The sequence below is a fragment of the Ranitomeya imitator genome, chromosome 2 (genome assembly GCF_032444005.1).
Source record: "Ranitomeya imitator isolate aRanImi1 chromosome 2, aRanImi1.pri, whole genome shotgun sequence".
Classification (NCBI taxonomy): Eukaryota; Metazoa; Chordata; class Amphibia; order Anura; family Dendrobatidae; genus Ranitomeya; species Ranitomeya imitator.
Genome location: NC_091283.1, coordinates 294,939,000 through 295,062,643, shown reverse-complemented (window position 1 = coordinate 295,062,643; position 123,644 = coordinate 294,939,000). Strand labels below are relative to the sequence as shown.

Genomic DNA, 123,644 nt, shown 5'->3' with positions numbered 1-123,644 from the left:
TGGGGATCCTGGTTGAATGTTCCAGGCCTAACATCTGGAGTACTCCTGAGAGAGAACATATGGCAATTTTTGGCTTCAGGAACACTTGTAGTATGATCAATCCAGATTAAATGATATAAGTAGGGCGAGTACACATGCAAACTAATTATGATAACTGAATGGCAGCTATTCTGATGTATACACATCACAAAAAAATAATATGAAGAAAGATTTCTCTGGAGTGTTATCAGGGGAGGGGAGTGTAAGAGAATGGTCAGTCATAATATACTGAACAGCCATATTGGCTCTAGCAGCCATCTTGTGCAAAGTTAGAACCTAACTAATTCTAAGATGTACTTCTGAAAGTCATAGACAGATTGGAGACACAAAATGAGATCATAGCCATTAGCAAGTATAGTGGACATGCACACAAGTTAATTGGATCAGCTGCAGGGCCATGATAATAGAAAAAGGGTAAACGTATGATAATAAATAAGTGTATAAAGTGAACAATGACAGTTACTAAGAGGAACATGGAGATTTACGAGTTCTAATGGAGTTGGGTGTAAAAAGCCTCAAAGTCATTACATTTACCGTATTTTTCGGACTATAAGACACACTTTTGTTCCCCAAAATTTTGGGGGAAAGTGTGGGGTACGTCTTATAATCCGAATCTGTGTGCTGTGCTGTAGAAGAAGGGGGCGGCTCTGGAGTGATGTCAGGGGGCTGGGGTGGGCTGCCTGCTGAGACAGGAGGTCATGTGCTTCCGCTCATTAGCCTCATGTAATATTCACTGCACCTGCTGTCCATCACCTCGGTGTTGAACCTGTGCCGAGTTGATTCACAGGGGAGCAGCGAATATTACATGTGCCTGCATCTCCCCCCCCCCTCCCATCATGGATATGGCCCCCAGTCACTCTTATATGCCCCCCTGTGCTGCTGGTAGGCACATGCTTCCCCCTCTCTGTGCTGCTGGCAGGCACATGATAAAATAAACACTTAACTCACCTTCCCCTGATGGTTCCGTGCTCACAGCTCCTTGGTTGCTTCCTGTGTCTGTGCTGATATCCGATCATGTGATCGGAACAGCACAGTGATGACATCACTGTGTGCCCAGGTCACATGATCCGATGCCTGGGAAACAGGAAGCGCAACCGATGAGCTGTGAGCACAGAGCCATCAGGGAAAGGTGAGTTAAGTGTTTGTTATTTTATCATGTGCCTGCCAGCAGCACAGGGGGGGCATGTGTCTGCCAGCAGCACGGGGGGGGGGCATGTGTCTGCCAGCAGCACGGGGGGGGGGCATGTGTCTGCCAGCAGCAGGGGGGTGGCATGTGCCTGCCAGCAGCACAGGGGGGCATGTGTCTGCCAGCAGCACAGTGGGGCATGTGTCTGCCAGCAGCAGGGGGGGTTGGCATGTGCCTGCCAGCAGCAGGGGGGGGGGGTGGCATATGCCTGCCAGCAGCACAGGGGGGGCATGTGTCTGCCAGCAGCACAGGGGGTGGCATGTGTCTGCCAGCAGCACAGGGGGTGGCAAGTGTCTGCCAGCAGCACAGGGGGTGGCATGTGTCTGCCAGCAGCACAGGGGGTGGCATGTCTCTGCCAGCAGCACAGGGGGTGGCATGTGTCTGCCAGCAGCACAGGGGGTGGCATGTGGCATGTGTCTGCCAGCAGCACAGGGGACATATAGTGACTGAGGATCCTGTACCTGCCAGCAGCACTGGGGGGCATATAGTGACCGGGGGAGTTATCACAAGTCATTCTCGCAATGCATTACTAGGAACGGGAGCAGCGCGAGGAGCGGGAAGGCTGCCGATGACGCCGGAAGGTGAGGATATCATGATTTATTTTTTTTTATTATTTTTAACATTAGATCTTTTTACTATTGATGCTGCATAGACAGCATCAATAGTAAAAAGTTGGTCACACTTGTCAAACACTGCTTGACAAGTGTGACCAACCTGTCAATCAGTTTTCCAATCGATGCTACAGATCGCTTGGAAAACGCTAGCATTCTGCAAGCTAATTACGCTTGCAAAATGCTAGTGTTTAGCGGGAAAACACATGCCAATTCCGCATGCGTTTTTCCTGCGGCAGGGAGTTCCGGAATTGCCGTGGAAATTTCCGCGGCAATTCCGGTCGTGTACACATGCCCTAACTGTTGTTCGGGGCCATTACATCGCCAACCTGCTGCCGTGCCACAACATGGCCGTTCCATCGCCATCCTGCAGCCATGCCACTTCATGGCCTGGCTAAGGCCGGACCATCGCCAGATGTCCCAGCGTTACTTTGTCTGTCTGGACTTCTGTTCGTACTCACATGCTTTATTTCACTGACTATCCATCTGCTGTCCTGCTGCGAAATCTCCGAATAAACTTCAGTCTCAGCTTGATAAGAGAATTGTCTACATATTTTTCCCAGCTCTCCCAGCTCTCAGTAAGGACTTTCTTACAGGGGGTTGTATTAGTTTGAATGAAAAAAAATTGAATCCTTGGAAGGAGATGATGACTTTATTGTATTTTATGTATAACAAAAACATATAAGGATATTATGGAACATTGAAAATATCTAAATATCTTTGTTCTACTGATGTCTCTTCGTAAAAACGTAATTGTGTAATGTTCTTAATAAAAATGATCTAATAAAAAAGGGTGTCTTATAGTCCAAGAAATATGGTAAGTTTTACAGTAATTTCCCTTTCTCATTCAATTATACGTCTGTCTTATGTTTTTGTACGATTTTTCAATAACGTATATAGTTTGAATTATTTTTGATGGTTAAGAACATGAAAAAAGATTCTCCCCTGTGTGAATTCGTTGGTGTTTAACAAGATGTGATTTCTGGTTAAAACATTTCCCACATTCTGAACATGAAAAAGGCTGCTCCCCTGTGTGAGTTCTTTGGTGTATAACAAGCTGTGATTTCTGGTTAAAACATTTCCCACATTCTGAACATGAAAAAGGCTTCTCTCCTGTGTGAATTCTCTGATGCTTACGCAAATCTGATGTATGGTTAAAACATTTCCCACATTCTGAACAGAAAAAAGGCTGCTCTCCTGTGTGAGTTCTTTGGTGTATAACAAGCTGTGATTTCTGGTTAAAACATTTCCCACATTCTGAACATGAAAAACGCTTCTCCCCTGTGTGAGTGCTCTGGTGCTTACGCAAATCTGATGTATGGTTAAAACATTTCCCACATTCTGAACAGGAAAAAGGCTTCTCCCCTGTGTGAGTTCTTTGGTGTATAACAAGATGTGGTTTATGGTTAAAACATTTCCCACATTCTGAACAGGAAAAAGGCTTTTCCCCTGTGTGAGTTCTTTGGTGTCTAATCAGATGTGATTTCTGGTTAAAACATTTCCCACATTCTGAACAGGGAAAAGGCTTCTCCCCTGTGTGAGTTCTCTGGTGCTTACGCAAATCTGATTTATGGTTAAAACATTTCTCACATTCTGAACACGAAAAAGGCATCTCCCCTGTGTGAATTCTCCGATGCCTAAGCAAATCCGATTTATGTTTAAAACATTTCCCACATTCTGAACAGGAAAAAGGCTTCTCCCCTGAGTGAGTTATTTGGTGTGTAACAAAATGTGATTTATAATTAAAACATTTCCCACATTCTGAACAGGAAAAAGGCTTCTCCCCTGTGTGAGTTCTCTGGTGCTTAAGCAAATCTGATTTCTGGTTAAAACATTTCCCACACTTGGAACAAGAAAATCTGTTCTCTGCTGTGTGAATTGTTTTATGTTTAAGAAAATACTTTTCAAGGGGAAAGTTATTTCCATATCCTGGAGGTGAAAACGGCTTCTTTGATTTAGGAGCAGTTCGTTTTTTAATGCTCATTTTGTGACTTTGATTTTCCTTAGTCGTCGGTAATGAATCAGAAGTCAGGACCTGTTTCAAAGGGTCAGATGGCAGATCTTTGCTGTGAAGGGATGATGGTATATCTGGCGTAATGACGTTCACATCAATTGTATCCTGTGTGATCTCAAGATCATCTGATTTAAAAGCTGAAGATGTCAGCTGCCCCTCTGATCTCCTGGTACAGTCATCTGCTAAGAATAAAACCAATTATTTTTCCATGAAATATCCTCAAAATAAGTATTTTTAAACATTTTTACTTAATTCCTCCACCTCCCCACCCCCCGCTGAGCAGACTCCTCTGAGGCTGTAGAAGAATGGGAGACCACAGCAGAGATGGTTCGAGATTCCCCCTGTGTAGAGGCGAGGATCTCGACACCTAACATTTGTCACACAAAATACATAATAAGTAACATTTTCTACATTACATCAGCACAATTTTAGAACCAAATTTTTTTTTTCGTTATGATATTATAAGGGTTAAAAGTTGACCAGCGATTTCTCATTTTTTACGACACCATTTTTTTTTAAAGGACCACATTACGTTTGAAGTCACTTTGAGGGGTCTATATGATAGAAAATACCCAGAAAATACCCAAAAGTGACATCATTCTAAAAACTGCACCCCTCAAGGTGCTCAAAACCACCCAAGAAGTTTATTAACCCTTCAGGTGCTTTACAGGAATTTTTGGCAATGTTTAAAAAAGAATAAAATAAAAAAAAGGAAAATTTAAATTTTTTTTTTTCTTCACAAAAAAAAAAAAAAAATTGTAATTCAGATCCAATTTGTTTTATTTTACCAAGGGTAACAGGAGAAATTGAACCCTAAAAGTTGTTGAACAATTTGTCCCGAGTACGCAGATGCTCCATATGTGGGGGTAAACCACTGTTTGGGCACATGGCAGAGCTCGGAAGGGAAGGAGCGAAGTTTTACTTTTCAATGCAAAATTGGCTGGAATTTAAATCAGACGCCATGTCGTGTTTGGAGAGCCCCTGACGTGCCTAAACAATGGAAACCCCCCACAAGTGACACCATTTCGGAACGCAGACCCCCTAAGGAACTTATCTAGATGTGTGGTGAGCACTTTGAACCCCCAAGTGATTCACAGAAGTTTAGAATGTAGAGCCGTAAAAATAAAAAATCATTTTTTTTTTCACAAAAATGATCTTTTCACCCCAATTTTTTATTTTCCCAAGGGTAACAGGAGAAATTGGACACCAAACGTTCTTGTGCAATTTTTCCTGAGTACGCCGATACTCCATATGTGGGGGTAAACCACTGTTTGGGTGCATGGCAAAGCTCGGAAGGGAAGGAGTGGCATTTGACTTTTCAATGCAAAATTGGCTGGAATTGAGATCGGACGCCATATCGCGTTTGGAGAGCCCCTGATGTGCCTAAACAGTGGAAAACCCCCAATTCTAACTCCAACACACCCCTAACCCTAATCCCAACCCTAATCATAACCACACCCCTAACCCTAATCACAACAATAAACCTAATCCCAGCTGTAAACTGTAAATGTAATCCAAACCTTAAGCCCCAACCCTAACTTTAGCCTTAACCCTAATCCTAACTCTAATGGGAAAATGGAAATAAACACATTTTTTTATTAAAAATAGTTTTTGCATCACCATATTTTGAGAGCTATAATTTTTTCCATATTTTGGCCCACAGAGTCATATGAGGTCTTGTTTTTTGTGGGACAATTTGACGTTTTTATTGGTACCATTTTCAGGCACATGATCTCTTTTTGTTACGTTTTTTGGAGGCAGAATGAACAAAAACCAGCAATTCAGGAATTTCTTTTGGGTGGGGCATTTATATCGTTCCGCGTGTGGTAAAATTGATAAGGCAGTTTTATTCTTCGGGTCAGTACGATTACAGCGATCCGTCATTAATATCTTTTTTATGGTGCCTTTATACAGTAAAAACTATTTTATATAAAAAACTAGTTGGTGACCCAATTCTAACGCATCGGGTATTCTAGAGTATGTATGTATGTATGTATGTATGTATGTAGCAGCCACACAGTATACAGCACAGGCCATGTAGTATATAGGAGCCATGTAATATATAGCAAATACTACGTGGCCTGCGCTATATACTATGTGGCTGCTATATACATACATACAATTGTGACGCCCAAGAGACCGGGGTACCCAGCACCGGACCAATGGGGTCTGTCTCTTGAGGGGGGTGTCACGGGTGGCTTGACCCGGTGCTGTGGCCTCAGGCAATGCACAGTGTAAAGGGTATCGTGAGGGAACAGGCACTTACTTGATCAGCAGCAGGTTCTCCCAGCGGTGATGATCCCAATCCTGGATAGATGGCTATTGTCCAAATGAAAGACTGAGGCACTGAAACGTTTAACCAGTTTACTTTAACAAAAAAGGATTTACAACCAGTCCTGTCACCGGAGTCTGTATGGGAACTCTGAGTTACTGTGACCCTGCCGGGGTCTTCGCCTCTTATTGTACGCAATATCTGTGTGGCCCTGCTGCTGTATGTGAACTGGCTGCCGGCCCAATCTGTCCCCTCCGGGTCCTGGTTCGACGGGCAACCCGAGTCCTTTTATCGGCTTACCCCCTCCAGGAGTACCGCTGAACTCTGTGTCTGTTGCTGCGTCCGACCCTAGTGAAGCTGATATCACCTCACGTTTTTCCGGTTGCTGTATTATATGTAATGAATACAGCCACGGATCCGGTATCCGTCTTTGCGCCTGTTCTGGGTAGTGATTAATGCTACCCGGTTCTCACAATGTCCTTTTTCTCTATCCCTCTTCTCCTCAGGCCGGTGATTTAGGCCTGGTAACAGTCACAGGGCTGTTAGAGATTCAACTGTATGACCTCTCACTTTCAGCTCCTTAGCCCAACTGCCATTTCTTCTCTCAGACCAGAATGGATCAAGGGTAGTCTCTGGAGCTCCCCCTTCTGGCCGGAGGTGGTAGTGCAGTCTTGCTATTTTAGTATTTGTACTTACTGTCAGTAACTATTTTTGTGGCAAATACCCCTAGGGGTGCCACATTCCCCCTTAGTTAAGAACAGTACTCCGGGACTGTGGGACAATAACATTTTGAAATAACAATTAATATGTACAGAGTCTTAAAAATGAAAAGTTACAAAAACCACTCAAGGAAACAAAAATAGAGTTCTGTAAAAAGTCACTTCAAATAGCGTCCATTAATACAGTTCTATCCTTGAAGGTATTAGGAAAGGCACTGTACTTAGTGTCCAGGAATTTAGTTCCATTTTTCCAACGGAGTTATCAATATAAAGTCTAAAGAAAGTTCAAAAAGAGCAAAAAGCAAAGTTCAAAAAGCAGTCTTTACGGAGCTTTGATTTAGTGCCTCCGGGCTGATAAAAAGTTCAAGAATATGCAATAAGTTCATACAGACAAGTCTCTGTAGGCACTGGGCTTAAACGTTGCAGACTGATAACAATGACTATACTACATTTTCTGTTTAACTATATACGGCATAACATATATACAATTCACATTATGAGCTTTATAGTTGGTAATCTGCATACCTGGCCGGTAATTGACCCTGGGTACTACGCTGTGATCTACGTAATAGCGGTGTCTCTTCATGTGGTGTACTACTGTCTACTGCGGATGTAGTATCTGCCCGCTCTGCTAAAGATAATTCCACGACTATGGAGTTGGCAAGTCCACCGTGAATGGGATTACTCTGACCAGGAATCTGTTCTTCCTGGCCTGGAACCTCCTGTAGTACGGGGTCAGCCTCTTCCTGTCTTGGGACTTCTGGTATTGGGTTCGGTGTTGGGTAAAAGGCCACCATGGGAACCACTACTGCACCATGGTATGTTAGTAGAGTTTTGGGAAAGTCTCCTATACAGGTGTGATACACTTCCTCTTCTTTTTCCTTTACTGGTTGAACCTGTATGGGTTGAATAACTTCTGGTTCTGGCTGGACAACGTCTGGCTCTTTCAATGCTTCCGGACATAATTTAAGATTGTCTCTTGACACTAGTACAGATGTTAAGCCTCCGTTTTTGCTAATGAGACACATTTTAGGATTATCCACTCTTGTTGGTAAAACTGTGTAGGGTACAGCTTCCCACTGATTGTCCAGTTTATTGGTTCGACGATTTCTCTTGAGCACTTGGTCACCCGGTCTTAATGGGGTCGCTAGAGCATTCTGGTTGAAAGTTCGCTCTTGTCTTTCTCTAGTTTGCTGAAGGCTTCTTTCCACACTCTCTTGCACTTGGCGATACTGCTTTTGCCGTATGATATCCCAATTGGAGTCTTGAACTTCTGCGTCTGGTTTCAGAATTCCCATTTCTAGATCGATTGGTAATTGGCCGGGTCTTGCACGCATAAGGTAAGCTGGGGTGCAGTTGGTGGAGCTCACCGGGACATGATTATACAGATCCACCAAGTCAGGCAATTTCTCTGGCTATTGATTCCTTTCTGTCTCAGGTAAAGTCTTTAGTAGGTCTATTACAATATGGTTCATCTTCTCGCATAAGCCGTTTGTTTGTGGATGATAGGCCGTCGTCCGGATCTTTTTGCAACCATAGATATTACAGAATTCTCTGAAGATCTCTGATTCAAAGGCTGTACCTTGGTCGGTGAGAACCAGTTCCGGATATCCATGGGGTCTACAAAAGTACGTTTGGAACGCTTTGGCTGCTGTTTTTGCTGTCAGATCTTTTACGGGTACTACTACCAAGAAGCGTGAATAATGGTCCACAATGGTCAAGGCATAGACATAGCCGGACCGGCTTGGTGTCAACTTCACATGGTCCATGGCTACAAGTTCAAGTGGTTGTTTGGTGATTATGGGCTGCAGTGGTGCTCTTTGGTTCTTTTGATCATTTCTTCTGAGGTTGCACGGGCCACAATTTCTGCACCACTGTTCGATTGATTTTCTCATCCCGACCCAATAAAATCTTTCTCTTAGAAGTACTTCTAACTTTTTCCAACCGAAGTGACCAGCACCATTATGGTAAGCTTCGAGGACCATCTTCACATCTTGTTTAGGCACAATAATCTGCCAAACCAATTCATGTGTTTTCGGATTGGTGTATCTTCTACAGAGCTTCCCTTGATACAGGAACATTTTGCCTCTCTCTTTCCAGAGTTGATGCGTCTCTTCTGGGGCATCCTCATCGGGATATGCACTTTGCTCAGTCAACAGTTCTTTCACCAACTTCACAGCCGGATTGCTGTCTTGGGTGTCAGCCCATCTATGGTGTGCTAACGGATTAAAATTCACCTCTTGTTGTTTCTGATAGGTACTTGACTGATGATGTTTTGCCTTGGGACGATGGAAGGCTGGTAGTTCAATTTCTTCAAGCTCCCCCGTTTCCTCTTCTACATCTCTCAAGTGTGGCATCCGGGATAGGGCATCGGCATTTCCATTCTTGCGACCTGCTCGATACTTGATTATGAAGTTGTAATTAGATAACCGGGCTATCCATCGCTGTTCTAACGCACCTAATTTGGCTGTGTCCAGGTGGGTCAACGGATTGTTGTCAGTATAGACAATAAATTCTGCAGCGGCCAGATAGTGTTTGAAACGCTCCGTCACAGCCCAAACTACTGCCAGTAGTTCCAATTTGAAGGAGCTGTAATTTTCTGAATTTCTTTCAGTAGGCCGGAGCTTTCTACTTGCAAAGGCGATGACTTTCTCCCGACCTTCTTGCTTTTGTGACAGCACCGCTCCTAGTCCCACATTACTGGCATCGGTGTAGAGGATGAAAGGTTTATGGTAATCTGGGTATGCCAGAACCTCTTCTCCGGTTAGTGCCTTCTTTAGTTGTTCAAAGGAGTCTTCCCTTTCGTCGTTCCACTGAAAAGGAGGGTTTCGGTTTGAAGGTTTCTTCGTCTGCCCTACCAAGGTGTCTTGCAAGGGTGCTGCCAACTTGGTAAATCCTTTTATAAATCTGCGATAGTAACCCACCAATCCCAGGAATTGTCTCACTTCTTTTGCGCTGGTAGGTCTTGGCCAATCCCTTATGGCGCTTATTTTCTCGGGATCTGGTGCTACTCCCTCCGAACTCACGATGTGTCCCAGGTACTGTACCTTTGGCTTGAGAAGGTGACATTTGGATGGCTTGACTTTCATGCCATACCTGGATAAGGCTTCGAACACTTCTGCCAGGTCTATTAAGTGTTGTTCGTAAGTCTTTGAGTAGACGATCACATCATCTAGGTACAGGAGGACGGTCTCGAAGTTCTTGTGTCCGAGGCAGCATTCCATCAGCCGCTGGAAGGTACCGGATGCGTTGCAGAGTCCGAACGGCATGCGATTAAATTCACATAGACCCATTGGTGTGGTGAATGCCGTCTTTTCCTTATCTCTCTCAGCCACAGGGACTTGCCAATACCCGTTTGTTAAGTCTAAGGTGGAAAAATAATTAGCAGATTTCAAAGCAGTTAAGGACTCTTCTATCCTAGGCAAGGGGTAGGCGTCTTTATGGGTGATGTTATTAATCTTCCGGTAGTCTACGCACATTCTCATGGTTCCGTCCTTTTTTTTGACAATCACTAGAGGGGCCGCCCAGGGGCTACAGCTGTCTCTTATTACCCCGGCCTGTTTCATTTCCCTCAGCATATCTTTTGCACATTGATAGTGAGCGGGCGGTATGGGTCTATATCTTTCTTTTATTGGGGGATGGTCACCTGTGGGGATTGTGTGTTCTACCCCTTCTATCCGTCCGAAGTCCAATGGGTGTTTACTGAAGACTTGTTCATATTCCGTCACTAGCCTATACACCCCTTGTTTTTGATGGGTAGGTGTTGAATTTATGCCCACGTGTAGCTGTTGGCACCAATCCTCCATTTCTCCATCTGAGCCATTGCCTTCCACCTGACAGGTTGGTTCTAAGGGCTCAATGGTTGTGATGGCATTGTTGTCAACAGTATATAGCTTTGCCATTGTAGCATACCTTGGCAAAGTGACCTCTTCCTCTCCACAGTTCAAAAGTCGTACCGGCACTCGTCCCCGGTGTACCTCGACTATCCCTCGTGCTGTGAGTATAGTGGGCCTGCTGTCGGTGTACACTGGTTCTATTAAGGCTTGATAATCTCGTCCCTTAGTACCAATGGCTGCTCTACACCATACCAGCATTTCTGTTTTTGGTGGGATTACAATAGACGTTGGATCACTTACCCTCACACTGCCGATTTCTCCACCTGCAACTTCTACCTGTTGCCTTAACATCAATACTTTTATTTCCCTCCGGAGAACTCTCTGCTGGCAGGATTGGGCAGTTTCAGCAATTTGCTGTAAGACAGAAATGACTTCGGAAAAGCAGTTCTCTAACACATTCATTCCTATCAATACAGTTGGTTCACAGTTCCGCCGGTCAACATCAACAACAATTATACCCTGTTTCTTCAGTTCTACTTTACCAATCTTTATGGTCATCTCCCTGAATCCTAGTTTCGGTACCAACTTACCATTACTGGCCCATATATCTAGTTCAACATCAGAGGGCCCTTTATCAATATCTGCATCAGCCCAGTACCTCTTATAAAGGATATACGGTATAGATGAAATCTGGGAACCTGTGTCCAGCAAAGCGTTGAGGGGAATTCCGTCCAGCACGATCGGGATAATGGGTCGTCCTCCGATGTACCTGTCGTGTCAGGGTGTTGGGCCTTGAAAGTTCATTCCTGCGAAGCGGCCCGCATTCCCAGGGGATTCCCGTTTAAATCACAATCTCGTGCAAAGTGGCCTGGCTGCTGGCAACGGCGGCAAATGGGCTGTCCATCCGGTTGGTAGCGGTCGCAGGGTCGTCCTCTCCATGTCGGGTATCTCCGGGGTCTCATCCATGGAACATCCTCTCTACAGTTTGCCAACTCCATCTTGTGTCCTCTCATCTCCTGCATGGTTTTAGCCATTGAAGCAACAACATCAGCTAAAGAGTCAAGCTTTTGTTGAAGAGCCTCATTAGTACTGGGCCCCAGGGGCTTAGCAATGGCCCCAGACATAGCTGATGTCACTGGCACTCCCTGTTGTTGAGGTGCCTCTGCCATGGGTTGCGCAGGATCCTGATCCCGAGGTGCCTCTGCCAGCTGGAGACGTATAGCGCTCTCCTTTAATTGGGCAAATGTCAATTCAGGGTTCTTAAAAACAAGCATGCTCACATGCCCCCGGTGAGAAGGGGTGTAGAGTCCCTCAATAAATTGATCTCCTAGCAGTTTATCCGCTCCGGTGTTAAAAATGGGTTCAACCAGTGTAAGTGATTTAAGGGCTTCCTGCAGGTTTAAGGCAAAGTCTCTCACGCCCTCATTAGCTTTTTGTTTGCAATTAAAGAATCGTATTTTAGCTTTGCTGCTGGCCGTGGTTTCAAATGTAGCTTTTAATCCAGCAAATATGCGTTCAACAGTGCCTTTTAGATCAGCTGCCCATGCTGTGACTTCTCGCTTAGCATGGCCACTTAACTGCATCATCAGGAGACTAACACGCTGAACTTCACCCACAGGGAACATGTCAAAATGGGCCAGCATCTTTTCTCTGAAATCGTCAAGGGTATTAGGCTCACCTTCATACATTGGAAGCCATGGGCCACCCGGGGTATATGGCATCAGCACCGGCATGATGGGCGCCACTCCTTGCACCGCTGCGCTGCCGGACTCTCTATTGACACTCTGTCTTTCAGCTGCATTAGCGTTGCCGGGTGCTGCGGCGTCTCCGTGCTGCGACATACTGTGCCCCCTTAGTTAATCCGGACCCTTCCGGTCCTCCGCTTCCGTCGGGATAGTGTAGATTCGTTCCGCTGTGCAGCAGGATCGATTTTCCCCTTGCTCTGATGTCAGAGCGCTCAGCTTGGTGCCGCCCACAATGACACGCCCCCTGCTGCTCCCACCCACCGCGCTCTGTAATGGCGGATTCTGAAGTTTTTCAGTTAGACTGGGGCTCAGGTGATGGCGTAGCTCAATTAACAGTCTCGTGCCTAACGGTTATGAAGTGATTACCTCAGGGGATGGCGGCCATCTTTACTCCATTATAACCAATGGGGAAAAGTCACTTTCAATAGTTTTCAATGGGGAATGGATTTTTCTTTAATAAAGTCAATTTTCAAGATTTTTCATCCCAGTTTTCACAGTTTTGGGCTCCAATCACGGCACACAATACCCGGTATACGGGCTGGCTAGATCCTGTTCGTGACGCCAATTGTGACGCCCAAGAGACCGGGGTACCCAGCACCGGACCAATGGGGTCTGTCTCTTGAGGGGGGTGTCACGGGTGGCTTGACCCGGTGCTGTGGCCTCAGGCAATGCACAGTGTAAAGGGTATCGTGAGGGAACAGGCACTTACTTGATCAGCAGCAGGTTCTCCCAGCGGTGATGATCCCAATCCTGGATAGATGGCTATTGTCCAAATGAAAGACTGAGGCACTGAAACGTTTAACCAGTTTACTTTAACAAAAAAGGATTTACAACCAGTCCTGTCACCGGAGTCTGTATGGGAACTCTGAGTTACTGTGACCCTGCCGGGGTCTTCGCCTCTTATTGTACGCAATATCTGTGTGGCCCTGCTGCTGTATGTGAACTGGCTGCCGGCCCAATCTGTCCCCTCCGGGTCCTGGTTCGACGGGCAACCCGAGTCCTTTTATCGGCTTACCCCCTCCAGGAGTACCGCTGAACTCTGTGTCTGTTGCTGCGTCCGACCCTAGTGAAGCTGATATCACCTCACGTTTTTCCGGTTGCTGTATTATATGTAATGAATACAGCCACGGATCCGGTATCCGTCTTTGCGCCTGTTCTGGGTAGTGATTAATGCTACCCGGTTCTCACAATGTCCTTTTTCTCTATCCCTCTTCTCCTCAGGCCGGTGATTTAGGCCTGGTAACAGTCACAGGGCTGTTAGAGATTCAACTGTATGACCTCTCACTTTCAGCTCCTTAGCCCAACTGCCATTTCTTCTCTCAGACCAGAATGGATCAAGGGGAGTCTCTGGAGCTCCCCCTTCTGGCCGGAGGTGGTAGTGCAGTCTTGCTATTTTAGTATTTGTACTTACTGTCAGTAACTATTTTTGTGGCAAATACCCCTAGGGGTGCCACACATACATATTGTAGAATACCCGATGCGTTAATACAGGCCACGCAGTATATAACAGTGGCCATGCAGTATATAACACAGCCCAAACAGTATATAACACAGCCCACGCAATATATAGCAACCACGCAGTATATAACACAGGCGAGGTAGTATATAACACAGGCCACGCAGTATATAACACAGGGCACATAGTATATAGCACAGCACACGCAGTATATCACACAGCCCACGCAGTATATAACACTGCCCATGTAGTATATAGCAGCCACGCGGTATATAACACTGTCCACACAGTATTTAGCAGTGTGGGCACCATATCCCTGTTAAAAAAAATTATTAAAATAAAAAATAGTTATATACCCACCCCCTGGGATCCAGCGAAGCTCTGGCGATGCGGAGCGGCTGCCGCCATCTTCCGTTCCCAGGATGCATTGCGAAATTACCCAGATGACTTAGCGGTCTCGCGAGACCGCTAAGTCTTCTGGGTAATTTCGCAATGCATCTCTGGGAACGGCAGATAGCAGACGGCGCGAGCGCAATGTCGGACGACAGAAGGTGAGATTAGCAGTTTTTTGTTTTTTTTTACTATTTTTAACATTACATCTTTTTACTATTGATGCTGCATAGGCAGCATCAACAGTAAAAAGTTGGAGACACAGGGTTAATAGCAGCGGTAACGGAGTGCGGTACCTGTGGCCCGTTACCGCTGGCATTAACCCTGTGTGAGCGGTGACTGGAGAGGATTATGGAGCGGGCGCTGGGCACTGACTGCAGGGGAGTAGGGGAGGGACTAATCGGACTGTGCCCGTCGCTGATTGGTCGCAGCAGCCATGACAGGCAGCTGGCGAGACCAATCAGCGACGCGGGATTTCCGTGATGGAAGTTGCCGACAGAAAGACGGAAGTACCCCTTAGACAATATATATATATATATATATATATATATATATATATATATATATATATATATATATATATATATATATATATATATATATATATATATATATATATATAAAAATAATTGTTTTTGCATCACTTTATTCTGAGAGCTATAACTATTTTTTAGCTGATGGCGCTGTATGGCGGCTCATTTTTTGCAGGACAAGATGACTTTTTCAGCGGTACCGTGTTTATTTATATCTGTCTTTTTGAGCACGTGTTATTCCACTTTTCATCGGCGGTATGATGATAAAGCATTGTTTTTTTGCTTCGTTTTATATTTATTTTTGACGGTGTTCACTGAAGGGGTTAACTAGTGGGGCAGTTTTATAGGTCGGGTCGTTACAGTCGGGGATTACCAAATATCTGTACTTTTATTGTTTTTTTTATTTACATAAAGAAATGTATTTATTGGAACAATATCTATTTATTTTTTTCTTTATTTAGGAATTTAAAAAATATATATTTTTATACAGTATACATTTTTTTTTCTTTTTTTTTTACTTTGTCCCAGGGTGGGACATCACTTGCACAGCAATATGTCAGATCAGTGATCTGACAGGCAGTGCAGGAGGCTTCTCAGCACCTGCTCTCAGCAGGCACTGAGAAGCCACCTCCCTGCAGGACCCAGAAGGACCTCGTGGCCATCTTGTATCCGGGGACCTGCAGGGAGGAGACCCCCGGAACAACGTGATCACATCGCATTGTTCTGAGGGTCTCAGGGAAGCACGCAGAGAGCACCCTCCCTGCGCGATGCTTCCTTATGGCACCGCTACGCTGCAATCTTGCTTGATCGCAGTGTTCCGGGGTTAATGTGCCGAGAGCAGTCCGTGACCACTCCTGTCACATAGTGCCAGATGCCAGCTGTGATAATCAGCTGACACTCGGCTGTGCTCCCCCCGTGAAATACTATCCCGTCGATGGTCATGCGGGCCCAGGTCACCTCGACAAGATAGTACGTCTGATGTCAGAAAGGGGTTAAACTCATTAAAAACAGGGATTTTTGTTCAGTCACTGTAAAATCCTTTTCTCCGAGCCACTCATTGGGGACACAGGACCATGGATGTTATGCTGCTACCACTCGGAGGCGGACACAAAGACACAAAATAATTAGCTCCTCCTCTGCAGTATACACCACACCCACTGGCTCCAGCCGAACCAGTTGTGTGACAAAGCAGTAGGAAAACAAGAATATATGAGAGTATACCAACTTCAAACTAAAAAGCATACTCATCTGTTAGGCCACAGGGTGGGTGCTGTGTCCCTCAATGAGTGGCTCGGAGAAAAGGATTTTACAGTGAGTACTCAAAAATCCCTGTTTCTCCTTCACCTCATTGGGGGACACAGGACCATGGGACATCCTAAAGCAGTCCCTGGGTGGGTAAACCGACAGGATAGACCAAACCTCACTCAGCAGCCGCCAAAGAGACGCTTTACCACTGTCTGCAAGATTCGTCTTCCAAGGCTCTCATCTGCTGAGGCCTGAGTGTGCACGTTGTAGTGCTTCGAGAAGGTGTGCAGACTGAACTAAGTCGCAGCCTTGCAAACCTATTCTGCCGACGTCTGGTGAGAAATGGCCCAGGAGGCCACCACAGAACGAGTGGAGTGTGCCTTAATCCCGCTGGAATAGGCCTGTTTCTGACAAAGTAAGACTCTTGAATAGCCAAGTGGATCCACCTGGTTATTGGGAACTTAGAGGCGGCGAGTCCCTTCCTGTGCCCCTCAGGAAGGACGAATAAGGCATCAATCTTATGGAAGGACACCGTCCATGAGACGTACTTTCTGAGATCCAGAATGTGAAGAGCCTTCTCAAAACGGTATATTTGCGTCAGGCAAAACGAGGGCAGAACAATGTACTTGTTAAGGTGAAAGGAAGAGACCACCTTGGGCAAGAAAGACAGAGATGGCCTGAGAACTACCTTGTCCAGGTGAAAAATTAGAAAAGGAGCTCGACAGGATAGGGCAGCTAACTCCAAAACCCGCCTGATTGACGTCACCGCAACAAGAAAAGCAACCTTCCATGAAAGGTGGGTGACAGACACATCCTGCAGCGGTTCAAAGAGAGACCTCTTTAGAACATCCAGAACCAGGTTAAGGTCCCAGTGATCCAAAGGTATTCTATAGGGGTGCACCAAATGTGAGATCACCTGAATGAAAGTCTTCACCTGCAGTTTGGAATCGATCCTGCCCTGGAACAAAACAGATAAGGCAGAAATATAACCTTCGAGGGAACTAAGCACCAGGCCCGATTCCAGACCAGCCTGAAGAAATTCCAGAATGGTCGGAATGGAGAAAGCGAGAGGAAAATGACCGCGGTCCCTGCACTATGCGAAAAATGATTTCCAGGTACGGTGATAAATGCGCATGGATGTAGGTTTCCGAGCGCTAATCAAGGTGGAAACCACTTTTTGGGATAACCCAGCATGGGTTAGGACCCAAGATTCAACGGCCATGCCGTTAAACACAGGGCCCCCGAGTTCTGGTGGCAAATCGGGCCCTGGGAGAGTAAATCTGATTGATCCAGAAGACACCAAGGAACGTCGATGACGAGCTGCACCAACTCCGCGTACCACGCCTGATGCAGCCAGGCCGGAGAGACAAGGATCACTGGAATTCCTTCCGCCTTTAACTTCCTGATGACTCTCAGGAGCAAAGGAAGTGGTGGGGGTGGAAACACGTAAGGAAGAGGGAACTGATGCCACGGAAGGACCAGTCCATCCACCCCAATGGCCTCTGGATCCTGGGACCGAGCTATGAATGCGGGCACCTTGGCGTTTAGTCTTGATGCCATCAGATCGACGTCCGAAGTCCCCCAGCGATGACAAACCTGCTGGAAGACCTCCGGATGCAGTGACCACTCCCCCGAAGCGAGACCCTGGTGGCTGTGGAAGTCTGCCGCCCAGTTTTCCACACCCGGGATGTGAACTGCTGAGATGACGGAATTTTTCCTCTCAGCCCAATGGAGAATGTGCTTCACCTTGCACATTACTGCACTGCTGCTGGTGCCCTCCTGATGGTTGATATATGCCACAGCTGTGGCGTTGTCCGATTGTATGTGGATGGGGTGACCCACTAGGAGGTGATGGAACCATCGCAGGATGAACCGAATCGCCCAGAATCTGAAACCAGGGATTCAAGCTTGAGGAGGCTAATTTGCATATTCCAGGTGCCTTCTGGGAAAAGCGAAGAGTCTCCCTAAGCTAGAAGATCGTTGGGTACAGCCGGGACCAGCTGCTTGGAAAGAATCACCAAACCAGGGATTCAAGCTTGAGGAGGCTAATTTGCATATTCCAGGTGCCTTCTGGGAAAAGCGAAGAGTCTCCCTAAGCTAGAAGATCGTTGGGTACAGCCGGGACCAGCTGCTTGGAAAGAATCACCAAACCAGGGATTCAAGCTTGAGGAGGCTAATTTGCATATTCCAGGTGCCTTCTGGGAAAAGCGAAGAGTCTCCCTAAGCTAGAAGATCGTTGGGTACAGCCGGGACCAGCTGCTTGGAAAGAATCACCAAACCAGGGATTCAAGCTTGAGGAGGCTAATTTGCATATTCCAGGTGCCTTCTGGGAAAAGCGAAGAGTCTCCCTAAGCTAGAAGATCGTTGGGTACAGCCGGGACCAGCTGCTTGGAAAGAATCACCAAACCAGGGATTCAAGCTTGAGGAGGCTAATTTGCATATTCCAGGTGCCTTCTGGGAAAAGCGAAGAGTCTCCCTAAGCTAGAAGATCGTTGGGTACAGCCGGGACCAGCTGCTTGGAAAGAATCACCAAACCAGGGATTCAAGCTTGAGGAGGCTAATTTGCATATTCCAGGTGCCTTCTGGGAAAAGCGAAGAGTCTCCCTAAGCTAGAAGATCGTTGGGTACAGCCGGGACCAGCTGCTTGGAAAGAATCACCAAACCAGGGATTCAAGCTTGAGGAGGCTAATTTGCATATTCCAGGTGCCTTCTGGGAAAAGCGAAGAGTCTCCCTAAGCTAGAAGATCGTTGGGTACAGCCGGGACCAGCTGCTTGGAAAGAATCACCAAACCAGGGATTCAAGCTTGAGGAGGCTAATTTGCATATTCCAGGTGCCTTCTGGGAAAAGCGAAGAGTCTCCCCAAGCTAGAAGATCGTTGGGTACAGCCGGGACCAGCTGCTTGGAAAGAATCACCAAACCAGGGATTCAAGCTTGAGGAGGCTAATTTGCATATTCCAGGTGCCTTCTGGGAAAAGCGAAGAGTCTCCCTAAGCTAGAAGATCGTTGGGTACAGCCGGGACCAGCTGCTTGGAAAGAATCACCAAACCAGGGATTCAAGCTTGAGGAGGCTAATTTGCATATTCCAGGTGCCTTCTGGGAAAAGCGAAGAGTCTCCCTAAGCTAGAAGATCGTTGGGTACAGCCGGGACCAGCTGCTTGGAAAGAATCACCAAACCAGGGATTCAAGCTTGAGGAGGCTAATTTGCATATTCCAGGTGCCTTCTGGGAAAAGCGAAGAGTCTCCCTAAGCTAGAAGATCGTTGGGTACAGCCGGGACCAGCTGCTTGGAAAGAATCACCAAACCAGGGATTCAAGCTTGAGGAGGCTAATTTGCATATTCCAGGTGCCTTCTGGGAAAAGCGAAGAGTCTCCCTAAGCTAGAAGATCGTTGGGTACAGCCGGGACCAGCTGCTTGGAAAGAATCACCAAACCAGGGATTCAAGCTTGAGGAGGCTAATTTGCATATTCCAGGTGCCTTCTGGGAAAAGCGAAGAGTCTCCCTAAGCTAGAAGATCGTTGGGTACAGCCGGGACCAGCTGCTTGGAAAGAATCACCAAACCAGGGATTCAAGCTTGAGGAGGCTAATTTGCATATTCCAGGTGCCTTCTGGGAAAAGCGAAGAGTCTCCCCAAGCTAGAAGATCGTTGGGTACAGCCGGGACCAGCTGCTTGGAAAGAATCACCAAACCAGGGATTCAAGCTTGAGGAGGCTAATTTGCATATTCCAGGTGCCTTCTGGGAAAAGCGAAGAGTCTCCCCAAGCTAGAAGATCGTTGGGTACAGCCGGGACCAGCTGCTTGGAAAGAATCACCAAACCAGGGATTCAAGCTTGAGGAGGCTAATTTGCATATTCCAGGTGCCTTCTGGGAAAAGCGAAGAGTCTCCCCAAGCTAGAAGATCGTTGGGTACAGCCGGGACCAGCTGCTTGGAAAGAATCACCAAACCAGGGATTCAAGCTTGAGGAGGCTAATTTGCATATTCCAGGTGCCTTCTGGGAAAAGCGAAGAGTCTCCCCAAGCTAGAAGATCGTTGGGTACAGCCGGGACCAGCTGCTTGGAAAGAATCACCAAACCAGGGATTCAAGCTTGAGGAGGCTAATTTGCATATTCCAGGTGCCTTCTGGGAAAAGCGAAGAGTCTCCCCAAGCTAGAAGATCGTTGGGTACAGCCGGGACCAGCTGCTTGGAAAGAATCACCAAACCAGGGATTCAAGCTTGAGGAGGCTAATTTGCATATTCCAGGTGCCTTCTGGGAAAAGCGAAGAGTCTCCCCAAGCTAGAAGATCGTTGGGTACAGCCGGGACCAGCTGCTTGGAAAGAATCACCAAACCAGGGATTCAAGCTTGAGGAGGCTAATTTGCATATTCCAGGTGCCTTCTGGGAAAAGCGAAGAGTCTCCCCAAGCTAGAAGATCGTTGGGTACAGCCGGGACCAGCTGCTTGGAAAGAATCACCAAACCAGGGATTCAAGCTTGAGGAGGCTAATTTGCATATTCCAGGTGCCTTCTGGGAAAAGCGAAGAGTCTCCCCAAGCTAGAAGATCGTTGGGTACAGCCGGGACCAGCTGCTTGGAAAGAATCACCAAACCAGGGATTCAAGCTTGAGGAGGCTAATTTGCATATTCCAGGTGCCTTCTGGGAAAAGCGAAGAGTCTCCCCAAGCTAGAAGATCGTTGGGTACAGCCGGGACCAGCTGCTTGGAAAGAATCACCAAACCAGGGATTCAAGCTTGAGGAGGCTAATTTGCATATTCCAGGTGCCTTCTGGGAAAAGCGAAGAGTCTCCCCAAGCTAGAAGATCGTTGGGTACAGCCGGGACCAGCTGCTTGGAAAGAATCACCAAACCAGGGATTCAAGCTTGAGGAGGCTAATTTGCATATTCCAGGTGCCTTCTGGGAAAAGCGAAGAGTCTCCCCAAGCTAGAAGATCGTTGGGTACAGCCGGGACCAGCTGCTTGGAAAGAATCACCAAACCAGGGATTCAAGCTTGAGGAGGCTAATTTGCATATTCCAGGTGCCTTCTGGGAAAAGCGAAGAGTCTCCCCAAGCTAGAAGATCGTTGGGTACAGCCGGGACCAGCTGCTTGGAAAGAATCACCAAACCAGGGATTCAAGCTTGAGGAGGCTAATTTGCATATTCCAGGTGCCTTCTGGGAAAAGCGAAGAGTCTCCCCAAGCTAGAAGATCGTTGGGTACAGCCGGGACCAGCTGCTTGGAAAGAATCACCAAACCAGGGATTCAAGCTTGAGGAGGCTAATTTGCATATTCCAGGTGCCTTCTGGGAAAAGCGAAGAGTCTCCCCAAGCTAGAAGATCGTTGGGTACAGCCGGGACCAGCTGCTTGGAAAGAATCACCAAACCAGGGATTCAAGCTTGAGGAGGCTAATTTGCATATTCCAGGTGCCTTCTGGGAAAAGCGAAGAGTCTCCCCAAGCTAGAAGATCGTTGGGTACAGCCGGGACCAGCTGCTTGGAAAGAATCACCAAACCAGGGATTCAAGCTTGAGGAGGCTAATTTGCATATTCCAGGTGCCTTCTGGGAAAAGCGAAGAGTCTCCCCAAGCTAGAAGATCGTTGGGTACAGCCGGGACCAGCTGCTTGGAAAGAATCACCAAACCAGGGATTCAAGCTTGAGGAGGCTAATTTGCATATTCCAGGTGCCTTCTGGGAAAAGCGAAGAGTCTCCCCAAGCTAGAAGATCGTTGGGTACAGCCGGGACCAGCTGCTTGGAAAGAATCACCAAACCAGGGATTCAAGCTTGAGGAGGCTAATTTGCATATTCCAGGTGCCTTCTGGGAAAAGCGAAGAGTCTCCCCAAGCTAGAAGATCGTTGGGTACAGCCGGGACCAGCTGCTTGGAAAGAATCACCAAACCAGGGATTCAAGCTTGAGGAGGCTAATTTGCATATTCCAGGTGCCTTCTGGGAAAAGCGAAGAGTCTCCCCAAGCTAGAAGATCGTTGGGTACAGCCGGGACCAGCTGCTTGGAAAGAATCACCAAACCAGGGATTCAAGCTTGAGGAGGCTAATTTGCATATTCCAGGTGCCTTCTGGGAAAAGCGAAGAGTCTCCCCAAGCTAGAAGATCGTTGGGTACAGCCGGGACCAGCTGCTTGGAAAGAATCACCAAACCAGGGATTCAAGCTTGAGGAGGCTAATTTGCATATTCCAGGTGCCTTCTGGGAAAAGCGAAGAGTCTCCCCAAGCTAGAAGATCGTTGGGTACAGCCGGGACCAGCTGCTTGGAAAGAATCACCAAACCAGGGATTCAAGCTTGAGGAGGCTAATTTGCATATTCCAGGTGCCTTCTGGGAAAAGCGAAGAGTCTCCCCAAGCTAGAAGATCGTTGGGTACAGCCGGGACCAGCTGCTTGGAAAGAATCACCAAACCAGGGATTCAAGCTTGAGGAGGCTAATTTGCATATTCCAGGTGCCTTCTGGGAAAAGCGAAGAGTCTCCCCAAGCTAGAAGATCGTTGGGTACAGCCGGGACCAGCTGCTTGGAAAGAATCACCAAACCAGGGATTCAAGCTTGAGGAGGCTAATTTGCATATTCCAGGTGCCTTCTGGGAAAAGCGAAGAGTCTCCCCAAGCTAGAAGATCGTTGGGTACAGCCGGGACCAGCTGCTTGGAAAGAATCACCAAACCAGGGATTCAAGCTTGAGGAGGCTAATTTGCATATTCCAGGTGCCTTCTGGGAAAAGCGAAGAGTCTCCCCAAGCTAGAAGATCGTTGGGTACAGCCGGGACCAGCTGCTTGGAAAGAATCACCAAACCAGGGATTCAAGCTTGAGGAGGCTAATTTGCATATTCCAGGTGCCTTCTGGGAAAAGCGAAGAGTCTCCCCAAGCTAGAAGATCGTTGGGTACAGCCGGGACCAGCTGCTTGGAAAGAATCACCAAACCAGGGATTCAAGCTTGAGGAGGCTAATTTGCATATTCCAGGTGCCTTCTGGGAAAAGCGAAGAGTCTCCCCAAGCTAGAAGATCGTTGGGTACAGCCGGGACCAGCTGCTTGGAAAGAATCACCAAACCAGGGATTCAAGCTTGAGGAGGCTAATTTGCATATTCCAGGTGCCTTCTGGGAAAAGCGAAGAGTCTCCCCAAGCTAGAAGATCGTTGGGTACAGCCGGGACCAGCTGCTTGGAAAGAATCACCAAACCAGGGATTCAAGCTTGAGGAGGCTAATTTGCATATTCCAGGTGCCTTCTGGGAAAAGCGAAGAGTCTCCCCAAGCTAGAAGATCGTTGGGTACAGCCGGGACCAGCTGCTTGGAAAGAATCACCAAACCAGGGATTCAAGCTTGAGGAGGCTAATTTGCATATTCCAGGTGCCTTCTGGGAAAAGCGAAGAGTCTCCCCAAGCTAGAAGATCGTTGGGTACAGCCGGGACCAGCTGCTTGGAAAGAATCACCAAACCAGGGATTCAAGCTTGAGGAGGCTAATTTGCATATTCCAGGTGCCTTCTGGGAAAAGCGAAGAGTCTCCCCAAGCTAGAAGATCGTTGGGTACAGCCGGGACCAGCTGCTTGGAAAGAATCACCAAACCAGGGATTCAAGCTTGAGGAGGCTAATTTGCATATTCCAGGTGCCTTCTGGGAAAAGCGAAGAGTCTCCCCAAGCTAGAAGATCGTTGGGTACAGCCGGGACCAGCTGCTTGGAAAGAATCACCAAACCAGGGATTCAAGCTTGAGGAGGCTAATTTGCATATTCCAGGTGCCTTCTGGGAAAAGCGAAGAGTCTCCCCAAGCTAGAAGATCGTTGGGTACAGCCGGGACCAGCTGCTTGGAAAGAATCACCAAACCAGGGATTCAAGCTTGAGGAGGCTAATTTGCATATTCCAGGTGCCTTCTGGGAAAAGCGAAGAGTCTCCCCAAGCTAGAAGATCGTTGGGTACAGCCGGGACCAGCTGCTTGGAAAGAATCACCAAACCAGGGATTCAAGCTTGAGGAGGCTAATTTGCATATTCCAGGTGCCTTCTGGGAAAAGCGAAGAGTCTCCCCAAGCTAGAAGATCGTTGGGTACAGCCGGGACCAGCTGCTTGGAAAGAATCACCAAACCAGGGATTCAAGCTTGAGGAGGCTAATTTGCATATTCCAGGTGCCTTCTGGGAAAAGCGAAGAGTCTCCCCAAGCTAGAAGATCGTTGGGTACAGCCGGGACCAGCTGCTTGGAAAGAATCACCAAACCAGGGATTCAAGCTTGAGGAGGCTAATTTGCATATTCCAGGTGCCTTCTGGGAAAAGCGAAGAGTCTCCCCAAGCTAGAAGATCGTTGGGTACAGCCGGGACCAGCTGCTTGGAAAGAATCATCAAACCAGGGATTCAAGCTTGAGGAGGCTAATTTGCATATTCCAGGTGCCTTCTGGGAAAAGCGAAGAGTCTCCCCAAGCTAGAAGATCGTTGGGTACAGCCGGGACCAGCTGCTTGGAAAGAATCACCAAACCAGGGATTCAAGCTTGAGGAGGCTAATTTGCATATTCCAGGTGCCTTCTGGGAAAAGCGAAGAGTCTCCCCAAGCTAGAAGATCGTTGGGTACAGCCGGGACCAGCTGCTTGGAAAGAATCACCAAACCAGGGATTCAAGCTTGAGGAGGCTAATTTGCATATTCCAGGTGCCTTCTGGGAAAAGCGAAGAGTCTCCCCAAGCTAGAAGATCGTTGGGTACAGCCGGGACCAGCTGCTTGGAAAGAATCACCAAACCAGGGATTCAAGCTTGAGGAGGCTAATTTGCATATTCCAGGTGCCTTCTGGGAAAAGCGAAGAGTCTCCCTAAGCTAGAAGATCGTTGGGTACAGCCGGGACCAGCTGCTTGGAAAGAATCACCAAACCAGGGATTCAAGCTTGAGGAGGCTAATTTGCATATTCCAGGTGCCTTCTGGGAAAAGCGAAGAGTCTCCCTAAGCTAGAAGATCGTTGGGTACAGCCGGGACCAGCTGCTTGGAAAGAATCACCAAACCAGGGATTCAAGCTTGAGGAGGCTAATTTGCATATTCCAGGTGCCTTCTGGGAAAAGCGAAGAGTCTCCCTAAGCTAGAAGATCGTTGGGTACAGCCGGGACCAGCTGCTTGGAAAGAATCACCAAACCAGGGATTCAAGCTTGAGGAGGCTAATTTGCATATTCCAGGTGCCTTCTGGGAAAAGCGAAGAGTCTCCCTAAGCTAGAAGATCGTTGGGTACAGCCGGGACCAGCTGCTTGGAAAGAATCACCAAACCAGGGATTCAAGCTTGAGGAGGCTAATTTGCATATTCCAGGTGCCTTCTGGGAAAAGCGAAGAGTCTCCCTAAGCTAGAAGATCGTTGGGTACAGCCGGGACCAGCTGCTTGGAAAGAATCACCAAACCAGGGATTCAAGCTTGAGGAGGCTAGTTTGCATATTCCAGGTGCCTTCTGGGAAAAGCGAAGAGTCTCCCTAAGCTAGAAGATCGTTGGGTACAGCCGGGACCAGCTGCTTGGAAAGAATCACCAAACCAGGGATTCAAGCTTGAGGAGGCTAATTTGCATATTCCAGGTGCCTTCTGGGAAAAGCGAAGAGTCTCCCTAAGCTAGAAGATCGTTGGGTACAGCCGGGACCAGCTGCTTGGAAAGAATCACCAAACCAGGGATTCAAGCTTGAGGAGGCTAATTTGCATATTCCAGGTGCCTTCTGGGAAAAGCGAAGAGTCTCCCTAAGCTAGAAGATCGTTGGGTACAGCCGGGACCAGCTGCTTGGAAAGAATCACCAAACCAGGGATTCAAGCTTGAGGAGGCTAATTTGCATATTCCAGGTGCCTTCTGGGAAAAGCGAAGAGTCTCCCTAAGCTAGAAGATCGTTGGGTACAGCCGGGACCAGCTGCTTGGAAAGAATCACCAAACCAGGGATTCAAGCTTGAGGAGGCTAATTTGCATATTCCAGGTGCCTTCTGGGAAAAGCGAAGAGTCTCCCTAAGCTAGAAGATCGTTGGGTACAGCCGGGACCAGCTGCTTGGAAAGAATCACCAAACCAGGGATTCAAGCTTGAGGAGGCTAATTTGCATATTCCAGGTGCCTTCTGGGAAAAGCGAAGAGTCTCCCTAAGCTAGAAGATCGTTGGGTACAGCCGGGACCAGCTGCTTGGAAAGAATCACCAAACCAGGGATTCAAGCTTGAGGAGGCTAATTTGCATATTCCAGGTGCCTTCTGGGAAAAGCGAAGAGTCTCCCCAAGCTAGAAGATCGTTGGGTACAGCCGGGACCAGCTGCTTGGAAAGAATCACCAAACCAGGGATTCAAGCTTGAGGAGGCTAATTTGCATATTCCAGGTGCCTTCTGGGAAAAGCGAAGTCTCCCCAAGCTAGAAGATCGTTGGGTACAGCCGGGACCAGCTGCTTGGAAAGAATCACCAAACCAGGGATTCAAGCTTGAGGAGGCTAATTTGCATATTCCAGGTGCCTTCTGGGAAAAGCGAAGAGTCTCCCCAAGCTAGAAGATCGTTGGGTACAGCCGGGACCAGCTGCTTGGAAAGAATCACCAAACCAGGGATTCAAGCTTGAGGAGGCCAATTTGCATATTCCAGGTGCCTTCTGGGAAAAGCGAAGAGTCTCCCCAAGCTAGAAGATCGTTGGGTACAGCCGGGACCAGCTGCTTGGAAAGAATCACCAAACCAGGGATTCAAGCTTGAGGAGGCTAATTTGCATATTCCAGGTGCCTTCTGGGAAAAGCGAAGAGTCTCCCCAAGCTAGAAGATCGTTGGGTACAGCCGGGACCAGCTGCTTGGAAAGAATCACCAAACCAGGGATTCAAGCTTGAGGAGGCTAATTTGCATATTCCAGGTGCCTTCTGGGAAAAGCGAAGAGTCTCCCCAAGCTAGAAGATCGTTGGGTACAGCCGGGACCAGCTGCTTGGAAAGAATCACCAAACCAGGGATTCAAGCTTGAGGAGGCTAATTTGCATATTCCAGGTGCCTTCTGGGAAAAGCGAAGAGTCTCCCCAAGCTAGAAGATCGTTGGGTACAGCCGGGACCAGCTGCTTGGAAAGAATCACCAAACCAGGGATTCAAGCTTGAGGAGGCTAATTTGCATATTCCAGGTGCCTTCTGGGAAAAGCGAAGAGTCTCCCCAAGCTAGAAGATCGTTGGGTACAGCCGGGACCAGCTGCTTGGAAAGAATCACCAAACCAGGGATTCAAGCTTGAGGAGGCTAATTTGCATATTCCAGGTGCCTTCTGGGAAAAGCGAAGAGTCTCCCCAAGCTAGAAGATCGTTGGGTACAGCCGGGACCAGCTGCTTGGAAAGAATCACCAAACCAGGGATTCAAGCTTGAGGAGGCTAATTTGCATATTCCAGGTGCCTTCTGGGAAAAGCGAAGAGTCTCCCCAAGCTAGAAGATCGTTGGGTACAGCCGGGACCAGCTGCTTGGAAAGAATCACCAAACCAGGGATTCAAGCTTGAGGAGGCTAATTTGCATATTCCAGGTGCCTTCTGGGAAAAGCGAAGAGTCTCCCCAAGCTAGAAGATCGTTGGGTACAGCCGGGACCAGCTGCTTGGAAAGAATCACCAAACCAGGGATTCAAGCTTGAGGAGGCTAATTTGCATATTCCAGGTGCCTTCTGGGAAAAGCGAAGAGTCTCCCCAAGCTAGAAGATCGTTGGGTACAGCCGGGACCAGCTGCTTGGAAAGAATCACCAAACCAGGGATTCAAGCTTGAGGAGGCTAATTTGCATATTCCAGGTGCCTTCTGGGAAAAGCGAAGAGTCTCCCCAAGCTAGAAGATCGTTGGGTACAGCCGGGACCAGCTGCTTGGAAAGAATCACCAAACCAGGGATTCAAGCTTGAGGAGGCTAATTTGCATAATCCAGGTGCCTTCTGGGAAAAGCGAAGAGTCTCCCCAAGCTAGAAGATCGTTGGGTACAGCCGGGACCAGCTGCTTGGAAAGAATCACCAAACCAGGGATTCAAGCTTGAGGAGGCTAATTTGCATATTCCAGGTGCCTTCTGGGAAAAGCGAAGAGTCTCCCCAAGCTAGAAGATCGTTGGGTACAGCCGGGACCAGCTGCTTGGAAAGAATCATCAAACCAGGGATTCAAGCTTGAGGAGGCTAATTTGCATATTCCAGGTGCCTTCTGGGAAAAGCGAAGAGTCTCCCCAAGCTAGAAGATCGTTGGGTACAGCCGGGACCAGCTGCTTGGAAAGAATCACCAAACCAGGGATTCAAGCTTGAGGAGGCTAATTTGCATATTCCAGGTGCCTTCTGGGAAAAGCGAACAGTCTCCCCAAGCTAGAAGATCGTTGGGTACAGCCGGGACCAGCTGCTTGGAAAGAATCACCAAACCAGGGATTCAAGCTTGAGGAGGCTAATTTGCATATTCCAGGTGCCTTCTGGGAAAAGCGAAGAGTCTCCCCAAGCTAGAAGATCGTTGGGTACAGCCGGGACCAGCTGCTTGGAAAGAATCACCAAACCAGGGATTCAAGCTTGAGGAGGCTAATTTGCATATTCCAGGTGCCTTCTGGGAAAAGCGAAGAGTCTCCCTAAGCTAGAAGATCGTTGGGTACAGCCGGGACCAGCTGCTTGGAAAGAATCACCAAACCAGGGATTCAAGCTTGAGGAGGCTAATTTGCATATTCCAGGTGCCTTCTGGGAAAAGCGAAGAGTCTCCCTAAGCTAGAAGATCGTTGGGTACAGCCGGGACCAGCTGCTTGGAAAGAATCACCAAACCAGGGATTCAAGCTTGAGGAGGCTAATTTGCATATTCCAGGTGCCTTCTGGGAAAAGCGAAGAGTCTCCCTAAGCTAGAAGATCGTTGGGTACAGCCGGGACCAGCTGCTTGGAAAGAATCACCAAACCAGGGATTCAAGCTTGAGGAGGCTAATTTGCATATTCCAGGTGCCTTCTGGGAAAAGCGAAGAGTCTCCCTAAGCTAGAAGATCGTTGGGTACAGCCGGGACCAGCTGCTTGGAAAGAATCACCAAACCAGGGATTCAAGCTTGAGGAGGCTAATTTGCATATTCCAGGTGCCTTCTGGGAAAAGCGAAGAGTCTCCCTAAGCTAGAAGATCGTTGGGTACAGCCGGGACCAGCTGCTTGGAAAGAATCACCAAACCAGGGATTCAAGCTTGAGGAGGCTAATTTGCATATTCCAGGTGCCTTCTGGGAAAAGCGAAGAGTCTCCCCAAGCTAGAAGATCGTTGGGTACAGCCGGGACCAGCTGCTTGGAAAGAATCACCAAACCAGGGATTCAAGCTTGAGGAGGCTAATTTGCATATTCCAGGTGCCTTCTGGGAAAAGCGAAGAGTCTCCCCAAGCTAGAAGATCGTTGGGTACAGCCGGGACCAGCTGCTTGGAAAGAATCACCAAACCAGGGATTCAAGCTTGAGGAGGCTAATTTGCATATTCCAGGTGCCTTCTGGGAAAAGCGAAGAGTCTCCCTAAGCTAGAAGATCGTTGGGTACAGCCGGGACCAGCTGCTTGGAAAGAATCACCAAACCAGGGATTCAAGCTTGAGGAGGCTAATTTGCATATTCCAGGTGCCTTCTGGGAAAAGCGAAGAGTCTCCCTAAGCTAGAAGATCGTTGGGTACAGCCGGGACCAGCTGCTTGGAAAGAATCACCAAACCAGGGATTCAAGCTTGAGGAGGCTAATTTGCATATTCCAGGTGCCTTCTGGGAAAAGCGAAGAGTCTCCCTAAGCTAGAAGATCGTTGGGTACAGCCGGGACCAGCTGCTTGGAAAGAATCACCAAACCGCGCGCCGTACGGCGCGCGAATTTTTGCCTGTAGGACATTAATGCAAGAGAGCTTGGCTGAGTAGATTACACAAGAAGGAAAACACACAGCAAGTCAGCAGGATCTAGGAGCAACATGGCAGATGTGACAACCTACATGGTGAGCTGCAGCATGTGCTACATGTTCACAGATCGACCAGAAGAAGAATTAAATTTCACCTGTCAGAAGTGTAGACTAGTGGCCCTTTTAGAAGAAAAGGTGCGGGGTCTGGAAGAAAGAATAGCAACTTTGAAACTCATCAAAGAGAATGAAGACTTTCTAGACAGAACAGAAGCATCTCTACTGGTCACAGAAGGTGAAAAAAGTGTCAGAGAACCTCCAAAAGCAGATGAGTGGAAGCAAGTGACCAAAAGAAGCAAGAAGACCATGGAGAAATCACCAACCACACAACTGAAGAACCGATATCAAATCTTTGTAGAGGATGAAGATGGCACACCTAAGGATGAAGCAATACCAGCAAGCAAAAAAGAAAAGGGCACACAGCAACAAGTGACAGCAAAAAGTACAGCCAAGAAGCAACGAAGAGTGGTGGTGGTGGGAGACTCACTACTGAGAGGCACAGAAGCAGCCATCTGCAGACCGGACATAACTGCAAGAGAAGTATGCTGCCTTCCAGGTGCGATGATCAAGGATGTGACCGATAGGATACCAAAGCTCTTCAACTCCAAGGACGTCCACCCATTTCTTCTGATACATGTTGGCACCAATGACACGGCAAGGAAGGACCTACCGACAATCTGCAAAGACTTTGAAGAGTTGGAGAAGAAAGTAAAGGAACTGGATGCACAGGTAGTTTTTTCTTCTATCCTTCCAGTAGACGGGCATGGCACCAGGAGATGGAACAGGATCCTTGATGCAAACAACTGGCTAAGACGATGGTGCAGACAACAAGGATTCGGATTCCTGGACCACGGTGTGAATTACTTGTACGATGGACTCCTCGCCAGAGACGGGCTACACCTCAACAAACCTGGGAAACACACATTCGCCAGAAAACTCGCTACACTCATCAGGAGGGCGTTAAACTAGAAGAAGAGGGGACGGGAAGAAAAACATTAGACTTGAACAAAGAAGATCCAGGAAAACATACTCAGAAGGGAGGTAAGAACATTTCTAAAACAATCCACAGCGAGGAGATTGGAACAAAACAAAATCCTCTAAACTGCATGCTCGCAAACGCCAGAAGCCTGACAAACAAGATGGAAGAACTAGAAGCAGAAATATCTACAGGTAACTTTGACATAGTGGGAATAACCGAGACATGGTTAGATGAAAGCTATGACTGGGCAGTTAACTTACAGGGTTACAGTCTGTTTAGAAAGGATCGTAAAAATCGGAGAGGAGGAGGGGTTTGTCTCTATGTAAAGTCTTGTCTAAAGTCCACTTTAAGGGAGGATATTAGCGAAGGAAATGAGGATGTCGAGTCCATATGGGTAGAAATTCATGGAGGGAAAAATGGTAACAAAATTCTCATTGGGGTCTGTTACAAACCCCCAAATATAACAGAAACCATGGAAAGTCTACTTCTAAAGCAGATAGATGAAGCTGCAACCCATAATGAGGTCCTGGTTATGGGGGACTTTAACTACCCGGATATTAACTGGGAAACAGAAACCTGTGAAACCCATAAAGGCAACAGGTTTCTGCTAATAACCAAGAAAAATTATCTTTCACAATTGGTGCAGAATCCAACCAGAGGAGCAGCACTTTTAGACCTAATACTATCTAATAGACCTGACAGAATAACAAATCTGCAGGTGGTCGGGCATCTAGGAAATAGCGACCACAATATTGTACAGTTTCACCTGTCTTTCACTAGGGGGACTTGTCAGGGAGTCACAAAAACACTGAACTTTAGGAAGGCAAAGTTTGACCAGCTTAGAGATGCCCTTAATCTGGTAGACTGGGACAATATCCTCAGAAATAAGAATACAGATAATAAATGGGAAATGTTTAAGAACATCCTAAATAGGCAGTGTAAGCGGTTTATACCTTGTGGGAATAAAAGGACTAGAAATAGGAAAAACCCAATGTGGCTAAACAAAGAAGTAAGACAGGCAATTAACAGTAAAAAGAAAGCATTTGCACTACTAAAGCAGGATGGCAGCATTGAAGCTCTAAAAAACTATAGGGAGAAAAATACTTTATCTAAAAAACTAATTAAAGCTGCCAAAAAGGAAACAGAGAAGCACATTGCTAAGGAGAGTAAAACTAATCCCAAACTGTTCTTCAACTATATCAATAGTAAAAGAATAAAAACTGAAAATGTAGGCCCCTTTAAAAAATAGTGAGGAAAGAATGGTTGTAGATGACGAGGAAAAAGCTAACATATTAAACACCTTCTTCTCCACGGTATTCACGGTGGAAAATGAAATGCTAGGTGAAATCCCAAGAAACAATGAAAACCCTATATTAAGGGTCACCAATCTAACCCAAGAAGAGGTGCGAAACCGGCTAAATAAGATTAAAATAGATAAATCTCCGGGTCCGGATGGCATACACCCACGAGTACTAAGAGAACTAAGTAATGTAATAGATAAACCATTATTTCTTATTTTTAGGGACTCTATAGCGACAGGGTCTGTTCCGCAGGATTGGCGCATAGCAAATGTGGTGCCAATATTCAAAAAGGGCTCTAAAAGTGAACCTGGAAATTATAGGCCAGTAAGTCTAACCCCTATTGTTGGTAAAATATTTGAAGGGTTTCTGAGGGATGTTATTCTGGATTATCTCAATGAGAATAACTGTTTAACTCCATATCAGCATGGGTTTATGAGAAATCGCTCCTGTCAAACCAATCTAACCAGTTTTTATGAAGAGGTAAGCTATAGGCTGGACCACGGTGAGTCATTGGACGTGGTATATCTCGATTTTTCCAAAGCGTTTGATACCGTGCCGCACAAGAGGTTGGTACACAAAATGAGAATGCTTGGTCTGGGGGAAATTGTGTGTAAATGGGTTAGTAACTGGCTTAGTGATAGAAAGCAGAGGGTGGTTATAAATGGTATAGTCTCTAACTGGGTCGCTGTGACCAGTGGGGTACCGCAGGGGTCAGTATTGGGACCTGTTCTCTTCAACATATTCATTAATGATCTGGTAGAAGGTTTACACAGTAAAATATCGATATTTGCAGATGATACAAAACTATGTAAAGCAGTTAATACAAGAGAAGATAGTATTCTGCTACAGATGGATCTGGATAAGTTGGAAACTTGGGCTGAAAGGTGGCAGATGAGGTTTAACAATGATAAATGTAAGGTTATACACATGGGAAGAAGGAATCAATGTCACCATTACACACTGAATGGGAAACCACTGGGTAAATCTGACAGGGAGAAGGACTTGGGGATCCTAGTTAATGATAAACTTACCTGGAGCAGCCAGTGCCAGGCAGCAGCTGCCAAGGCAAACAGGATCATGGGGTGCATTAAAAGAGGTCTGGATACACATGATGAGAGCATTATACTGCCTCTGTACAAATCCCTAGTTAGACCGCACATGGAGTACTGTGTCCAGTTTTGGGCACCGGTGCTCAGGAAGAATATAATGGAACTAGAGAGAGTACAAAGGAGGGCAACAAAATTAATAAAGGGGATGGGAGAACTACAATACCCAGATAGATTAGCGAAATTAGGATTATTTAGTCTAGAAAAAAGACGACTGAGGGGCGATCTAATAACCATGTATAAGTATATAAGGGGACAATACAAATATCTCGCTGAGGATCTGTTTATACCAAGGGAGGTGACGGGCACAAGGGGGCATTCTTTGCGTCTGGAGGAGAGAAGGTTTTTCCACCAACATAGAAGAGGATTCTTTACTGTTAGGGCAGTGAGAATCTGGAATTTCTTGCCTGAGGAGGTGGTGATGGCGAACTCAGTCGAGGGGTTCAAGAGAGGCCTGGATGTCTTCCTGGAGCAGAACAATATTGTATCATACAATTATGTTCTGTAGAAGGACGCAGATCTGGGGATTTATTATGATGGAATATAGGCTGAACAAATGTCTTTTTTCGGCCTTACTAATTATGTTACTATGTTACTATGTTAATCAGGAGACGTGCCTCCCGAGGAGACCAGCGTCCCTGGGCAGTGTGATGCCGCAAGACAGCCCCCCAGCATAGAAGACTGGCGGCGGTGATGACCATCAGACATTGGACCTGAAGGAAATATTTACCTTGGGTGAGGGATGACCACAATGTCCACCACCTGAGCGCCTGCTTGACCCGTGGGGACAAGCAGCATAGCTGGTCGAGAGAGAAAAAACGTGTTCCTGTCTCAGACTGCTAGAAGTGCATGCTGCAGAGGCCGAAGATGCAACTGGGTGAAAGGAACAGCTTCCATCGCTGCTACCATCTTGCCCAAAACCCCCATGCAGAATTGGATGGAGTGAGGACGTGGGCGACAAAGTACCCAGGCTCCCTGCTGAAGGGTTAAGACCCTGTCAAGGGAGAAATCGCCAACCCTCGAGAGGTGTCCAGCAGGGCTGTAGAGTCGGAGCCCATTTTGGTGGAGTTGGAGTTTGTATAAAATGGACCAACTCCGACTCCTAAAATGTATAATAAATTGGGTACAGTTGTTCAATGCAGTTTGTGAGGAATATTTTTTTTTCATAAGAATTCAGGAAAGTTATGAAATGTCATATAAATGTCTGTCCTATTCCTGATCTAAGTTCTAGACTTTTAGCTGAGATGAATCTGTTCTGCAGTTTATGTTCATGATAAATAGTGAAACTCCTCCTCTACAGATAAGGGGAAAAAATAAACACACAGGGAAGGAAAGCCTACATTCATCTCAGAATTTCTGGAGTGAACAGGAAAGCAGGATTAACCCCTTCCCGACCCATGACGCCACATAGGCGTCATTAAAGTCGGTGCCAATCCGACCTGTGACGCCTATGTGGCGTCATGGAAAGATCGCGTCCCTGCAGATCCGGTGAAAGGGTTAACTCCCATTTCACCCGATCTGCAGGGACAGGGGGAGTGGTAGTTTAGCCCAGGGGGGGGTGGCTTCACCCCCCCGTGGCTACGATCGCTCTGATTCGGCTATTGAAAGTGAAACTGCCAATCAGAGCGATTTGTAATATTTCACCTATTAAAACTGGTGAAATATTACAATCCAGCCATGGCCGATGCTGCAATATCATCGGCCATGGCTGGAAACACTAATGTGCCCACACCCCACCGATCGCCCCCCCACCCCTCCGATCTGTCCGGTACACTGCTCCGGCTCCCCTCCGTCCTGTGCTCCACTCCCCCCGTGCTCCAATCACCCCCCCCCGTGCTCCAATCACCCCCCCTGCACTCCGATCCACCCCCCGTGCTCCGTTCCACCCCCACGTGCTCCGTTCCACCACCCCATGCTCCGTTCCACCCCCCCGCGCTCCGATCCACCCCCCATGCTCCGATCCCCCCCCCGTGCTCCCCCCACCACATCATACTTACCGATCCTGCCGGGGTCCGTCCGTCTTGAAATGCTAGGTGAAATCCCAAGAAACAATGAAAACCCTATATTAAGGGTCACCAATCTAACCCAAGAAGAGGTGCGAAACCGGCTAAATAAGATTAAAATAGATAAATCTCCGGGTCCGGATGGCATACACCCACGAGTACTAAGAGAACTAAGTAATGTAATAGATAAACCATTATTTCTTATTTTTAGTGACTCTATAGCGACAGGGTCTGTTCCGCAGGACTGGCGCATAGCAAATGTGGTGCCAATATTCAAAAAGGGCTCTAAAAGTGAACCTGGAAATTATAGGCCAGTAAGTCTAACCTCTATTGTTGGTAAAATATTTGAAGGGTTTCTGAGGGATGTTATTCTGGATTATCTCAATGAGAATAACTGTTTAACTCCATATCAGCATGGGTTTATGAGAAATCGCTCCTGTCAAACCAATCTAATCAGTTTTTATGAAGAGGTAAGCTATAGACTGGACCAAGGTGAGTCATTGGACGTGGTATATCTCGATTTTTCCAAAGCGTTTGATACCGTGCCGCACAAGAGGTTGGTACACAAAATGAGAATGCTTGGTCTGGGGGAAAATGTGTGTAAATGGGTTAGTAACTGGCTTAGTGATAGAAAGCAGAGGGTGGTTATAAATGGTATAGTCTCTAACTGGGTCGCTGTGACCAGTGGGGTACCGCAGGGGTCAGTATTGGGACCTGTTCTCTTCAACATATTCATTAATGATCTGGTAGAAGGTTTACACAGTAAAATATCGATATTTGCAGATGATACAAAACTATGTAAAGCAGTTAATACAAGAGAAGATAGTATTCTGCTACAGATGGATCTGGATAAGTTGGAAACTTGGGCTGAAAGGTGGCAGATGAGGTTTAACAATGATAAATGTAAGGTTATACACATGGGAAGAGGGAATCAATATCACCATTACACACTGAACGGGAAACCACTGGGTAAATCTGACAGGGAGAAGGACTTGGGGATCCTAGTTAATGATAAACTTACCTGGAGCAGCCAGTGCCAGGCAGCAGCTGCCAAGGCAAACAGGATCATGGGGTGCATTAAAAGAGGTCTGGATACACATGATGAGAGCATTATACTGCCTCTGTACAAATCCCTAGTAAGACCGCACATGGAGTACTGTGTCCAGTTTTGGGCACCGGTGCTCAGGAAGGATATAATGGAACTAGAGAGAGTACAAAGGAGGGCAACAAAATTAATAAAGGGGATGGGAGAACTACAATACCCAGATAGATTAGCGAAATTAGGATTATTTAGTCTAGAAAAAAGACGACTGAGGGGCGATCTAATAACCATGTATAAGTATATAAGGGGACAATACAAATATCTCGCTGAGGATCTGTTTATACCAAGGAAGGTGACGGGCACAAGGGGGCATTCTTTGCGTCTGGAGGAGAGAAGGTTTTTCCACCAACATAGAAGAGGATTCTTTACTGTTAGGGCAGTGAGAATCTGGAATTGCTTGCCTGAGGAGGTGGTGATGGCGAACTCAGTCGAGGGGTTCAAGAGAGGCCTGGATGTCTTCCTGGAGCAGAACAATATTGTATCATACAATTATTAGGTTCTGTAGAAGGACGTAGATCTGGGTATTTATTATGATGGAATATAGGCTGAACTGGATGGACAAATGTCTTTTTTCGGCCTTACTAACTATGTTACTATGTTACTATGTTACTATGTCTTCTCCCTTGGCGCAGCCATCTTCCAAAATGGCGGGCGCATGCACAGTGCGCCCGCCGAATCTGCCGGCCGGCAGATTCGTTCCACAGTGCATTTTGATCACTGATATATAACCTATCACAGTGATCAAAATAAAAAAAATAATAAATGACCCACCCCCCTTTGTCACCCCCATAGGTAGGGTCTATAAAAAAATAAAGATTTTTTTTTTCCCCCACTAATGTTAGAATAGGGTTAGGGTTAGGGGTAGGGTTAGGGTTAGAGTTTCGGTATGTGCACACGTATTCTGGTCCTCTGCGGATTTTTCCGCTGCGGATTTGATAAATCCGCAGTGCTAAACCGCTGCGGATTTATGGCGGATTTACCGCGTTTTTTCTGCGCATTTCACTGCGGTTTTACAACTGCTATTTTCTATTGAGCAGTTGTAAAACCGCTGCGGAATCCGCAGAAAGAAGTGACATGCTGCGGAATGTAAACCGCTGCGTTTCCGTGCAGTTTTTCTGCAGCATGTGTACAGCGATTTTTGTTTCCCATAGGTTTACATTGAACTGTAAACTCATGGGAAACTGCTGCGGATCCGCAGCGTTTTCCGCAGCGTGTGCACATACCTTTAGAATTAGGCTATGTGCACACGGTGCGGATTTGGCTGCGGATTGGCCGCTGCGGATTCGCACCACAGTTCCATGTAAACCTATGGAAAACCAAATCCGCTGTGCCCATGGTGCGGAAAATACCGCGCAGAAACGCTGCGTTGTATTTTCCGCAGCATGTCAATTCTTTGTGCGGATTCCGCAGCATTTTACACCTGATCCTCAATAGGAATCCGCAGTTGAAATCCGCACAAAAAACACTGGAAATCCGCACAAAAAACACTGGAAATCCGCGGAAAATCTGCAGGTAAAACGCAGTGCCTTTTACCCGCGGATTTTTCAAAAATGATGCTGAAAAATCTCACACGAATCCGCAACGTGGGCACATAGCCTTAGGGTTGGAATTAGGGTTGTGGCTACAGTTGGGATTAGGGTTAGGGGTGTGTTGGGGTTAGTGTTGGAGGTAGAATTGAGGGGTTACCACTGTTTAGGCACATCAGGGGTCTCCAAACGCAACATGGCGCCACCATTGATTCCAGCCAATCTTGTATTCAAAAAGTCAAATGATGCTCCCTCAATTCCGAGCCCCGGCGTGTGCCCAAACAGTGGTTTACCCCCACATATGGGGTACCAGCATACTCAGGATAAACTGCGCAACAATTACTGGGGTCCAAATTCTCCTGTTACCCTTGTGAAAATAAAAAAATGCTTGCTAAAACATAATTTTTGAGGAAAGAAAAATGATTTTTTATTTTCACGGCTCTGCGTTGTAAACGTCTGTGAAGCACTTGGGGGTTCAAAGTGCTCACCACATATCTAGATAAGTTCCTTGGGGGGTCTAGTTTCTAAAATGGGGTCACTTGTGGGGGGTTTCTACTGTTTAGGCACACCAGGGGCTCTGCAAACGCAACGTGACGCCCGCAGACCATTCCATCAAAGTCTGCATTTCAAAAGTCACTACTTCCCTTCTGAGCCCCAACGTGTGCCCAAACAGTGGTTTACCCCCACACATGGGGTATCAGCGTACTCAGGAGAAACTGGACAACAACATTTGGGGTCCAATTTCTCCTGTAACCCTTGGGAAAATAAAAAATTCTGGGCTAAATAATTATTTTTGAGGAATGAAAACATATTTATTATTTTCACGGCTCTGCATTATAAACTTCTATAAAGCACTTGGGGGTTCAAAGTGCTCACCACACATCTAGATAAGTTCCTTTCGGGGTCTAGTTTCCAAAATGGGGTCACTTGTGGGGGAGCGCCAAAGATTAGGCACACAGGGGCTCTCCAAACGCGACATGGTGTCCGCTAACGATGGAGATAATTTTCCATTCAAAAAGTCAAATGGCGCTCCTTCCCTTCCGAGCTTTACCATGTGCCCAAACAGTGGTTTACCCCCACATGTGAGGTATTGGTGTACTCAGGAGAAATTGCCCAACTAATTTTAGGATCCATTTTATCCTGTTGCCCATGTGAAAATGAAAAAATTGAGGCTAAAAGAATTTTTTTGTGAAAAAAAAGTACTTTTTCATTTTTACGGATCAATTTGTGAAGCACCTGGGGGTTCAAAGTGCTCACTATGCATCTAGATAAGTTCCTTGGGGCGTCTAGTTTCCAAAATGGGGTCACTTGTGGGGGAGCTCCAATTTTTAGGCACGCGGGGGCTCTCCAAACGTGACATGGTGTCCGCTAAAGAGTGGAGCCAATTTTTCATTCAAAAAGTCAAATGGCGCTCCTTCCCTTCCAAGCCCTGCCGTGCGCCCAAACAGTGGTTTACCCCCACATATGAGGTATCAGCGTACTCAGGACAAATTGGACAACAAATTTCGTGGTTCAGTTACTCCTTTTACCATTGGGAAAATAAAAAAATTGTTGCTAAAAGATAATTTTTGTGACTAAAAAGTTAAATGTTCATTTTTTCCTTCCATGTTGCTTCTGCTGCTGTGAAGTACCTGAAGGGTTAATAAACTTCTTGAATGTGGTTTTGAGTACCTTGAGGGGTGCATTTTTTAGAATGGTGTCACTTTTGGGTATTTTCAGCCATATAGACCCCTCAAACTGACTTCAAATGTGAGGTGGTCCCTAAAAAAAATGGTTTTGTAAATTTCGTTGTAAAAATGAGAAATCGCTGGTCAAATTTTAACCCTTATAACTTCCTAGCAAAAAAAAATTTTGTTTCCAAAATTGTGCTGATGTAAAGTATACATGTGGGAAATGTTATTTATTAACTATATTGTGTCACATAACTCTCTGGTTTAACAGAATAAAAATTCAAACTGTGAAAATTGCGAAATTTTCAAAATTTTCGCCAAATTTCCGTTTTTATCACAAATAAACGCAGAATTTATTGACCTAAATTTACCACTAACATGAAGCCCAATATGTCACGAAAAAACTGTCTCAGAACCACTAGGATCCGTTGAAGCGTTCCTGAGTTATTACCTCATAAAGGGACACTGGTCAGAATTGCAAAAAACGGCAAGGTCTTTAAGGTCAAAATAGGCTGGGTCATGAAGGGGTTAAAGAGGTAAGTACTTCCTAAAGCATATCTAAACTTTCAATAAACTGTGCATAAATCAATAGTCCAGTATATGTTGTCTATGTATGCTTGATGTTTTAGTTTGTTTTTCCTCTTAGCTCATGTTTGGAGAAATTAGCTGCTCTTATGACTTATATACACTATATATAGAATATAAGGGGCAAAAATGTTTTCTAACATCTCAAATTTGGAAATACAGTAACACGATCGATGAGGGTGTGTGTGTGTCTGTCTTCTGGAATGTGATTCAGCACAGATATTACTACAGAAGAACAGCAAAATGATTCTTCACAATCAGATGATCTTGTTGAAGCTGCTTCACACCACTTTATCACATGCGCTGTGTTGTGCACACGCTGCAGCTGGCAATAAGAGATAGTCTGCAAGAGGGACATGCTGGAACTCTGACTAGCAAAGTGGAGAAACTGGCTATTACTGCCAGAAACCCTAAAATTGATTCCATCTTGAAGAGACTTGCTGGAAAAGGGGCAATTGTGGATCAAGCCACTCGGTGGGGCAGCACCTATTTAATGATTGAGCAATTGCTTGAGTTGAAACCCTTCCTTGTAGATATGGCCAACCTTCAGGTAACACTACATGAAGGTCAATGGACACAGGTGGCTGAATTGAAGCAATTGCTTCATCACACATTTACAGTGACTAAAAAGTTACAAGCTGTGGATTGAACTCCTGGCATTTTTATAAAGGAGTGGAAGAACTTGTTGTTTTGCCTGTCCCAAAGAGGAGGTTTAATCGCAGAAGGCATTGCTGCTTCAATGAAACGGAGAGAGACACTGCTATTAGAAAATAAAGTTTTTCTGTCAGCTGTTTATGTGGACCCGATTCATCGTATATTGCTGGATGATCAACAGCTTACTAAAGGAAAAGAAGCTTTGATTGAGGTAGCAGTTAGGATGAGTGGGCTACAGGATGGCCAAGAGCAAAGAGGACTCAGGCCCTGCCAGTGCTGATGCTGCCGTTCCTTCATCCATATCCTCATCAGATGAGGAGTTTGATTTCGACAAGTATTTGGATGACATGGAGCAGGCAAAGCGTTGCTGCAGGGAAAAAGATTCCACTCCCAAAGAAAACAGATTGACCATTTTTTAATCGTTCATCAAAACTGACTGAGGATGAGGCAATTCCTTTACACACTGAAATGGTTAGAGACGTTGCTCATGTGGTTACTGCTTTGCCACCAACCCAAGTTAGTGTAGAGAGGTTGTTCTCTAGCCTTAAAATAATTAGGTCAGATTTGAGGTCATCTATGAAGGAGGATCTGATGGAGGCGATACTATTTCTCAGAACAAATTCATAGACTGCACAAATGCTATTCAGTACGTTTAAAAAAAAACAAAAAAAACTTTTTCCCACTTACTGCAGAGTGTATAATAAATTGTAAATATGCAAAGTTTTTTTGTTCTAAAGTTGTATTCCAATAAATATATTTTAATGTTCTAAATGGCTGGATTATTGTATCATAATAAAGATTAAAAGCCTGATGTTACAATTTTACTACAGTAAATTTATCACTTAAACAAGAGCCATATATGAGGGAGTCGGACTCATGGGAATTGAGGAGTCGGAGGTGTGGCTTGTGTCCAGGGTCATGCCTAAAAATGAAATCTGCTGATCTGGTACAGGGGACGATTTGTCTAAGTTTATCAGCCAATCCAGGAGAGAGAAAGTGTGTCCGAAGTGATATGGACATAATCCACGCATGCTTGGAAAGACGGACCCTTGACTAGGAGGATGTCTAGGTATGGCAGAATAACCACCATGACCTTCGTGCACAATATGGGAGCGGTGACGAGGCCAAAGGGCAAAGCTGTAAACGTTCTTCGCGGACGGTGAAGCACAGGAACCTTTGGTGAGGGAGGAAAAAAAATCAAATTGGGATATGCAGGTAAGCATCCCGGATGTCGATGGATGCTAGGAACTCCCCCTTCTCAACCGAACTGATTACACAACAGAGGGATTCCACCCTGAAGTGCCGGACTTTGACAAACTTGTTTAGGAGCTTCAGGTCCAGAATGGGCCGCACCGACCTGTCCTTCTTCGGAACCACAAATAAGTTTGAGTACAATTCCTCAAACCTCTAATTTTCTGGAACTGGAATAATGACTCCGTTTTGGCATAGCGAATCGTTGGCTTGGTAGAAGGACCGTGCCTGCGTCTCTGTTTTGGTGGGGATGAGAGGGGAAGAACCGTGCTGGAGGGTGGGAAGAAAATTCTATTTTGTAACCGGAAGACACCAGGTCCCTGACCCATTCGTCGTGAACGACGGAGAGCTAGGTATGGCAAAATAGGAGTAGACGGCCGCCTACTCTGCTGGTGTCGACCTGGTAGTGCCGCGAGTATCTATGTGATCTGGCTCCCTTAGATCTGGATTGTTTGGGACGGTTCTTCCACGACTGGCTGGACTTGAATGAAACCTGGGGACCCCTGTTTCCCAGGAAGAGTGCCCCGAACTGGAAGAGGTAGCTGTATTGGACCACAAGGGATTGCTGCGAAAGGATCGGAAACGCGTCTGCTGTGAGAGGAATTTACTTTTTCCTCCTGTGGCGTCCGAGATAACGACCACTCTGGAAAGGCAGAGATGTTAGGGATTTTTTAGAGGCAGAGTCCACTTGCCGTTCTCTGAGCCACAATGCTCATCTAATGGAGATGGCATTTGTAGCCGCAAGAGAGGCACAGTCAGCTGAGTCCACGGAAGCATGCACCAAATAGTCCCCGGCTAAGGAGATCTGGATTGCCTGATAAGCTCCCTCAGAGGGAAGGGAACATCACTATCCTGAATGGTTCTGATCAGGGTATCTGCCCAAGAGACCATAGCTTTTAACTACCCACATTGAAGCGAAAGAGGGAGAGTTCCGAGCCCGACGCTTCAAAATCTGAACGGGCAAGATTCTCTGACGGTCCATGGGATCATAATAATAATAATAATTTTTATTTATATAGCGCCAACATATTCCGCAGTACTTTACAATTAAGCAGGGACATGTACAGACAATAAATTCAGTACAAGTTAAGACAATTTAAACAGTGACATTAGGAGTGAGGTCCCTGCTCGCAAGCTTACAATCTACAAGGAAATGGGGGGACACAATAGGTGAAAAGTGCTTGCTATTTCATGTCTGGCAATTATAATAAATAGGGATTTTCATATAAAGCTGCATGATCCGGTCATCAGCCCGTGTGTTTAAGTGCAATAGTCAAGTATCAAGTGCAGTTATCATGTGCGTGGAGGGTGTGGGGACAGATGAATAGTAGGGTGCAGATTCACATGCAGATAATATTTGGAAGGAGGGAACAGGACAAAGTTAGTTTACTGAGTAGTTGATGTGGTAGGCTTGTTTGAAGAGATGGGTTTTTAAAGCGCGCTTGAATAGGTCGGGGCTAGGTATCAGTCTGATCGTCTGGGGAAGTGCATTCCAGAGAGCTGGCGCAGCACGAGAGAAGTCTTGGAGACGGAGGTGCGAGGTTCGGATTACGGGGGATGTTAGTCTTAGGTCATTTGTGGAACGGAGGGCACGTGTAGGGCAATAGACAGAGATGAGAGAGGAGATATAAGGCGGTGCAGAACTGTGGAGAGCTTTGTGGGTGAGAGAGATGAGTTTATACTGGACCCTGTAGCGAATGGCTGGTACAAGATGGAGGCATCGGTGAAGCGGCTGGACAGAAATATGACCCTGGCTGCCGCATTCAAGATGGATTGGAGAGGAGAAAGTTTGGAAGGAGGGAGACCGATCATAAGAGCTGCAGTAGTCCAGACGAGAATGAATAAGAGCGACAGTAAGAGTCTTAGCAGTTTCAAAGGTGAGAAAAGGTCGGATTCTGGAGATGTTTTTAAGATGCAGGTGACAAGATCGAGTGAGTGATCGGATATAGGTAGTAAAGGAAAGTTCTGTGTCGAATATGACCCCAAGACAGCGGACATGCTGCTTGGGAGTTATTGTTGAACCCTCCAGGGTAATTTCGATGTTGGGTAGAGTGAGGTTAGTAGAAGGGAGAAACACAAGTAGTTCAGTTTTGGAGAGATTTAGTTTCAGATAGAGGGAGGACATGATGTAAGGCTACGTTCACATTAGCGTTGCGCGCTGCTGCGTCGGCGACGCAACGCACGACGCACAAAAAAACGCGCGCAAACGCACGCAAAAACGCTGCGTTTTGCGACACGTGCGTCGTTTTTTGACGAAAATCGGACGCACGAAAAATGCAACTTGTTGCATTTTCTTGCGTCCGACGCTAGCGTCGGAAACGACGCACGTGTCGGAAAACGCAACAAAAAAAACGCACGCGTCCCCCATGTTCAACATAGGGGTGCGTCGCCGCTGCGTCGCCGCTGCGTCGCCGACGCAACAGCGACGCACATTAGCGGAACGCTAATGTGAACGTAGCCTTAGACACAGCAGACAGACAATCCTTGGTATTTTTAATTAGGGTAGGGGTGATGTCAGGGGAAGAAGTGTATAATTGGGTGTCGTCAGCATAGAGATGGTACTGGAACCCAAATCTGCTGATGGTTTGTCCAATAGGGGCAGTGTATAGAGAGAAAAGGAGGGGGCCCAGGACTGAGCCCTGCGGAACCCCAATAGTAAGGGACGAGGAGAGGAAGAGGAGCCGGCAAAAGATACAGTGAAGGAGCGGTCAGAGAGGTAGGAGGAGAACCAGGAGAGGGCTGTGTCCTTGAGGCCTATGGAGCGGAGCATAGTGAGAAGGAGCTGGTGATCTACAGTATCAAATGCGGCAGATAGATCCAGGAGAATCAGCAGAGAGCGATGACCTTTGGATTTAGCTGTTATTAGATCATTAGAGACTTTAGTGAGGGCAGTTTCAGTGGAGTGTACACAGCGGAAACCAGATTGTAAGGGGTCGATAACAGAGTTATCAGAGAGACGGGAGTGGACCAAGCGTTCCAGGAGTTTAGAGATGAAGGAAAGGTTAGATACAGGTCTGTAGTTAGCCGTGCAGTTCTGGTCCAGGGATGGCTTTTTAAGTAAAGGGGTAATGATGGCATGTTTAAATGAGGAGGGAAAGATACCTGAAGAAAGAGAGGTTAAATATTTTAGTCAGGTGAGTGGTGACCACTGGTGAGAGAGACAGGCTCGAAGATGTCTAATGAGCTTGAGGTGCGGCAGGGAAGGGGATCCAGGCACTGAGGAGATTGGGCTGAGATATCCTGATGGATGTGGTTGATTTTTTCTAGGAAATAAGTGGCCAGATCCTCACCACTGAGATTGGAGATGGGGGCCTGTACTTTGGGTTTCAGGAGGGAGCTTAAGGTTTCAAAATGTCGTTTTGGGTTGTTGGATAGTGAGGTGATGAGGGTGGTGAAGTAGGATTGTTTGGCCAGAGAAAGGGCAGAGTTATAGGTTTTGAGCATGAACTTATAGTGGATGAAGTCTTCTGCTAAGGGCTTGTTTTCACTTGCAAGATATACGTCCGTGTCTCGCATGTGGAAACGAAGCTCTGGCGCCGGCACTGTGGAGCGGAGCGTGCGGCCGCATAGCAACACATGGAGCCACACGCTCCGTTTCGGAGTGCCGGCGCCAGAGCTTCGTTTCCACATGCGAGACACGGACATGTTCCTCGCAAGTGAAAACAAGCCCTAAGAGAGATTTTCTCCACTGCCGCTCTGCACACCTTGAGTAACGCTGAAGAAAGCGTGTTTGCATAGTGTGCCAGGGCTGCCGTTGTCAGTGTTGGGTCTTTCTGCGTGTAGAAGGTGCTGCTTCATCCAGGGCATTGTTCAGTGTAATATTGAAGTGTGACAATGCTAAGTCTGGACAGGAGAGGGAGGAGATGGGGGCTAAAGATGTGTGGAGGTTGTCCATAAGCTGCTGGGTATTAATGGTACGTGTATTCCGATAAGTGTGGTAAGTGGGGGTGTCCTGGGTGAGGAGACAATTCTTGACAGAGAAGGAAAGAAGGTTGTGGTCCGAGAGCGGGAGAGTGGAGTTAGTAAAGTCTTGCAGCAATCCGGGACGTGAGAAAACCAGGTCCAGAGTATTCCCGTCCTCATGCATGGGAGAATTAGTAAATTGTGAGAGGTTGAATGAAGAAGTTAGAGAGAGAAGATGAGAGGCAGATTGGGAGAGGGGATCATTGATGGGGATGTTAAAGTCTCCCATAATGAGGGTGGGGATGTCACAGGATAGGAAGTGAGTAAGCCAGGTGGCAAAGTGGTCTAGAAACTGGCAGGAGTAGCCTGGAGGGCGATAAACAACAGCCACCCGCAAGGAGAAGGGCTTAAAGAGTCTGACGGCGTGGACTTCAAAGGAAGGAAATGTAAGTGAGGGAACCGGGGGGATGACCTGGAAAGCACATTGTGATGAAAGGAGTAAACCAACACCTCCACCCTGTTTGTTCTCAGGTCTGGTGGTATGTGAAAATTTCAGCCCACCAAACGAGAGAGCGGCAGCGGCGGTGGTGTCTGAGTGCTGGATCCAGGTTTCTGTAATAGCCTGAAGGTTAAGGGAATTAGAGAGGAAAAGATCGTGAATGTAAGTTAGTTTGTTACACACAGACCGTGCATTCCAGAGAGCACAGTGGAAAGCAATATGAGAAGGCATGCACTGAATGTTAATAAGATTAGCAGGTTTCCAAATGTAGCTGGAGGAGAGTAATGTATGCTGGTGGAGGGAGGTCCAGGGTTTGGGGAGATGTCACCTGCAACTAGTAGGAGAAAAAACAGAAAGAGCAGGTGGTGGGATGATTTATATGAACGTTTTGAGTGCTGCATGGCGGTAGTGGCTGGTTTGGAGTGGGTAAGAAATGTCAGTAGAGCCTCAGAGTTATACATGGGAGAGGGGAGAAGGGAGGGGTGGATATACAGAGTGCCCAGAATGTGTTAAAGGGCGGGCGAGTTGTGAGAAAGCAGAAGTTAAAACAAATAAGAAGCAGATTGATATGATCAATGCATAATGTAGCATGACTGACAAAGAAGCAGGATTGTTTGAAAAATTTGTCACGATTCACACCGTGACCGTCACCCGTATGTCACGGATCGGGGTGACCTTAGGCCAACAGACGGCTATCACATGTGCAGGGGGCTTATCTTCGTTATCCCTCCACTGCTACAATGTAATGAAAAAACACACAAGGCTATTGACCTCTTCGTTTACAGCAGGGGCTTATTTTAGTTATCCCACTGCTCTTCAATATACCACGAACTGCAGGGATTTATGTATATCCCGCTTTACAGTTCAAGATGTGAAAAACACTGTTATGTTAGCCTTTTTGGAGGTCTTAGAGATTGACATGGTACACCCCAGAACGTCCCTGATCCTGTTGATATGCTCCAATAGGGAGGATAGTGTGTTGTAAGGTCCAGTGACTATTGCAGAGAAGGGCTAATGAGTTGTATATGGCACAGCCCACAGATCTTACCCCGATCCTGTGGCCCTGAGTAAGTGGTCTTCCTGTTGAGATACAGGCAGGCTGTACGAGAAGGGAGCTGGCCTGTTGAAAGAGTCCGCTGTCCGAATTGCAGAGGGACTGTGGGGAGTGCCACCGTGTGTGACCAGGCTTCATGTGTAAATATGCAGCTGGTGGGGAAAGATGGCTGCCGAGAATTGCACTGGGAAGTCTCGCCGTGTGCAAGATGCGCCAAGAGGAGGGCGGATATGGCGCCGTGATGTCATAAGATGGGGCGGAGCTTCGCGTCGTGGCCTACATTTTGTACGTCGGCCGGAACACGCCCAGGGAAAAGGGGAGGTCATGGTGATAGCGCTTAAAGGTTTACGTGGAGGCGACACTCCATGTTCCCTGTTGTGAATTCTGTGGCAGAGCTCCCTCCTGTGGTCACAAGTGGTACTTCGGCTGATTCTCTCTGGGAGCTTCCGTTTGTGGAGGAAAGTGGTACTGCGGCTTCTGAGTTTCCTCCCTCAGGTGATCTGGTGAGGTCGTTAGGTGCTTCTCTACTTAACTCCACCTAATGCTTTGATCCTGGCTTCCTGTCAATGTTCCAGTGTTGGACTTGTTTTTCCCTGGATCATTCCTGTGGCCTGCTGCTCTGCATAGCTAAGTTCTTCTTTGCTATTTGTTTGCTATTTTTTCTGTCCAGCTTGTCTAATTGTTTTGCTGGAAGCTCTGGGACGCAAAGGGTGTACCTCCGTGCCGTTAGTTCGGTACGGAGGGTCTTTTTGCCCCCTTTGCGTGGTTTTCTTTAGGGTTTTGTGTAGACCGCAAAGTTATCTTTCCTATCCTCGCTCTGTTAAGAAAGTCGGGCCTCACTTTGCTGAATCTATTTCATTCCTACGTTTGTCTTTTCATCTTAACTCACAGTCATTATATGTGGGGGGCTGCCTTTTCCTTTGGGGTATTTCTCTGAGGCAAGGTAGGCTTATTTTCTATCTTCAGGCTAGTTAGTTTCTCAGGCTGTGCCGAGTTGCATAGGCAGAGTTAGGCGCAATCCACGGCTGCCTCTAGTGTTGTTTGGAGAGGATTAGGGATTGCGGTCTGCAGAGTTCCCACGTCTCAGAGCTCGTTCTATTATTTTGGGTTATTGTCAGATCACTGTATGTGCTCTGACCGCTATGTCCATTGTGATACTGAATTGCCTATCACAACAGTTCCCGCCTGTTGTCGTTTTGGGGAAAGTGAAGCCCTTAAGGGATCCATCGCCCCCTGTAATTCCTCCTACTGAAACTAAGTTTGAACTGGTTCGGCTGGAGTCAGTGTGTGTGGTGTACACTGCAGAGGAGGAGCTAATCTAATGGCAGCAGCATAACACCCATGGCCCTGTGTCCCCCAATGAAAGAGAAACGGCAAGTTATGTAAAAAAAAAAATATATGAATTGTTCACCAAAAAAGAAAAAAAAAAAAAACACAGTTCAAGGTCTCATAGAAAACCTTATGGTATGAACCAGTGGAGCGTGGTGCTCAACTGTTTGCTCATTCTGCCTCCCAAATATGGAGTAAAAAGCCACCAAACAATGTTATGTAGACAAAAATAATACCAATGAAAAGTTCTACTCATCTTACAAAAAACAAGTCCCCACTCAGGTCCATCATCTGTCAATGGAAAAACAGAGATTTCTACATTATTAGTGGCTTGAAAAGCAACACAGGTTTCATAAACCAATCTAGCAGAATCCGCTCTCCCAAAGTCAAATTTCCCCCTCGCTTTTGAGTCTTACAAGTGTGCGCAAACCACATTTAGCATCCATGTATTTGGCTATAGTGAGAAGAACCCACTTAATTTATAGTGTGTTTCTTCTGGAGGACAATCTGGGCACTATGTGTTGGGTAATAAAATGGTATATTTTCAACGTATACAGTTAGGGCCAGAAATATTTGGACAGTGACACAAGTTTTGTTATTTTAGCTGTTTACAAAAACATGTTCAGAAATACAATTATATATATAATATGGGCTGAAAGTGCACACTCCCAGCTGCAATATGATAGTTTCCACATCCAAATCGGAGAAAGGGTTTAGGAATCATAGCTCTGTAATGCATAGCGTCCTCTTTTTCAAGGGACCAAAAGTAATTGGACAATGGACTCTAAGGGCTGCAATTAACTCTGAAGGCGTCTCCCTCGTTAACCTGTAATCAATGAAGTAGTTAAAAGGTCAGGGGTGGATTCCAGGTGTGTGGTTTTGCATTTGGAAGCTGTTGCTGTGAGCAGACAACATGCGGTCAAAGGAACTCTCAATTGAGGTGAAGCAGAACATCCTGAGGCTGAAAAAAAAGAAAAAATCCATCAGAGAGATAGCAGACATGCTTGGAGTAGCAAAATCAACAGTTGGGTACATTCTGAGAAAAAAGGAATTGACTGGTGAGCTTGGGAACTCAAAAAGGCCTGGGCGTCCACGGATGACAACAGTGGTGGATGATCGCCGCATACTTAATTTGGTGAAGAAGAACCCGTTCACAACATCAACTGAAGTCCAGAACACTCTCAGTGAAGTAGGTGTATCTGTCTCTAAGTCAACAGTAAAGAGAAGACTCCATGGCAGTAAATACAAAGGGTTCACATCTAGATGCAAACCATTCATCAATACCAAAAATAGACAGGCCAGAGTTAAATTTGCAGAAAAACACCTCAAGAAGCCAGCTCAGTTCTGGAAAAGTATTCTATGGACAGATGAGACAAAGATCAACCTGTACCAGAATGATGGGAAGAAAAAAGTTTGGAGAAGAAAGGGAACGGCACATGATCCAAGGCACACCACATCCTCTGTAAAACATGGTGGAGGCAACGTGATGGCATGGGCATGCATGGCTTTCAGTGGCACTGGGTCACTTGTGTTTATTGATGACATAAGAGCAGACAAGAGTAGCCGGATGAATTCTGAAGTGTACCGGGATATACTTTCAGCCCAGATTCAGCCAAATGCTGCAAAGTTGATTGGACGGCGCTTCATAGTACAGATGGACAATGACCCCAAGCATACAGCCAAAGCTACCCAGGAGTTCATGAGTGCCAAAAAGTGGAACATTCTGCAATGGCCAAGTCAATCTCCAGATCTAAGCCCAATTGAGCATGCATTTCACTTGCTCAAATCCAGACTTAAGACGGAAAGACCCACAAACAAGCAAGACCTGAAGGCTGCGACTGTAAAGGCCTGGCAAAGCATTAAGAAGGAGGAAACCCAGCATTTGGTGATGTCTATGGGTTCCAGACTTAAGGCAGTGATTGCCTCCAAAGGATTTGCAACAAAATATTGAAAATAAAAATATTTTGTTTGGGTTATGTTTATTTGTCCAATTACTTTTGACCTCCTAAAATGTGGAGTGTTTGTAAAGAAATGTGTACAATTCCTACATTTTCTATCAGATATTTTTGTTCAACCCTTCAAATTAAACGTTACAATCTGCACTTGAATTCTGTTGTAGAGGTTTCATTTCAAATCCAATGTGGTGGCATGCAGAGCCCAACTCGCGAAAATTGTGTCACTGTCCAAATATTTCTGGCCCTAACTGTAACTCTCCAACATCCACGGTGCGCTAATTACCAGAAAGTGGCTGTGGAGTCAAAATTGCCAGTACTCTACTTTCTCTGCCCTCCTGGTTGTAGCCAGACTACCTGACTATTCTTCTTGCCATCTCATACTACAGAAAAGCAACTATCAATGTGGCCCAAGCCTAGGGGGTCTGTGTGTAAGTCCAGATGTAAAGGGGGTTAAAGAAGTTAAAGGATGATGGGCAAAACTGTAACTATAGACAATAACACATCTACTGAAATACTGAAGCTGAATAGTCTTTTTAAAGTATAAAAAAACGAAAGTGTAACTAATGGTAAAACCTCTTAGAGGTTATTAGAGTGTGGATGTCAGTGGCTCTTAGAAAATATTGGCTTTTACGATAGCAATATAAACTATCACATTAATTTCAGCAAGAAATATACTTTTATAAGGCTGTGAGCGCACATTGCGTATTTGCTTGCATAAATTTCTGCAAGGTTTCTGCATCTCTTTGCAGAAAAACGCAGCTGAAAATACTCACATTTTTAATGCGTTTTTGCATGCGTGTTTGTAAATCCATAGAGCTAAATAAAGATATATTTAAAAAAAATAATAATTGTATTGTAATTTCCTTGTTCAACCTCTTCAGCCAGATCCCCTCATTGATTTAAAACTGGGAAAACTTAATGACTCGAGTATAAGCCTAGGGTGGGAAATGCAGCAGATACTGGTAAATGTCAAGAGTAAAAATAGATACCAATAAAAGTAAAATGAATTGAGACATCAGTATGTAAAGTGTTTTTGAATATCAATATTGAATCAGGAGCCCCATATAATGCTCCATAAAGTTTATGATGGCCCCATAAGATGCTCCATATTAAAATATTCCCCATATAATCCTGCATAAAGGGTAATTATGGCCCCATAAGATGCTCCATACAGACACTTGCCCCATATAGTGCTGCACAAACGTTAATTATGGCCCCATAAGATGCTCCATACAGACACTTGCCCCATACAGTGCTGCACAAACGTTATGGCCCCATAAGATGCTCTATACAGACACTTGCCCCATTTGCTGTTGCTGCGGAAAAAAAAAAAATAAAAACAAAAAAAAAAATCACATACTACTCACCTCTCGTCGCTCAGGCCCCCGACACTTGCTATACTCACCTGCTCCACGTTCCGGTGCCGCTTTGTCGTCAGCGTCTTCTGCACTGACATTCAGGCAAAGGGTGCGCAATAACCACGTCACCGCGCCCTCTGATCTGAGCGTCACTGCAGAAGACGCTGAAGACGGAGCGGCACCGGAACGTGGAAAGGTGACTATTGCGCAGCATTCCCCCACCCCATTATACTCACCTGCTCCTGGCGCGGTCCCTGGTTCGCCGGCAGCTTCTTCCTGTATTGAGCTTTCACCGTTACCGCTCATTACATAAATTAATATGCTGCTCCACCCCTATGGGAGGTGGAGCTGCATATTCATTACTGTAATGAGCGGTACCATGTGACCGCTCACTACAGGAAGAAGCTGCAGCACTGGAAGAAGCAGGGACCTGCAGGGACCGCGCCAGGAGCAGGTGAGTAAATTAGACAGCCCCCGCTCCCACTCCCCTGCCGACCCCTGGGTATGACTCGAGTATAAGCCGAGAGGGGGACTTTCAGCCCCAAAAAATCTCGGCTTATACTCGAATATATACAGTGCCTACAAGTAGTATTCAACTCCCTGCAGATTTAGCAGGTTTACACATTTGGAATTAACTTGGCATTGTGACATTTGGACTGTAGATCAGCCTGGAAGTGTGAAATGCACTGCAGCAAAAAAGAATGTTATTTCTTTGTTTATTTTTTTTTTTAAATTGTGAAAAGTCTTTTCAGAGGGTCATTTATTATTCAACCCCTCAACCCACCAGAATTCTGTTTGGTTCCCCTAAAGTATTAAGAAGTAGTTCAGGCACAAAGAACAATGAGCTTCACATGTTTGGATTAATTACCTCTTTTTCCAGCCTTTTCTGACTATTTAAGACCCTCCCCAAACTTGTGAACAGCACTCATACATGGTCAACATGGGAAAGACAAAGGAGCATTCCAAGGCCATCAGAGACAAGATCGTGGAGGGTCACAAGGCTGGCAAGGGGTACAAAACCCTTTCCAAGGAGTTGGGCCTACCTGTCTCCACTGTTGGGAGCATCATCCGGAAGTGGAAGGCTTATGGAACTACTGTTAGCCTTCCACGGCCTGGACAGCCTTTGAAAGCTTCCTCCCGTGCCGAGGCCAGGCTTGTCCGAAGAGTCAAGGCTAACCCAAGGACAACAAGGAAGGAGCTCCGGGAAGATCTCATGGCAGTGGGGACATTGGTTTCAGTCAATACCACAAGTAACGTACTCCACCGCAATGGTCTCCGTTCCAGACGAGCCCGTTAGGTACCTTTACTTTCAAAGCGTCATGTCAAGGCTCGTCTACAGTTTGCTCATGATCACTTGGAGGACTCTGAGACTGACTGGTTCAAGGTTCTCTGGTCTGATGAGACCAAGATCGAGATCTTTGGTGCCAACCACACACGTGACGTTTGGAGACTGGATGGCACTGCATACGACCCCAAGAATACCATCCCTACAGTCAAGCATGGTGGTGGCAGCATCATGCTGTGGGGCTGTTTCTCAGCCAAGGGGCCTGGCCATCTGGTCCGCATCCATGGGAAGATGGATAGCATGGCCTACCTGGAGATTTTGGCCAAGAACCTCCGCTCCTCCATCAAGGATCTTAAGATGGGTCGTCATTTCATCTTCCAACAAGACAACGACCCAAAGCACACAGCCAAGAAAACCAAGGCCTGGTTCAAGAGGCAAAAAATCAAGGTGTTGCAGTGGCCTAGTCAGTCTCCTGAACTTAATCCAATTGAAAACTTGTGGAAGGAGCTCAAGATTAAAGTCCACATGAGACACCCAAAGAACCTAGATAACTTGGAGAAGATCTGCATGGAGGAGTGGGCCAAGATAACTCCAGAGACCTGTGCCGGCCTGATCAGGTCTTATAAAAGACGATTATTAGCTGTAATTGCAAACAAAAGGTTATTCCACAAAATATTAAACCTAGGGGTTGAATAATAATTGACCCACACTTTTATGTTTAAAATTTATAAAAATTTAACTGAGCAACAAAACTTTTTGGTTTGTAAGATTTATGCATCTGTTAATAAATCCTGCTCTTGTTTGAAGTTTGAAGGCTCTAACTTATTTGCATCTTATTAAACCTGCTAAATCTGCAGGGGGTTGAATACTACTTGTAGGCACTGTATATATATATATATATATATATATATATATATATATATATTTACACTTTAACAAAAAAAGCAATTGTCAGAAATCTGCGTGAGATGCAATATCTGTTCTTGTTTTTTTGTAAATGTAAGAAAAAAAATTGCGTGTGTTCCTGCATAATTTTCATAACGGGAAAGCCGAGAGCCGATCAGCCGACAGCTATTGTTAATACTCTGGGAAGGAGCCAATAGCCAAAGGTTTCCAGGCTATTAACCCCATAACCCTGAAGCTTTTTTTCGGTTTTGCGTTTTCGTTTTTTTGCTCCTCTTCTTCCCAGAGCTATAACTTTTTTATTTTTCCATCAATATGGCCATGTGAGGCTTGTTTCTTGCGGGACGAGTGTTACTTTTGAACGACACCATTGGTTTTACCATGTCGTGTACTAGAAAATGGGAAACAAATTCCAAGTGTGGTGAAATTGCAAAAAAAAAAGTGCAATCCCACACCGGTTTTTTGTTTGGCTTTTTTACTAGGGTCACTAAATGCTAAAACTGAGCTGCCATTATGATTCTCCATAACAAGATCATATACACCAAGCATGTCTATGTTCTTTTTTATCTAAAAATGGCAAAAAAAATTCCAAACTTTAAAAAAAAAAAAAAAATTAATATGTGACATTTTCCGATCCCCGTAGAGTCTCCATTTTTCGTGATCTCGAGATCGGTGAGAGTTTACTTTTTGTGCGCCGAGCTGATGTTTTTAATGATACCATTTTGGTACAGATACAAACTATTGATCGTTCGTTATTGCATTTTAATGCAATGTCGTGGTGACCAAACAAAAACGTAATTTTGGCATTTTGATTTTTTTTTCTCGCTACGCTGTTTAGCGATCAGGTTAATCCTTTTCTTATTAATGACAGATCGGGCGATTCTGAATGAGGCGTTATCAAATATGTGCATGTTTGATTTTATTTTTATTGTTTTATTTTGAATGGGGTGAAAGGGGTGGGCGATTTGAACTTTTTAATTTTTTTATATTTTTAAAAACTTTATTACTTTTGGCAAGTAATAAATAGGAGACTGGAGACTGCCATACCCCGATTGGCTCTGCTACATAGAGGCGATGTTGAGATTGCCTCTATATGGCCGGGGTCACACTTGCGACTGTGATGCGACAAACTCGCGCGTGCCTCTCGCTTTAATACCCGGCACTGCCGCTGGCACTTGGGACCAGAGTGTGCGGCTGCATGTATTTCTATGCAGCAGCACTCTCTGGTCCCGAGTGCCGGCGGTAGTGCCGGGTATTGATGTGCGAGTTTCTCACATCACATTCGCAAGTGTGACCCCGGCCTATAGCAGACTTACTGACATGCTATGAGCGCCGAACACTGGATGGCGCTCACAGCAATCCGGCACTTACAACCATAGAGGTCTCCTGGAGACCTCAGGTAGTCATGCCAACACACTGGTGACCCGAAATAAGGTGACATGGGTCACCGCTGTCCGTATTTCTGGCCCAATGGCCAAAAGCGTGTTTTAAATGCCGCTGTCAAGAGTTTGACAGCGGCATTTAACTGTTCAAAACAGCTGACATGTGCCGGGAAAGATGTATGCTCACAACTTGAGCCCACATCAAAGCGAAAGTGTCCAACATAGGCGTACATTTACACCCGATGTCGGAAAGGGGTAAAGGACTACCACAGAGATACAGACACAGACTTAGATAACTGAGGCAGGAGGAATCCACCACAATCAAACTATCATACAGATGAATAGGTAAAAAAAAAAAAAAAGACAGTTTTTTTATTCTATGTTACATCCCCAACAACAAGATATGTATGAGGGGAAAGCACCAACACTTAACCAGAATTGTACCCATTCATGGTGGACTATTGGAGCTACTATGACTCCTGACCAGAAGAGTAGAGAAAGTATTAGCGCCCCCATTTCAGGAGAGATTGTGCAGTAATCTGAATTTCTGAGGATTGAAAACATAATTTATGACATTGAGTGAATCTATGAAACCAGAGCTCGAGCCAACACATCTCCTGCAGGCGGGAATAAATGTATATTACAGCCATCAGCCACGCACAGCTTAGAGATATATCATGGCACAGGTGTAATGTGCTTTATGTAGTTTATCACAATCCTGTTTGAAGTTAATCGGTTTTAAGAAAGAACTAGAAAATTCAGTATAAAGGGAAACTTTGTTATTGTACAGAAATTCACACTTGGCCTCACTGCACATTTCATGTTGTCGATCATAAAAGTGAAGTTTGGCCAGAAAGACTGGACCTGGTCTTGTAGGGACCATATGAGCACATTCAGCAGCACAGAAGGGGGAGAAGGATGATTCATCCAATAAGATATCAGGGATCTAGGAAGCCAACAGCATCATTACCCTCCGCTTTCTCGAACAGGCCCATTATCATAATGTTTTCGTCAAGTGATTTTCTAACTTGTCAGCACATTCTATGTACACTGTCATTTGGCTTTCTAGTTTACAGATCTGGACAGGAAACAGTCAGCGTCTTCTAATTTCAAGGGGGTAGGTAGATCCTTCCAGGCTATACATCTAATATATAAGGCTGTGTTCACACTGCGTTGTGTGAACCCGTTTAACGGACTACGTTACACCGCGGCATAACGCGGTGTAACGTAGTCCGTTAACGCTGCCATTACTTTCAGTGGCGGACGCATCGCTAGCGCACTCCCACAATGGGCGTGCGCTAGCGATGTGCTGTCATTGAGTGACGGACCAGAGACGTGGGCTGCAGCGTTTCCGGGTCTGTCACTGCTGGCTCCATCTGCGCTAGCGCAGTGCCAAAGTCGGCACTTGCATTAGTGCAGTCCGTTTAACGGATTTGTTGAGCGGACTGCACAACGCAAGTGTGAACCTAGCATAAGTGTGTGTGTGTGTGTGTGTCTGTGTCTGGGATTGGCATCTGCACCGTCGCAGCTACAGCCACAGAATTTTGCAGTCACACGTCTGGACCCCGAGAGCGTCATAGGCAATGTTGTGAGGCGAAATTTTAACCCCGCACGTCCCAATTCCCCAAACAATTTTGCCCCTATCTACATAATGGGGAAAAAGTTAAAGGAAAAGTGTTGGAGGCAAATTGACAGCTACCAGATGTGAACAAGGGGGGGACTTAAAGAGTGAGAGCGATGGCGCCAAAGAGTATATACCGTACAGTTGCTAAGGTGGGGCCCCGACATGGGATACTCACCACACACACACACAGGGATATAAACACACACATACACAAAATGCGCCACACACTACCACATGCTTGAACACATATACCACCCTCAGCACACATTTCACCACACCTACACCAACCTCGCCACATAAAAGTCGAAACACAAAAGTCGCTGCTCAAAACTCGCCACACGCAAAACACACCACGTGCAAAACTAGGCTGACGCAAAACTCGCCACACATGCAAAACTCACCTCATGGAAAACTCGCCACACGCGGAAAAATTGCCACATGCACAAAAGTTGCAACACATGCAAAAGTTGCCTCACACAAAACTTGCACTTACTCAAAACACACCACACATAAAACTCGCCACACGCAAAACTCGCTGCACACGACTTGCTACACTAACCTGTCACATGCAACTCCACACAAAAAGTTGCTACACGCATGTCGCCACACACAACTCAACACACAGCTTGACACATGAAACTCGCCCTGAAACGCACACAAGTCTGGTAATATCCTTCAAAAATAAAAATCTGATTAATAAGCAGACAAACTACAAGAGCAACAACTGTACCATATAGGAAATACGGCAGCTGTCAGTCACATGACCTGTCTATTATGTGTATGTGTGAGCTAATATATACTGCCAGGGGGGAGGGCTTCCAGTTGGCTGGGGATTTATCAGGCTGCCAATTTAGCTTACAAATACTGAGGTATATACTATATATAGGAGGAGATGACATACAGGCATATAGGGTCATTCCATATCAAGTGATCCAAATATGAATATTTTTTTTACCTTACGTCTTTAGATTTTTTTTATTTTTTGTTTTTATGAAGTACAACTTTAGTTAATTACAAATTAAAAGTTTAGAATTTTTCTCTTCATCAGTTAATTTTTTACAGATTTTTAAAGTTTTGAAAAAGCGCGGATTTTGGCCTGGTATGGCTTTACATTTTTTATCATATCTCGGGCTAGAATTAAGATATAGAGGTGGGAGAGGCATCATTTTTCTCAGAACGGTACCAGCTTTCATTTGATATGTCACAAGACTATGTTTCTTTATATTTTGTTTTGGAGAAATCAAATTAAAAATTTTGATGCGCAATTCTGAAAAAAACATGTTTTTAAAATTGTGAAAACATGCATGTGTGTCCTCGTGTCCTTGTTTATATTTGTACAGGGACTCAACTTGGGATTTGTATTTATTTTTTTTTAAGCCTTGAATCATCTGATTTTAATGTTTGTGTGAGTTTCTTCCTTTTTTCTTTTCAAATTACAACTTATTGCATTCAACATGTATATGCAACAATAAAGAAGCACAAAAAAACAAATCCTGAAGTGCCAGAATAAATACATCTTAATCATCATGACAACTTGCTCAGCATTTTCAACCTGAATTCTTTGAACAAGCCAAAAGATAAAAGGTGATCACAACCTCAAGTGTGGTTTTCTAAATACAGTCTGATCCTAATTATATGTTAATAACAAGATTAAAAGAACCAATATTTCTACCACCTATTTATACATGGAACAATGTTTTTTCTATTATATCACTAACATGTCATTTCTGAAGTGTTTAAGAAGAATAGTACAGTAGTTAAATCCTCGTTTTATAAAATATGAACTAATCAAACAATTAATAGTAGGTTTTACACTGGCCTGTTATCAATGTGTCCGTTCTAGTGGGTGAAATGTCATCTTGTCCATAAGCGCTCACTAGCAATGGCCGTCTCCTTCTGTGTCAGAGTATGTGCGGCTGGTCATGGTGTTCGGCTCCACCTGAGTTAATATCTGATGTTTGTAACTTTTACAATGTCTGGTTTTCTTGGATACACAAAGGACGGCGCTGGACCAGAAGGTGCAGGAAAGTCACTTCTATGTCTTCATTTTCACAATCTTTGGAGAGTCCAGTAGCCGCCGCCAGCGCCAATCATATTCACAGGTCACATCACCAGTTATGTCATCCATGCAGGGCTGCCACTAGAAATTTTGGGGCCCCATACTGGCAAAATTTTCGGGGCCCCCTTGAGACTCCGCCCAGGCTCCACCCCTTGAACTGTCTGCAGTCCCACCGCTCTCTCTTGGAAAAACTCCACTTCTCACCTATCACACATTAACAGTTCCCATCACCAGATCACACATATAGCCGGCAGCTTTTGTTTTGGCCAAAAGATTTTTTAAGCCGCCACCATAACACTGTAGACACTTTTGGCCGGGCCCTACTCTGCTGTAACCTATTAAATATTTGTTAAAATATGCAATACAATTTAGGTATATTTATTTATTTTTCCATTTTTAAAATGACCTATAATATCACATACAAGGAACAAATACCACAGCACTATGACCAGATGACATATTACCACCACAGTGATCGAATAATATAAAATACAAGGAACAAATACCGCTACACCATGACCAGACCGCATATTACCACCACAGTGATCGAATAATATAAAATACAAGGAACAAATACCGCTACACCATGACCAGACCGCATATTACCACCAATGACTGAATACTACAATACTGATCAATAATAAAAAAAAAAACCCACAATACTATCACCATCAGTGCCATTATACACAGGAGATCTGTAATTAGTAAGCAGTGTCTGTGTAGAGGTAATACAGTGATCACCGGTGACATTATACACAGGAGCTCTGTATATAATGTATAGGTAATACAGTGATCACTGGTGACATTGTACACAGGACCTCTGTATATAGTATACAGTGTATAGTGTCAGTGTATAGGTAACACTGACTCACCAGTGACGTCTCTAGGTGAAGTCCTTCATCTTTCATCCAGCACAGACCGCCATCACTTCATCCAGCCAGGACTCGTCTCTGCAGGAAATAACACAGTTATCTCGAGTTCCGCTTGTATAACACATTACTTAATTTTCCCAGCCTCTACATTACACCACATGAAGAAGGCTACATAGTATCACTCTACACAGTAACAGGACCGCCCCCCATTTAAAACAGTATACTCAAAAAATAAAATAAATACATCACTGCAATAATAATATCCCTTAATTAGCCCCTATGGTAATATTCGCCATCCTAGCCCCCGTGTGTCTCATTCCAGGCTCCAGCCATATGTTCTCCCATCCTGCCCTCATGAGTATCCATTCTGCCCCATATGATCTCCCCATCCTGCCCCATCTGTCTCCAACGTATCCATCCTGCCCCATCTGTCTCCATTCTGCCCCATCTGTGTCCAATCCTGCCCCATCTGTGTCCAGCACTCTGCCCCATCTGTGTCCAGCACTCTGCCCCATCTGTGTCCAGCACTCTGCCCCATCTGTGTCCAGCACTCTGCCCTATCTTTGTCCAATCCTGCCCCATCTGTGTCCAGCACTCCGCCCCATCTGTTTCCATCACTCTGCCCCATCTGTTTCCAATCATGCCCCATTTGTGTCCAGCACTCTGCCCCATCTGTGTCCAGCACTCTGCCCCATCTGTGTCCAGCACTCTGCCCCATCTGTGTCCAGCACTCTGCCCCATCTGTGTCCAGCACTCTGCCCCATCTGTGTCCAGCACTCTGCCCCATCTGTGTCCAGCACTCTGCCCCATCTGTGTCCAGCTTTTTGCCTCTGTGTCCAGCGTTTTGCCCCTGTGTCCAGCGTTCTTCCCTGGGCCCCCCGAATCGCCGCTCTCAAGAAAAAAAAAAAAGAAGAAGTTCTTCTTACCTGGCTGTGCTCCTGCGGCGGGCGAAGTTCTCTGTCTCCACGCAGCTGCAGCGTGCACTCGCCGGCGACTGACAATGATGTCAGACGCCGGCGACATGCACGCACGCTGCGTCTGACGTCAGCTGCCACTGCCTCAGATTGGCTGGCGGCTGTTAACTATTGACGTGCGGGCCCGCGCCCGCACGTCAATAGCTTTAAACAGCTGCAGCGTCGGCGCTAAGGGCCCGGTTAGCCTGCGGCTGCCGGTAGGGGCCCGGTGAGCAGATGAGACGGGGCCCGATGCGGGCCCCCTCTGCCAGTCACGGCCGTCATGCCCTGATGGCGGCCCTGCATCCATGGCCGATCTTGTGCCGCCTTCTACCACTTCATGGTCGTCACTGTCTTTATTTCCACTACATGGGATGACAGTCCGGTATTGTTGAGTGCCTTTGATGGGTTCTGCTTCCTGTACCCGATTTTTTCACAAACTCTCCTCCTCCTCTTCGTAGTCCTGGTTTGTACAATACATGCACTGGATGTTAAGAATATTTTTCTCCCTCCATTTGAGGAGTTGCCTGGGTGATAAGATTTGGTGTGAATATGGCCTCTGGAGGCTGGAGCTGCGGGCCGGTCGTCAGCTCTGCAGTCACCGTCCACCCCTGGTCATTCTCAGCCCTAACAAAGCTTCTCCTCTGTCCTCTCCTGCTTCTAATACTTTGTAACATAATAAAATAATACAGTAATATCTAGCAATCATGGATTATTTGGTAAATCTAGACCCCACACTGATAGACCACAGGCTGAACAGATCTGAAATCAAGATTTTTGAACTGACACTGTAAAAGTTTTATTTTTTAAAATATGATCCCATCATGATCTCATCTTGTATTTTGGTACAGATGTGGCTAGGAGCATAGCAGGCACATATGCAGTTTTTGAAATTTTTAAATTAAACGTTTTTTCGGAAATGCTTTTTAAAGTTTTGCGCTTGCGTTCGCATAGGTAAAATATTATCAAATATACTCTTGTGACATATCTGGTGAAAGCCTGTACAGTTCTGAGTAGGATGGTGTTTATTTTGTTTCTCTATCTCTTTTCTAGCCTGAGTTATGGGGAGAAATGTAAAGGCATGCAACACCGAAATTCGCACTTTTTCCGAACTTTGAAAATCAATAAAAAAAATTTAGAATTTTCTTCTTCTTCACATTTTGCATTCTCTGACACACTGTTACCAAATAACAAAATCTCAAAAGAATTAAAAATATAGTGGTAAAAATCATTGGTTCACTTGACATGGAATGACCCTATAGTATATACAGAAGAGATGACATACAGGTATATACTATATACAGGAGGAGATGACACATAGGTATATACAATATACAGGAGGAGATGACATACAGCAGGTATATACTATTTACAGGGGAGATGACATACAGGTATATACTATATACAGGAGATGACATACAGGTGTATACTATATATAAGGGAGATGACAAACATTTATATACTGAGGGGAAAATGAGGGGTGTGAGGTGAAAATGAAAAGGTGTGAGTGCAAAATGAGAGGAGTGAGGGAAAATAGTGGAGTGATCGGAAAATGACAGATGTGAGGTCAAAATGACAAGTGTTAGGGGGGAATGAGAGGAGTGAGGGGGAAAATGAGAGATGTGAGGGGGAAAATGAGAGGCGTGATGGGAAAATAAGGTGCTATAACTAACCACAGATATTTACTATGCCCAGGCAACACTGGGCTCTTCAGCTAGTTCTATATAAAAGGGATTTTAATGCCCAACGTCATTTGAACAGTTTTGGATGGAGGGGAATGTTGTGGTCTAGAGGCAAAAGGGTGATCACATGATTGAGATATGGCTGGACTACACCAGCGATAAAGCAGCCACAGCCGGTGACTGAGAAGAATCTGTGACTCCTCTGTATTTAGTGGATACTACTCACCTGGGTAGTCATATGTAGGAATCTCCTCTTTACACCACTCATCACCCCTCACATATGTCTCTGTAGTATTAATATGGGTCAGATCTTCACCCTGAGACAAATATTGTAAAAGTCACCGACATGATCAGCTCTAATCCTGCCATCTCCACTGTTCTTATTACACAAGTATAAAACATATAATACTGGGGGATAAAACAAGACTGAGCACAAGACTTTCACAGCCGTCTACACATCATAGGGGAGATCTCATGACACCTTCTCTCCATCTACCTGATGATCCTGAGGAACATTGGGATCTTCCTGTTTACAGTCCTGTGGAAGAAGAGGACGGGGACATCTCTCTGGTGTTGTCCTCTTACTGGATAGATCTGGAGGAAACACATACAGGAACTGAATTCATTCTTTACATACAGATAATTATAGGCCGTGTGTATTTAGTCCTGTCTATTACCTGGTGATCTGAGGGGCTGGGGAACCTCCATCATGACGTTCTTGTACAGATCTTTGTGTCCTTCTAAATACTCCCACTCCTCCATGGAGAAATAGACAGCGACATCCTGACACCTTATAGGAACCTGACACATACAATGATACCGTCATCCCCCTGATCCCTTCATAGCGTTACTGTATAATGTCCCAGCATTCCCAGCAGTGTCACCTCTCCAGTCAGCAGCTCAATCATCTTGTAGATGAGTTCTAGAATCTTCTGGTCATTGATGTCCTCATGTATCAGGGGGTGAGGTGGAGGTCCCGTGATTGGGCTCAGGGGTCTTCCCCATCCCTCAGACACAGGGTCCTGACAGCGCTCACTAGAGGTCTTCTTCACTACTGTGTATTCCTGGTTATGGAGAGACACATTAATAAATCTCACTACAGACATTTCCAGAGTCCTCACCTCTCCAGTTCTGTCCATCTGTTATTCCCATAGATAAGAATGACGTAATGTGACGTCATCAGAATCTCTCACCTCTCCAGTAAGCCGGAAGAGGATCTCTAGGGTGAGGTGTAATATCCTCTCTGCCATCTTGTCTCTGTCCATATTCATCTTTGATGGGTAAATCAGGAAAATTATCTTATATAGAAGATCTTCACTTAGAGGATCCGATATTGTAGAGACCTGAATGGAGAAGATGAGCCGATGTAACATCATAAAAATCCTGTGTAATAATACAATTACTGGAGATAATAAGGGAAACATATGAGGAGATAGAACGTGTAGATCTTGTATTCTCTAGTCTTTTATGTATTCATGGAACCTAATTTGAATTACTGACAAAGACATCTCCCCCATTTGGTGACTGATTGGCTGTAGAAATCACAAGTTCATTAGGACTGATGAGAAAATACAAAGATTGGTGGGGACCCAAGAACCTATGGTATTTTTGTTCTTTTACAGTATTTGGTTTCCTTCTTTAGATCTATATGAAACCTATATATTTAGGCCACAGACAAGCAGTTTCTCCCTTGGAGTCGGCAGCTGAATACGTTTCTCAGACTCATCTTCCATAACGCTAATTCTCGTCTCATTTACCGACACTGGAATCGGCATTAGCAATACTGCAGGAGATATCCATTACACGTGACAGGAGAAATAACTACTTCATGATGAGGACGACATCTTCATCTTCTACTACGGCTCTAGAAACATATTGGTCCAGAGTCCGTCACTGACTCCAACACCACCGGCCGTCTATATGAAGGTTTCCCGTCTTCCCCGGACTGTAATCTTCTATCACGTTAGATCTCAGGTCTGATTCACACACAGAAGTTTGAGGCTTTTAGAAAATATTTTTTGTAAGAACAACAAGACAGGAGATATATGAGGCCAATGTCTCCATGTACAGTGATTCTTTTTCTCTGGATATGATGTTTTTTGGGGGCATTTTCCCATGGGCTTCCATATATTACATGAAAAACATTATACTGCATGGGCCCTGTACTATGGGAGTAATAAATGGTTCCTTAGTTTGTATCTATCAGCGGAAAAAGAACAAAACCATTGTGATTCTTATAAGGAGACAACACAAACCCCCTAAATATAACATTTTATAACAACCCCACAATCTGTGACTCTTCAGGGTAAATCGCTCTCTCCCCATTGGATTAGAGCTGATACTATGAAGCTAAAGGGACTAAACAGACTTTCTGTCACCTCCATAAAGGGGCACTTTACTGTGTTTGTCAGAACTGTCCGAGGATTATTAGAGGTGATAGTTTCCCCCCAATTAGAAGGGACACCTGTGGATATTGGGGTCTTTACCTGCTACAGTTCTGGTGTGTGGAGCCTCCACCAGCAGAGCCGCAAAGGACCTGTGATGAGGTCACAGGAGGGGAGGAGTCAGAGGTCACATGATCAGGGGCCTCAGTGTATGCAGGACTCTGCTCCTGCTGTGCTGGTTGTCATGGTGCTGGATGAGGGGAAGTTTATGTGTGGGGTCAGGAGGGGTTTACAGTGTGGATGTAGCAGAGTCGTGTGTGTACGAGGTGTACGGAGCAAAGCCATGTGTGTACGGAGCTGAGCCGTGTGTGTACGAGGTGTACAGAGCGGAGCCACATGTGTACGGAGCGGAGCCGTGTGTGTACAAGCTTTATGGAGTGGAGCCGTGTGTACGGAGCACAGCCATGTGTGTATGAGGTGTACGGAGAGGAGCCGTGTGTGTACGAGGTGTACGGAGCGGAGCCGTCTGTGTCCGAGGTGTACTGAGCGGAGCCGTGTGTGTACGAGGTGTACGGAGAGGAGCCGTGTGTGTACGAGGTGTACGGAGAGGAGCCGTCTGTGTCCGAGGTGTACGGAGCGGAGCCGTGTGTGTACGAGGTGTACGGAGCAGAGCCGTCTGTGTCCGAGGTGTACGGAGCGGAGCCGTGTGTGTACGAGGTGTACGGAGCGGAGCCGTCTGTGTCCGAGGTGTACGGAGCGGAGCCGTGTGTGTACGAGGTGTACGGAGCGGAGCCGTCTGTGTCCGAGGTGTACGGAGCGGAGCCGTGTGTGTACGAGGTGTACGGAGAGGAGCCGTGTGTGTACGAGGTGTACGGAGAGGAGCCGTGTGTGTACAAGCTTTATGGAGTGGAGCCGTGTGTACGGAGCACAGCCATGTGTGTATGAGGTGTACGGAGAGGAGCCGTGTGTGTACGAGGTGTACGGAGCGGAGCCGTCTGTGTCCGAGGTGTACTGAGCGGAGCCGTGTGTGTACGAGGTGTACGGAGAGGAGCCGTGTGTGTCCGAGGTGTACGGAGCGGAGCCGTGTGTGTACGAGGTGTACGGAGCGGAGCCGTGTGTGTACGAGGTGTACGGAGAGGAGCCGTGTGTGTACGAGGTGTACGGGTCGAAGCCATGTGTGTGAGGGGCGTATAGAGGAGCTACCACATGTGAAAATCTGTGGCTAGACCTCAAAATAGCAGAGGATGCAAGACGACCCAGGAATCTCACGGAACTGGAAAAGTTTTCCAAGGAAGAATGGATGAAAATACCTACAAAAAATAAAGACTATTGCCTGGCAACAAAATTCATTTACAACCTGTGATATTTGCAAAATGGGGTGTTACTAGGTAGTAACCATTCAGGGTGCCTAAACGTTTGCATCAGCCCATTTTATATATGTACACTACCGTTCCAAAGTTTAGGGTCACTTAGAAATTTCCTTATTTTTAAAAGAAAAGTACAGTTTTTTTCCAATGAAGCTAACATTAAATGATTCAGAAATACACTCTATACATTGTAAATGTGGTAAATACTTTGCATTTATTTATTTGCTGTAAGTGGAGCTTACTATTTGCCACATGCTTTTTTTTGCCTTCCTCTGGATCAACATGTTAGGGCATGTTAGGTTAGGCTATGGGTTGAACTAGATGGACTTAAAGTCTTCCTTCAACCTTAATAATAACTATAACTAAAAAATGACTATTCTAGATGCAAACATCTGGTTTGTAATGCAATATCTTCATAGGTGTATAGAGGCCCATTTCCAACAACCATCACTCCAGTGTTCTTATGGTACTTTGTGTTTGCTAACTGTGTAAGAAGGCTAACAGATGGTTAGAATACCCTTGAAAACCCTTGTGCAAGTATATTAGTACAGCTGAAAACAGTTTGGCTGATTAGAGAACCTACAGACCTGACCTTCCTTTGAGCTAGTTTAAAATCTGGAGCATTACATTTGTTGGTTCCATTAAAGTCTCAAAATGGCCAGAAAAAAAAGAACTTTCATGTGAAACTCGACAGTCTATTCTTGTTCTTAGAAATGAAGGCTATTCCATGCAAGAAATTGTCAAGAAACTGAAGATTTCCTACAACGGTGTGTACTACTCCCTTCAGAGGAGAGCACAAACAGGCTCTAACCAGAGTAGAAAGAAAAGTGGGAGGCCCTGCTGCACAACTGAGCAACAACACAAGTACATTAGAGTCTGTAGTTTGAGAAATCGATGCCTCACAGGTCCTCAACTGGCAGCTTCATTAAATAGTACATTCAAAACGCCAGTGTCAACATCTACAGTGAAGAGGCGACTCCGGGATGCTGGCATTCAGGGCAAAGTGGCAAAGAAAAAGCCACATCTGAGACCATCTGTGACTGGCTAATAAATGGAAAAGATTAATATGGGCAAAAGAACACAGACATTGGACAGAGGAAGATTAGAAAAAAGTGTTATGGACAGACAAATCCAAGTTTGAGGTGTTTGGATCACACAGAAGACGCGGAACAACTGAAAAGATGCTGGAAGAGAGCCTGACGCCATCTGTCAAGCATGGTGGAGGTATTGTGATGGTCTGGGGTTGCTTTGGTGCTCGTAAAGTGGGAGTTTTGTACAAGGTAAAAGTGATTTTGAATAAGGAAGGCTATCACTCCATTTTGCAACGCTATGCCATACCCTGTGGACAGCGCTTGATTGGAGCTAATTTCATCCTACAACAGGACAATGACCCAAAGCACACCTCCAAATTATGCAAGAACTATTTAGGGAAGAAGCAGGCAGCTGGTATTCTATCTGTAATGGAGTGGCCAGCGTAGTCACCAGATCTCAACCCCATTGAGCTGTTGTGGGAGCAGCTTGACCAACTTGTGGGAGGGGCTTCTGGAGGCATGGGGTGACATTTCTCCAGATTACCTCAGCAAATTAACTGCTGGAATGCTAAAGGTCTGCAATGCTGAAATTGCTGTGAAGGGAGCATTCTATGATTTGCCGAAAGCAAAGTTTGAAGGAGAAAAGTATTATTTCAAATAAAAATCTTTCTTTCGAACCTTGTCAATGTCTGGACTAGATTTTCAATTCATTTGGCAACTCATTTGATTAATAAAAGTATGAGTTTTCATGGAAAACACAAAATTGTTTGGGTGACCTTAAACTTTGGAACCGTAATGTATACAGTATGCTTTGCCTAAAATACAAAAGAAATGTGTCATCTGTAACTTTAGGCCTTTTAGAGATCATTTAATCTTCAACTTGCTTAACTGTGACAGCAGATTTGATCAGGGGTGCCCAAACTTTTACATGCTACTGTACATCCTCTTCATCAGAATTCTCAGCAGATGACCTTGAATCCATTAATTCCCAAATGGATAAACATGTGGATACTTGGGATAAAAACATTTGCAGCGCCCCAGAGTCCTGGTCGTTGCAGTAACGTCGCTCTTCCACCAGGGGTAGTGATGTTACGTCTGATGGCACCAAAGGAGTACACCTTACCAGGTATCACAGCCACACACACTCCACACTCCAGTCCACCAGGGGGAGCTAAGGGTTCAATCCACTAGGCCACTCCTCACATAGGGTAAAACTGGTGGGTTGGTTAGGAAATTAGTCAGAGTGAGAACGAGGAGAGTAGAGTTCCTGGCCGGGGATCGACGAGGAAAGGTCTCCAGGTCGAGCTGGCTGGGGTGATCCCTGGTCAGATCCAGACTGAAGTCTGAGGAGGAAGGAAAGAAGGACACGGAGCTGCGCCTGCAACCCATGCGGCAGCATCCTAAGAAAGGACAAGAAAGGAATTGTGCTGTAGTGAGTGAGAAAAGAAGTCATAGCAACAGGAGTGAAACATCGGTGGGAGACCAGCTAGAAGCAGGCTGCCTCCTTCCGAAGCGCAGACCCGGTGGCCGGAACACCGAGGGAGTAATAGACTCTACGCTTTACTTCAGAGACCGGCAGGGCAGTGAATTCCAAGTTGGCTGTCCGACCTGAACACCTAAGCAGACACGGTGGCAATTGTGGAGGAGGGGCGTCACTAGGGTCCCTATAAAATAGCCTCAGGCCACCACCGTCATACGGGTTTGTCCTATCCATCTGGGGGACAGAGAGAGAGAAGTAACAACAGTGAGGACCTTATGGTAGCTTATGCAAGTAGGGACCTACTACGTTACTGTGCGCAAGGGGAAGGCTACTGATTTCCACCTGGATAAGGGGACTCTGGAATTGCCATCAGACCGGCCGAACCCTGCCTACCCTGTCATCCGGCACTCTGGACTGTGGATGCTGAAGCCTTCAGTAAAGGTAAAGAGACTGCACCCATTGTGTCCTCGTTATTTGCTGCGCCTTACATCATCCACCATCATCATCTACACTTCTGGGAAGCCCTGGGGATATACTTCACCTATGGGAAGGTACCCCATCTGGCTGCCATAACATCACCCCAGCGGACCCCTGAGCAGCGTCGGTCACTCTGACCGAATACTACAGGTGGCGTCACGAACACTACCGTTATCTACGAACTCTGCCTTTTATTGGGCGCCCCTCATAGGGCCACGGTCCAGGTTAGGCCACCGTGACATCCTTGCTGAGGGAACTGAAGGACCCGGTTCCAAGTACCCCATTGCCCTTACATGGGGGCGCTCCACATTCATCAGACTCAAGCTACTAAATTCACACAAGACCCCAAAGACCTGCAGGCGAATAACGTATAATAGAAACAACAAACACATGAAAATATGAGTTCAGAATCATTATCTTCTGCTACGTCCTAGAGCAAAGTTCCGGAACCGTCTTTGTCTGTAACAATTTTTAAAAGGAATAATTTATTCAGACGTAAATATAAGCGTCAATTCCATAATAGAGGCCATCCGTCACCTGACAATAAGCGTAACAAGGTCATTAATTTGAACACTCATGTATTATCTGAAGCTGATTATTACATCCTTAATAAGGGTCTTAATTTTTTTCCTGACAGTAAATTTGGTTTATTTTCAAGTATCAAAGATCTGCAGCTTTTTGCACGACGTCTGACCTTTACAAAACATTTCCATGACCAATCCTTACATCAATTGTTTCCAACAGAATCAGAACAGGAAGCTCTATGTGCACACGCTGCGGATTACTGATTGCAGATTTTTCCGGACTGATTTTGGTAAATCCGCAGGTAACCCCACTGCATTTTTTTGCTGATTTTGTGCGGATTTCACATGCGGTTTTACACCAGCGGATTCCTATTATGGAGCAGGTGTAAACCGCTGCGGAATCTGCACAAAGAATTTACATGCTGCAGAATAAACAACGCTATGTTTCCGCGCGTTTTTTTCCACAGCATGGGCACTGTGGATTTTGTTTTCCATAGGTTTACATGGTACTGTACAACGCATGGAAAACTGCTGCGAATCTGCAGCCGCCAATCCGCTGCGGATCCGCATCAAAATCCGCAGCGTGTGCACATACCCTAAAGATCTTGGAAGAATTAGCTCATGATCATAATACAGAGGAAGGAAGGAAGATTCCATCTAGTATTTCCCCAAGACCAAAAAATGTCCACTCCATCTACCTGTCCTAATGTGAATTTACTCCTTCAGTTGGTCAGCGCAGACTCTGAGAAAATTCCTTATACAATTAAAGACAATTTAAGCAGAGATGAATGTAACAGTCTAAATAACCTAAAAATATTAGACAATGTTGTTTTTAAAACCATGAACAAGGGCGGCAACATAGTGATATTACCAAAAACTCTGTATGAGTCTGAGGCATGCCGCCATCTAAAAATAAGGATTGTTATAGAAGCCTACATATATTCCCCTGCTATCATAGCCAGCACAATTTTGTCATATTATAAAGATAGCAAAAGATAAAGGAATCATTACAAAAGAATTGGCATTGGCCCTACACTATGAGAAATCAACGTATCCAGTATATAAAACAAATAGGCTAAATAGCCACAGCCCACTCAGCGACAGCCACAGATGCACGGAACCTCGTCTTTCCAGAAAAGGAAAGATGGGCGTTCCAGCTCCTTAAAATTGTAATCTTTATCCATTTTAAAATCAATGTAATTGGCAAAATCCTCAGATGATATGGACAGGAGAAAGTCCAGAGACGCGTTTCCATCTATAGATAGATCTTTGTCACAGCTAAACTGTGTTCAACAGCATGAGATCCATATAGTGCATGCGGACCAAGCAAATAGTGTCAGATGACTTAATGGTAAGGTCCTGCAAGGTCTATATGAACACATGGTTTCAAATTACAAACTGATACATTGTACTGACATGCTGTGAACAAAAATTGTTATAAACATTCATCGTGGATTAAAATAATACATTGAAAGCAAAACAATTCACCATTAATAATGAAACATGATTTAATTTTGCCTGTTTAAGCCAGTAGGAAATCTAGTTTCTAAATTGTAAATCCAAAAAGCCTTGCGCGTAAGTAGACGTCTTTTTACATCTCCTCCTCGCTGAGGATTTTTAACCTGCTCTACACCCGTGACTTTTAAGGAAGATGTATTACTGGAATGGTGAGATATAAAATGTTTAGCTGCCGTAGAGATGTTACGATTGCTACTATTATTATTCACTATATCCCTAATATGTTCGGATATACGAGTCTTCGATTTTCTTGTAGTGCAGCCTATGTATGATAGTTGGAAGTTGGTACACTCCATCTTGTAAATAACATTAGGTGTGTTACAGTTAATACCCCCAGTTCCATCACTCTCATTCCCTTCTTTTGAGGTCCACACCATCAGGCTCATTCGTCCCCTCTCCCTCAGAGTAGCTGTCATATACTGGCCCCCAGGCTCACCCACCCACTTCCTGGACCATTTCTCTGCCTGGCTGCCGCACTTCATGTCCTCAGAACTACCAACCCTTATCCTAGGAGACTTCAACATCCCCATTAACAGCCCCACTTCAACATCTGCATCCCAGCTTTTATCACTAACCAATTCTCTAGGCCTCTCACAGCTCTCAACCACTGAAACACACAAAAACGGTAACACCCTGGACCTGGTCTTTGTCTGGCTCTGTTCAATCTCCTACCTAGATAACTCACCACTTCCCCTCTCTGACCACATTCTATCCTTCACACTCACAATTCCTCGCCCACCCCAGCACTCTCCTACCTACCACACATTCAGAAATCTACATGCCATTAACCCTCATACACTTTCAGACTTCCTACACTCATCATTGTCCCCAATCTCCTCTTTTTCCTGTCCTGATCTGGCTGTACATCACTACAACGACACTCTTAGAAGCACCCTTGACCAAGTAGCTCCTTTCACCCTTAGAACCTCCAAACACAGAGTGAAACAGCCCTGGCTCACATCGCAAACCCGATTTCTCCAGCGATGCTCTAGGAGTGCTGAACGCTTATGGAGGAAAACTCGCACACCAGAAGACTTCATACACTTCAAATTTATGTTAAGGACCTATAACTCTGCCCTTCACCTCGCCAAACAGTCCTACTACACCACCCTGATCTCCTCACTATCCAACAACCCTAAGAAATTTTTTAACCCCTTTCACTCCCTCCTCAGGCCAAAAGCACAAGACCCTATCACAGACATTTGTGCTGATGACCTGGCTTCCCACTTTATAGAGAAAATAGACAATATCCGTCAGGAAATCCACTCCCAACCACCAAGTTCAGTGACTCCCATCCCTCCCTGCATCTCCCCTTGCTCACTCTCTGCATTTGATCCCATCACAGAAGAAGAAGTCTCCAGGCTCCTCTCTTCTTCACGTCCAACTACATGCTCTACTGACCCCATTCCCTCTCATCTCCTCTAGTCTCTCTCTCCAGTCGTCACTACTCACCTAACTACAATCTTTAATCTCTCACTCTCCTCAGGCATTTTCCCATCCTCCTTCAAACACTCTATCATTACTTCGTTACTAAAGAAACCCACCCTTGACCCATCCTGCACAAACAACTACAGACCGGTCTCCAATCTCCCCTTCATCTCTAAATTCTTGGAGCGCCTAGTCTACACCCGCCTTAACATAGTAACATACAGTAGTTAGTAAGGCCGAAAAAAGACATTTGTTCATCCAGTTCAGCCTATATTCCATCATAATAAATCCCCAGATCTACGTCCTTTTACAGAACCTAATAATTGTATGATACAATATTGTTCTGCTCCAGGAAGACATCCAGGCCTCTCTTGAACCCCTCGACTGAGTTCGCCATCACCACCTCCTCAGGCAAGCAATTCCAGATTCTCACTGCCCTAACAGTAAAGAATCCTCTTCTATGTTGGTGGAAAAACCTTCTCTCCTCCAGACGCAAAGAATGTCCCCTTGTGCCCGTCACCTTCCTTGGTATAAACAGATCCTCAGTGAGATATTTGTATTGTCCCCTTATATACTTATACATGGTTATTAGATCGCCCCTCAGTCGTCTTTTTTCTAGACTAAATAATCCTAATTTCGCTAATCTATCTGGGTATTGTAGTTCTCCCATCCCCTTTATTAATTTTGTTGCCCTCCTTTGTACTCTCTCTAGTTCCATTATATCCTTCCTGAGCACCGTTACCTCTCCATTCACTCCCTCCTAGACCCTTCACAGTCCGGCTTCTGCCCCCTACACTCGACAGAAACTTCACTCATCAAAGAGACCAATGACCTTCTGACAGCAAAATGTAACGGTGACCACTCTCTGCTCATTCTTCTCGATCTTTCTGCAACTTTCGACACTGTTGACCACCCTCTCTTACTCTCTAGGCTCCAGTCACTTGGCATTAAGGACACTGCTCTCTCCTGGTTCTCCTCCTATCTTTCTGACCGCTCCTTCAGTGTTCTGTTCTCTGGCTCCACTTCATCTCCTCTTCCTCTCACTGTCGGGGTACCTCAGGGCTCAGTTCTTGGCCCCCTTCTCTTCTCCCTCTACACGGCCCCAATTGGACAGACCATCAGCAGATTTGGCTTTCAGTACCATCTTTATGCCGACAACACACAACTATACACGTCATCCCCTGGCCTTACTCCTGCTGTATTACAGAACACCACTGACTGTCTGTCCGTAGTCTCCGACGTCATGTCAGCTCTCTATCTGAAATTCAGCCTCTCCAAAACTGAACTTCTTCTGCTCCCACCATCTACTAACCTCCCTAAACCTGACGTTTCCCTCTCTGTGGGTGGCACCATAATAACACCCCGGCAGCAGGCGCGCTGTCTGGGTGTTATGTTTAACTCCGATCTCTCCTTCAGCTCCCATATACAATCTCTTGCCCGCTCGTGCCGCTTACACCTAAAGAACATCTCTAGAATCCGCCCTTTTCTCACTATAGAAACAACAAAGACCCTCACTGTCGCCCTGATCCACTCCCGCCTGGACTACTGCAACGCTCTATTAATTGGCCTCCCCCTCACTCGACTTTCCCCTCTCCAGTCTGTTCTTAATGCAGCAGCCAGGGTCGTCTATCTAGCTAATCGTTACTCAAACGCGTCTGCTCTTCGCCAGTCATTACACTGGCTGCCCATTCATTACAGGATACAATTCAAAGTACTTGTTCTCACCCACAAAGCTCTTCACAGTGCGGCACCCCCTTACATCTCCTCCCTCATTTCTGTCTATCGGCCTAACCGACCTCTGCGCTCTGCAAATTACTTTCGACTAACCTCTGCACTAATCCGTACCTCCCACTCCCGACTACAAGACTTCTCCCGTGCTGCGCCAATCCTCTGGAATGCTCTACCCCAAGAAATTAGGACCATCCACAATTTGAATATTTTTAGGCGCTCCCTCAAAACACATTTGTTCAGAGAAGCCTATCATGTTCCCTAATCAGTTATTTTGTTTGTGTGTAGCCCATTCTCTACTTCCATCTATCCCCCACTCCCTGATGATGGCTGGACCATCATTGTAAATACATCATTGTAAATACACACCTGTACTTTGTATCTCCCCACCTCATTGTAGATTGTAAGCTCTCACGAGCAGGGTCGTCTTGTGTTGCTTTAATAATTGTATTGTTAACATTGTTGCTTATGACTGTTGTGATTGAAGCTGTTAAACTGTAAAGCGCTGCGGAATATGTTGGCGCTATATAAATAAAGATTATTATTATTATTATTATTAATCAACTGATTAATGTTTGTGAGTTATTAGGGTTATTAAACGTTTTACCGGTTTGGGCATGTTTACATGTTTTGCACTTAAGTGTGCCGCATTTATTAAAACCCTTGCATTCCAACCAAGTTCTTGAGGAAGGTTTAAACTGGTATATTCCTGGGGAAGAACACCAAAAACTCCCAGATCCATCTTAAAATGCAGCCAAGCTCGTACTAATCCGATAAACAGACCACATGTGGTGTTTACATCTTCTGACCCAGATTCTTCAGACATCAATTTTAGTGCATCGGATACGTCTCTCAATACCATCGTTGGTGATAATAAAAAGAAATATTATGAACCATCAAAAAACGTAAAAGGTAGGGTGGCAGAAAGCACTGTAAGACTCATGCTGGTGTGGTAGATGGAGGCAGGTATATCTCGCCCAGGTGTTTGTCCTATGTGAATTAGGCCACTCAGTATCTTCAGGGTGCTAATGGGTTAATGATTGCAGGAATAAAAGATGACCAGCTGGGTGTTTCCAGTGTCTGCCTGGGGCACACAGATTGCCTGCCTGTGTGGGACAAACGTGAGTGAAGAGCTCTGCTCAAGATCTGTGTGATGTTAGCTGGGTGGGAGAAGCCCCCCCAGTTGTTGAGATAGCAACGTATTTGTTTAGTTAGTGCCGGACAGGCTAGGATTTATTTTTATGTTTTGTTTTTTGTGTTGCTTTCACGTTAATAAATCTGACCTGAGGTCAGCCTGCTCAGAAACCTGCTGTACGCCTCAGATTCAATGCACAAACCACGTGTCCTTTGACCCCAGCAAAGGCGATCCCAGAGTGTTTTGTCACATTGTGGTGGAGAACGCGGGCATACCGTGGCACAGGCGACAGCATGGAAGACGTGGTGAAAGCCTTAGTACAGTCCACTGCCGTACAGCAGCAGGCCACTGCCGCACAGCACGAAGCTAATCGCTTGATGGCCGCACAGCTGAAGGAGTTACTGGACATGACGGTTGCAGACAGCCAACTTCTCCAACAGGTGGCGCAGCGCCTGGTGAGCATGCCAGACGCTGACCCGGAAGCAGAGTCCAGAAGGATCCATGTGAGTCGATACTGGCAAAAGCTGACTGCAGATGACGTCGAGGCATACCTGACAACGTTTGAGCGGACGGCATTGAGAGAGAAGTGGCCGAAGGCACGATGGGCCGACTTGATTGCCCCGTTTCTCTCCGGCGAGGCCCAAAAAGCTTACCATGATTTGGACCCGGAGGTCGCTCAGGACTTTGAGAAACTGAAAGCTGAGATCCTGGCCCGGCTGGGTGTGACGACGGCTGTCTGGGCACAGAGGGTACATCAGTGGACATACCAGCAAGATAAACCGGCGCGGTCTCAGATGTTCGACCTGATCTACTTAACAAAGAAATGGCTGCAACCCGAGGTACTGACAATACCCGAAATAATCCAGCGGGTTGTCCTGGACAAGTACCTGAGAGTACTACCCCCAGCGCTGAAAAGGTGGGTAAGCCAAGGAAATCCCACGACAGCGGATCAACTTGTGGAGTTGGTCGAGCGTTATTCCGTGGCAGAAGGACTTCTCGACGACACCGCCAACCCCCGGTCTGTGCCTCCTCCTCGTGGAACCGGTAAGACTGTTCCAGGGACCACGTGTGAAGGAAAATCGCTTAAAACTGTGGGGGAGGAGTCCGGGACTGCTCGCACTCCGAGACCAAGAGTATTGGACGGTGGTCTCAGTAGGGGACCTGTTAGGTGTTTCCGCTGCCATGAGAAGGGTCATGTTTCTGCGAACTGTCCTGTTACCGCTGAACCCATGCAGTGCGACGTTATAGACTCTAGAAAACGCATGTCTTTGGTTACACAGCTAGTGAGTGTGAATGCGGGTCAAAATGATACAGTGAAACACCTGTGTGAATTATCTGTTGATGGGAAAAATGTTGTGGCATTACTAGACTCTGGAAGTGTGGTGACTCTGGTGAAAGCTAGTCTGGTGGCACTTCCGTCTGGTCCGTCTGACAAGTTTTCTGTGACGTGTGTGCATGGTGACACCCGCTCGTACTTAACAGCGGTCATATGGATTTCTACTCCCTATGGGTCAGTGCAGCACAAAGTGGGACTCGTTCCCGCATTGTTACATGATGTAATCCTGGGCAGGGATTTTCCCTATTTCTGGCAGCTGTGAGAGAATCAGTTGCTCCTTCACGGTAGCTGTACCCGTGAATCTTCTCCCATGCCATCTGGAGGTCCCGAGTCCCTAGAGGAGACCCCACAGGAAGATGTTGCTGGGGAGGTTAGTGAATCTAACCTTCAGTACCCCTTCTCCGTCATGGCGGGGGAAACAGAGGAAACTGAGGAACCTCAGCGAGAGGCGGAGGCAGACAGCCATCCGGCACCCTGCCTGCCAGATTTGGGAGTCCAGGTGGATGACTTCCACAGCGAGCAAATGAAAGATCCTACCCTGACTCCGGCTAGGAAAAATGTAAAAATGATAGATGGGGTACCCGTAGAACCTGACACTAGGCTAGCGTACCCGTATATGGTTCTTGAAAATGATTTGCTCTACCAGGTAGAAAAAAAAGGGGAAGACACAGTGCAACGGTTAGTGGTACCCAAACCTTATCGGCGGAAGGTACTGGATTTGGCCCACGGACATATAATGGGGGGGACATCTGGGGGTACAGAAAACCACAGAAAGGATATTGCATTGTTTTGTGTGGCCTGGAATACATTGTGATGTACGTAACTATTGTGAGTCCTGTCCAGAGTGCCAAATCGCGGCCCCTAAATCTCAGTTCCGTAGCCCTTTGGTACCCCTTCCTATCATCGGGGTCCCTTTTGAGAGAATTGGGATGGATTTGGTTGGGCCCCTTCCCCGATCCGCACGTGGGCACCAACATATCCTCGTCATCGTGGACTATGCCACTCGTTACCCGGAAGCCGTCCCTTTGCGTAACACAGCTACCAAGACGATCGCCAAGGAATTGGTACAAGTGTTTAGTCGGGTGGGAATTCCAAAACAGATACTCACCGACCAGGGGACTCCCTTTATGTCGAGGGTAATGAAGGAGCTCTGCAGGCTCTTACAAATAGACCCGTTGCGCACGTCTGTCTATCACCCTCAAACAGATGGCCTGGTTGAGCGCTTCAACAAAACCTTAAAACAGATGCTCCGGAAGGCGATAGACAAAGATGGGAAGAACTGGGATTACTTGTTACCCTATTTGCTGTTTGCCATTAGGGAAGTTCCCCAGTCTTCCACAGGGTTTTCGCCTTTCGAACTGTTGTACGCCCGTCGTCCCCGGGGACTGCTGGACGTCGCAAAAGAAACCTGGGAAGGTCAAGTCACTCCCTTTAAAACGGTGATCGACCATGTAACACAAATGCAGGATCGTATTGCCGCTGTCATGCCCATTGTTAGGGACCATATGTTACAGGCCCAGGGAGCCCAGAGGCAAAGTTATGATAGAGGCGCTAAGGTCCGTACATTTGCACCCGGCGATAGGGTGTTGGTCCTAATCCCTACGGTGGATAGTAAATTCCTGGCGAAATGGCAGGGCCCATTTGAGGTCCGAGAAAGAGTTGGTGAAGTGAACTATAAAGTGTACCAGCCGGGTAAGAGAAAACCGGAACAGATTTATCATGTGAATCTGATAAAATCCTGGAAAGACCGCTCTGCCCTAACGGCGGATCTGCCCCGTCCGGTTTGTTCACTTACTGTACCAGAAGTGCAGGTTGCTGAGACTCTCTCAGAACGACAAAAATCTGAGGTTAAGCAATTTTTGTTACAGAACCGACAGTTTTTCTCCGAAAAACCTGGCCGGACTAAGTTGGTGAAACATGAGATTGTCACAGAGCCTGGCGTCACTGTTCATGTGAAGCCCTACCGGATTCCGGAAGCCCGTCGTGAAGCCGTCTCCCGGGAAGTGATGGCAATGTTGGACTTAGGAGTCATTGAGGAGTCACACAGCGCCTGGTCCAGTCCAATTGTGTTGATACCTAAACCGGATGGCTCCATCCGGTTTTGTAATGACTTTAGGAAACTGAATGCAGTTTCTAAATTTGATGCGTACCCTATGCCCCGGGTCGATGAGTTGATCGACCGGCTTGGTAAAGCCCGATACATTACGACCCTGGATTTAACAAAGGGGTACTGGCAGATTCCTCTGGCCGAGGCGGCCAGAGAGAAGACGGCATTTGCTACACCGGAAGGTCTGTTCCAGTATGTCTATATGCCGTTTGGACTTCACGGAGCTCCCGCAACGTTCCAGAGATTGATGGATCGAGTCTTGAGGCCTCACAGACAGTACGCTTCTGCCTACCTGGATGACATCGTAATTTACAGCATGGACTGGGAAACTCATCTCCAGAAGGTACAAGCGGTGATTGATGACCTGCGAGATGCAGGTTTAACGGCAAACCCCAAGAAATGCCACATCGGGCTTGAAGAAGCCCGATACTTGGGCTACGTGATTGGCCGAGGAGTGGTTAAACCCCAGATCGACAAAATACAGGCAATTCAGGGCTGGCCACAACCAGTGAACAAGAAACAAGTGCAGGCTTTCCTGGGGATTGCCGGCTATTATCGCCGGTTCATACCCAATTTTGCAGCCATGGCTACTCCCTTGACGGATCTTACCAAGGGGAAGGGTTCCGTCATGGTAAAATGGACCTCAGCTGCTGAAGAGGCCTTCCACAGCCTGAAACGGGCTTTGTGCTCTCAGCCCGTACTAGTGACTCCTGATTTCAGCAGCGAGTTTGTGGTACAAACTGATGCCTCTGATACTGGTGTCGGAGCTGTACTTTCCCAGGTGAGGGACGGAGTCGAACACCCGGTCCTCTATCTCAGTCGGAAACTGAATGTACATGAGCAGAGGTATGTGGTGGTTGAAAAAGAGTGCCTAGCCATTAAATGGGCTCTCGACTCCCTCAAGTATTACCTGGCTGGTAGGAAGTTTAGGCTGGTCACAGACCATGCCCCTCTCAAGTGGATGCACCTCCACAAGGACCGTAATAGTCGGGTAACCCGGTGGTTCCTTGCCCTGCAGGCTTACTCTTTTACGGTGGAGCACCGACCTGGGGTGCAGATGGGGAACGCCGATGCCCTATCCCGAGTGCACTGTTTCAAAAGTGTTCTTGCTCGACCGGAGTGGTCTGAGCAAGGGGGGGGGGGATATGTAAGACTCATGCTGGTGTGGTAGATGGAGGCAGGTATATCTCGCCCAGGTGTTTGTCCTATGTGAATTAGGCCACTCAGTATCTTCAGGGTGCTAATGGGTTAATGATTGCAGGAATAAAAGATGACCAGCTGGGTGTTTCCAGTGTCTGCCTGGGGCACACAGATTGCCTGCCTGTGTGGGACAAACGTGAGTGAAGAGCTCTGCTCAAGATCTGTGTGATGTTAGCTGGGTGGGAGAAGCCCCCCCAGTTGTTGAGATAGCAACGTATTTGTTTAGTTAGTGCCGGACAGGCTAGGATTTATTTTTATGTTTTGTTTTTTGTGTTGCTTTCACGTTAATAAATCTGACCTGAGGTCAGCCTGCTCAGAAACCTGCTGTACGCCTCAGATTCAATGCACAAACCACGTGTCCTTTGACCCCAGCAAAGGCGATCCCAGAGTGTTTTGTCACAGCACCAAAAACAATCTAGGTGTAACAACCAGATACAAGAAAAAAACGAAGAAATAAATACATATAATGTGATCAATCTATCATCTGAACATCTCACAGAGGACCAACTCAGTGTTCTATTGCTGGGTCTTAATTTTGTAATTTTTGGTTTACTACTCTCTTCTTAGTTTCATCCAAGTTCTCTTATCAATTCCAGTGGGTCCATTTTTGCTCCTTAAAAGATTATGCTCAGCAATTACTATATACCCTTTGTATATCATCACCATCAAATTTAATACGATTTATTACAAACCATCATTCACAATCATTCATGATGAGGCAATGACTAAAATAATTGTGGACTATTTTATTACCTAATGCGACTTTATCCCAATATTTACTAAAACCGCCTAGTATTACTTATTGTCTTTCAAAAAATATCCGGGATCCCCTGGTCAGCAGTTATTATACAAATGAAATGGCCATTTGTTTGGACAATGCTCACTCTCCTCTAGGTTGTACACAATGTGATAAGTGTGTAGCGTGTCCAAATATTGAAAGAGCTAATGAAATCTCAGACTTAACGGGACAAAAACTTTTGATGTATAAAATTCCAACACTTGTACTACTAGGACGGTCATTTATTACGCTACTAGTCCATGTCCTAAGATTTATGTTGGACTCACGAGTGATGAGCGAGTATACTCGTTACTTGAGAGTTCCTGAGCATGCTCAGGTGATCTCCGAGTATTTGGATGTGCTCAGAGATATAGTTTCTATCTCCGTAACTGCATGATTTGCGGCTGCTAGACAGCCTGAATACATGGGGGAGATCTCCTAACAAACAGGCAACCCCCACATGTATTCAGGCTGGCTAGCAGCTGTAAATCGTGCAGCTATGTCAACATAAACTAAATCTCCGAGCACATCCAAATACTCGGAGATCACCCAAGCATGCTTGAGAAATCTCGAGTAACGAGTATACTCGCTGATCACTAGGACTCACAACTAGACAACTAGCAGCAAGGACCCTGCTGTTCTGATCGTATTGAGGCTATGTGCACACGATCAGGAATTCATGCAGAAAATTCCTGTGGAAATCCGGACATTTCTGCCAGATTTCCGCATGAAATCCGCATGTGCTTTTTTGCGCATTTTTTGCGCGGTTTTGACGCGTTTTTTGCAAGGCTTTTCCTGGACATTTCGCAATGCACTAGACAGTGGGAAATCCATGAAAAAAACACAAAATTAATGAATAGGTTCATTATTTTTCCACAATGCATTTTTTATGTGGAAAAACGCACATCATGCGCACAGAAATTGCGGATTCCATTGTAAATGATGGGATGCTTAATGTATGCAGATTATTTGTGGTTTTATAGCGTTTTTATAGCGCAAAAACGCTAAAAAACCGCAAATAATCTCAACGTGTGCACATAGCCTTTCTGTACACTTGTACTGTTTGGGTCAACATGACCCGACAATAAAATGTTGATTTTAGCTACTGCGTTTTATTTGAATACCTATTTCATTATTAACCCCTTAAGTCCCAAGGGTGGTTTGCACATTAATGACCGGGCCAATGTTTACAATTCTGACCACTGTCCCTTTATGAGGTTATAACTCTGGAACGCTTCAATGGATCTTGGCGATTCTGACACTGTTTTCTTGTGACATATTGTACTTCATGATAGTGGTAAAATTTCTTAGATATAACATGCGTTTATTTGTGAAAAAAGTGGAAATTTGGGGAAAATTTTGAAAAATTTTGCAATTTTCCAACTTTGAATTTTTATGCCCTTAAATCACAGAGATATGTCACACAAAATAATTAATAAGTAATATTTCCCACATGTCTAATTTACATCTGCACAATTTTGGAACCAACATTTTTTTTTTGTTAGGGAGTTATAAGGGTTAAAAGTTGACCAGCAATTTCTCATTTTTACAACACCAATATTTTTTAGGGACCACATCATATTTGAAGTCATTTTGAGGGGTCTATATGATAGAAAATACCCAAGTGTGACACCATTCTAAAAACTGCACCATGAAGGTGCTCAAAACCACATTCAAGAAGTTTATTAACCCTTCGGGTGTTTTACAGGAATTTTTGGAATGTTTAAAAAAAAGGAACATTTAACTTTTTTTCACTAAAAATTTACTTCAGCTCCAATTTGTTTTATTTTACCAAGGGTAACAGGAGAAAATGGACCCCAAAAGTTGTTGTACAATTTGTTCTGAGTACACTGATACCCCATATGTGGGGGTAAACCACTGTTTGGGTGCATGGCAGAGCTCAGAAGGGAAGGAGCGCCGTTTGACTTTTCAATGCAAAATTGACTGAAATTAAGATGGGACACCATGTCACGTTTGGAGAGCCCCTGATGTGCCTAAACATTGAAACCCCCCACAAGTGACACCATTTTGGAAAGTAGACGTCCTAAGGAACTTATCTAGATGTGTTTTGACAGCTTTGAACCCCCAAGTGTTTCACAACAATTTATAACGCAGAGCCTTGAAAATAAAAATTCTTTTTTTTCTCACAAAAATTCTTTTTTAGCCCCCAGTTTTGTATTTTTCCAAGGGTAACAGGAGAAATTGGACCCAAAAAGTTGTTGTCCAATTTGTCCTGAGTATGTCGATACTCCATATGTGGGGAAGAACCACCGTTTGGGTGCATGGCAGAGCTCGGAAGGGAAGGAGCGCCATAAGGAATGCAGACTTAGATGGATTGGTCTGCAGGCGTCACGTTGCATTTGCAGAGCCCATGATGCACCTAAACAGTAAAAATCCCCCACAAGTGACCCCATGTTGGAACCTAGACCCCCGACGGAACTTATCTAGATGTGTTGTAAGAATTTTGAACCCATAAGTGTTTCACTACAGTTTATAACACAGAGTTGTGAAAATAAAAATTAATTTTTTTCCCACAAAAATGTTTTTTAGCCCCCCAAAATTTTTATTTTCCCATGGCTAACAACAGAAATTGGACCCCAATAGTTGTTGTCCAATTTGTCCTGAGTACGCTGATACTTCATATGTTGGGGTAAACCCCTGTTTTGGCGCACGGGAGAGCTCGGAAGGGAAGGAGCACTGTTTTACTTTTTCAAAGCAGAATTGGCTGGAATTGAGATCGGATGCCATGTTGTGTTTGGAGAGCCCTGATGTGCCTAAACAGTGGAAACCCCCAATTCTATCTGAAACCCTATCCCAAACACACCCCTAACTCTAATCCCAACCATAAACCTAACCACACCCCTAACCCTGACACACCCCTAACCCTAATCCCAACCCTAACTCTAACTTTAGCCCCAACCCTAACCCTAACTTTAGCCCCAACCCTAACTGTAGCCCTAACCTTAACTTTAGCCCCAACCCTAAATTTAGCCCCAGCCCTAGCCCTAACTTTAGCTCCAGCCCTAACTTTAGCCCCAACCCTAACTGTAGCCCTCACACTAACTGTAGCCCTAACCATAACCCTAACCCTAGCCCTAACCCTAGCCCTAACCCTAACCATAACCCTAATGGGAAAATGGAAATAAGTGCATTTTTTACATTTTTTTATGTTTCCCAAACTAAGGGGGTGATGACGGGGGTTTGATTTACTTTTATAGCGGGTTTTTTAGCGGATTTTTATGATTGGCAGCCGTCACACACTGAAAGACGCTTTTTATTGCAAAAAAAATATTTTGCGTTACCACATTTATTTTGCGTTACCTCAGCGAGGTAAGGCAAGTTTAGGACCTGGTATAAAAGAGATGCCGTAAAGGGGCTACCAGGTACACATAAAATTGGCCATTTTTATGCGCTAAAAGCTCTCATTTTCCATATTTCTAGTGCAGTAATGCAGTTCAAATTTCATATTTCAAGTTTGCATGTTTTAGCGCTGCAGTGTGCTGCCTTATTTACTTGACCACATTTTGAGACCTATAGTTTTTCCATATTTTGGTCCACATAGTCATGTGAGGTTTTGTTTTTTTGCAGGACGAGCTGACGTTTTTATTGGTACCATTTTTGGGCATGTGACATTTTTTGATCGCTTTTTATTCCGATTTTTGTGAGGCAGAATGACCAAAAACCAGCTATTCATTAATTTCTTTTTTTTTTTTTTTTTTTTGGGGGGGGGGGCGTTTATACCGTTCCACGTTTGGTAAAATTGATAAAGCAGCTTTATTCTTCTGGTCAGTACGATTACAGCAATACCTCATTTAGATTTTTTTTTTATGTTTTGGCGCTTCTATACGATAAAAACTACTTTATAGAAAAAATAATTATTTTTGCATCGCTTTATCCTGAGGAGTATAAGTTTTTTATTTTTTTTTTGCTGATGATGCTGTATGGCGGCTCGTTTTTTGCGTGACAAGGTGATGTTTTCAGTGGTACCATGGTTATTTATATCCGTCTTTTTGATCGCGTGTTATTACACTTTTTGTTCGGCGGTATGATAATAAAGCGTTTTTTGCCTCGTTTTTTTTTTTTACGGTGTTCACTGAAGGGGTTAACTAGTGGGCCAGTTTTATAGGTCGGGTCGTTACGGACGCGGCAATACTAAATATGTGTACTTTTATTGTTTTTTTTTTATTTAGATAAAGAAATGTATTTATGGGAACAATATTTTTTTTTCTCTCTTTATTTAGAAATTTATTTTTTTTTACACATTTAAAAAATTTTTTTTTTTAACTTTTTTACTTTGTCCCAGGGGGGGCATCACTGTATAGTGACAGATCGCTGATCTGACACTTTGCAGAGCACTGTGTCAGATCAGCGATCTGACGTGCACTGTTCCTGGCTTACCAGTGCCTGCTCTGAGCAGGCACTTGGTAAGCCACCTCCCTGCAGGACCCGGAAGTAGCTCTGTGGCCATTTTGGATCCGGGGCCTGCAGGGAGGAGATGCTCGGTGCAAGGTGAGCACATTGCCTTGTATCGATCGTCTCAGGGAAGCATGCAGGGAGCCCCCTCCCTGCGCGATGCTTCCCTGTACCGCCGGAACACTGCAATCATGTTTGATCGCAGTATGCCGGGGGTTAATGTGCCGGGAGCGGTCATACGTGTTTTCTTCTATCCGACCACGGGGAACAGTGAGAGGAGTAACAACAGTGAGGGCCTTATTGGAGCTTATGCAAGTAGGGACCTACTGTATTACTGTGCGCTAGGGAAGGCTATTGAATACCACCTGGATAAGGGGACTCTGGATTTGCCTTCAGACCGGCCGGACTCTGCCTACCCTGTGGTCCCTACCCTGGACTGTGGATACTGAAGCCTTCAGTAAAGGTAAAGAGACTGCAACCTTGTGTCCTCATTATTCACTGCGCCTCACACCATCCATCATCTACTCACTGGGAAGCCCTGGGGATACACTTCACCTGTGGGAAGGTATACCATCTAGCTGCCATAACATCACCCCAGCGGACCCCTAAGCAGCATCGGTCACCCTGACCGAATACCACAGGTGGCGTCATGAACATTATCCCTTTAAAGACCTTTCCCCCACATTATCAACGGACCTCCCTAGGGCACGGACCGGGTCAGCCACCGTGACATCCCCACCGAAAACAGAAGGGCCAGGATCCGAGTACCCCACTGCCCTACGGGGGCGCTCCATTGAGCTCATTAGAATTACATGCTTATTTTGGGGGGAACGTAAGACACAACTATTGTATCTCCAGTAAAGTGAAAAGTAGAACTATACACACCTCTTTTACTAAGGATACCTTGCGGCAGTTCTGGCTTGGTTTTCCTTATAGTACGCAGCATGGTAAGTTGTCTTGCGCCATACATTATTGGCTGTACCTTGCTGTTTGTAACCGTCATAGTTAAGAGCTTTGCTTTTGGTTCTGCGCATGCGCTAAGCCAAACATGACCTTTGCAGTTGTTGCCGTGACAACCCGTTTACAAGATGGGGAGGCTGATTCCTTTTGGTGACAAATATCGGACATATTAGCCAGATTATATTTAACTAATATATACGCTTATACCTCTGATCTAGAACTAGTTGTATGTATCGTATTATCGCAGCAAAAAATATCACTGTCCGCGCATGCGCCATGAACCATTGGTAGAGTTCCGGTCAGTAGAAGCTTTTTGCGCTTGCGCATTAGACTCTGTAATACGCCGGGCCCATGCGCCTATGTCACCATTGCCATATACACCTGGTAGGTGAATTAATTATTTGCTTATTTAAACTTTGGAACACACCATTATGGTATCACTGACCTTGAGGAAGACGCTTTAAGCGTCGATACGCGTGGTTCTGAACACTGACTCGGTCGATCAGATCCACTTTGCCTATTATGCCATGACTTGAGGGGTTACCTTTCTGTTAGGTTAGGTAAGAATATAGGACATCAAGGGTGGAGACCCTGTATAATACTCAATGCTTGCTATATCTCTGTGACTAACATACAGGCTGGGTATCCTCCTCTGGTTTATATACTGTTTTTGGCACTTGCACTAATGTTACTTATTATGGGGACTGTTATTATATTTTTTTGAAATAGCAGCATGTTTATATTTGGAAATATCTGGCATCTGTGATCTGATTATGTTGATATATATTTTATTATAATTCAACTGTGGAGTGTTCTCTTTGGTACTTACCTAAAATTTATGTGGACCTGTGACCTCTACCCATGTTGTTGGGGTTTTTAATTGTTTTTAATGTTTTTGTGTGTTGCTCTAAATAAAAATGATATATATATATTTTTTGTACTTTATGATCGATGTGGTGATCCCATTTTTTGATGCATACACTTTTTCTATATGATTCTATATACTGGTGACAGGGGAGAGTCTGGAGCTATATACTAGTGACAGGGGAGAGTCTGGCGCTATATACTGGTGACAGGGGAAAGTCTGGCGCTATATACTGGTGACGGGAGAGTCTGAAGCTATACGAGGGGCGATCCAAAAGTAATGATAATCGGTTATTTCTATTGCACACAGAAATTAAAATAAAATGTTTTCTTCTCTCTTAGGTACTCACTAGTCCAGGAAAAAAAAAAATCACTTAAATAGACCACGATTCCCGGGAGCTACATTCATTTGAATATGAACTGCCGAGGAGTGAACATCAAAATGGAAAAAAACGAGCTCAGAGCTGTCATCAAATACCTCTGCTTGAAAAAAATGACTACCAAAGACATACACAGCGACTTGGTGGAAACATTGGGGGACTCTTCTCCTCCATATTCCACAGTTGCATGCTGGGCCAAGGAATTTAAGCTGGGAAGAACATCGACGGAAGATGTACATAGTCAAGGACGCCCATCCACGTCCCTCAATGAAGAAAACTTGAAAAAAGTAGAAGAAGTTGTATTGGCAGATCGAAGAGTGACTATCAGGCATGTAGCTGAGGTCCCAGGGATCTCACATGGCAGTATTGCAAAAGAATTGCATATGAGAAAGGTCTCCGTGCGTTGGGTGCCAAAAATGTTAACCGACGAGCAAAAGAAGAAACGAGTTGACATTTCAATAGCAAATACCAAAAAGTTCCAGGCAGACAAGGAAAATTTTGTCACGTTTTTTGACCATGGACAAGACCTGGATCCACCACTTTGATCCCGAAACTAAACAACAATCGATGACGTGGAAACGAGCCGACGAACCAACGCCGAAGAAATTCAAAGTGTCAAGCTCAGCAGGGAAGGTTATGGCGTCCGTTTTTTGGGACGATGAAGGAATTATTATGGTGGACTATTTGGAGAAGGGAGCCACTATTACGGGCTCCTACTACGCAGAACAAATAAGAAGATTGTGGGAGGCTATAAAGGAGAAAAGGCGCGGCAAACTGCAGGCTGGAGTGCTGTTTCACCAAGGAAACGCGCCGGCTCACAAAGCTGCAGTTGCCATGGCTACCATTCAAGAAGCGGGATTTGAACTGGTGGAACACCCCCCCCCCTATTGGCCAGATCTAGCCCCCAGTGACGACTTTCTCTTTCCTCGACTCAAGGAACACCTCCGGGGCAAGAAATTTGATGACAATAGCGACGTGATAACCGCTGTTGGGGATTTTTCTGAGGGTCAAGATCAAGAATTTTTTTCTAAGGGAATTCTAAGTTTAGAAAAGAGATGGACTAAATGCATAGACTTGATAGGAGACTATGTAAAAAAATAAAAAAAATTTTTGACTATATTCATTGTGTTTAGTATTGATTATCATTACTTTTGGATCGCCCCTCGTATATTGGTGACAGGAGAGTCTGGAGCTATATACTGGTGACAAGGGAGAGTCTGGAGCTATATACTGGTGACAAGGGAGGCTGGTGCTATATACTGGTGACAAGGGAGGCTGGTGCTACATACTGGTTACAAGGGAGGCTTGTGCTCTATACTGGTGACAAGGAGGCTGGTGCTGTATACTGGTGACAAGGTAGGCTGGTGCTATATACTGGTGAACAGGGGAGGCTGGCGCTGCTATATACTGGGGAACAGGGGAGGCTGGTGCTGCTATATTCTGGGGAACAGGGGAGGCTGGTGCTGCTATATTCTGGGGAACAGGGGAGGTTGGTGCTGCTATATACTGGGGAACAGGGGAGGCTGGTGCTGCTATATACTGGGGAACAGGGGCGGGGGTCTGAGCGGGTGTGCAGGCATCATCCAATGGGACAAGTCCCATCAGGCTATGCCTGCTACAATGACAGTGATTGACACATTATTCGCTGTATCGGAGTTCCGATACTTTTACAATATCGAATACCGGAATCGGTTCCCATAGTGCAATGATGCACTATAATGGGGTGTGGGCGGTGTGTGGGCAGAGACTGCGCGTCTGTGTGTCCGAGCCTGGGAAGGGGGTAATACCCATGGCCGCTCCCAGGCTATGAATATCAGCCCGCAGCTATCTGCATAGCCTTTACTGGCTATTAAAATATGACGTGGGGTCCCCCTATATTTTATAGCCAGAAAAGCTACGCAGACTGCTGCGGGCTGATATTCATAGCCTAGTGAGGGGCCATGGATATTTCCCCCCCCCCGCCTCCCCCGGCTACAAATACCAGTCCGCAGCTGCCCCAGAAATGGCGCATCTGTAAGATGCGCCAATTCCGGCACTTAGCCCCTCTCTTCCCACTCCTGAGTAGCGGTGGGATATGGGGTAATAAGGGGTTAATGTCACCTTGCTATTGTAAGGTGACATTAAGCTGGGTTAATAATGGAGAGGCGTCAATAAGACGCCTGTCCATTATTAATCCTAGAGTAGTGAAAGAGTTAAAAACAAAATAAAGACACAGCCAGAAAAAAAGTATTTTAATATTCTTCATTTAACCATACTTACCATACTTCAGCGCCTGCAAAAAACGTAAAATAATAAACTGTATACTCACTTTCCACCGTAGTCCAATTAATAACGAGTGTCCCACGACGATCTCCCCTATAGAACAGTGACATCAAGTGATGTCACTGCTCTATAGGACCTCCAGTAACATCACCCGATCACCTCAGTGCATCACTGAGAGGTTACTGTAGTTCACTGGTCTCACTTTATGGCAATTGCTGCATGGGAACTTTCTCACACAGCAATGCCAAAAGTGACTAGGGACTATTTTTTACAGTGGCGGAGGAATACAGTGCGGAAGGATACCTCCCTCCTGTCTCTGTATTCCTGGAGCCCCTAGAGAGCGGTCGCATCAGCTGATGCTGCTGCTCTCCATGGCAGATCGCCGTGGGACACTCGTGGATTTCTGCGGATCGGGGAGTATATTGTTTGTTTGTTATTTTAATATTTTTTATAGGTGACTCTGGCTTCGGGAATCAAAGTGACAAGTGATGGTGAGTATATACTCTATGTTATATGTACTGTATGTCTATATGTATGTAATGTATTGTATGTAGTATGTATGCAGTATGTATGTAGTATGTATGTATGTAGTATGTTGCATGTATGTAGTATGTATGTAGTATATAGTATGTTGTATGTATGTATGTTGTATGTATGTATGTATGTAGTATATAGTATGTATGTTGTATGTATGTGGTATGTTGTATGTATGTATGCAGTATGTATGTAGTATATAGTATGTTGTATGTATGTGGTATGTTGTATGTATGTAGTATGTATGTATGTAGTATGTATGTAGCATGTTGTATGCATGTGTGTATGTATGTAGTATGTTGTATGTATGTATGTATGTAATATGTTGTATGTATGTAGTATGTTGTATGTATGTATGTAGAATGTATGTATGTAGTATGTCGTATGTATGTATGTAGTATGTATGTTGTATGTATGTGTGTATGTATGTAGTATGTTGTATGTAGTATGTATGTATGTATGTTGTATGTATATAGTATGTTGTATTTATGTATGTATGTAGTATGTATGTATATAGTATGTATGTAGCATGTATGTATGTAGTATGTAGGTAGTATGTATGTAGTATGTTGTATGCAGCATGTATGTTTGTGGGTTTTTTTTTACATTCAACACATTAGCCGGATGATGGGACTGCTACTGTCCCATCATTGGCTAATGTGTCAATCACTGTCATTGTAGCAGGCATAGCCCGATGGGACTTGTCATAGTAACATAGTAACATAGTAAGGCCGAAAAAAGACATTTGTGCATCCAGTTCAGCCTATATTCCATCATAATAAATCCCCAGATCTACGTCCTTCTACAGAACCTAATAATTGTATGATACAATATTGTTCTGCTCTAGGAAGACATCCAGGCCTCTCTTGAACCCCTCGACTGAGTTCGCCATCACCACCTCCTCAGGCAAGCAATTCCACATTCTCACTGCCCTAACAGTAAAGAATCCTCTTCTATGTTGGTGGAAAAGCCTTCTCTCCTCCAGACGCAAAGAATGCCCCCTTGTGCCCGTCACCTTCCTTGGTATAAACAGATCCTCAGCGAGATATTTGTCCCATCGGACGATGCCTGCACACTCGCATAGACCCCCGAGAGGCCCGCACAGACCCCTCGGCAGCCCGCACAGACCCCCGGTGGCCTGCACAGACCCCCGGCAGGCCCACACATACCCCCGGCGGCCCGCACATACCTCCGGCAGGCCCGCACGGACCTCCGGCAGGCCCACACAGACCCCCAGCAAGCCCGCACAAACCCCCGGCAGGCCCGCACAGACCCCTGGCAGGCCCGCACAGACCCCCGGCAGGCCTGCACAGACCCCCGGCAGCCAGCACAGACCCCCGGCAGGCCCGCACAGACCCCGCCCGCACACAGACACGCATAGTCTCTGCCCACGCACCGCCCACACTCTTCCCCCCTCCCAAACTGGATGTGCAAGGAAAGAAAGGGCTTATTTTCATTCCGATATTTGTGTCCCATTGACTTGCATTGGTTTCCGGTATCGGAATCAGCGATATCCGATATTTTTTGGGTATCGGTCCGATCCAATATTTCCCGATATCAGAAGGAATCGCTCAACACTAAATGTGACTAATATTGCAGTTTGAATATAAGCTCAGATTTTTGTCCGTATTTTTTCTGACTTTAAATTGTGGGTTATGAGTTGTTTGGTGCTTGTTTTTTTGTTCCACCCTTTTTCCTTTGTTTTTATCTTTCCAGTTGGTTATAAGGGATTCTAATATAAGCCCATATACACCGGTAAGTATATAAGGTTCTGTGATTTACTTATATTTTATAATAATTTTATTCACGATTATTCACTTAAAGGGAACCTGTCACCCCTCCTGGGCGTTTTTAAGTAAAAGAGCCACCTTCAGCAGCACTAAGGCAGCATTCTGTGAAGGTGCCTCTTATATTTCTGATCCTTAGTAACACTGAAATATTGACTTTTAAAAATTGCGCCCATAGCTGTATTGAGTCCCAGAGGTATGATGTCTCCCCGTTTCAGCCGCCTCCCAGCCGTCCATCATCCAGCTCTTGCGTCTGCGCACCGCCTCCTGTGTTGCTGTTACACGTCCGGTGCCTGTCCTCATCTCCCTCCTCCTCTTTCTCTTTCCTCCCTCTGCAGCGTCTAATGAGCTGAGCTTCCCACACGCAGTTCACTGGCAGGTCAGCTCATCAGACACTGCCGAGGGAGGAAAGAGAAGAGGAGGAGGGAGATGGAGGCAGGCGCCGGGCATGTAACACAACACAGTAGGCGGCGCACAGACGCAAGAGCTGGATGATAGACGGCTGGGAGGCGGCTGAAACAGGGGGAGACACCATACCTCTGGGATTCAATACAGCTATGGGGCACAATTTCTAAAAGTCAATATTTTAGTGTTATTAGGGATCAGAAACATAAGATCCACCTTCTCAGAACGCAGCCTTAGTGCTGCTGAAGGTGGCTCTTTTACTTAAAAACGCCCTGGGGGGGTGACACGTTCCCTTTAATTTATTGTTCATTACATTTTCTTAATAAAATACCGTAACATAATTCTCTTTTTTTACACATCCTAATACTGATTTATTTATTGATATTGCTATATTTTAACCCTTTAACGACCGCCGATACGCCTTTTAACGGCAGCCGCTAAGGGTACTTAAACCACAGCGCCGTTAATTAACGGCGCTGTGGAAAAAGTAAATAGCGCCCCCCAGAGTCGGATTTTCTCCGGGGTCTCGGCTGCCGGGGGTAGCCGAGACCCCAGAGAACATGATTCGGGTTTTTTTTTACCGACCCCGCTTTTGCGATCGCCGGTAATTAACCGTTTACCGGCGATCGCAAAAAAAAAAAAAACTCGATTTCCCTTTTAATTTCTCTGTCCTCCGATGTGATCGCACATCAGAGGACAGAGAAATGGGATCCCCAATAGCCCCCCGATACTGCTTTATGTCATTACTGATCAAATTAAATGAACTGACTCTGAGTGAGATAGAGAGGGACATTGATAACATTCAGACATCCCTCAAAAAAGACCTTACGTCTGAGGCCATTAAAAAACTGAATGAGGACTTAGAAAAAGATTTTTCTAAGTGGGAAGAGGAGATCAAAACTACCAAAACGAAAAAATTCCAGAGAGATACATTAGATTTTCAAAATAATCAGGTCTATAGGTGGAGACAAATAAGACGGAGAGGACGTTCAACATCAAGAGCACGCACTGAGTCAATGTCATCTATGACATCTGGGGAAGATCAGGATACGGACATAGCCCAGGGCACAAATCAGGCATTCAATAGACAGAGGAGGTCGAGCTTCAAACCAATGGAATGGGGTAAGGCAAGACCCTCTACAAAACGGAAAATGCCGGTATCAAGTCAATCTGATGATAAGAAAAAGAAATTTGGAACACTGGAGGTAATTAACCTGTCCAGTCACAAATTGACTGATGCACAATTAGAAGTATTGTCTCTTGGACTAACCTTTGTGCCTAACAATTCGTTCAATTATTTTTCAGCCATGAAGGATTTATACCTGTTCTCCCGTAAATTAATTTTAAAAAAATTGCATAATAAAAAGGAAAATGAAGAGCATGGTTTGACCTCTACGGCTGAAAAAGAGACATTGGCCATCCTTGAGGACCTATTAAAGGAACAAGAACCTGATGTGCAAGGTACGTTCCCGAGGTCGATTCTACCTAAATCAACGACGTTCCCTCCCTTGTCTATATGTCCACAGGTTGAAATATTCACTAAGTTGGTGCTGGAGGATTTTAAAAAAATCCCCAATTTTGTTACTAGGGACAATATAACTAGATCCCAGCGCCAGGCCCTTGGTGAATTGGGGGCGCTGGATGACGTGGTGATAAAGGCAGCTGACAAGGGAGGGAACGTCGTTGTATGGCCCACTACCAAATATGAGAGGGAGGCTTTCAGGCAATTGGGATGCAAGGACACATATACCAGACTGTCCCATTGTCCCTTGGCCACATTTAAAATGGAGCTTGATGGAATTCTTTTGGATGCAGTGGATCGTGGAATCATCAATAAAAAAATCTATGATGGATTATCAGTTGAATTTCCAAAGATTCCTACTCTGTATCTATTACCAAAGATACACAAGGATTCTAATAATCCCCCTGGGAGACCTATTGTCTCCGGGATAGATGGTCTCTGCGATCCAGTGTGCAAATACATCGATTTCTACTTAAAATCTATGGTTGAAATATTACCATCTTATATAAGAGACACAGCGGATATGCTGACCAAAATTGAGGGTACCATCTTGGAGCGGGACATGTGGCTAGTTACAGCTGATGTCGAGTCACTATATACATGTATATCCCATGATGATGGTATTGATGCGGTCCGCCTCTTCCTGGGAGGAAGCAACTGGGATGGCCAGGTCTGTGATTTCATTGTTGAGTTGTTGCGGTTTGTGCTGACCCACAACCTATTTGTCTTCAAAGACAGATACTATTTACAAAAACGTGGTACTGCCATGGGGGCAGCTTGTGCCCCAGCCTATGCCAACCTGTTTCTTGGTCTATGGGAGAGATCCCTTTTCCAGTCGGACGGGGTCTCTTCCGTGGACCGAGTGCAGTGTTGGCATAGGTATATTGATGATATTTTCTTTATTTGGCAAGGCAGTGAGATTGGCATCAGCGAGTTTGTGGGTCGGCTCAACCGCAATCCATTCAACATTAGATTAACTTACAAAGCACACAGACAAAGAATCGATTTTCTGGACATTTGTTTGGAGGTGGATGAGATGGGGGCGTTGCACACGGATGTCTACAGAAAGACCACTTCTGTGAACTCCCTGTTGCACGCATCCTCATCTCATACCACACATACCATTAAGGCCATCCCAGTTGGTCAGTTTCTCAGGATGAGGCGGATCTGCTCAACGGACCAAAAATTTGAGGCCCAAGCAGAAGATCTAAGCAATAGATTTAAAGCTCGCGGGTATAGTAACCGCTGTATTAAACAGGGATATTTAAGAGCCAAAAAAACGCAAAGACACCAATTATTATTTAAAAAAGAGAAAAAATCAGCATCAGAGAATTGTGTCAGGTTTATCTCTACATACAATTGTCAGTGGAAAAGGATGCAACAAGTAATTAACACCCACTGGTCAGTACTTCTTACTGATCCAGTATTGGCATCCAATATTCCCGTTAAACCACAATTTACAGCTAAACGTGGTAGGAGCATTAAGGACCTACTGGTCAAAAGCCACTATGTGGCGAAGGTAACTAATCCTTTAAATCCAAGCAATAGGGGTCCAAATTGGGGATGTTATCCTTGTGGGGATTGTCTGGTTTGCAAAGAAAAGAACTTGTCTAGAGGCACCCATTTTTCGTCATCAGGGGATGCAAAAAGGTTTCAGATTCGACATCATATAAGTTGTACTAGCACATGTGTTGTATATCTGGCCACATGTCCCTGCTCCAAGAGATATGTAGGACTTACATCACGTCAGCTCCGAGTGCGTGTAAGGGAGCATGTAAGGGACATCGCTAATGCGAAGGAGGTGGAGGACGTTGGCATCCTAAAGACTCTCCCAAAACACTTTCGCATGTTTCATGCATGTGATCCTAGAGGCCTACGGATCTTGGGAATTGACCAGGTACATTGTGGTAGTAGAGGAGGTAACATCAAGCGATTGTTGGCACAAACAGAGTGTCGCTGGATAGTGACCCTTAACTCTATGGCCCCTGTGGGACTCAATGAAAAATTGAGTTTCTCTTCATTCTTATGATTGCTCTTGTCCACGTGTCCTAGCCTGTGCAGTTCCGAATTATCCTGGTGGATCTATTATTATATTTTAGTTTACATGTATTTTATCTGTTTGTTTTCTCTTTATTCATTTTGCGTTTATACCCTTAGGTTGAGCTTTTAATATGTGGCCTCTTTTTCTTTCGGTGGCTTTCCAATACTGTGGCATGGAAATTATATTCAAAATTTGGAGGATGATGTGCTTCACCCAAGAGGACTGTGCATTTATACATCCCTTATGCGTTGGTCGGGTGGGGGTGGCGTTTTTGCGCTGTGATATTTTACTATGTACACCAATTAATATGTTATACATTGTAGTTGCACGTATTTCAATGCATACCTTTTTATGCCATTATTCATTATTTATATTGTATGAGATGTATTGTATACTCTTCTCTTATTAGGTTCTCTTATGTAGGTAGATTTTTGCTATAATAATAGTATTGGTGATCAGCACATTGTCACTTTATATTGTCTCACTAGATGTAGGGGCTGTCAATTTACAAATGTATTTATTGTTTTTTTTTTTTTTTTTTTGGGCCAGTTTTATTGGCAATGCCCATCAATATAACTCTTCACATTATTACACATATATTTGGTTGTCATACACCTTTTCTAACTCACCATATGCGATACACCACACTCAGGAATGTCGGTCTTGCGCTTTCCCTCTTCTTTGCCAGCATCCAATATGGCGGCAGATGTCTCGCACGTGCGCGCTGTGTCCGCCGTAGGAGTCCCGGCTCTCCGGCTTCACGTATTCGGGTGCGCATGTCCATTGACGTCACAAGGGGATTTCCCCTAGACGTGCGCTCCTGATGAATGCCGGTGTGCGGGGACATTGTTTCCTGCGGTGGCGGCGGCGCGCACGCGCACTATAGGCGTGCTGCATAATGAATGCCACTATAAGAGTGCGAGGATTTTGTCAGCTCAACACACTCCCCTCCTGTGATAAAGCCTACGCGAAACGCGCGTCAGGTGGGTTTACTTCAGCAACCCGGCACCTAACTGTCTTCCAGCATGGGTAAGGAATTTTATACCTAACTCTGATACTTTGCACTTATGTTTCCCCATATGGACTTTTTGTCACTATGACAATTCCTGTGGTATGTACTATCTCATAGAGGTTGGACATTGCCTCATACTTATGTTGGGCATATTAGTAATGCAATAGTCGGTATCAGTCATGTTGTGCTAGACTATTTCCATGCTTGGAGCACATTAAATACATTTTTGTGCCGGGGATGCAGCAGTTCCCAGACTAGGGTTTTTTGTCTTTTTTTGTTAATTTTGTTACTTGTTTGTAATCTTTGATATTTTCAATAAAGTGTACTAATTTTTTAATTATACTATATGTATGGAACTCCATTTTTTCTAATGTGTTAATAGTATTGGGAGTATACATTTAATGTCCGCTTACTTCATGGGTATATACACCAGGCCAATTAGGCATTACCCTCCAGTATATGGGACCCATGTCTTTCTTGTGAGTTTGAGCCCCCCGATACTTACCTATCTCCCCCGGTGCTCCTCGTGGCTCCCGATGGGCGCCGTTATCTTCTTCCGGCAAAAAAATGGCGGGCGCATGCGCAGTGCGCCCGCCGGCTGGCACCGGGTGGATCTTTAGGGTCTCGGCTGCCGGGGATTAGGGGTGTGTTGGATTTAGGGTTTTGATTAGGGCTATGGTTAGGGTTGACATTAGGGTTGTTTTGGGGTAAGGGTTGTGATTATCGTTAGGGTTAGTGATTAGGATTATGGATCGGGTTGGGATTAGGGTTAGGGGTGTGTTGGGGTTAGGTTGGAGTTAGAATTGGGGGGTTTCCACTGTCTAGGTACATCAGGGGGTCTCCAAACACGACAGCCAATTTTGCGCTCAAAAAGTCAAATGGTGCTCCCTCCCTTCTGAGCTCTGCCGTGCGCCAAAACAGTGGGTTACCCCCACATATGGCACATTAGTGTACTCGGGATAAATTGGACAACAACTATTGCGGTCCAATTTCTCCTGTTACCCTTGTGAAAATAAAAACTTGGGGGCTACAATATCTTTTTTGTGGAAAAAATTTTTATTTTTTATTTTTACGACTCTGCATTCTAAACTTCTGTGAAACACTTGGGCATTCAAAGTTCTCAACACACATCTAGATAAGTTCCTTGGGGGGTCTAGTTTCCAAAATGGGGTCACTTGTGGAGGGTTTCTACTGTTTAGGTACATCAGGGGCTCTGCAAACGCAACATAACGCCCGCAGACCATTCTATCAAAGTCTGCATTCCAAAACGGCGCTCCTTCCTTCCGAGCTCTGCCGTGCGTCCAAACAGTGGTTTACCCCCACATATTGGGTACCAGCATACTCAGGACAAAATGGACAACAACTTTTGAGGTCCGATTTCTCTTGTTACCCTTGTGAAAATAAAAACTTGGGGGCTAAAAAATCTTTTTTGTGGAAAAAAAAATATTTTTTATTTTCACGACTCTGCATTATAAACTTCTGTGAAGCACTTGGGCATTCAAAGTTCTCACCACACATCTAGATAAGTTCCATGGGGGGTCTAGTTTCCAAAATGGGGTCACTTGTGGGGGGTTTCCACTGTTTAGGCACATCAGGGGCTCTCCAAACGCGACATGGCAGCTGATCTCAATTCCAGCCAATTCTACATTGAAAAAGTAAAACGGCACTCCTTCTCTTCCAAGCTCTGCGGTGCGCCCAAACAGTGGTTAATCCTCACATATGGGGTATCGACGTATTCAGGAGAAATCGCACAACAACTTTTGTGGTCTAATTTCTCCTGTTACACTAGTGAAAATAAGAATTTGTGGGTGAAAAGATCATTTTTGTGTAAACAAATGCGATTTTTTATTTTCACGGCTCTACGTTATAAACTTCTATGAAGCTCTTGGGGGTTCAAAGTGCTCACCACACATCTAGATAAGTTCCTTAAGGGGTCTAGTTTCCAAAATGGTGTCACTTGTGGGGGTTTCCACTGTTTAGGCACATCAGGGGCTCTCTAAACGTGACATGGCATCCAATCTCAATTCCAGCCAATTCTGCATTGAAAAAGTCAAACGGCGCTCCTTCACTTCCAAGTTCTGCTGTGCGTCCAAAAAGTGGTTTACCCCCACATATGGGGTATTGGCGTATTCAGGAGAAATTGCATAACAAAATTTATGGTTACATTTCTGTTTCTACACATGTGAAAATTAAAAAAATGGTTATGAATTAAAATGTTTGCAAAAAAAAGTTAAATGTTCATTTTTTCCTTTCACATTGTTTCAGTTCCTGTTAAGCACGTAAAGGGTTAATAAACTTCTTGAATGGGGTTTTGAGAACCTTGAGGGGTGCAGTTTTTAGAATGGTGTCACACTTGGTTATTTTCTATCATATAGACCCCTCAAAATGACTTCAAATGAGATGTGGTCCCTAAAAAAAAAATGGTGTTGTAAAAATGAGAAATTGCTGGTCAACTTTTAACCCTTATAACTCCCTAACAAAAAAAAAATTTTGTTTCCAAAATTGTGCTGATGTAAAGTAGACATGTGGGAAATGTTATTTATTAACTATTTTTCGTGACATATCTCTATGATTTAAGGGCATAAAAATACAAAGTTTGAAAATTGCAAAATTTTAAAAATTTTCGCCATATTTCCATTTTTTTCATAAATAATCGCAAGTAATATCGAAGAAATGTTACCACTAACATGAAGTACAATATGTTACGAAAAAATCTCAGAATCAGCGGGATCCGTTGAAGCGTTCCAGAGTTATAACCTCATAAAGTGACAGTGGTCAGAATTGTAAAAATTGGCTCGGTCATTAAGTACCACATTGGCTCTGTCACTAAGGGGTTGAAGAAACAGGGATTTTTATGTACACACTGTAAATCCTTTTCTCCGAACCACTCATTGGGGAACACAGGACCATGGGTGTTATGCTGCTGCCACGAGGAGGCTGACATTAAGTAAACACAAAAAAGATTAGCTCCTCTCTGCAGTATGCACCCAAACACTGTCTCCAGCCGAATCAGTTCTGTTACAATGCAGTAGGAAATCAAGAACATAAGGGTATCAAAACGTCAAACTAAAGAACATACTCAAGCTGTTAGGCTAACAGGGTGGCTGCTGTGTCCCCCAATGAGTGGCTCGAAGAAAAGGATTTTACGGTGAGTACACAAAAACCCCTGTTTCCCCTTCACCTCATTGGGGGACACAGGACCATGGGATGTCTTAAAGCAGTCCCTGGGTGGGGAACTGACAGGACAGACCAAAAGCCCACGCACCAACTGTCTAAAGATGCGCAACCGCCGCTTGTAAGATCTGTGTTCCCAGGCGCGCATCTGCAAAAGCCTGGGTGTGAATGTTTTAGTGCTTTGAGAAGGTGTGCAGGCTGGACCAAGTCGCAGCCTTGCAAACCTGTTCCACTGACACCTGGTGCTGAATGGCCCAGAAAACACCTGCCGAATGAGTGGAGTGTGCCTTAATCCCTGCTGGGATAGGCTTGCCTCTGACACGATAAGACTCTTGAAAAACCGGGCTAACCCACCTGGCTATTGTGGACTCTAAAGCAGCGAGTCCCTTCCTGTGACCCTTAGGAAGAAAGAATAAAGCGTCTATCTTCCGGAAAGATGCCGTCTGTGAAACGTACCTTTTGAGAACCCTCACCAGGTCCAGAGTGTGAAGAGCCTTCTCAAAATGGTGCACTGGTGTTGGGCAAAACGAGGGCAGGACAATATCCTCGCTAAGGTGGAAAGAAGAGACCACCTTGGGCAAGAAGGACAGGGACGGCCTGAGAACCACCTTGTCCCAACCGCTATTAGGTGTCACACCAATAACATGAACCAGGATAGGAAAGGGGTGATATAAACAATAACCACCATTGTGATTGGCTTACATTGTCAGAATCAATCAGGTGTTCCATAGATATGACTGGGGAACAGCCCCAATTCCTTTGGAAACACTCCCACTTTATGCCAGCGTTACTCACCTTGCCTGGATTAGTGCAGGACCTTGGTTTGTTGGAAACACTTATCCATACCCTCTCTGAGGAAGCTGGCATGGTGAAACGTGCCTAAGAGGGAATAGTGGTAAAAACACTGCTCAAAAAATAAAGGGAACACTTAAACAACAGAATATAACTCCAAATAAATCAAACTTCTGTGAAACCAAACTGTCCACTTAGGAAGCAACACAGATTGACAATCAATTTCACATGGTGCTGTGCAAATGGAATAGACAACAGATGGAAATTATTGGCAATTATCAAGACACACTCAATGAAGGAGTGGTTCTGCAGGTGGGGACCACAGATCACATCTCAGTACCAATGCTTTCTGGCTGATGTTTTGGTCAGTTTTGAATGTTGGTTGTGCTTTCACACTCATGGTAGCATGAGACAGACTCTACAGCCTACACAATTGGCTCAGGTAGTGCAGCTCATCCAGGATGGCACATTAATGCAAGCTGTGGCAAGAAGGTTTGCTGTGTCTGTCAGCGTAGTGTCCAGAGGCTGGAGGCGCTACCAGGAGACAGGCCAGTACACCAGGAGATGTGGAGGGGGCTGTAGGAGGGCAATAACCCAGCAGGAGGACCGCTACCTCAGCCTTTGTGCAAGGAGGAACAGGAGCACTGCCAGAGCCCTGCAAAATGACCTCAAGCAGGGCACAAATGTGCATGTGTCTGCACAACCATTAGAAGCTGACTCCATGAGGGTGGTCTGAGTGCCCAACATCCACAGATGGGGGTTGTGCTCACAGCCCAACACCATGCAGGACGCTTGGCATTTGCCACGGAACACCATGATTGGCAAATTTGCCACTGGCGACCTGTGCTCTTCACAGATGAAAGCAGGTTCACACTGAGAACATGTGACAGATGTAACAGAGTCTGGAGGCGCCGTGGAGAGCGATCTGCTGCCCGCAACATCCTTCAGCATGACCAGTTTGGCAGTGGGTCAGTAATGCTGTGGGGTGGCATTTCTTTGGAGGGCCACACAGCCCTCCATATGCTCTCCCGAGGTAGCCATTAGGTACCGAGATGAGATCCTCAGACCCCTTGTGAGACTATATGCTGGTGCGGTTGGCCCTGGGTTCCTCCTAATGCAGGACAATGCCAGACCTCATGTGGCTGGAGTATGTCAGCAGTTCCTGCAAGAAGAAGGCATTGAAGCTATGGACTGGCCTGCCCGTTCCACAGCCCTGAATCCGATTGAACACATCTGGAACATCATGTCTCGCACCATCCACCAATGTCACATTGCACCACAGGCTGTCCAGGAGTTGGCAGATGATTTAGTCCAAGTCTGGGAGATCCCTCAGGAGACCATCCACCGCCTCATCAGGAGCATGCCCAGGTGTTGTAGGGAGATCATATAGGCACGTGGAGGCTACACACACTACTGAGCATCATTTCATTGTCTTGAGGCATTTCCACTGAAGTTGGATCAGCCTGTAACTTCATTTTCCACTTTGATTTTGAGCATCATTCCAACTCCAGACCTCCGTGGGATATTAGTTGTGATTTACATTGATCATTTTTAGGTTTTATTGTTCTCAACACATTCCACTATGTAATGAATATAGATTTACAACAGGAATACTTCATTCAGTGATATCTAGGATGTGGGATTTTAGTGTTCCCTTTACTTTTTCTGAGCAGTGTATTTCATGTTTATCTATATACTACTGGCATGTCGTCTATACGATTTGTAATCTCTCTTCTCTCTTCTTAGGATGTTTACGCCTTTAAACTATATGGGCTGTAATATAGTCATGGAATATTTCATATAGTACTTGCTTGCACTTTATATCTCCTATTTTTATTCCAGGAATGTAATGCACTGTTAGCTGTTTATTTTCTTAGTATTCATACCCTTTGCTCTGTGTCCTCTCATTATATATGCTAGTCATTTATAAGTGCACAGTATTCACCTTATAAACTGATATCAAGTGATATACAGCTTTGGCAAAAATGAAGAGACCACTGCAAAATCTTCAGTTTGTCTGATTTTTCTCTTTATAGGTAAAGTTTTGAGGAAAATGTAAATTGTTCTTTTATTCTATAAACTACTGACAACTTGTCTCCGAAGTTCCAAGTAATACATTTTGTATTTATTTTCTGAAAATGAGAAATGGTCAAAATAACAAAAAAAATGCATTGCTCGCAGACCTCAAATAATGCAAAAAAAACAAGTTCATAATCATTTAGAAACAACAAAACTAATGTTTTAACTCAGGAAGAGTTCAGAAATCAATATTTTATGGAATAACCATGATTTTTAATCACAGCTTTTATGCATCTTGGCATGCTTTCTATCAGTCTTTCACACTGCTTTTGGGTGACCTTATGCCACACCTGGTACAAAATTGGGTTGGCCATGACAGGGATTTGATATGGTGGTCCTTCATCCACACCTTGATTGACCTAGCTCTGTGGCATGGCGCATTGTCCTGCTGGAAAAACCAGTCCTCAGAGTTGGGGAACATTGCTTGAGCAGAAGGAATCAACTGTTTTTCCAGGATAACCTTGTATGCGGCTTGATTCATACGTCCTTTGCAAAGATTAACCTACCCAATTCCAGCCTTGCTGAAACATCCCCAGATCAACACCTGGTTGTCTAATCATTTGACAGAGACCTTGAGAGACGTACAAGCCACAGTGTCTTGCACCCACTGTGAAATTTGGTGCAGGATCAGTGATGATCTGGGATGCTTCAGCAAGGCTGGAATTGGGCATGACAACAAGAGGTCTGCAGCATACCTCTGTGGTTGTCATTGTTGGATTATAATGAGCGCGGCCCAGTGGTCGGCGCTCATACCAAGTAACAAGTCTGCTACATAAAGGCGATTTGATCATCGTCTGTATTTATCAGAGCCGATCAGGTTGACAGCTTCTAGTCTTCCATGGAGACTATTGAAGCATGCCTGTGGAGACACGGGGGGTCAGCGGGCTCCCCAGTCTGCTAGCCAAAACCACATGGACCAGGGATGGTCCCGCCGCATGCCCACTCTCCTTTTAACATGGGCAAAACGCTACTCAGACAACACAGGGTGAAGGTAAAACAGTGTGGCAATGCTTTATTGAACCACAAAACAGGTAGATAAAACATAGAACTGTCCCAGCAAAATACCCAAGATGATGCACATTACAGAGTCTCACCCTTCCGTTGACTTGTTGGGATAATAGCAGCTATGACTTCAGATCTTCCAGGGTCACTTCCTCACCTGTGACACGCATACAGAGAGGAGGCAACAACTAGCGTAGGAAGATGACAGTCAATTCAGTCCATACAAGGCCAGTTGATCAGAGGATCACAACCTGGCTTCATCTTCCAGGGTCAGTTACTCCACCTGTGTCATGCACACAGAGAGGAGTTAATAATAAGCATAGGAAGATGACAGTCCATTGAGTCCATACAAGGTCCAAACCCAGTTGATCTGAGGATCATAACCTGGCTTCTCAAAATGTATTCATGGTTCAGTGATGGCCAATGGAGCAGATCTGTATTCTTCCAACTAAAGCCGAAAACTCCTAGGTTGTTTCCTGTAGAATGATAGATCCATGTCCCTCGTGATGGAGCCATGATGTAAAATGGCTGCTGTTCTGTCTCTGGTTTTTTGGATGTATGGATGTCTTGCCAGAATCTCTCTGGCTGTTTCTCTCTCTCTCAGTCTCTTTATACAGAAGCTTGTAACCTTTGTTTAGACTTAACAAGTGTCCCTCATTCAGTATTTACATAAAGGGTAATTATGGAGATTACATCAAGTAGCATTACTTGATTATTTAAACTATTTGCATAGTTTTTCCCTCTCTGCTTTCAAAGTCAACAAACTGGCTTCATACACAATGCATAATTAGCATATCAGCAAACATCACTAGTGATCAAGAATAAAGGTACCTTTACACTAAACGACTTACCAACGATCACGACCAGCGATACGACCTGGCCGTGATCGTTGGTAAGTCGTTGTGTGGTCGCTGGGGAGCTGTCACACAGACAGCTCTCTCCAGCAACCAACGATCAGGGGAATGACTTCGGCATCGTTGAAACTGTCTTCAACGATGCTGAAGTCCCCCTGCAGCACCTGGGTAACCAGGGTAAACATCGGGTTACTAAGTGCAGGGCTGCGCTTAGTAACCCGATATTTACCCTGGTTACCATTGTAAACGTAGAAAAAAAAAAACAGTACATACTTACATTCCGATGTCTGTCACGTCCCCCGCCGTCTGCTTCCCGCACTGACTGTGTCAGCGCCGGCCATAAAGCAGAGCACAGCGGTGACGTCACCGCTGTGCTCTGCTTTACGGCCGGCGCTGACAGTCAGTGCAGGGAAGCTGATGGCGGGGGACGTGACAGACATTGGAATGTAAGTATGTACTGTTTTTTTTTTTTTTACTTTTACAATGGTAACTAGGGTAAATATCGGGTTACTAAATGCGGCTCTGCGCTTAGTGACCCGATATTTACCCTGGTTACAAGTGAACACATCGCTGGATCGGCGTTACACACGCCGATCCAGCGATGACAGCGGGTGATCAGCGACCAAAAAAACGTCCTGATCGTTCCCCAACGACCAACGATCTCCCAGCAGGGGCCTGATCGTTGGTCGCTGTCCCACGTAACGAGATAGTTAGCGGGATCGTTGCTACATCACTAAAAGCGTGACGTTGCAACGACATCGTTAACGATATCGTTATGTGTGAAGGTACCTTAAGTGCACAATAAAAGTCAATATTACAGACTTAAACAAACAAAAGTCTGTTTTCTTGACCAACCAGAAATCAACACACTGTTGTGGATCTGCAACTCAGGACTAGGGTAGAAGGGGGAACAGCTGACCCTGTACTAGGACTAGGCTGAAACCCTACGATGGAGTGGGCGACCTATTCCTTGTGAATAGACCCACTGACGCTTCTTAGGTTAAACTCAAACGAAGACCTACAGGTTGCGGGGAAGGGTGTCCCTGAACAATCTAGGGACTGGGAACAAAAACAGGTAACCTAGTAGGAAAAATAGTGGAAGCTGCAGAAACGAATGGAAAACCAAAAACAAAACTTGCAGAACTAGAGATACCAGAACTGCACAATATCAAACACAGAAAGCTAACAAGGCACTAAGCCAGAACACTAGCGGATTAACACTGTTGTACAGCAAGGACTAGGAGGCAGGTGCTGAGTAATAAAAGGTGATGCAATCACCTGACCTAGGACAAACCCAGAACCAGAGGAAAAAGACCAGCAGCCTGAAAACCACAAAAAGATGGTGGATGGTCAAAACTGAATAGATTCTAATACACTTAAATTTGAGAGCCAACATACAGATAACATTCTATTATTCTCGGTTTGCTAAAAATCGTCATCTGGTTAATTACAATACAATGCTGTATGTCTTCACAATGCTAAAAGTAAAAAAAAAAAGTTTTTAAAAATATAAAAAAACAAAATATAAAAGTTGAAATCACCCCCCTTTGCCACATTCAAAATAAAATAACAAAAAAAATCAAACATACATATAGTTATCGCCACATTCAGAATTGCCAAATCAATTAAAAAAAAAATTAAACTGATCGCTAAACAGCGTAACAAAAAAAAAGTCAATATACCAGAATTAAGTTTTTCTGGTGGACGCAACATTGCATTAAAATGCAATAACGGGTGATAAAAAGATCGTATCTCCACCAAAATGGTATTCACTAAAATGTCAGCTCAGCACGCAAAAAATAAACTCTCATCCAACCCAAGATCATGAAAAGTGGAGATGCTATTGGTATCAGAAAATGGTGCATTTTTTTAATTTTTGTTTTTACAAATTTTGGAAAAAAAATTCACCACTTCAATAAAAAAAAACTTAGATATGTTTGAGGTGTATGAGCTCGTAATGACCTGGAGAATCATAATGGTTGGTTAGTTTTAGCATTTAGTGAACATGGTACAAAAAAAAAAAAACACAAACCGTGGGATTGCACTTTTTTTTGCAATTTCACCACACTTGGAATTTTTTTTCTCGTTCTCCAGTGCACGTTATGTTAAATCCAATGGTGTCGTTCAAAAGTACAACTCGTCCCACAAAAAAAACAAGCCCTCACACAGCCATTTTGACCAAACAAAGTTATGACTCAGGGAAAAGGGGGAGCAAAAAATGAAAATACAAAACCAAAAATACCTCTGGTGGTTAAGGGGTTAAACTCTGTTTTTAATTGTATGTTCTTTTATACTTTACCTAATAAAGAGGAGTTATTTTAAATGATAAATATTTGTTTTGGGTCATTTATTTTCTGTTGGTATTTGGTTTATTCTTTAAAACTTCCATATAATATTCCATCTTTGAACACACGCCGAGTGCATCATGTTTTTGTACAAATTGTCAATAATATATATAGGTTCTCCTCGGCAGAGTTAGTTTTGATGGTCAGCAAAATACGATTTTTCTGTAAACAATTTCTCACACTCTAGGTATGATAATGACTTCTTTCTGTGTGGGATTTTTGATACTTAAAAAGAGTGGCCACTACTTGGACAACCCTTTCTCATTCCTTATGTTTGGCCCTATTAAAGTAAAAACAATTATACAAACCTCCCATTCTGGCACTGTTTCAGCAGTGTTGGCACTTGGGTTCTTGGGTCTCTTTTGAGGTTGTTACATCATGTGCGCCCTGTGCCCAATCAGAACTGGTGTCACTGTCCCCACCTTCGGACAAATCGAGCATCATGAGGCAGTCAGAGAGCAACCACGACCCTGGCTTCCTGTCGATGTTCAATACGTCTGAAGTCGGGAACAGTAAAGCTGCCGTTGACTGGGCGCAGAGCTCGTGTGATGTAACAACCTCACATAAGCCCCGGGAAAGCAAGTCTCGACACCGTTAAAGTGAAGCCGGCACGCCACCAGAGTATGAGCGTTTTTATTTTAATAAGGCCAAACATGAAGAATGAGTTCACTGGGAAAAAAAGTTATATATATATATACTGCTCAAAAAATAAAGGGAACACTAAAATCCCACATCCTAGATACCACTGAATGAAATATTCCAGCTGTAAATTTTTCTTCATTACATAGTGGAATGTGTTGAGAACAATAGCACCTAAAAATGATCAACCGAAATCACCACTAATATCCCACGGAGGTCTGGAGTTGGAATGATGTTCAAAATCAAAGTTGAAAACGAAGTTACAGGCTGATCCAACCTCAGTAGAAATGCCTCAAGACAAGGAAATGATGCTCAGTAGTGTGTGGGGTCTCCACATGCCTGTATGATCTCCCTACAACACCTGGGCATACTCTTGATGAGGCGGCGGATGGTCTCCTGAGAGATCTCCTCCCAGACCTGGACTAAAGCATCCGCCACCTCATGGACAGTCTGTGGTGCAATGTGACATTGGTGGATGGTGCGAGACATGATGTCCCAGATGTGTTCAATCAGATTCAGGTCTGGGGAACGGGCTGGCCAGTCCATAGCTTCAATGCCTTCATCTTGCAGGAACTGCTGACACACTCCAGACACATGAGGTCTGGAATTGTCCTGCATTAGGAGGAACCCAGGGCCAACCGCACCAGCATATAGTCTCACAAGGGGTCTGAGGATCTCATCTCGGTACCTAATGGCAGTCAGGCTACCTCTGGCAAGCACATGGAGGGCTGTGTGGCCCTCCAAAGAAATGCCACCCCACACCGTTACTGACCCACTGCCAAACCGATCATGCTGAAGGATGTTGCTGGCAGCAGATCGCTCTCCACAGTATCTCCCTGTCACTTCTGTCACATGTTCTCAGTGTGAACCTGCTTTAATCTGTGAAGAGTACAGGGTGCTAGTGGCGAATTTGCCAATCCTGGTGTTATGGCAAATGCCAAGCATCCTGAACGGTGTTGGGCTGTGAGCACAACCCCCATCTGTGGACGTCGGGCACTCAGGCCATCCTCATGGAGTCGGTTTCTAACCGTTTGTGCAGACACCTGCACATTTGTGGCCTGCTTGAGGTCATTTTGCAGGGCTCTGGCAGTGCTCCTCCTCTTCCTCCTTGCACAAAGGCTGAGGTAGCAGTCTTGCTGCTGGGTTGGTCCCCTTCTATCCCTCCTCCATCTCCTGGTGTACTGACCTGTCTCCTGGTAGCGCCTCCAGCCTCTGGACACTACGCTGACAGACATAGCAAACCTTCTTGCCACAGCTCGCATTGATATGCCATCCTGTATGAGCTGCACCACCTGAGCAACTTGTGTGGGCTGTAGAGTCTGTCTCATGCTACCAGGAGTCTGAAAGCACAACCAACATTCAAAACTGACCAAAACATCAGCCAGAAAGCATTGGTACTGAGATGTGGTCTGTGGTCCCCACCTGCAGAACCACTCCTTTATTGAGTGTGTCTTGATAATTGCCAATAACTTCCATCTGTTGTCTATTCCATTTGCACATCAGCATGTGAAATTGATTGCCAAACAGTGCTGCTTAAGTGGGCAGTTTGATTTCACAGAGGTTTGAGTTACTTAGAATTATATTGTTGTTTAAGTGTTCCCTATATTTTTTTGAGCTGTATATATATATATATATATATATATATATATATATATTAGCTGAAGATCCCGGCGTTGCCTGGGCATAGTAAATATCTGTGGTTAGTTATAGCACCTCACTTGTCTTATTTTCCCATCACGCCTCTCATTTTCCCAATCACATCTTTCATTTTCCCCCTCACACCTCTCATTTTCTCCCTCACTCCTCTCATTCCCCCCTAACACTTGTCATTTCAACCTCACATCTGTCATTTTCTGATCACTCCACTATTTTTCCTCACTCCTCTCATTTTGCACTCACACCTTTTCATTTTCACCTCACACCTCTCATTTTCACCTCATCACCTCAGTATATACATGTTTGTCATCTCCCTTATATATAGTATACATCTGTATGTCATCTCCTGTATATAGTATATACCTGTATGTCATCTCCCCTGTATATAGTATATACCTGCTGTGTCATCTCCCCTATATATAGTATATACCTGAATGTCATCTCCTTCTATATATAGTATATACCTGTATGTCATCTCCTCCTGTATATAGTATATACCTGTGTGTCATCTCCCCTGTATATAGTATATATCTGTGTGTCATCTCCTCCTGTATATAGTATATACCTGCATGTCATCTTCTATATGTAGCATATACCTGTATGTCATCTCCTCCTGTATATAGTATATACCTGTAGGTCATCTGCTCCTGTATATAGTATATAGTATATACCTTTGTGTCATCTCCTCCTGTATATAGTATATACCTGTATGTCATCTCCTCCTGTATATATATGTACCTGTATGTCATCTCCTCCTCTATATAGTATATACCTGTGTGTCATCTCCTCCTGTATTAGACCTCGTTCACACGTTATTTGCTCAGTATTTTTACCTCAGTATTTGTAAGCTAAATTGGCAGCCTGATAAATCCCCAGCCAACAGGAAGCCCTCCCCCTGGCAGTATATATTAGCTCACACATACACATAATAGACAGGTCATGTGACTGACAGCTGCCGTATTTCCTATATGGTACTTTTGTTGTAGTTTGTCTGCTTATTAATCAGATTTTTATTTTTGAAGGATAATACCAGACTTGTGTGTGTTTTAGGGCGAGTTTCATTTGTCAAGTTGTGTGTGTTGAGTTGCGTGTGGCGACATACATGTAGCGACTTTTGTGAGATGAGTTTTGTGTGGCAACATGCGTGTAGCAACTTTTTGTGTGTCGAGTTGCATGTGACAGGTTAGTGTAGCAAGTTGTGTGCAGCAAGTTTTGCGCATGGCGAGTTTTGCGCGTGGCGAGTTTCATGTGTGGTGCCTTTTGAGTATGTGCAAGTTTTGTGTGAGGCAACTTTTGCATGTGTTGCAACTTTTGTGCATGTGGAAATTTTTCCGAGTGTGCAAGTTTTGCGTTTGGCGAGTTTTCCATGAGGTGAGTTTTGCACTTGTGGCGAGTTTTGCAAGTGCCTAGTTTTTGCATGTGGCGAGTTCTGCACGTGGCGAGTTTTGAGTGGCGACTTTTGTGTTTCGACTTTTATATGGCGAGGTTGGTGTATTTGTGGTGAAATGTGTGCTGAGGGTAATATGTGTTCAAGCATGTGGTAGTGTGTGGCGCATTTTGTGTGTGTGTTTATATCCCCGTGTGTGGTGAGTATCCCATGTCGGGGCCCCACCTTAGCAACTGTACGGTATATACTCTTTAGCGCCATCGCTCTCATTCTTTAAGTCCCCCTTGTTCACATCTGGCAGCTGTCAATTTGCCTCCTACACTTTTCCTTTCATTTTTTCGCATTATGTAGATAGGAGCAAAATTGTTTGGTGAATTAGAAAGCGCGAGGTTAAAATTTCACCTCACAACATAGCCTATGACGCTCTTGGGGTCCAGACGTGTGACTGTGCAAAATTTTGTGGCTGTAGCTGCGACGCCTCCAACACTTTTCCTTTCACTTTTTCCCCATTATGTAGATAGGGGCAAAATTGTTTGGTGAATTGGAAAGCACGGGGTTAAAATTTCACCTCACAACATAGCCTATGACGCTCTCAGGGTCCTGACATGTGACTGCAAAATTTTGTAGCTGTAGCTGCGACGCCTCCAACACTTTTCCTTTCACTTTTTTCCCCATTATGTAGATAGGGGCAAAATTGTTTGGTGAATTGGAACGCGCGGGGTTAAAATTTCGCCTCACAACATAGCCTATGACGCTCTCGGGGTCCAAACGTGTGACTGTGCAAAATTTTGTGGCTGTAGCTGCGACGGTGCAGATGCCAATCCCGGACATACACACATACATTCAGCTTTATATATTAGATATATATATATATATATATTGTAGGGATTGTACTCGCTCAGGTGTGGCGGTTGACACTCTGGAGGCACGTTTCATTAAAAGTTCACAGGTTTATTGCTCCATAAACCACATAGCAACCGAAACAACAGGTAAACAGTCTTACTTCAGACAGTTGAATCCTCAATGTCCATATTAGAGCTCCGCTCTCTCTCAGACCTGTAGGCATACAGGCTGTGCCATGTCCAACACGTAGGCTCTCCAGCCTAAATATGGTCTCTGTGTGCTGTTCAGGACGTCTGTCCCCACTTGGAACCGTCCAACACACAGGCCACTCTGCAGTGTCCAGCCAGGACACATGGAAGTCTGTCCACTCTTGCAGACTCCCAAACACACTCACCACATGGGCTACACACACCTCTTTACATAAGTGTAAGCACACCCAGATACCTGTCACATGGCCAGTCAGGTGAGTGTGACATCACCACAGGTCCTTCAACACAAAACCATCTTAGGTATTCAAACACGCCTCTTAGGGTGGGTTTGTAGGTGACTGAACCCACCCATCTCTCCAATCACCTGGAAGCCTTCCCAATGTAAACAAATCCCTCAGCAGTAGATCTGCTTGAGCAAAACATACCCAGGCTTCCATCACAGGGCCACCCACCTCTGCGATACAAACCGTCCATTAATCACATGACCTTTAGCCATGCTACATACCTCCCCCCTCTGCCTAAAGCCGTCGGGCTTGGCACTTGTCCTAAACCGACTAGAGACCCCTCTCAGTCGTCCCTGACAGTCAAACCATCTGTCTAAGTCAGGGCCTGTTATTGAACCTTTTCGTCGGCATTCGTCATCCCTTTCCATCACATCCTTTGACAACGATGACCCCTTGTCATCTCGTCTGCTATAGGATCTCCCGCTTAGGTCACTGAGCCCTGAACTAACTGAGGAGTCACTACTTCTAACTCTTCCATCGGACCACCTTCGGTTCTCTTTCGGTTCTTGATCTCTCCTATTGTCTTTCTTCGGAGAGCAGCTCTTCACTTTACCTCTATATCCTCTATTAATTTCAGCTTGAGGACTTCCAGTCTTTAGAGAATCTCTTTGCCTCTCTAGACCACGAGTTGAAGGTGGTGGCAACCTGTTTGCCAATCCTTGCAGCTCTATATTGATCTGCTCCCTCTCACGTCTTAGCTGCTCTATCTGTTTCAGGTATGCCACACGATACCCCAGGAGCATTTGGATATTCCCAAGGTTCTCCATGGATCCGACGACAAGGAATGGAACCATCCCATCTTCACCCACGACCTGGGCTTCATCATCAGCCGGAATGCTCACTCTCATAACACCGGACCTATTCACCATCTCTTGCATCACCTTGCCAAATCTTCCGATGACTTTCCCCACCAGACCTCTGGGCACTTGCACGACATCTTCTACAATACCCAACTGACTTTGAGCTTCTCTTGCTAGCTCCAGACGTCGAGCGGCTTCCTTATTCTTCAACATGATCATTTGTTTTGTGCGGAGGCATTGTAGAAGCATCTCTCTCAGGACAGCCACCCGCTTCACTGTGACTTCCTTAGTGGACAGTATGACCAGTTGATGGGTCTCAGGTGCCTAGTGCACCCTACACGCGTCGACCGCCTTTTTAAACACTTCATGCACCTCCTCATTGGCACACGCTTCTTGCATGTCTTTGGGTACGTCTATTACGCACTTGAAAACCGAAGTCTCACCTTCTTGGTCATATCATTGGACCTCCTCGTCCTTAGCGTCAGCGCAGTTTTCCAAGACCTCAATGTCCTTTGTTCGGCCATCTGCGTGGCACTTCCCTTGCTGGATTTCTTCCTCCTTGGAGGCCTGTTCTTTGGTCAGCCTCTCCAGCTTACTCTCATTCACCGCGATCAAATCGGGAGAGCGCAACAGTTCGATTTCCTGGTCATCTGTGGATTTCTGGAGCTGTTGATTAGTCTTCTTTGTCTTGAGCTCTTGGAGAACTTTATCTTGCTCTTCTACCAAGCAGCTACGCTCATCTTCTCTCTGGAGAAGCTCCTGCTGATTCTTCTCTTGGGCCTCTCCGAACACCTCCATATCTTTCAACATGGCTTTGTTCATGTTTTGACACGCTGATAGGTGACCTCTGAGCTCAGAGACTTCCTTCTCTAGGTCACCCACTCTGTGTTCAATTGCTTGCCTCAGGACCCTTTCTCGTTCGACTGTTTCTTTAAGCAGCTCTATGTTATGGTCCTGCTCTCTTTTGGCTAGCACGTGTCGCACCAGCAGTTGTTTAATTAAACTTTCAGATGGGGTCTCTTGCTCACCCACACTCTGCCTCCTCAGGGTTCCACCTGTCTCTGCATCCACATCTATGGTCTCTGCAGGGCTCTCTGTCTGTTTACTCTTACGTACCCCTTGACTCTTGGTAACGTCAGAGTTCTCCATCTCTTCAGCATCAGGTATTCTGGAGCCTTCATCACACTGAGCCACTTCACCCTTTCTGGGCATTGCAGATGTGGATCTACTACAGGTCTGTTCTAACCCGAGCCCATCACTAACTACCTCAGTGCTAGGGTTTGTCAGAGATAAAGTGACCTCCTCATCATCCCTCTTCTCAGAGGGTGTAACCTGTTCCTCCTTACTGCACTCTTTTTCCCTTGCGCTTGAGTCACAGTCTGAATAGGAGTCACCCCCTTTCACTCTGTCACCCTGGAACAGCAATTCCCCATTTAAACACGTGTCAGACCCACACTTTCTTCCAGTCACCCGGAACTCTGGACTATCGACCTTAGGTGTCGCTATCTCCTTTTCACACATCACACAATCCGGAATCACTACAGCCGCTTGTTGTGGTGGGTCTTCAATATGACCATTCCGTCTCTCCTCTGAACAACCCCACACTGCATCAACTTCCCATATGTCTTCAAAGATCACAAAGTCTCGGCCCCTCTCAAAGGGGTAAAACAAGTCTGGTGTTATACCGCCACCTTGGCACTTTACATTTTTGGACATATCAATGATCACTCTGTCCACAGTATAGTCAACAGTGCCCCCATGCATGCAGCGAACATTGACCTTTTTCTCGGTTAGACAGAAGACGAGAGGAGTTCCTGTCAGAGTCACCTGACTCTTTGAGTCCAGCAGTCCAGATACTCCTTCACTGTGTAACATAACAGTACACACCTGAGGCCTGTCATCAAACGGGAAGTCTATGCCGCACTCGGAATACGTAAAACACAAACATTGCTGTTCCCCAGACATGCCTACTGAGGTAACCAATGCCGTCCCTTTTGAAAGCTCCACCCCTTTTGGGGTCACTATCCCTTTTTTGGACTCCGCCCCTTTTAGGGCCACCACCCCCTTGTGGGCTATTTTCTCCTTTAGGGCCACCACCCCCTTTAGGGACTCCACCCCCTTTTGGGCAACTACCCCCTTTTGAAACGCCGCCCCTTTTTTGGGATGCCCAGCCCCTTTTTGGCCAACCATAATTATTTGGGGTCACCGCTCTGTTTTGGGACTCCACCCCACTTTTAGGGACACCACCCCACTCTGGGGTACACCCTGTGGACTTCCCACAGAACTCTCAGGCCCCAGTTTGCACAGCACACCAATGTGACTCTGGCCCTTTAAGAGTCTGCACACTCTAAACCAGCAATGTCTTTTTTTTTTTTCCCTTTGCTGCAACTGCACTTCACAAGGCTCTGCACCGCGGACTTTGTGGACCCGCCGATCCACAGCAAAACTTTGTAACCCCGCCGAGTTACCGCCAGATGCCTTCAGTCTTCGTGGCCTCGCCGAGCCACAGCAAGTCGATCACAGAAGGAAACAAAAAAAAAGAAATACATGGACTCGCCGGTCCACAGCAAGCACTTGCACACGTGCTTATAGAAAAAAAAACACAGTCTCTCACTGACCCTGGTCAGATTAACACAGACTACGGTCTGTTACACACCCGGCTTTAACATAGCCCAAAAACAGTTTTTCACTGACCCCGGTCAGAACAATACACGGTTTTCAGACCGTCACCCGTTGGCAACTTCACGGGTTTCTGGACACCCCTCAGCCTCAGAGATGCCCAGACGCACTGTCTCTGTTTTCTTCCACTCTGACCCCGGTCAGTACACACGGACACCTGTCCGTTACCTGTTGGTGCCGGCCACACAGGTTCCCGGATCCCTCTTCTCCTCAGAGGTATCCATAAACTGCAGTTCTCACTGATTCCGATCAGCATTTACTCACGGTTGTCAAGACCGTCCACTCCTCTGGCTCAGACCAGCCGTCACTGCAACATGTGCTCCTTGGATCGCTGCCCGCATTCGAAACACCAATTGTAGGGATTGTACTCGCTCAGGTGCAGCGGATGACACTCTGGAGGCACGTTTCATTAAAAGTTCACAGGTTTATTGCTCCATAAACCACATAGCAACAGGAACAACAGGTAAACAGTCTTACTTCAGACAGTTGAATCCTCAATGTCCATATTAGAGCTCCGCTCTCTCTCAGACCTGTAGGCATACAGGCTGTGCCATGTCCAGCACGTAGGCTCTCCAGCCTAAATATGGTCTCTGTGTGCTGTTCAGGACGTCTGTCCCCACTTGGAACCGTCCAACACACAGGCCACTCTGCAGTGTACAGCCAGGACACATGGAAGTCTGTCCACTCTTGCAGACTCCCAAACACACTCACCACATGGGCTACACACCTCTTTACATAAGTGTAAGCACACCCAGATACCTGTCACATGGCCAGTCAGGTGAGTGTGACATCACCACAGGTCCTTCAACACAAAACCATCTTAGGTATTCAAACACGCCTCTTAGGGTGGGTTTGTAGGTGACTGAACCCACCCATCTCTCCAATCACCTGGAAGCCTTCCCAATGTAAACAAATCACTCAGCAGTAGATCTGCTTGAGCAAAACATACCCAGGCTTCCATCACAGGGCCACCCACCTCTGCGATACATACCGTCCATTAATCACATGACCTTTAGCCACGCTACTATATATATATATATATATATATATAATATTACTAGCTATTGAACCCGTTCTACGCCCGGGTGGCGAGCATTTATATTGGTATATGGTCTCCATCCTGGTATGTGCTGCTCCATCCTGCGCCCCCATCCTGTCATGTGCTGCTCCCATCCTGCGCCCCCGTTCTGTCATGTGCTGCTCCCATCCTGCGCCCCCGTTCTGTCATGTGCTGCTCCCATCCTGCGCCTCCATTCTGTCATTTGCTGCTCCCATCCTGTCATTTGCTGCTCCCATCCTGCACCCGTTCTGTCATGTGCTGCTCCCATCCTGCGCCTCCATTCTGTCATTTGCTGCTCCCATCCTGTCATTCCCGTTCTGTCATGTGCTGCTGCCATCCTGCGCCCGTTCTGTCATGTGCTGCTGCCATCCTGCGCCCGTTCTGTCATGTGCTGCTGCCATCCTTCGCTCGTTCTGTCATGTGCTGCTGCCATCCTTCGCCCGTTCTGTCATGTGCTGCTGCCATCCTGCGCCCGTTCTGTCATGTGCTGCGGCCATACTGCGCCCGTTCTGACATGTGCTGCTGCCATCCTGTGCCCGTTGTCATGTGTTGCGGCCATCCTGCGCCCGTTGTCATGTGCTGCTGCCATCCTGTGCCCGTTCTGTCATGTGCTGCGGCCATCCTGCGCCCGTTCTGACATGTGCTGCTGCCATCCTGCGCCCGTTCTGTCATGTGCTGCTGCCATCCTGCGCCCGTTCTGTCATGTGCTGCTGCCATCCTGCGCCCGTTCTGTCATGTGCTGCGGCCATCCTGCGCCCGTTCTGTCATGTGCTGCGGCCATCCTGCGCCCGTTCTGTCTTGTGCTGCGGCCATCCTGCGCCCGTTCTGTCATGTGCTGCGGCCATCCTGCGGCCGTTCTGTCATGTGCTGCGGCCATCCTGAGCCCGTTCTGTCATGTGCTGCTGCCATCCTGCGCCCGTTCTGTCATGTGCTGCTGCCATCCTGCGCCCGTTCTGTCATGTGCTGCGGCCATCCTGCGCCCGTTCTGTCTTGTGCTGCGGCCATCCTGCGCCCGTTCTGTCATGTGCTGCGGCCATCCTGCGGCCGTTCTGTCATGTGCTGCGGCCATCCTGCGGCCGTTCTGTCATGTGCTGCGGCCATCCTGAGCCCGTTCTGTCATGTGCTGCTGCCATCCTGCGCCCGTTCTGTCATGTGCTGCGGCCATCCTGCGCCCGTTCTGTCATGTGCTGCGGCCATCCTGAGCCCGTTCTGTCATGTGCTGCAGCCATCCTGCGCCCGTTCTGTCATGTGCTGCGGCCATCCTGCGGCCGTTCTGACATGTGCTGCTGCCATCCTGCGCCCGTTCTGTCATGTGCTGCTGCCATCCTGCGCCCGTTCTGTCATGTGCTGCGGCCATCCTGCGCCCGTTCTGTCATGTGCTGCTGCCATCCTGCGCCCGTTCTGTCATGTGCTGCGGCCATCCTGCGCCCGTTCTGTCATGTGCTGCGGCCATCCTGCGCCCGTTCTGTCATGTGCTGCTGCCATCCTGCGCCCGTTCTGTCATGTGCTGCTCCCATCCTGCGCCACCATTGTATTATATGCCCCCCGCTCCAGTGTGTATGCCCCCGAATGCTGCTGCCATATAAAAAAAAAAAAAATACCATACTCACCTATCGTCCGGCTCCACTGCAGGTATGTCTTCAAGAAAATGGCGCCGGAAAGCGGGGACTGCGCAGGCGCCGATTCCGGCAGCAGGAATCGGCGCCTGCGCAGTCCGCGCTTTCCGGCGCCATTTTCTTGAAGACACACCTGCAGTGGAGCCGGAGTGTGTCTTCAAGAAAATGGAGCCGGTAAGCGCGGACTGCGCAGGCGCCGATTCCGGCAGCAGGAATCGGCGCCTGCGCAGTCCGCGCCCTCCGGAGCCGGGAGCAGAGGAGCCGGGAGACGGAGCCGCAAGCAGCGCTGGAACCGGGAAAGGTGAGTATACTTACCCTCCCTCCTGGCGGTCCCTGACTCTCCGGTGGAGATCGCGGTATGCGTTCAGCGCTTACGCATACCGCGATCTCCCGGGAGCGTCGCTCTGTGAGGCCCAGACTGCGCCGGCGCTTGCGCAGTCTATAGAGGCTTCGGACAGAGTGACGCTCCCAGCGTTATATTATAGATTCCTTGATTAGAAGATTCACTGACAAAAGGGTAAAACTAGACTTTATTACTTCCAAATGTAAAATGACACCCACAATTCACCCCCTGAAGGTTAGTCAGATGGTGTCTAATAGAAAAAACATATATCCCACGTCTCAGTATATAGGGTGAGGTGACGTTTACACACACTCGCTCTCCAAGCCTCTCATTTCTATGGGTTTCGTTGTCCTCACCAAGGGCGACTCATCAAGAGACTATTTAATATTGACCTATATTAAAGTGAGACTAGTCAAAGAAAAACCTAAAATCATGTATCATGTTATCCGAAAGTCAGAAAACTAGCCATATAAAGGCAGACCTCAGACTTGAATCTATATAATTCGTAATTTTATAAGCCACTCCAGTGTCAGGAATAGATAGTTATGTGAAAATACAGTATGTACCGCTTAGGGAACACTTAACTTCCAGATATAATTTCCATATTCATACTAAATAATAGCACAGATCTCCCAGACATTATGGTTGCACATATCCCTAGTCTTTATAATGATATTGTACTCATTTCTTGACAGACCGCAGCATGGGCATTAGTTGGAAGCTGCTAATGATCTTTGGAGCAGGTAAATTTTCCATGAGTGGTATATATTGGGCCGTCTGATAACGGAGTTTAGTCTAGGACAATTTGTCTGCACTACTAATTTGACAGCTGTTACAATAACAAAGGGCAGTACCTATAGGAGAAAAGCACAATAATTATACTGTACCTTCACATACTTTCCATTCCTGACTGAATGCCACTAGAGTGGTGATATAGAAGGGTTAAAAGTTTGCCTTTAAGTGCCTTTTGCCTTTAATTGTTCGAATTTCTAGAATCTGTTGTTGCAGTAGTCTGCTAGTCTCCTCTTCAAGGAGACTATACTTCTTATTCATGTATGTTCTCAATAGTCAGCCACAACATGTTCTGGGTGCGTGGTAAATAAAGTATGACCCTGGGTGACGGTGGGGGCTACACGAGTTACATTAAAATGCATTTGTTGTAAATGGTATAAAACTTTTCCTTGTTTCTTGAGATATCAGATAAAAGTGACTTGCTCACAGAACATGTGACTTGGACTCAGATTTTCTTGGTTCCTTAAGGTTCTTAATGAGACTAATATAATATAGACACTCCTTTTTAAATCCAGCCAATTGGCTTAGCGGCCTAGCGGAATGGATTATTTTTGGTATTTTACAGACTTGTATGCAAATTCTGTTGCTTTGCTTATTGTTTTATGTAGCCGTAAAAGCGCTAATGTATGTATTACCTAAGCTATTGAAGAGTGTATGTTTAAGGAAGGAATATAACGCTGTGCCATCTATAGTGTATCATAGACCCCGGATAACCACTGCTGACTGAGGAAGTGAATATCCACACTGAGGGTGGATGGGCGAAACAGGTAGAAAACCCCCTTGTGGGTACTAGACCCATGAGACAGTAGCTCCTTTGTGGACATCAGCTAACCCCGTAGCAAAGGTTATACCATTTACAAAAGGGGGAAATTGATATAGAAGGGTTAAAAGTTTGCCTTTAAGTGCCTTTTGCCTTTAATTGTTAGAATTTCTAGAATCTGTTGTTGCAGTAGTCTGCTAGTCTCCTCTTCAAGGAGACTATACTTCTTATCATGTATGTTCTCAATAGTCAGCCACAGCATGTTCTGGGTGCGTGGTAAATAAAGTATGACCCTGGGTGATGGTGAGGGCTACATGAGTTACATTAAAATGCATTTGTTTTAAATGGTTTAAAACTCTGCCTTGTTTTTTGAGATATCAGATAAAAGTGACTTGCTCACAGAACATGTGTGCGGTGTCTTTGGTCTTCAAGCGCGCTTGTAAATGACGGGCGTAATCTCCTGATTTGGCCTCACTGGTGATCTGGCATGTCTGACATTGGGTCAGAACGCAAACAGCTACAACAGTGGCTTATAAACTTACAATGCATGTAGTTTGAAGTCTGGGATCTGCCTATATAATGCTAGTTTTCTGACATGGATAACATGACGCATGATTTTAGTTTTTTTTTGTCTAGTCTCACTTGAATATAGGTCAAAATTAAATAAAGTCTCCTTATGAGTCACCTTTGGTGAGGACGCCGAAACCCGTAGAAATGAGAGGCTTTGAGAGTGAGTGTGAATACGTCACTTCAATACTGAAAAGTGGGGTATATGTTTTTCTATTAGTCATCTTCTGACTAACTTTCACGGGGTGAATTATGGGTATAGTTTAACATTTGGAATTAATAAAGTTTAGTTTTATCCTGTTGTCAGCAAACATGAGGAATGACAAGAGACAACCCATTTAAGAAGATTCAATTTTGATTTAAATGATTCCAACATTCTGAACATAAAAAAGGCTTCTCTCCTATGTGACGTCTCTGATGTTTATTAACAGTTGATTTCCAAGTAAAATATTTCCCACATTAAGAAAATGAAAAAGACTTCTCCTCTGTGTGACAGCTCTGATGTCTAACAAGATGCGCTTTCCGGTTAAAACATTTCCCACATTCTGAACAGGAGAAAGGCTTCTCCCCTGTGTGGGTTCTCTGGTGGCTATCAAGATGTGCTTTCCGGTTAAAGCATTTCTCACATTCTGAACAGGAAAAAGGCTTCTCCCCTGTGTGACTGCTCTGATGTCTGACAAGATGCCCTTTCAGGTTAAAACATTTCCCACATTCTGAACAGGAAAAAGGCTTCTCCCCTGTGTGATTTCGCTGGTGGCTAGCAAGATCCGGTTTCCGGTTAAAACATTTTCCACATTCTGAACAGGAAAAGGGCTTCTCCACTGTGTGGGTCACCTGGTGGTTATCAAGATGTGCTTTCCGTTTAAAACATTTCCCACATTCTGAGCAGGAAAAAGGCTTCTCCCCTGTGTGGGTTATCTGGTGGCTATCAAGATCCGATTTCCGTTTAAAACATTTCCCACATTCTGAACAGGAAAAAGGTTTCTCCCCTGTGTGGGTTATCTGGTGGCTATCAAGATCCGATTTCCGTTTAAAACATTTCCCGCATTCTGAACAGGAAAAAGGCTTCTCCCCTGTGTGGGTTGTCTGGTGGCTATTAAGAACCGATTTCCGGTTAAAACGTTTCCCACATTCTGAACAGGAAAAAGGCTTCTCCCCTGTGTGAGTTCTCTGGTGAGTAACAAAATGTGATTTCCATGTAAAATATTTGACACACTCTGAACATGAAAATGACTTCTTTGCTTTAGGAGCAGTTTGTTTTTTAATGCCTCTTTTGTGACTTTGATTTTGCTTAGTGATTGATAATGAATCAGAAGATGGGACCTGTTTCATATGATCAGCTGACAGATCTTTGCTGTTAAGGGATGATGGTATATCTGGAGTAATGGCATTCACTTCTGGTGTATCTTGTAGGATCTCAAGATCATCTGATTTAAAAATTGAAGATGTCAGCTGTCCCTCTGATCTCCTGGTACAGTCATCTGCTAAGATAAAAAATATTATTTTTTAATAAAATATCCTTGAGTTTTATATTTTTGAACATTTCTACTGAAACTGTCCATAAAAATGCAAGATATGTAAAAAACTTAATTTACCAAGACAATGACAGTTCACAGTCTAATAGAAAACCTTATTAGATGAACCAGTAGTGTGTGGTGTTCAACTGTTTGTTTATTCTGCCTCCCAAATATAGAATAAAAAGAAACCAATCAATGTTATGTAGGCGAAAATAAAACCAATTCTCATCTCCCAACAAACAAGTCCCCACTCAGGTCATCATCTGTCAATGGAAAAACAGAGGTTCCCACAATATTAGTGGCTCAAAGGCTGTTGAAAAGCAACAGGGTTTCTATAAACCAATCCAGCAAAATCCGCTCAAACTTCTGAGTCTTGCAGTGTGCTCAAACAACATTTAGGATCCCTGTGTTTATCAATATTATAGTGAAAAAAAAACACCAAATAGTAACCCTACCGGGGTCATGAAGGAACCAAAGTACAAAACCAACAAAAAACCTTCACATGGCAGACCCAAGGAAAATAAACCAAGAGTATATAAAAATATATTTTATTAAGTAAATATACATACAAGATAAAAACAGGGCAGTAGCCACCAGTGCAGCAGCAAAGGTGGGACTCCCACAGGGACAACCTCATAAACGTACATAGCAAGTAAAACAGTAACAGTTACTCTGGTGCCTAGCTTTGCATCCAGTAAAAGGATATATGTGAAACATACAAT

The 123,644-nt window shown here is 45.4% G+C and overlaps 1 protein-coding gene across 1 annotated transcript; it reads right to left on the bottom strand.

The window, feature by feature from the left end:
* Positions 1-2,467: 2,467 nt before the first annotated feature.
* Positions 2,468-65,391, bottom strand: LOC138663297 (oocyte zinc finger protein XlCOF22-like). Its single transcript, XM_069749478.1, has 7 exons — positions 65,338-65,391; positions 64,045-64,194; positions 63,736-63,915; positions 63,529-63,652; positions 63,348-63,445; positions 63,078-63,168; positions 2,468-4,029 (listed from the first exon to the last, which is right to left on the bottom strand). Exons 2-7 carry the CDS (start codon positions 64,120-64,122, stop codon positions 2,756-2,758), a joined length of 1,845 nt encoding a protein of 614 aa, XP_069605579.1. The 5' UTR covers positions 64,123-64,194; positions 65,338-65,391; the 3' UTR covers positions 2,468-2,755.
* Positions 65,392-123,644: the final 58,253 nt, after the last annotated feature.

Excerpts from the sequence above, each read along its gene's own strand:
- LOC138663297 (XM_069749478.1), bottom strand. The coding sequence starts at position 64,122 with ATGAATATGGACAGAGACAAGATGGCAGAGAGGATATTACACCTCACC. Across the intron at positions 63,446-63,528 it reads CCAGCCCCTCAGATCACCAG|ATCTATCCAGTAAGAGGACA; the intron begins GTAATAGACAGG and ends TGTTTCCTCCAG. Across the intron at positions 63,169-63,347 it reads ATGTTCCTCAGGATCATCAG|GGTGAAGATCTGACCCATAT; the intron begins GTAGATGGAGAG and ends TATTTGTCTCAG.